The 144,179-nt window shown below is 39.1% G+C and overlaps 3 protein-coding genes across 3 annotated transcripts in view; 1 reads left to right on the top strand and 2 right to left on the bottom strand.

Annotated features, from left to right (window-relative positions):
- Positions 1-35,791, bottom strand: part of LOC139742651 (pre-mRNA-processing-splicing factor 8) — a 43,554-nt gene extending 7,763 nt beyond the window's left edge. Inside the window, exons 1-36 of the mRNA XM_071653177.1 lie at positions 35,686-35,791; positions 33,183-33,357; positions 31,891-32,059; positions 31,231-31,395; positions 30,527-30,742; positions 29,331-29,543; positions 28,800-28,925; positions 28,041-28,146; positions 26,914-27,104; positions 26,425-26,544; positions 25,584-25,773; positions 24,671-24,790; positions 23,345-23,479; positions 22,353-22,562; positions 21,637-21,753; positions 20,769-20,975; positions 20,026-20,189; positions 17,854-17,980; positions 17,181-17,373; positions 16,221-16,408; positions 15,581-15,745; positions 15,188-15,261; positions 14,392-14,538; positions 12,985-13,195; positions 11,746-11,862; positions 10,324-10,571; positions 7,508-7,687; positions 6,887-7,022; positions 6,307-6,476; positions 5,781-5,910; positions 4,689-4,835; positions 3,673-3,833; positions 2,567-2,758; positions 1,608-1,845; positions 1,024-1,152; positions 474-587 (exon numbers count right to left, since the gene is read on the bottom strand). Coding sequence (XP_071509278.1) covers positions 474-587; positions 1,024-1,152; positions 1,608-1,845; positions 2,567-2,758; positions 3,673-3,833; positions 4,689-4,835; positions 5,781-5,910; positions 6,307-6,476; positions 6,887-7,022; positions 7,508-7,687; positions 10,324-10,571; positions 11,746-11,862; positions 12,985-13,195; positions 14,392-14,538; positions 15,188-15,261; positions 15,581-15,745; positions 16,221-16,408; positions 17,181-17,373; positions 17,854-17,980; positions 20,026-20,189; positions 20,769-20,975; positions 21,637-21,753; positions 22,353-22,562; positions 23,345-23,479; positions 24,671-24,790; positions 25,584-25,773; positions 26,425-26,544; positions 26,914-27,104; positions 28,041-28,146; positions 28,800-28,925; positions 29,331-29,543; positions 30,527-30,742; positions 31,231-31,395; positions 31,891-32,059; positions 33,183-33,324 — 5,658 coding nt within the window. The 5' untranslated portion in view covers positions 33,325-33,357; positions 35,686-35,791. The remainder of the gene's footprint in view (positions 1-473; positions 588-1,023; positions 1,153-1,607; positions 1,846-2,566; positions 2,759-3,672; positions 3,834-4,688; positions 4,836-5,780; positions 5,911-6,306; positions 6,477-6,886; positions 7,023-7,507; positions 7,688-10,323; positions 10,572-11,745; positions 11,863-12,984; positions 13,196-14,391; positions 14,539-15,187; positions 15,262-15,580; positions 15,746-16,220; positions 16,409-17,180; positions 17,374-17,853; positions 17,981-20,025; positions 20,190-20,768; positions 20,976-21,636; positions 21,754-22,352; positions 22,563-23,344; positions 23,480-24,670; positions 24,791-25,583; positions 25,774-26,424; positions 26,545-26,913; positions 27,105-28,040; positions 28,147-28,799; positions 28,926-29,330; positions 29,544-30,526; positions 30,743-31,230; positions 31,396-31,890; positions 32,060-33,182; positions 33,358-35,685) is intronic.
- Positions 35,792-44,527: 8,736 nt separating this feature from the next.
- On the top strand, positions 44,528-47,183 carry LOC139742662 (coiled-coil domain-containing protein 92-like). Its single transcript, XM_071653189.1, has 2 exons — positions 44,528-44,699; positions 46,435-47,183. The coding sequence occupies exons 1-2, from the start codon at positions 44,528-44,530 to the stop codon at positions 47,181-47,183; spliced, it is 921 nt and encodes a 306-aa protein (XP_071509290.1).
- A 13,561-nt stretch (positions 47,184-60,744) lies between these two features.
- On the bottom strand, positions 60,745-139,733 carry LOC139742656 (neuronal acetylcholine receptor subunit alpha-3-like). Its single transcript, XM_071653184.1, has 8 exons — positions 139,313-139,733; positions 81,026-81,168; positions 65,630-65,674; positions 64,955-65,064; positions 63,587-64,028; positions 62,665-63,003; positions 61,642-61,941; positions 60,745-60,942 (listed from the first exon to the last, which is right to left on the bottom strand). Exons 1-8 carry the CDS (start codon positions 139,437-139,439, stop codon positions 60,745-60,747), a joined length of 1,704 nt encoding a protein of 567 aa, XP_071509285.1. The 5' UTR covers positions 139,440-139,733.
- Positions 139,734-144,179: the final 4,446 nt, after the last annotated feature.

Raw genomic sequence — 144,179 nt, 5'->3', positions numbered from 1 at the left:
CCTACATCAAATAAATCCATACCATATCTGATCTTTCTTCGTATGTTCTTACAATTGTTCTGTACCACAATCATCGGAATTATCTGAATTCATGTTTATGAGCTCTCCCCTCTTATTTCTGTAACTGTAGGAATTATGAAAACTGGCTGTACACTTTCAATGTGCAATACCAAGTAGGATTCAGTATCCATACATATACTACACAGCACAAACTTCTGTAGGTTTTAGAAGGTACTTTTTTCCCTTCTCTACTTCAAGAACTACCCATTATAGAAGATATGTTATCACATAGGCTTTTGGCAATTGAATGCTTGGGAATGTTCTACTAACAGGTACCATGTAAATTATGACACAAACAACCTAGGGGAAAAATTTCACTCAAACTTTCCCTACATCTACAGCCCAAAAGAGAGAGTTTCGGGGAAGAGTTTCAGGGAAGACTTGAGGGAAGAAGAAGGAGGTCTGTAACCCACCTCCAGGGGGTCCAACATGCCCTTCCTGGTGACAATGATCTGCTTAGGTTGCTCCTCCACCGGTAGGGATCGGATGAGGGCAGCAACCTCCTCAGCTGTCTTCCACTTGGCCAGCTGTGAATGGTAGGAGGGGAAACAACACAGTGATACCATTGGTATCCTCTCTAAACTAACTTATGGTATCCTCTCTAAACTAACTTATGGTCGACTTTCACACAATGGTTCTCTCTAAGAGATCTGAATCATCTAGATATCATACCAGTATTTATCAACCACTGCACAAATGAGATCGAGAGAGTAAATTATTTCCGCAGATATAATTTCACCTCTTGTTGGTCACAAAGTCATCAGCATATAAAAAGTATCAAAAGAGATTGCAAAATTCCATGATCACAAAACTTGGCAAATGGAGATGATTAATATCCTTCTGTCTAACTATGGAAAGCATACTCAGAATTTAAGCTCTCTCTCTTGTCAGTATAGGACTCTGCCTGAATCAAAGTGTCCACAGGACAGCTGACCGATAGGAAATGGACAGGCTGGGCATTACCTGACCAAGACGCTTCTGACCGGCCCAGACTGAGGTGTGGATGATCTTGAGGAAGAGCTGACCGGTGCGGGGGTTGAAGATGAAGATGGCTCCATTGATGGGCTTCGTCGTCAAGTTACCCTCAAAGGTCTGTCAGATTCAGAAGACATGAAAAGGTTATGACAATTATGGCATAGTTACCAAGGCATGCTGGTTGGGCCAAGGGGACAGGTGGAACCAGTAATCCATAGATTTCTGGATCTACAAAACCTAGACAGGCCATCAAACAGTGTACATGAGGTACCTTCTCATGCACTTCAAAACAACTGTCACTGATCTCAATTGCCCTTCTAAAAGTACAGAATAATTCAACATCAGTAGATAACTAGTAGCGTCTTACCAAAATGTTTAGTGTGATATAAATATAACAATGCCATAAGTGAACTCACTGCTTTATAACCTGACATACACATCATGAAAACACACCTTCTGGTTCCTTGCACATTTGCTTCATGTTTGTATCATACAACCAACTGATAGAGAAGCATTATCTATTGCTTCATTGACCTGCTGGTGACTTCACCTCCATTCTCTTCTACACTCACCTTGTGGATGGTGACTCGGTAGACATTGGTGTCATCCACGAACCAGATGATCTGGTTGGAGAAGAGCTCCCCGTAGTTCTGGGAGGAGAGGTAAGGCTCTGTGGGCTCCGAGGAGTATAGCTGGAGACCTTTACGAATTCTCTCTCGCAGCACATAGAGGGCGGGATTTGCCTTCATGACCTTGGCCATGGCTTGGTGGATGAGGGGCTTACATCCTGGGAACCAGTTCCCAAAGGCACTAAGGGTAGAGGAGAAGAAGAATACAATCATAGATACATTGCTTTCTCTGATATCATTGCTGTATATGAAGAGTTTGTTCGCAAAAACTGATGTCCATTTTTGAAGATTTTGAAGTACGGTCTCTGTCATAAAGTACAAAATAATACCTTTTAAATGATATATTGGTCACTACATAATTATAAAGGTACATTTTTCAAGTTATGGTCAAAAGCAGCAAAAAATTTCTTATTATTCCCTTTATTTTTCTTGACCTTTAATCGCAAATATCTCCATTTGGCAAATATGGACTTATCGGTTTTTGCAAACAAACTCTTCATATGGCAGAAATTCATTCATACATGAGGTTAACTCTCCAAGAATGTCATTGAAATCAACTAATATTTGATGTGATATTACACTGTGCTAAACTGATGTTAACCTCTAAGTATTTGACATTTTTCTACATGCAAAGTGTAATAAGTGCAGTAAAGTCTAATGATTTTATTCCAAAACTGCAAGTTTCTATCTCAACAGTAACATGAACTAGGGCTGAATGACACCTGATTCAAAGTGCAAAGTAATCTAGTGTATAGTCCCATTTCAAACTGATATAAATTGTAACAGAACAAACAACAAAAACATGAGGATCAGATAAGAACATCAGAACTGGAACGCAAAACATGGAAAAAGCACTGTGTGTATGGTAAAGGTCTACAGGAAGTTGCATGAGAAAGGGTCACCTGTGAAGGTTGTAGGCCAGATCTATGGCAATCAGCACCCCTGTGGGTGATGGGTAGATACTCATGTTGTCTGTGGTGTAGTCCAAGTACTTTGCCCTGGCATAGCGTTCCACGTCATGGGAGTCATAGTCACCCCATCTCAGCTGGACGTCGATCCAGTACTTCTGGGTGGTCGTACTGTCCATCGTGTCCCTGGCAAGTGATTAAATCAAACAAAAAGGGGAAAATGAGAGAAAAAGGTATGAGTCATTCACATAAATCACTGGGAATGCAATTCTACATTTTCGTTATAGTATAGTATACATGAAAAGATCTTTTGTGTAAAATTAACAATTAAATTAATCATTGAGGTTCAGCTAAGAGACATAAGGGGATTCTACTTCCGTTTTGTCAGTGGTACCTTCAATTTTCTAGTTTGGGGCTATGACGAATCCAGTACTTAATTCTTTGTGTGCAATGTTACACAACCAGGGCCCCGTTTTATCAAAAGATAAAATCGATTTTAAATTTCTTTACTACACAGGCTGCCATAGACTTACAGCTGAAATCAACTATATAATCAATCGTAACTCTTCATAAAACAGGGCCCAGGGCTGCTAACTTACACACATCAGAGTCAGGGAGATACACTAACAGTATGGCATGCTTTAATTAGGGAACTGTGATTCCAAAATCAGGGCTGCTGTTATTTTCTCTCATCATGACCAGGAAGAGATAATTGAACTTTTCATGGAGTCTCCTTTAGAATCAGGAAAACTTGACAGCTCTCAACTGTAGAATGTTAAATGGTTATTTCATCAATAGGTGTTCAGTGGCTATGTTTTGCGGCAACTTCATGTCAAATGTTTGTTCCATCAGTCCAATCCAATTTTAGGTTTGTTTTGCTTTGAACATATACAATGCTATTTTGAAGGTTTGTTACAACAGTCAAACCCAATCTCTGAATCAATCTTTTTCTTTTAAATTACTTTTGCATGCTAAAATATATCCCAACACTCCTTTTTTCTTGTGGCTTCACTAACTCTTCCCTTTGTATCTTTACTCTCAACATTCAAACATTCCACTCAATCCCTAATAAAGAATTTCCGGTGGAAGAATGGACTCACTTGGAGTCAGCGAGGAGGGAGGGTCTGGAGACGTTCCACTTGTAGGCAGCAAAGAGGAGGATGTCGGCACAGGAGCTGTTCATCTTGTAAGACTTCCTGGGATGGATGGTTTCCTTCTGGACAGTCTCAATCTCAAGGGCATCCAACTCTTGATCAAACACCTGTCATCCAATCACAACACACAGAGAGAAAGGTTAGCTACAATTACTGCCATCCCAGATGACTGCTGTCGCCATGGCAACAACTACAATGCCTGCTCGTGATTGGTTGTTGCCATAGTTACTGCATATATTGCGCAGAAGAGTACTTCATTATTGGGTCTTCATGAGGACGACAATGTCATGAAGCTGTACAGCCTATAACCATGGTGATGTAGTTTGTTGGACTCTCCTTTGCGATACTTTACTGATTTTAATCCATGCAATCACATCTTATTATTATTGCTATACCAAACTTTCAACACAATAACATTATCTCACAGTCAAATTGTATACTTTCATCTTTTTCTTACATATTTTTGAGGGGGAGGGCGTCTTTATCATTAGCAGGAGTAGTGACAAGATTGTAAAGAATAATCTCAATGCCAGCAGTAAGATGAATACAGGAGGAATGACAACAGGCTATATCCTGTGAAGAGGCTGGCATGCAATGCAACATCTCAAACAATCCCTTGGAGAGAACTTGAACTCTAATCCAGTTCTATTTGTTTTGTTTTGGGTTTTTTGGTACAAGGTGAAGGAGAAATCTAGGAAAGAAATCTGCACAACCAGTACATTTGTCAGTTCTTACCCAATGAGGGTTCAGAGCATTAATGTTTACTGCAGCAAAAGGGTTACAGTGTATGCCTTTTCTTAAAGTAATCAACATAACATTCACACACACAGACATACACACAGATGGCAAATAGTCTGTAGAATGGGACAACTGTACCGCTACACTACGTCTCCTTATCATAAAAAGTATGCCACCTATCACTGCAGAGGTATAAAGAAAAACAAAGCAAATTAACAGGTCACCTGACACAGGTCCATGACCACACTCTCGTGGATCTTCTGCCACAAGTGAGCACGAAAGATCTGGATGAGAGAGATCTTGAGGGTGGGGATCTTGCCATGCATGAAGATTCCTGTCAGATCAAGCTGAACCTGGAAACCCACGTACACCTGGGTACCAGAGAGTAGATAAGTTGCAATGAATCATTAATTTCTTTACTCTAAACACTCATTTCATTCACTCCATATATATCATCATACCTACTACAATTGTTTCATAATGTTTCAGGATATCTGTTTGATAATATGTGATAGGAAACTATCTTTCTTAGTTTCCTTTGGATCATAGTTTGTAGGGTAATTATTGTAAAAAATGTATTTACTTCTCGTGCTTGCCTCTCATATCACAGACATCAGTGTATTCATCCAATATTTCATGGATATGTTTATAAACCAAAGCAATAATTACTACAAAAAAACAAAAAATTAATCATAATCATATATCTTTGGGGTTTTCTTTCTCATGTATACTACACATGCATGCTTGAAGATATTTTATTAATATTCTCTTTGTATACTCTCTCTTGATTCATGTAAATTAAATCAAATGTCCATCTTTATTCTTTGCTTAAGAGGGGCCTTGTCCTCTTTATCATGAACGTAGAAAAAATGGTGCATTTCCCTCCTCAGATGTATTCTCATCTACATGGTCATGAAGAACAGGAAGAAAAGACAAAGATATGTATGTAATGAAGCAATTAGGTAAGTAGAGGAGATAGAAAGAAAGAAAGAAAGAAAGAAAGAAAGAAAGAAAGAAAGAGAGAAAGAAAGAAAGAAAGAAAGAGAGAAAAAAAGAAAGAAAGAAAGAAAGAAAGAAAGATAGATACAGATAGATAGATAGAAAGAAAGATAGATAGATAGATAGATAGACAGATAGATAGATGGAAAGATAGATAGATGGAAAGATAGATAGATAGATAGACAGATGGAAAGATAGATAGATAGATGGATAGATAGATTAGATACACACATATGCACACATACATACATACATACATACATAGGTAGATAAATATGAAGATAGAAAGAGGCAGACACTAGAGACAGATGACTTACATTGGCTCTGTTGATAGTAGGAGACCACCAGAGGGTGAAGCGTCTGTTAGGGATCTGGTTGAGACCGGACCGCTGGGCATTGGTCAGCTTCTTGTATTTCATGGACTCTTCAAAACCACTGGCCTTCTCCCTGCATGGATGGAGATCAAAGATACCGGTAAAACGTCATTCCAAGTTTGTGTTTAGTGACCTGCACGAAATAATGTACAGATGTACTTGAAAAATGTCTGCCTCACAATGTCTTCTTTTTTCTACAAGCATACTCACTCCAGCCAGAGGAATGCTGCCATTTTGACATCCATTGTCACACCAGGCTACTGAATGCAGAGGTGTAAATTTACAAAATTTCTGTTCATCAACAACAAAAAAGCAAATAAAAAAACAAGCAAACCTAATGGACAAACAAAAAAAAAAATGAAAAAAGAGGAAGGTGTAAAAGGTGGACTTTTTGCTGAAATAAAATGAATGAGCGAACAGTCCTAAAACATATCAGAGTTGCATGTGAAATGTGACAGCCAAAACTCACCAGAACAAACCTTCCCATGTGGGGAAGTAAGTTCCCTTGAAGAGAGTGTGCTCCAAGATTCCTTCCACCCCTCCCAGGGCCTGGATCATGTCCGTCCGGTAGTTGTTGAGGTTCCACAGCTTGCCGTCATGGCGCTGGTGGGTCCACCAGAAGGGGTTCTGCTTCAGCACCTGGCAATGATGAGCATTGGATTGGGGCGGGGGATACACATGGTAAAATTTGTTCTGATGTGGCACAGCCAATATTTGCTACTCCTATATGAGCCAATACTCCTATCATCCTTTCATTCACCACATCCACAGACTGAATAATGTTATGAAGAGTTGACATTCCACAACATAGCAAGTTTATCTTATATCTCACAATGGTACAAACGACTTTCAATTATCAATGGAGAGGGCGAACTTGATTGTATATCATCCTTTACAGGTGTAACAAAGATATAAAAAGTGGCAAAATCCAGACTTATCATGCACTACATATGATACTGCCCTTCAAGGCAAGATATTTTCTGTTTGATGTGGTATGCAAGATTCACTCACTGGGTCATAGAAGAGGTGGAGGAGTCAACTCTACCTACCTGGTACTGTTTGAAGTCAGTCCTGACTCGCCAGCCCTTGTCGTAGGCCAGGGTGTGTCTGTCCTTCTGGAAGAGAGTGTTGATGCGGGGGATTCCCCTGTCCCACGAATCCTCAAGGTCTTCAAGTGTCAGACGTCTACAGATGAACACATCAAAGAGGATACATTAATTTAGGTTTATGGTGCCCTGAGCTTGTAACTGGTTGTATAGATCTATTCCCTGAAACAAGTATTCAAGAATTCCTCTATACCACACAACATTCAAGTTGAAAGGGGGTTCATTGTTAGGGCTTACTTGTACTAATTATAATGTAACTTTATACCATGGGTAGTATAAATCATACCCTTCATTGAAGAAATACATATATTTATGTCAATGAAGAGCAATCTGTCAATCACTTGCAAAAGAAACAATTCAAAGCATGAACTCATTGATTTTTGGAAAAAAAATAATATGTTTCATCATTCATGGTGATAGGAAAATCCTTCACAAATAATTCTTAGCACAATTGTAAGCTTGAAATCTCACAGCTCACATCAACTTTCTAACCATGTCCATGAAAACAGGCAATCTCTTGTCTGACGAAAAAAAACGTAAATGACATGTACGCTTCTCTCTCACCTGTTTTGTGCGTTGGCTTCCTGTCTCTTGAGGGCGTACTCCGCCCAGACTCTCTGCGAGTCGATAAACTCACTCTCCCACGGCTGGATGTAGCGGTACAAGTTTGGTATCAGCTGGTCCTCGTCGTGGCTCATTCCAGACCGGAAGTGGGTGATGCCGACGTCGGTCTGTTTCGACCATCTGGACAGGTTAGAAATTGGGTACTTGAAATTTTCTTTCATTTTCAGTCATTTTTGAAGGTTTCCACAAATTACATTCGTGATGTACATCCACAGATTATACAATACAAACAACAAGAGACCCGCGGGTCTAGCGCTCACCTGAGTATCGCAAGTTCACCTTTCATGCAGTCACTAATCTAAATTATTCACAGCTCTACCAAAATTTGACCAGGCATTCTGAAGTAGAAGATGAAAATGTACAATAAGGGCCCAAATTTTTAAAGATTCCTTAATTTGGGGAATTGGGGGCCCCCTGGGGCCCTCTGGGTGGGGCATGGTGCCCATTTTGATAAATTGAGATCCTGACCCCCTAAGGATGCTACCTGCCAAGTTTGACGAAAATCTATCATGAGGTTTTCAGGAAGAAGATGACAATGTACGATTCAGGCCCCCATTTGGACCTTCCTAACCACCCCCCCCCCCCCCCCCCCCACCCCTGCCCCCAAGAGGGGCACCCCTGGATCTCCTATGAACAAACTTGAAACTACAGTCATTAATGTACTCACTCATAGTATTATCTTAGCTGTATAACTTCTGATTCTAGAGAAAATTTTTTACGATTCCTTCATTTGGGGGGTTTGGGCCCCCCTGGGGGCCCCCTGGGTGGGACATGGTGCCCATTTTAACAAATTGAGATCCTAACCCCTTAGGGATGCTACCTGCCAAGTTTGGTGAAAATGGGTCATGGGGTTCTAAAAAAGAAGATAAAAATGTACAATTTAGGCCCCATTAGGACCCCTCCTCACCTCCCTCCCCTGGGTCCCAAGGGGGGCACCCCTGATTCTGCCATGAACAAACTTGAAACTGCAGTCATCAATGTACTAACTCATAGTATTAACTTAGCTCCATCACTTCTGGTTCTAGAGAAGAAGATTTTTAAAGATTCCTTAATTTTGGGGGATTTGGGCCCCCTGGGGGTCCCCTGGGGGCCCCCTGGGTGGGGCATGGTGCCCATTTTAACAAATTGAGTTCCTAACCCCCTAGGGATGCTACCTGCCAAGTTTGGTGAAAATGGGTCATGGGGTTCTCAAGAAGAAGATGACAATGTACAATTTAGGCCCCATTAGAACCCCTCCCCACCCCCCTCCCCTGGGTCCCAAGGGGGGCATCCCTGATTCTCCCATGAACAAACTTGAAACTACAGTCATCAATGAACTAACTCATAGTATTAACTTAGCTCTATCACTTCTGGTTCTAGAGAAGAAGATTTTTGAAGATTCCTTAATTTTGGGGGGTTTGGGCCCCCCTGGGGGCCCCCTGGGTGGGTCATGGTGCCCATTTTAACAAATTGAGTTCCTAACCCCCTAGGGATGCTACCTGCCAAGTTTGATGAAAATCGGTCTTGGGGTTTTCAAGAAGAAGATGAAAATGTAAAAAGTTTACGCACGACGCACGACGGACGACGGACGACGGACGACGGACGACGGACGACGGACGACGCACGACGGACGCCGGACGAAGGGCGATCGCAATAGCTCACTTGAGCCTTTGGCTCAGGTGAGCTAAAAATCTAAAAATCTTGTGTCTGCAAATTGAACTATACCTACGATGAAATTTACAGAATGCACTTCAATCTGTCTGGAGTATGTGACATTCACATTTGAATGTCAAGATGGTGTGCAAGAGAACCTACAGAAAAACATGGATATTAAAGACTCTCAAAACTCACTGCCAATGCTGTGTGAACATGCTAATGAACCTGTGAATATATCATACCAGATATTTCAACGTTTAAGCAATGTCTGAGCATTTCTATCCCAAAATCTTTTCTACTGGTCACTATATATAACAAAAAACCTTGCAGAAGAGCATTCCCCCTCCAAGCTGAAGTCTGGCACAGAACACACACACACTTAGTTGGAAGAGCTAGTATTAAATGCTTCTCTAATATGACTATACACATGAATAAATTGTGGGCATCACAACTGTCTCAGTTTTTTAACCAGGATGATATGGGTAATGGGTGATTCCTTACCATCCAACGATGCATGGACTGAATATCGATTTAGCATTGCATCGAACAGTACACAGCACCAAATTGGCTGGGACTGTAGATACCTGCCAATGCACAATGAATACAGCTTATGACACTAGTAAATGGTGTACATGGATTACCATGTGTGAACGTTCATGACCACAGAGAAAGCATGTGCCTGAAGACCAAACTAAATACATGAAGCTTGGTCTCTTTTTTTTTCTGAAGTTTCAAGGAAAATACACAACAAAGACACAATAACTGAAGAGAGGAAGTCTGAGTATGACCAAAATAAACTGAACGGAGGAAATAGCTTAAGAATTATGGAGTGCTGTCTAAGGAGCAAGACACTCTTCACATCAGGTCTTGCAGAGTAACAATGATACTAGGGTGCACATTTAGGCTTTTAGAAGAAATAAAAAAGTAACCATGAACGACTAGCATATTTTCCTTCAAGAGAGTGTACTCAGAAAAAATGTTTTCCTATAAGCAAAAGAGGGAGAAATGCTCCTTTTGATTTTATGTATTTGAAGATCTTTCATTGCAATTCCTTTTTTTTTTTTTTTGGGGGGGGGGGGGCAGGGAGGGGGAATAGTGCGGTGGAGTACAAGGTAAGCTACCTGAGATCAGACTGTGGGATGAGGACGTGCCCCATGGACAGCATGCCCAGTCCACCCAGCTCCTTGGGGGTGTAGAAGACCACGGGTGGGAAGCGGCTGGGCATCTTGGAGTTGAGACCAATCTTGATACGGGTCTGGATCTTGTTCTCACACTTGACCAGTAGGTCTAGGAGCTCCTGGGTGTTGACCACCGCCTCTCGGAAGTAGGTCATCAGACCGATCAGGGCCGTGTTCCACTTATTCACGATCTGTACCGAGAGCAAAGTGAGATGAGACAAATGGCTACAGTGTTTGGAAACATGCAATCAACAGCAGGATCAACCCTGAGAAATCAAACTAGGGGGCTGTTTCATCAACGTTTGTCAGCGCTACCAAGTTGTCAGCGCCGACAATCACCATAGTAACAGTCAGTGACCAGAGCATCTCATCCGATCAAATCCAAGGATTTTGCTGAAATTGTCAGCGCTGACAAACGTTGATGAAACACCCCCCTGAGAAATCTCAGAATATCACATGACCCTCTCTCCGGCAGTTGCACTGTTACGAAAACTCACACAGTGATAATGACCACTAACAGTACACATTGTATGAATTCATAAAATACCATTCAGTGACAGGCTGAACATATGAATATGTGAGAGCAATCTATTTGTAATGTTCTTCTGAGGGTGCATCAGTGTTGGGGATGTTCAACCATGGAAGGATACTTTATGGTGAATAAGGCAAGCAGCATGTAACTAGGTAAGGGCATCAATATACTGGGCTTGGAACCTCTCATTACCATTTCAAATGCTTCAGACTGATCTTTTTAAAAATGCCTCCCATTCCACCTCACCGGTCATTAATCATACAATGTCACTACAGGGGGTCACTCGTAAAATAATGATTTCATAACCAGCCATGATGGACTACCATGCAGTCACCTTAATAAGACTATCAGAATTTGAACAGTACGTCTTTTTTAAGCATGCCAGAAGTCAGTAGGCTAATGATAACTTTCATTGATCTATGTATTGACTTCCTTGAATTTCTACTTCATATCAAAGGCACATTTGAATGTTTCAGCTGTTTTACCAGGATGGCATGGGTAGAGGGCGGCCCCTCACCATCCAACGATGCATGGACTGAATGTTGTTTTAGCATTGCATCGAACAGTACACAGCATCAAGTAGGCTGGGACTGTAGATACCTGCCAATGCACTTCTATTTTTTTATCACTATCTATCTATCTATCTATCTATCTATCTATCGATCTATCTATCTATCTATCTATTCTGTTCATTTATGCAACCATAAGAAGTCAAGCACCTCTGAAAACCATACTAACTTCTTGTCTTCTGTGGTATGTGTTTTCAACAGAAATTAAGAGACTAAATAAGAAATGGTTCCTGGAGTAAATTCTAATGGTTACCACGTCCTTACCTTGGTGAAAGTGGTGGAGCCAGAAGCCATGAGGATCTGCCTCACTCTGTTGTGGAATCTCTGCAGAGACTCATCATCAACTCGCAGGAAGCACTGAGCTGTCCGCTCCTTGGTCACCTGATAGGGGAAAGGATCACCTGACTTGATCAGTCGAAAGTGTAAAATTCTTTGCAAAGATGTATTTCCACATTATATTTCATTACTAGCATCACATGTCAATCTGCTAGAATCTTGGACCATGGGAGTGAATCCTCTGAACTAGTATGAATGACTGCATGCTACTAAATATCTTTATCTCCATATTGCTACGTTGCTGTCATGCATTCTCTCAATTGAGAACATTGAATCTCTGTGAAATAAGTGCTCATGTGAGAAGGAATGCACTGAGATACATTGATTCTACATTCATTCAGACTCCCAATGCCAATATTTTGAATGATCAGTGTATTATGACTGACAGAAGGTAACAATTAGAATGGGAAGTATCCCTGGGTTATGGATATTTACAGATATTCTGAGTCTCTAATCATACTCAACTTATGTAGAGGGATGTTCCACTTCAATTTCTTAATGAGAGTCATTCTTAGGTAACAAAGCATTAATGTCTCCATCACCCTATGGGATGGGAGCTAAAAACAGTAACAAATCCACACATTTTCTGATGTCCAAGCTTTTTTACAGTGATAACAAACGTGAAGTGTTGGCCAACACTAGCTTCCAGCCTTTCATGGATACCTGTGTGTATGTGCGTGTGTGTGTGTGTCCTTTACATCTTTGTAGATATAAATCCACCTGTAAATCAGTATGCATGTTACATTCAACTGTGCTCTGTTCAATAAGAGAATCACTTATGTGTGTGTGTGTGTGTGAGGCAGAGGTATGAAATACATGTTGACAAGAAATCATTGGATATTCAAAGTGCAGTTTGTAAGAAATCTTAGGAGGTTTACACAGTTGTATGGAGTTAAATGATATGTCTCTATTTGGAAAAAAATGCTCAACTACAAACACTTATTTAAAAACTTGCATGGAGTCAGATTATGTCTCTATTTGGAATAATGCTCCAAACTACAAACACTGGTACAACAGGCATGAAAAAGTTTTCATAAGTACTGAGGGAAGGGAATGGGATCATAGGAGTTTAGTGATACATGAGAAGAAAGGACCCCCCCCCCCAAAAAAAAAAAAAAAAAAATAGAAGAAGAAACAGCAGAAGCTAGAAAAAGAGTCAGAGCCAACCTCGTTCTGCAGGTTCCAGATGCCGTCCTTGTGGGTGAACTCATCGCTGGTGGTACGACACTTGGGTAGGATCCGGCACTCAAAGCCGCTCATGTTGAAGAGCAGGTTGGGGTTGTCCTTGCTGTAGGCTGACACAAAGCTCTGTTCCCACATGAAGGTGGTGATGGAGCGTGGCAGACGGTTCTTCATGTCCCAGAACACTGCACGCCCACTTTACAGTGCAAACACACACACGGAGATACAAACATTATAATTAAACATCCAAAAATGTTTAAATGAAGAATATGTGCTCAACTTCAAAAATTTTAGAAAATAGAATACGCTTGCAAGGTAAAGTGCAATATTGTTGCATGTCTCATAGCTGAATATTCCTCTAGGAACAATATACTTCTACTAACATTCTGCAAATATAATCCTCTATCATCATTTTGACACTAACAAAAGCCATGAATGCACAGTCCATAGAGTGGCAATATTGTTAATGACGTATGGTTGTCAACAACAAAACCACTGCACCTCACAATAATCATTCTGACAATGAAAAAGTCTGACCTCCAGCACCATGCAAATGCCAAATAACATGAGACAAATACAATGAAAAACCAGACACGACACCAAATAGCCCAGACACAGACACTGAACATCACCAGACAGACACTAAACAGCACCAGACAGACACTAAACAGCACCAGACAGACACTAAACAACACCAGACAGACACTAAACAGCACCAGACAGACTCTAAACAGCACCAGACAGACACTAAACAACACCACATATAGACACTGAACAGAACCGAACACAGGAACAATACAGCACCAAACACAGACAACGAAAAGAAGCAAACAGCATCAAAACCAGACACTCAATAGCCCAACAACGACAATAACTGTAACAAGAACCACAAACTGTACAGAGCTTTTAATGCTGATGTTGTGTTTAACATAATTGTATCTGCTAGGAATCCAGGAGCGAGAAGGTTGCAAAGTCCTCCTCAATCCAACGATGCTATTCACAGACTTGGGTTTGATCTTGCATTGTTACGAAAAGGTCACAGCACGGAGGAATAGCCATGCCTACAGATACCAATGCTGTTTTCTTTTAATCACCCTAACAGTTAAGAAATAGCAATATTCTCAACTAAACATTAGAAAATCTGGAAGTCATGATGAGACATTTTACCTAACTTTAATAATGCATGAGTAAGCACTTATGTTTTGACATTTCTTGTCTGAATAATTATTGATTACAAAGGATCAATATAACAACTATCATTCATTGTAATAACAGATGTTGAGTTAAGTAATCTGTGCTCTCACTCATAATAATGTTCTGCCCCCTTAGGTATCATTCAGATATCAAAAGGAACCTAAGTGAAGGTTTTCTTGAGATGGAGTTCCCACTTACAGGTTGACGTCATGCTTCATGAGTCTCATCCTGGCGTCCCTAGGCCAACACTTCTTGTTGTTGTAGCCCACGATGTTCTCATTGTTGGGGTCCGGGTGCTCTGTCAGGTAACGCTGGATCAGGTCGCGGGCCTCCTCAGCAGTGAACCTGTATCAGTCAAATAGCAGTGTGTCTGATAACAACTCTGGTCTGAATAAGGTAGTAGCCTTTTCATAACACACCAAGTTTTCCACCATATCCTCTGGGAATGTCTCAGGATGGCTTTCATTGTCAGCACTAGAGGTAGGAAATTTTCATCTTAATCATCTATGCACTGGGCACTGACAGTTACTTGATCCACTGGGTAACAATCTAGAACCAATCACATGACAACCAATAGCATGCTGCATGTTAATGCATACAATTTACAAACTAACATATCTGGACAAATGTAACATGGGGTTTGTCTATACTTCAATTACAATTCACTAGAGAATTTCAGCTTATTGGAAGTGGACAAGATTCAAAGTCACTAAGAGATAGAGAAGGTGATCCTCTCATGAGATGGATCTACTACAACAAAGGAAAGAACCACAAAACAGTGAATGATAACACAGTCCACTACTATAAAGGATGGCTTTACCATCATTTCACCTTTGCACAGAAATTGAAATGTTATAGAAAGTTATGTAGGTGGAAGTTTGGATAGTGGATGCACAATACCATTTAAAGCTGAATATCCTTTGCAAACAATCTATTGTGAACATGCCATTTTCTGTTTTCTAGGAGGGAGATAGAGAGGATGGGAGAGGCTTACCTGAAGAAGATGTGAACCCTGTCAATGTAGCGTGAGTAAAGTCTGATGGGATGGCTGGTCTCTGTCACAACATCCTGTCAAAGGAAAGCAAGAATAAAACAACTTCATGAAACATTCTCGGCAACAAAAACAAACATCAGGTGTGAGTTTCTTCAGTTTGTCTCCCTCTACAAATTAAATTTGTTAAGATCGCAACTGCTCATCTGTAACTCAGACCTGAACTCACACCTGAACCTTCACCCCTCTGAATAATATCCTTCTTTCAAAAACAACCATATGAATTCAAAATGGAGTAATTTCTGGAAGAGATATGATGCAAGAGGAAAGGAATGACATTTCAAATTCAACCACGAGACTCAATGTCAGCTTATCATCAGGTCTTGGACCTTGTACCTGGAACTGGAGGAAGTCATTAGGCATCTGTGGAGGTCCGGCCATCTCGCTGGCCCTGTGTAAGCCCAGAACCAACAGGTCTAGGACCAGGCCATAGTACTGGACGATGAAGGAGGCAAACTGCAGGCCACGGATAATTCCATAGGAGTTGGTGTGGTTCATGTCCTGTGGGTGTGAGGATGTTGAAACAAAAGAGAATTTGGCTTTGGTCAAATATTTGACTTTATATTATGCAGCTGTGAGATCAAGCTACCCATCAGGCAATCTTCATTGATAAAATCATTGCAAAAACCATCAATTTCTCAAAAATGTCAAGTACTCGGGTACAAACTTTTATCAAGGAATGTCACTTGCATAGATTTGAGGGACCATGGACTGTTTGACAACTCTAGGGTGGGGAAGTGGTATATCTCATTTTTGGGTGTAACTGAAGCTCTCAAACACAGAACTGACAACCACAGATTTGCATGGTTTGTATCAAGCATTACAATCATGGGGCACAAACTTTACTGTTCAGCAAATTTGTGACAGATGAAACATTATGATTACGATCGCCTATCTTCAGTCAGTTAGATGAGAAAATATTAAAATGAAAGAGAAAGATATTGCTCTTGGCAATGCCGAGAGGAGAACAACTCACTTTGTAGTTGATGACCACATTGTTCTTGGCTGTCATGTAGTCAGCGATGTTGTGGTCGACAATGAGACGCAGCAGACGATTGAGCAGTGTCAAATCAATCTTCTCGTAGAGCTTCTCAAAGCGTGACTCCATCATCACGTTGCACTCACCCTCCGACGTGTCCCACACATCCTGCAAGTTGTTGATGCCTGAACAGAAACACAGGACAATGACAAACATTCCTTGAGAGACATGATCCATCGTGTACTTTCCCACAGACTTATTGCTTTCAGGACAACACAGTAAGCCTCATTATCTGCTGTCTGCAGTTCAAAGTAGTTACATGAAAAGATCTGTGACATGTATCTAAGTGTGTATCTGGATCACATTTATCAGACACAGAAGAACATCTCCAACTTCCCATTCAGAGATACAAATTAAAATTATCATAAAATTTCTTATAGTGCATTCTCCTTTCAGTATAGATGACACCAAACATACATGTTACAATATGACAATGTCTCAGTTTTTAAACCAGGATGGTATGGGTAGGGGGTGATTCCTTACCATCCAACGATGCATGGACTGAATATCGTTTTAGCATTGCATCGAACAGTACACAGCATCAAGTAGGCTGGGTCTGTAGATACCTGCCAATGCATATTGGGTACAAGCTGATATACATTTGTGACCACTATGGCCACTAATATTCTCCTTCTGGTGTACATTATTAAGTAACTGTCTAGATTTATCATGCCAAACATGATTTGTTTTTGACTGAATGATTCATAGTCATGCTTATCTAATGCCTAAGGAACAGCACAAACACAAACACACTATCTGATGGATCATCTGTAATTTAATTGGAAGAAATCAAACTGAAGGCATCATGTGAAAGCTGCGCCATGTTTCTACACTGTAATCTCAATCACACTCCACTTCAATCTCCCAAGAGTAAATCTCACTGCTCTCATAACTCACCCTGGCACCATTTGTAAACCAGCAGTGGCGGCGGCTCTGTGTCGGCCGGCTTGATCCATGGTGGAAAGAGACGCCTCTTGTCGGCCTCGTACCACAGGTACTGGTCAAGGTAGGCATCGGTGATCTTCTCCAGGGGCTCGACGTCGTAGACTGGGATGAGGTGGCTGTAGAGGTCCATGAACTCTATTCCAACCTGAGGAGGGGCAGGGAGGGGGAGAGTTAGACATCTGTCATTATAGGGTTACATTGTGATGTCACATGGCTTACCAGAAAATATGTGATTATTGTACAAGAGCTACACCTGTCACTTGATATATTGGCTACAGTGATTTTGGTCACTTCGACCCTTGCAAATTATGCACAACTAATCTGCTGTTTAGTTGAGAGAAAAATACAAATTTACGGCATAAGGCCATCCTTGGTATAAACAAAGATTGCTCTCTACAAAATTGCATGAAGCACTTATTTTTCATCCTTCAAGCTTGTCAAGAACAGAGTATTTCAACATTTTTGTCTGCAGTCATCCATTTTCTATATTACACCTTGCATGACTGTGTAAGCCTACAGGTTCTTGTTGACGTTGTTAGTGTTTCAGGAGCACTATAAAAGTTATAAAACATCGTTGGGGAGGGAAGGGTTAAATGTGCATGAATTCGATGATGCCAATACCGACCTCTTTGAAGGCACGCTGTGTGAGGAGATGACGTTTGATCCTACTGAGAGCCTCGTGGGGATTGTCGTAGGCCTGTTCTATCAGCCCCAGCTCCTCCCTCTGAGACTGGTTCAGACGACTCTTGACACTGTCATAACACAGACGAACATAACAGGTTATATCTTAACACCTGCAGGACACTAACACTGACACATGTTACACTTTACCCATGTCCGGACTCAAACACAAACATATGAGATGAGACACTATTGATGTTATTCACACTCATAATCAAGCATATTGTATCTTCACACCAGCAGAAAATCAACACACAAACACTATCATACAACCCGATTGATAATATTAATTACAAGAAACTCTTGTTACATAGTGCATATCACAAATATACATTCAAATCTCTACGAACACAATGGAGGAAAATAGCAAGAAAGGAAAAACAGATTTAAGGGATAGAAGAAGAGACAAGGTGAGATAAAATGAGAAAAAAAAACTCTGAAAAACAGCAAATTAAATCTACACCTTTCAAACAAATTGAAGAAATGCAGTTTTAAAAAACTTTCAAAATCCCTTCCAGAAGCAAAGAGAGGGACAATTTACACAAATTTCTGACATATTTGTTCTTACTTTGACACAAGAATGTAGAAAATGCTACAACTTTTGGTACACTCCAGAGAAGCATACACACACGACTTGCGAAGGCATGGAAAACCCACTAAGGACAAGCCAATTTTGCTGAAACACATATCGTCGCTGGGGTGACAAGACCTTGTATCTGCAATTTTGGTGAAAATGACCTTTTTGGATTAATGATACAAAATAATGGGTTACGTGATGTCCTGTCCAAATCCCAACTGTCTTACTTCAAAAACTAGAAATGTCGCTATGGCGACTGGTATGCCTCCGCCATAATGCATGATTCTCCTAATAGGTCTATACTCAGTAGTACATGTGGACAATGTGTGATTACATTTTCACAAAATTGGCAAATTATTAAAATGACATGTTTGTCACAAATGTATTGAATGTTTACCTTCCTTGACCTATGTTTAATTGGATGAATAGGAGAGCATGTATTTGGGGATTTAAGAACTTTAACTTGACTTTGACCATTTCATAAGTTTATGCACTGAGTAATTTTCAAGGTATGGAGAAAAAGCGCAATTTCTGTATTGAACAGTAAATTGTTATCATTTTCATCTGGCCTTTGATTTATAAGAGAAGCACTGTCAGGCAGAACATACATAAATTCAGCATGTACTAAGTTTCAAGATAACTTGAGCCACTTCCGAGATATGGAGAAAAAAGTAAGTTCAGCACTTTCACTTGATCTTTGACCTTTTGACCTTTGACCTTCTTGGCAAAAAAAAAATCCCAGAGAATCTCTATTGGGTTAGACATGCATATATCAAGTTTTAAAAAAAATATATCCTGCTGGCATTGCATAAATATAAGGAAAATAGTAAGATTTTGAAGTATTGCCCTTGACCTTTGACCCCATGAACCCTAAATTCCCTAGATAACCACTGCATATACACTATGTTCCATGAAGATACCTTGAACAATTTCCAAGATACAGAGAAAAAAAGTGAAATTTTAACATTTTACTTGACCTTTTGACCTTTGACCTTTTGACCTCATGACCCCAAACTTTCACCAGAGAATCTTAATTGGGTAGTACATGTATACACTAAGTTTCAAGAAAATATCTTCAGGCATTGCATAGATATGGGGGAAATAGTAAAATTTTAAGCATTTGACCTTGACCTTTTGACCTTTGACCTTGAGCATGTGCACTCAAAAGTTGATAGGCACAACTTCACCCCCTAATACACATACATGCCAAGTTTCATTAGGATACCTCAAAAGGTTTTGGTAGTTACCCTGTCCACAAAATTCATTACGGACGGACGGACGGACGGACGGAAGGACGGACGGACGGACGGACAACCCGAAAACATAATGCCTCCGGCACCACTTCGTGGCGGAGGCATAATGAAGTCACCACGGCATGTCAAAGGAAAGGCCATCCCAGTCGCCACAATACTTTGGCCAACATATTTTTTTGGCTCTCCTTAACATTTGACATTTTGTAGATACGAGGTCTTGTCACCCCAGCGACGATATTTCCCATAGACACCTATGCGAGTATACGCAGGACGTCTCAGCCCCTACCTGTAGGCTTCCTTCAGTCTCTCCAGGGCCAGGATGAGTAGTTTGGTGTCATGCTTGTAGGAGAGGGGAGGAAAGGGGATGGGGGAGAAACGGCGACTCTCCAGCCAGTGAACTGTGGTGGTGTAGATAGCAACCGCCTCCTCAGCTGTGATGTACGGCCCGTCCTGTGGTTACCACGGAAACAGGATGATAGGTAGGGAATATGTATGACAGTGTTTAGAAATGATGGGGGAGAATGTTCAGAATTACGATGGGAAATAAAATATCGACAATACTTGAAGCATATACATTGTAGTATTCATTAGTGTTCATGTAAAGTCCTATGATGACAGGAACCATGCAAATTTGTGATATTTGGCAAGGTGTTATACACTAGAGATGAAAATGTAACCAAATTAGTGCGACCGTGTGCTCACTCCATTTGAGGACTGTCCCACTGATGAAACACTGTGCTTGCATCTTTCTCTGAAGAACAGATTTCTATCGATTTCATGAGAAATGACTGTAGATAGCAATGAAAGTCACATGTACGCAAGGATGAGATGTAAAGAATTGTGTTTAGCAACACTTTGGGTGTACAGAAGATAAAGAGGAAATGTGTCCTTGCAAGCTTTTAGAAGGCATTTATGAGGAGAGATACATCCTGACACATTTTGAACATTAATCCATAACATCATTAAAATAGCAAATAGAAATAGAAAGATAGGATCGGCATTCAAGGAAGCCTCAACTCCATGCCTCACCTTCAGGTAGTTGTGCTGCCTCTCCTGCTCTGCCTTGAGGTACAGCCTGGTGAGCCGACCAAGGTTCTTCTTACAGACAGTCTTGTCCACCGTGGCCCCACGCCGAATCCTCTCCCTGTTGTAGTGGGCCGTGTTGGTCCACCAGTCTGCCTTGGACTTGACAAACCTCAGGATCATGTTCTCTATGGGAGTGGGCAGCCCTGGCACCTATACAACATGAAAGGAAAGCTGGCTTATCAACTCCAGATCAAAATATATATACATATGTTTCAGGTGATCAAAATCAATTACTGTTACAAGCTGCATCAATCATTTCTGTCACTAATTTCTTCAATCACAAGTCACATTGAAGCTTATCACTCAATATCATGAAGTACTTGTCAAATATGCTGTACGTGCTTGGTAACTGTACTGTACACATCAGGTTGATCAGGAGAGAAATGCCATGATACATCCGAATGAAGTAATATATTGTTTTGAGCTCTATATACATATGTCTTATCTAAATGAATATGACAGACTTTCTGAATGGTAAGGTAATATGACTGTGGTCTCAATGACACTATCTGTGCTTCTCTTCAAGCATCTATCATTAACGAGGAGAGATTTACTGGTAATATGTCTTCTGAAAAAAGAAATGGAAGAGACATGGGCTTGAGGAGACCAGGCTACGTGTAAATGTCAGTTGTCAAGCATTAGGTGTTTAGTGTCAGGTGTCAAGCATCTCGTGTCAGGTGTTGCAAAAAGAATTATGAGACATGAGCTTAGAGAAGGTCAAACTATATGCCAGGTGTTAAACATCAGATGTCAGGTGTTATGTGTCAAGTGTCTAGTGTTATATGTCAAGTGTTGCCTAGTGACACCTTACCTTCCATGGGATGTTGGCCTTCCAGCAGCGCCAGGCCTCACTGAGGTGCTGTAGGATGGTCCTAGCCTTGTTCTGCTTGATTCCCTCTGGCATCATGTCAATGATGTCATGCATCACCTGTTTACATGAATGAATGGGTGTAAAGTCGGGTTAAGAAAGGTGTCAGGAGTAACAAGTGGGACTAAGAGGGGGAAAATTCACTCTTTTCTCCTGTCTGCAGAAATTCATTAAGTCAGTAAACCTCTGTAAAAAAACACAAAACAAAACAAAACTGAAAATAAGCCATAAAGTTTCTAGAAACAAAAACAAAAGCTAAATCTTTAATCATGAACATGTCAAATAATACATGTACCACAGGATTCCTCGGTGTACATGCAAATCAAAGACAAATTATAATGTGATGGGATTGAGACTATTGTTAAAACATTCTGAACCAGTTGCAACCCTATGTTCAAATATCAATTGTGTAACATACAAGTTGTACATATATTTTATTTTCTTTTGTCCATGGGCTTCAATCACATGTTCCTGTCCCAAAAGTTCACCAAACTTGACTGAACACAGAGAGCATTGTACATGCTTTACATGGCAAGTCTGAAAAAAAAAAAAAATTATTGAATTTGACCGAACTAAAATTAACAAGGTGTGTTAATACTAACAAGTTACAAGTTACAAATCATGCAAGCTAAAGAAGACACAATGTTGTTCCGTCTCACCGATGCACGCAGCTCCAGGTCGTAGTGACTCTCGACTCTCTGCTTGGTCACTGTCTTGGTCACGCCCTTGGAGTGTCGTCCTTCAAACTGCCTGGAGAGGAGGTTGCCAAGCCAACGCTCCAGCAGCGGTGTCACTCCCCTCATGAAGAAGACCCAGACCCGCCAGCCGGGGGCCCAGCACCCACATCCTGGTCCCTTGCCCACGGGACCCTGTGACAATGTCAAACAGAAGGGGATCAATAACCATTAATCCTCTAGGTGCCCATAAAACCTTGTGTTAGTCCTATTTCTTCATATATTTGACTGCAATGTGAAATAAATTATCTACTGAAATGTAAAAATATGGCAATTTTACATAGAGACCTTGTGATGTAATAAACAATGAGCAATTTAGCCTCGTTTTCTGAGGTGCAATACCAAGAATATCTTGTCCAACATGTACCTGTATGTATTTTGAAGACACTTGTAAACTGATGTGGTGACCAATTCCTACACACATCATTCTTCCTTTCCTGACATAATAAACCAAATGGAAAAAGCCCATAACTTTTGTAACAGTAATGCTGATGTTACAGTCATAATCTGTAGTATATGTCTCACCAAGATGAGACAATGTATTTCACAAATAGCATGTAAAAAAATTCTTCACCCCCTTTACCAAAATTGTCCATTTTACATATGCCAGCTTCTTACAAGCCTGCAAGATTTACATGCGGTACTGCCAACTAGTTTTGCCAGCTACTACAGAGTTAAGGTCATACCACAGCAGGGCCCTGTTGTATAAAACCTCTATAATTAATGGCAATTCTGTAATCATCGGTCACTTATCACAGCATCATCATTCCATGGCCAATCAAAGCTAAGGTATCACTGATGAATGCCCCTGACTGCAGTTTTAGCGTTAATTGTAAAATTACCATCAGATAGTTTTATACCACAGGGCCCAGTTTTCTTGCAACAAATGCCAATGCAGCCTCTGACTGTCTACTTACCGTGTTGAACCTGTAGTAGATGACATGCTTGAGGTCCTTGCACATCCTGATCTGTCTCATCAGCTTGTACTTGTAGCGGTACATTCCAGTCAGCTGGCCAACATGGGCAAAGATGTACTGTATGCCATCTGCCAGCTGTATGTCAGACATAAACATAATACATCATTACGCTTGGCTACAGTGACACATAGGCAAAGATGTACTGTGTGCCATCTACCAGCTGTATGTCAGACAAATGAAATAAACCATTACAGTTGATAACAATGATAAGTGGGCAAAGATATAGTGTATGCCATCTGCCAGCTGCATTAGGACACAAACATTACATTACAGTTGGTTACAGAGACACTGATGCATAACAATAGATAGATTAATGCTATTACAATGAGTTCTTGTCTGAGTCTGTCTTCTATATGGTAGTATCAGACAGTATTGCAGTCTTGTGAGAGGATATTATGATAGACCCCGTTTACAGTGCGGGACTGGGCTGAGCCGCGGCCGAGCCGCGGCCGTGCCGCGGCCAAGCCCAGCCTCAATTGCGAGGCCGGGCCCCGCAATTTTGTCCATTCGGCCGCGCTTTTGATTCAAACCTTTTAATATGTTGTCATAGTGGCGCTCTGCTTGTACACAAATGCAATTTGGTATTGTCTGGTTTTCAGACCCTTTGCCAAATGAATTCCGTGGCGACAAAGTCGCCGTTCGGGCAAAGGCCTTTGCCGAAGGAAAAAATCCTTTGCAGGACAAAACCACCTTAAACTATACTAATTTTCGACGTTGAGGGGGTTAATATCCTGAACAGCGAAATAGTACAGGCAGAAGGTTTGGAAGCCAGACTAAAATTGGCCGCGCATTTGGCCCTGTTTACGTTTACACTGAGAAAAGGCCGTGCTCGGCTGCGGCTTGGCCGCGGCCGAGACCACCTCCAGAGGGAGGCCAAATGCAAGGCCAATTTTGGCCCCGCATTTGGCCTTTTGCGCGTTTACACTGAAGCGGGGCTGGGCACGGCCGCGGCCGAGCCGTGGCCGAGCCTCGCACTGTAAACGGGGTCTTACTGCTGGATATGGCAATGACACCATGTTACTATGTACTTTTATACAATTGTATTTGTGCTGAAAGCAATAACATTATCAAGCTGCATGATTATACACAGTACATGAGACTGGAATGGTCTCTAAAACAGTTTACAGTACAGATCAACACAATATTAATGGACTTATCTCTAGTGGCCAGCCTCTTTCTCAATTGAAGTCATCCCTACGTGTCAGCCATTCACATTCTACACTTGTTAACCCTCAAATGTGGCCTTAGGGCTAGCATGGAACGTACCTGGAAGGCATCCACGTTGCCAAGTCTGTACTGGACGTGACTGTCGACCACTAGTTTGGTCAGACGCAGGATCTCACGACACAGATGGAAGGCGTTACCGAACCGGGACTTCTTTCTTTCCTGTACATGGGAGACAGATGGAGTTTGTCAAAGGAAAAAATGAATATTCCCCTATACACCACAACAGCAGGGTGGTCACCATTTGGGCTTTTATGCGAGGAGTGCTTACAACACTGAGTGTAGAAGTCTTCATTGCTAAATATGTGTGTATGGGGGGGGGGGGGGGGAGAAGGGTTGAAGTGACATGGATCAAATTAGGCTAGGACTGAAATTCACAGGGCCAACCTGTGAAAAGAGTCTTCATACAATAATGAAAGGCACCTAAAATTTGCCTTCATCCAAGAAGATATGAAAGGCAAATTCACTGGGTGTTTTTCACTTCTCAAACTTTATCCTTCTAATGATTTGAACTCTGCCAATCTGATACAAAGTGCTAGCTTGAGATGAAAGGAACAAACTGAGAGGGTGTGTATGGAGGGTGACTACATATAGTGGCAAAAAATGGAAAGCAAGGCACAAAGGCACATGTGACCTCCAATAAGCATGGGTGATCACGATCAAAGTTTGATGCTGTTTGCCTCCATGTGTATAATACCAGTAGTACATCTAATCTAAACCCATTTGTTTCTTAAAACACTGTAACACATACAAACAAAACCCAACAGGGCTTTTCAAGTTTTCAGAAGATTTTGTAGAGTAGCTCCATGGGCCAAATATCTCAAATCGATGGTAATCTCCCTATTTGATGACTCACGGTAAGGTTGCTGAACCATTTCAAGTGTGAAACCTCAAACTGGGATCTCAAAACCCATCATTCACACCCTCCATTAGCTTTGGTCACCGGCAAACTTACCTTGGTGGTGAGGGTCTTGACGGGCTTCAGGTTGAAGTTGTAGTCAAGATGGAGGTAGTTGAGGTTCTTGCGATGGATGAGCAGGTTGAGCATGTTGTAACCTTGGCGACAGACCTGTAGCCCCACCTCCACCCAGTCCAGACTGGTAGACTGGAAGAACTTGGTGGCCTTGAAGGAGCGGAACAGATATCTAACCAACAGAGAAAGATAAATATTGAAGTCAAGAAGAGATGTAAAAATACTTAATGATACGAGGGAGAAGATATTTGTTGATAAAAATACAGACTGACTGAGAGAATGAATTCTTGGGAGAAAAATGGAATTCAAGAAGACAAAGCTATTAAACAGATAGAAAAACAAAGTGTCATATACACAGCCACACACAAATGAAGAAGGAAGACATGTAGAAACTTGGGTAGGGATAAATTCACATTCTGCATTTAAAAACAAAAAGAAGTCACACCCACTTTTGAGCAAACATTTCTGACAACCAGCATACTTTCAAAAGTGGGAAAAATGTGTAAACTTTTAAAATACTGTACACATTGACAGACTAAGAAAGCATGATTATGATTAGGTGAGAAGCAGAAAAGCTTTACGCCTCTAAAAATTCACTATGAACTACAACGTTTAAGGTTTTCAATGAAAACACTTCCTACATTCATATGTAACCTAAGGCATAGGGTCAATGCAACCTCAAGCATATGATTATAAATAAGATTTGGGCAGGGGGAGTGGACAGATGAAGGGCAGATGGACAACCCTAAAACACAAATTCCCCAGCAACCTTCTAGGCAAGTATAACAACTTTTTCAGGCACTACATCTCTGACAGCACATACCTCTTCTTCTGTGACTTGGGTGGCTTGTGTTTGAGAGCGTTGAGCACGTAGATCTTGAGGAGCTTCTGGTAGGACACACGTACTTTGACAGGCTGACCGCTTGGACAGTGCTCACGGTACCTAGTGACAAACATAACGGCAAATTGAGGCTAGACGTACCATAGCATACATAATGACATACTCTAAGCTGGTAACATGAACACATCTCAGTCTAAAGAGGTATTTTATATAATTCTTTATTTCATATCAAAACAATATGCATATGTCACATTTGCATTTAATGATATTCATCTCTGCATAAAACTGCACCAATTGAACTGAAATTGAATTGAAATTCCATTTACTGGTTTCATAGCACTGCTGGGGTAACATTATCGACATCTGCATCATCATTAACATCATCATCATCATCATCATCATCACTTTAATTGTCATCTTCAACAAAATCACTTTTTTTTTAAATCATCAGCTTCACAATCATCATCTTACCAAGTCTTGACCAGAGGGATGTCCATGGCTCGCCTGTGTCGTCCAGACCGCAGGTTGAACGGCCTTGGGGCCCACAGCAGTGCGATGCCGTTGGCCGTGTTGTCTGTGTAGAGAGGACGCTCCTGCAAGAACGGCTGGACGTATTCTGGTAGTTCAAACTCCTCATCATCGTCAGGAAGTGGCTCCAAGTGCTGGTGTAAGTAAAGGCATGAATGACAATGATCAAAATTCTGAAGCATTAGTTTCAGAAGTGATACATTCGCTATTTCATTTCCCAGCATACACTTTAGCCCTTACAGGTGCCATACATACTGTTATGTGCAAAGAATGTCATTTTTACTTATGATTAGAGAGCTTTCAGCTAACTGAGGCTAAAAGTCACAACAGAACAACATCAAACAAACAAACCCTCCAACTCCCAATAAGAACTATAACCATGTTGAAAAGAGCTTACCTGATTGGAAAAAACCCTCATCACTATCTTAAACTCCCATCAAACCTTTCCAAAAGTACTGAAACCACATTTTAAATAGTAATTGATGCACTAGCATTTTAATTTGAAATCCTGCTTTCTGTTTTATGATTTTTTATTAATGAGTTCACACAAAAGAAAGTATCTTTGTAGAGTAATCAGTCATACTTACATCAGACTAGTCTCTTGCTCATATACATAGTTCAGGGCCCCGTTTCATAAAAGATGTTGGGGTGGCAACTCTTGCTAGAATGGCAACTTCCAATAGCAACAGCCAATCAGGAAGCTGGATTCTTTTCATTACTATGACAATTGCCATTTCAGCAAGAGTTGCTATCATATCAACTTTTTATGAAATGGGACCCCGAAGTTTGCATTTGTGAGCAAACAATCTCTACTTACAGCACATTGATAGAAAAAACTGAATCTTTTGAGATGAACAGGAATTAGCAGCTCAATAGGACTGGACTAATTTTTGATGAAAATACAACCAGGCATATCTGGTGAATAGTATGTCAACATTCCAAGTAAACATGTACCTGGTATATAAATTTGAGAAAGACTTGAAGATTAAAGAGCAAGATAGAGTAACAATCCCACACACCCTAACTCACACTCCAACTACTTTGTAGTTCAAAAGGTGAACACCTATTACCTTGACAGCATGCCTGTGTGATATTGGGTTGATCAGAGGATCAAAGTAGAATGCTGGAAGGTCAGGGTCCTCAGTCTTGATGAAGACTACAGGTGGAGTATGGTACCTGCAAAGAGAACAGAGGGAGCCAATCTCATCTTTTGCCATCTAGAATGGAATACTGCATGCATGGAGTCCATAACAGTGACATCATAATAGAAACGCCAAAAAGAGATGAAACAGCACCTACATACAGTAAAACATGATATATTTGTGGCATGAAATTTTCGTGAACGAGCCGACGGCCTTTTTCGCGGCATGAAATTTTCCAGAATTGCCAGTGGCATTCAATGCATATAGTGTAGACAAGAACTTTCATGTGCATTTCAATTTCGCGAATCTTGACGCTCGCAAAATTCGCGAAATTAAAACACACGCGAACATTCCTCGTTTTACAGTAGTCCAGTCCGGATTATGTGAGTGCGCTGCTGTGGTAATTAATAAAATCTTGCAATTATTCAGTGCTAAACAGTACTGTGAAAACCTTGCAATGTACAGAAGAGGTAAGCAGCCTCATGTAGTGTAATATATCATTGAGTGGTTTGGCGTAGTGTCTCGTAGTACTTAGTTTTGAAGTGCCAGTATGGAGTGGCAGCCTGATGTACCACAGCTAGGTGCAGCATTCTATGAGAAGAATAGACCAAACATGGACATGTAACTGTACTGTAATGGACTGTAAATGAGTGAAGACTGTCTCACAGTAAGAGACCCAAACCTTACCATGTGAGGTGGACATAGTACGGCAGGTTGTTGTAGAGGTACGGGAAGGCAATCTTGTACTCGGTACGGATCTGCTGCCGGATGATGATCTTGTTGACATCATTGAACTCATTCCAGTCTTCATCCCTGAGAGGGACAATACAAATGAAAATGAAAATCATTACTCCAAGAGCATGGCATTTGTGTCCTGTACTTTATCATTCAAAAGCAAAGCCATTCAATTTCCATGAAATAATAACATTTATAAAACTTTCGGGGTGACAATCATTGAATGGTTGGACAATCTAAATGGTGAAACTAGTGTCTGACAATGTGAAATGAGATACAACCCCTTGATGCTACCTGAAGCCTTTCAAAACTGTAGCAGTACAAATAGAATTAAGGAATTGTGATGAAAAGGCAACTGTTGATGAAGTTTACATGTGGAAAAAAGTCTTACTTGAGAAAAATTTGCAACTGGACAAGTATGATGAATGAGAATTAATAGAAGACTGTTAAATGGAGAATAACTGGAGAGTGACCGCTACTCACTGTAGGTTTGCATCTCTGACCAGTGGCTCAAACTTAGGACCACCTGGGATGGCCATGTTGAGTGCCTTGGAAGTGAAGAAGGACTTGAGGTCAAACAGGTAGAAGTAGTTCTCGTCCACAAGGTCAGTCAGCAGTTGGTTGGCCAAACGGTACAGAGTGGACATCACTGGCAGGGTCAGGTTCCAAGACTTGTAGCTGGTACCATTGACCATCCTGTGCAGGGATGAAGGGTGAACACTTATTGTTTCCTTCTGTTAACCTATTCCCTACTGAATTCTGAAATCCCCATAGACATAATACATAGGCCATCAGGTTCCCGAAAGGAACGGGTTCACACTTCAAAATTTAAAGAAGTTAACTTGTGCACTAATGCATTCAAGCATGAAATCATGTGCGTCTTTGTGTGTGTGTGTGTGTGTGTTTGTGTGTGTGTGTGAGTGTGTGTATGGGGGAATTCAGAGAGGTTTTTCATACAGGCCCCTTACTCAATCAATGTGCTTGAGTCATTAAAACAAAATTGAAGCTAATAACCTTTGCAAACAAATATCACAGTGAAGGCTTATACAGTCGGACAAGGGAATGATACAGATATTTTCTTGACTTAGTGGCAATGATTCGACCAAAGCCAGGGGGCATTAAGTACGAAAGAAATGGTGACACAACCAATGTCCAACATAAATGGTGCCAACTCCACTGAGCTACAGTAGCTTTTTCCCATGTACTCACATTCTAAAAAATCAATGTATATAATACCTGAGCTAATTGCAATTCCTCCACATCTCTAATTTCTTCCAATTAGGTTTTAATTTCCTTCAGACAAAGCGAAACTTCAAACTCTGTTGTACTTTGGTTGTACTTCACGAAGACAAAAAAAAAAAATAAAACAATAAGGTATTCTCTGTGTCCTCATTTCAAAGATTTAAAGTGTTTGAAGAATATATCAAGTTCACACCAGAATCTTTCAAAAGAAAGCATCTACGGAGGACTCAAATTTCTGATCAGGGGGGTGTTTCACAAAGCTGTTCTTAAAGTTACAAAGGATTTAAGAACGACTGGTGATCAGTTCTGATGTGCTACATTTATCAGAATTTCAATAATTCAGCACAAGAACTGATCACCAGTCGTTCTAAAGTCGTTTGTAACTCTAAGAACAGCCCTGGTACTGTTTCTTCTCATACAAAAGTTTTACATCTTACTTTGAGTCAATGAGAGGCTTGTGATCATAGAACCACTCGTAGACAGGAGAGTCCTCTTCTGGATCCAGCTCCATCTGGATCGGCTCCAGTGGTTCCACATCCAACACGTTGTCTGCGTAGTCTAGCGGCGGCTCCTCGTCATCAAACGGCGGGAAGCGCATACGCTTGAAGTGCCGACGATCTCGCTTCTCTCTCCTCATCATGATCCACATGGACCTGGGAGGGTGGTGTGACAAATGCAAGAAGGTTTGGACAACTGTTTGTCTCTACTTTTATCTCAAAATGGATTTGATGCAATGGCTATCAATATCTACTATTTTAGTGTGTTGGGATTTCAAGTAGTCACACTTTACCATAACTTAACACAACTTGCTGGCCATGTACACAAATATGACCCATACAGCACAAAGGATTGTGAAACATGTTCTGAATACTGCAAACCCAACATTTTTGCATGCATGAAACTTTTGTGAATTTCACAAGCCAAGATTCCCGCTAGTAAAATGCACACAAAAGTGCTCATGTACACTACACATTGAATGCCAAATGTGATTTACGAAATTTTGGTGTTGCCAAAAAGGCCGTTGGCTCCAAGTCACAAAAGTTTCAAGCCTCAAATTTTTCCGGTTTTACAGAAGATACCATGCAGATCATGAGGAAACTCATATCCTTTTGGAAGGTAATCCTCTTTCTTAGCTACTCACCCCCATTGTGCTATATAGCAGGGCTCGATGACACGTGGGATCTCATTGACAAAGGAGATAGCGCCTGTGATGTGGTAGAGGACAGACACATCTCGGATCTGTTCCCACGGCATCGGCATGTTCTCCATCAGTTTGAGCACAGCGTGAGGCATGTACTTCAGTGCCCTGCATGAGACAGAGAAATTAAACATTAGCATGTAAAGGGCAACATGTCTAAAAGGGAAATTGCTAAAAGTGCATCTAAATCAGAAAGAAATGGTGTTCATACCTCTACAGCTACATGTATGTAACAATGTATGACATATCACATACCTTACTCAGAAAAATGTTTTGTCTCTACTCTTTTGTGTGTCTGTGTTTTTTCAATGAGGATTCTTTACTTATCCTTTTTTTCAAAGAGACAAAACATTCTCTCTCAGGTAATCACAATGTCCTGCTACATGCACCGTTGTACATATATCCTTGAGTGCGCTACGTCCACTAACGCACTCTCACCTGTGCGTTATTTGTATATGATCACTGATGCTGATAATTTTTCAAGTACAATATTTACATATTCACTCACAGTACACTGACCTCAAAGAAGGCTACAAACTTGTTTGATATCTCATATAATATAGCAAACATGTCACACCCTACAAAGAGATCAAATGTACATACCCCAGGTAGACTCTCTTGTCGTGCCGGAATTTTCTGTTTGTCATGTCACCATGGTCACGGATGATCTTTCTGACGTGCTCCGGAGGCATGTCCTCCTTCTGAGCGTCCACGAAGCCAAACTTGCGCTTCTCCGCATACCGCTTGGACTGAAGCTGTTGCCACTTTCGAGCTGAAGAGGGATGTTAGAGAAAGAAGTACAATGATGATTTACCGGCAGACTGATCAAGATACAGACACCTACCATTCAAAGCACAAGTTGTATACCTAACCAGGGATACAAACATCACTGTAGTATTCTGAGTGAAGAAAAGGCATATTTTTTTTTTTTTTTTTGGGGGGGGGAACAGTATTTTTACCTTTCTTGCAATAGACTTTATGATTTGGCAAAAGCAGTAGTTTCCATGACACCTTTAAATTGTTCTCTTTTTTGGAAAAAGAAACAGTACAAAATACTGCAAAAAACTAACAGTTGCAGGTCTGCCAACATTCCCACATCCACATCAAGGAGATTCCACACAGCAATCAAAAGGATATCTGTGTGTTACATGTATTTCAATCTAAGGCAAAAACAATGCACAAATCAGGGATATTTTAATATGCTGTTATTTAGACATGAACAGATTTGATATTTTCAGGGAGACTCCTGCAGAATCAGGGAGACTTGGCAGCTCTGTTGTAGTGTTCTGAGTAAAGGAAAGGCATACTTTTGAAGGAAAAACAGTATATTTACCTTTTCTGCAATACACTATAAGATTTACCAAAAGCAGTAGTTTCCATGAAACCTTTGCCATTTTTTTTGACAAAGAAATAGTACAAAATACTGTAAAAAAAACAGTTGGCATCTCTGCATTTAAAACAAACTTACATGCTCGATAAAGAATACACATTTTTGTCACAAGGTTAAATGCACGGATGATATTGAGGTTTGTTTAAAAAATCGATAATTAAAATTTTCAGGCGATTTTGATATTAATGGAAAAGGCAAAATGTGTATAGACTTGAGAAAAAAAAATCTGAAATCTGATTTAAATCTACAGAAGATGTTGCCAACAGACAAAAAGAAAGAAGTGGAGAAGAAAAGGTAAAAAAGATCATTCACATTTGAGCATTCAAAAGTCATTGTCTATACCAAGGTACTTGAAATCATAACTGTGAGACATTCTAGGAGGACATGTGGAGACTTTGAAGCTGATGTTTATATTTCACATGGCTGATACTTCCCTGCCATTGTATTACATCATAATTAACCCTGTACAGTCTGGTCAGTGTACAGAACTTCTCAGCACTCGTACCTTTCTCTTGCAATTTTTCTTCCGACATGTAGTCTGGAACTTGGGGTGGTGGTGGCATGGGCTTCATGGGGATGACAGGCTGGGCCTGGGCAAAGGCCATGGGGTGCATCCCCAGGATGTAGCCTGGTGGAGCTCCGGCCATGACTGCTGCTTACACGAATGCGAGTCTAAGGGACTAAACACATACGTCATTCTATGTTAAGATTCTACAGAATGTGTGTGTGTACATATCTTAGACTACTGCAAATGATATTCTCTGGAAAGCAAAATGAATTATACCTTAAATAACTTTTTTTTTAATGAACAAAAAATGAACATTTAAAGTACAAGTTAAAACATGACCACAGCATACTCTGTGTGCTAGCTACATATACGCTGATACACCACAAGTTGGACTGTACTTTATTGAAAGAAGAAAAAAAAAAGAAGAACTTACAAGGAGAAAAAGAAGAAGAAGAAGAAGAAAAAGAAGAACACGAAGAAGAAGAACATTGATTTATACTCCTGTAGCAATGCAGATCTCTGGGCTCAACATACTGTAGTGTATACGCCGAATATTTCATGAGGTTTTTGTGTTTGCAAATTCCACGAGTCAGGTACCGTGCCATTCATGAAATTAAAGATACACGAAAATACTGACTCTGATCCCAATATGAATGTGACGTACAGCTAGCTAGCACATGTACAGGTACAATTTCTCTGTTCAGTAGATACATGTGTACACCTCTACAGGATTCCACGTTCATTTGTCAACCACTTGTTCAACCACTTGCAAAATCATTGGGAAACCAAATTCGCAAAAAAATGTAGTCTCGCTAAATATATGGCGTGTACAGTAGGCCCTACTGTAGACTGTAACTGTGGAGTGTTGAGACATTCTTCTTCTACTAGTCTACTACTGTCACTAGACTGGTCAACAAAATTGGAAATTACTGTTGTGAGCAATATTTTACTATTATTAAGATCCTTGCTTGCTTTCCTTTTTTTTTTGTACAACGTACATCTGTATCACTGTGTATGGCTAGCGTTTGTCATTCAGCACTAGATGGCACTCTCGTGCATATACATCGTTTTCTACACACGCAGTGCTCAATTTCTGAGCCCATTCGCGATGATCGCTAGCTGTAGCAGTAATGACAGGAGTGCATTGATATCATTCTTTTCAAAAGTGATATGGCCGTATGTCAAACAACATGTTCGAATCACAAACCTGAACTACTTTTGCCTTCCTGTACATGGGTTTGCGTCTGCTACTGTACCTACCGCTAGTAGCCCGAGGAGGACGATCTGTTCGGCATGCTAAGTCAAAATTTCGCACTTACAGTGTATTTGTCGTGACCTTTGGTGTATTTTGTACTTAATTCACATTACGCAAAATATGGCAGTATCGAAACTTCACTTTTTTCAAAATTGAAATGTCTTCTGATTTTTTGAAAGGAAAATTTTATCAACCGCATGTTAGCGCCTCGAAATGGACCTTGCAATGCTTGTTTCAGTGAAATTGGCTGCCCGATCAGAGCCTGCGAAGAGCTTCGCGGTTGCTGCCGCGGGAGTCGCTATGGATGGGTTTTATGTGATTTACGACTGCCCGCGGACGCCGCGCGCTGGCTCAGCGCTAGCGAGCTCTCTACTCACGATGATGGGCGAATCGAAGGTGAAGCGCCGCTACTGCAATGGAAAAATCGGCATAATTGTGATATAGTCCCCACCGCTGCCTGTCCGTACTAAATACAACCCTACCTAACCCTAGCTAGTCCGCGGGTGCACGCGCACTGCGGTGGGGCCTGTGGTGGGGACTATATCACGATTATGCCGAAAAATCATGAACGCGAAAAGTTATCAAAATGCAAGATTTTTTCAAGAAAACGAAAAAATCGACTGATTTAAACACTGTTCATGTCTATAGCTATTACGTATCAATCTACGGAAAATTGATCTCATTTCATGGTTTGGTGTAAATTAATAATGAATTATATCTGATTTTCATACTGAATCACAGTGAATGATAAATGCTGAAGTTATTTAGTTAGTATGGCCCTTGCCCCTGATTCCCATCTTTGTGATCTTGGCTTAATTTGTTAGTTTGACCTGTTGTAGTGTTGTGTAATAAACAGTAGACTCTATAGCAGTAGGCCTATACATGTATTGTCATACAAGCTGAAAGTAGAAATACCTAGATCTACCATACCTTTAATACCGTGGCCCTAGCTGGCATGGGTCGATATTATTGGCCCATAAATATACACTTCATTCATTTATTCAGCCAACAGGCGAACGTTTCACAATCGTTGGCGTACACAATACGTGAACGAACCAGTTTGTTAATGCCTCACATGCACTACAATGTACACTTCTTACATACGAAAAACGTACCTGCCGTGCGTACGCACGCGCTATCTGCAACATGCAGAATTACACAAATTGTCAGCTAACTTTTCGGACTAAGAAATCTTCATACGTACACAAGACTGCAAAAAAATTAACGATTTTGGAATGTAGTTACCCTTCAGTGTCGTTGATGTGCCAAACTCGAGTGATAACTATGGGAGATTCATGCTAGCAGCAAGTTATTCGTCTTCTGCTCTGCTCATGCTCTGCGCCAGCACACTTGCACGAGACGCACAACACATCGCACGCAGCACATACACATGCTATTCTCCTACATACAGCCACAGAACTAGAGCTCTGTACTGTGCATACAGCACGCTAGCCGCTGTGCTTATAACGCAGGGAGCTGGACAACTCGACTGTAAAATGCTTGACCCTCTGACATTACGACCCAAGCCCTGGGTAGATCGATCTGGCTATTCCACAGACCACTGCCAAAACAGTTGCGCGCGATAGCTGATGGGACGTTTATTTTATCATCACTCGGTGCATGTTTAAGGGAAAATTTAAGTCTGGACTTCTTAGACCAGGGCCCCGTTTTATCAAAAGATAAAATCGATGTTAAATTTCCTTACCACACAGTCTGCCATAGACTTACAGTTGAAATCAACTTTATAATCAATTTTAACTCTTCATAAAACAGGGCCCAGAAGACCTGTGGCGTCGGAATAAGCCACTGCCATTGACCCTGTTACGTAATGACGTTTAGCAGCTTTGCGATAGTCTAAACTTGATGGATGACTGAGTGATCTTCAAAGGAAGCCAATCTGACAATGACATTTAGCCGAAGGACCATTCATTGTCCATGAATGTACTTTCTTTCACTCCTCTTCTTTTCAACTGTGGAACACCTTGTCTACAGCACGCAGATAATAAATTATACAGCGAGACGATGGTATAGTCAGGAGCACAGATCTATCTTGTAATTGACCAATTATGAATAAATTTTGGACGAAGGCTTTATATTTGTTTCTGTTTTCGAGTCTTGATGTTATTCAACATGTCTCAAAATTGGCGTTTTTATTTATTTATTTACTTATTTATTTCACATATCTTTAAAGGGTTGCTTGCTCAGCAAGGTCTGGTTTTCAGCAAGGCCCTTTTTAAAAACAACACATAAAATGTACGATACAGAACATTAAAATACGCAAAATTGCATGAATAATATACACATTTAGCTGTAAAATGTTACAGAATATATAAATCATTAAACAACAATTAAAACTGAATACAACAATTCAGTGGACATTATTAGACATCATAGATGAACTGTAAAATCATCAATATATATATACATATTTATGTAACTGCAATGAAATAACACAATTTCAATTCCATTAAAAAACAAGTGAAATTACAAATCTGCCAATCCTATGGTAATGTACTGAAGAATTATGATTATGTAGATGTTGTTTGTGTATGTGTGTGTGTGTGTGTGTGTGTGTGTGTGTGTGTGAGTGTGTGTTTGTGTGTGTATGCGTGTATGTGTATGTGTATGTAGGTTTGTAAGTACGATGAGTGTTTGAATGTATAATAGGTGCATTGCGCGGCAAGAGCTTAAAAAAAGGCAACAATCGTTAAAGTACAAAATAAATGCAACGTAAAGGACATGACTGTGACGAGATTGTTACACTGAGCTGGGGTACGTACATTTTTTTTAGTTTGACATTACAGTAGAGATGTAACACGACCCAACTCATATATGGAAAGCGAATTTGCATTTCGACATTCATCAGGAAGAGAGTTCCATAGTTCTCCTCCGATATTAATGGAGGTTTTTTGATAAAAATTTGTTTTACACATTGGCTTCCTTAATAACTTTCTGTTTGAATTGCGGGTTATCCGCAAAGCTACATTGTCGTTAAAGCAGAACCTTTCACACAATATTGATGGAGCAATGCTACTCACACGATGGCGATATTTTTCTTAAATAGTGTTTTGAGAGTACACCACCCGAGGTTTTGTAAGACTTGATCAGATGGGGTATCCCAAGTATATCCACTAACCATATTTTAGCCAGCACGTTTATGCAATTTGTTTATTGTAGAATGATAGGGGAAAAGAGTTGAGCAGTACATTGCATGGGGTAGAACAAACCCCCAGTATAATCTGCTTAATTGGTTCGGGGTATACAATGCTTTATTCGTCTAATCATGCCGAGCTTTTGTTGCATAACTTTCACTGTAGCATTAACGTGGTGTTTAAAGCTCAACGTTTCGTCAATAACAACACCAAGACATTTGCTTTGTTCTACACAATCCAAGTCTATTTTATCTATTCTAACTTTCAATTTCTTCCTTTGTAACGTATTTAATCTTTGCCGGGAACCTACTAACATTACCTTTGTTTTTTGCGTATTCAATACCAACTTGTTTTTTGTCGTCCATTGATTCACCTCCTCCATTGATTGATTTAATTGGTTCTCTACTGATTCAACAGTTGACCCACTAACAAACAGAGTAGCATCATCTGCAAACATATAGATGTTACCGGTTTTAACACTTGATGGCAAATCATTGATATATACTGTGAACAGGAGGGGGCCTAAGACCGAGCCTAGCGGCACCCCGGCTGAGATCGATCTAGTGGAATGTTTACCTTCAACCACAGTGTATTGACGCCGATAATAAGAATCAAACCATTTCAGTGCATTATTAAATTGGCGTTTTCGCTCTCTTGCGTATTGCTCTTACTCGACTCATCTTTGCCTTAGAAACAGACTTAAAGATATGCATTTGGCAAGTATTTTTTGTCTTGCGTTGATGATAATAGTCGGGTATAATAACAATAATAATGATAATAACAATTATTGATAACAATGATAATGATCATAGTAGTAGTGGTAATTAAACTAATGAATTTACACAGCGAATTTTATAGCCATTATTATTATTATTATTAGTAGTAGTAGTAGTAGTAGTAGTGGTTTATCAACATTATTATTATCATTATTTATTTATTTATCTATCTATTTATTTATTTGTTTGTTTTATTAATGAAATTATTTATTTATATATATATTTGCATTTCCACATATATTACAAACTCAAAATCATACTACATGAAAAATAAAATGCAGTGATTCTATAGGTGAATACCGCTGGTTGCCGGGGGAGGAAAAGGCAAACGTAATCACCGAGGCTCGAGGCAAGTTCCTCCCCGAGAAATGTTCAAATGCGCATTACGATGGAACCATTGATGAAAGGACTAGGTGAGATTTAGAATATTTTTTCATACCTATAGGTTCTGTATCAGGGGCGGATCCAGGAATTCCGTAAAGGGGAGGCGCCTTTGCAAAATTAAAGGGGGCGCACGCACCTCCATTTTTGTCTTTTTATTTCTTTTGTTTTAACCAAAAATAAAGAGGGGGCGCCCCCCCCCCCCCCCCCCCCCCCTGGATCCGCCACTGTGTTATTTTCCAGTTGAAGCTGAAAAGCAGCCCGGCACTCTGCTACCATCAGCAGAAATTCACAGTCTTTGCCTTTCTGCTATAGTAACTTCAAAACAATTTGTCAGAAAAACTCAGCTGACAAAACGCTGAATGAACCCCCCCCCCCCTTGTTTTCGGGTCGTGCTGTTTGGGGTCGGATTATCCTGGGGTCGAGTTGTCTAGGAACCACAACGCATATACGCAGGTTCGTACACCGTGCAGTTACATTCACTTTGTACAACCCAAATAGATTAGGAGCTACAGTACGCAACTCGTGAATATGTAACGTGCGCGTGAGCGTTATGTGTATTGCGTGTGTGTGTGTGTGTGTGCGCGCGCGTGTGTGTGTATGTGTGTGTGTGTGTGTGTGTGTGTGTGTGTGTGTGTGTCGCGTTTTACGATTCAGCATCATTATCTTGTTCATTTTCCTTAAACTTGAATGTTGATCCCTTTAAAAAAAACGATAACAAAACTTATTGGTGATATCTAACGTTACCTGTGTATCATCAAAATCTAATTTTCTACCAATGTTTATGTTAATTAGATCAATGGGTAAACTGATTTTTAAAGCATTTTTATAGTGCAGTATATTTTTATCTTTTTATCTTTTTTTTATCTTTTTTTTTTTTTTTTTTTTTTTTTGGGGGGGGGGGGGGGGGGGCTAATATGATATTGTTTTGATGTGTAAAGTGCCAGTTTGGTGTAGGCCCTATTTCCTTCTCTATGTCCCCCTGCTGTAAAGTTGAATTATCTACTTAGTATTTTGTTGTCAAATTTGATGTAAACCAAATACGTTTACTCTTCGGACTTTTATTCGGTGTTTTGTAATAAAACAGAAATTGAATTGAATTGAATCTAATATGCATAATCGTATACATAAATATAGGGCTTGACACGAGCTAAATGCGATGGCCACTATATGATGATGTCTGGGTACCAAATTTTAAAAAAGCTTACCATTTAGTGGCCCCATCAGGCAACTAAACTTCAAACTGAAACCTTCTTTTTCCTTTTTATTTCGGCAACTACATTTTTTCCCCTTTCCTTCGGGCCACCAAAAATTGTAAATTCGAACGAAACTTTAGTGGCTGAAAAAAAGTCAATGCCGAGCCCTGATCATAGGCCTATTCTGCAATAACATAACTTCTGTCCTAGAATTTGAATTCATTTTTAGTTTTTTGTCGCATCTCGATGATAGTCGAATAAGAATTAGACCGCTTACATACCATATACATGGAATTGTTTACCCGACTCCCTGAAAACACGAACATCATTGTTTTCCTTCAAAGCTAGTTTAAAGAAATATATCTTAATTTCATATATTCAGTAAAATAGGGCCTATAACAACTATAATATGATTTTGTTTCTTTTTGGTCTGATTTTGTTAGTATTATTATATTGCTACAACACAAACATTAACGCACCTACTGCACACGCACAGCGTTCACTCACATCTTCTTTTTCCCTTTAAACCTGATAAATATTTGTATAACAAAAACAATAAAAACTACTTTTCGTGAGAGGCAAACCTGAGCTATATCCCCAATGAGGCCATCAGCCCAGTCAAGCCATGGTTATGCTGACGGTCGCCTACTTCCACGTTAATGCTTTATACCGTATTAGGCTATTTGTGCAACAGTAGATGTTTTACAATGATTTTGTTATATGCATGTATAATCTGCGCTTTTGTATTGCTCCTTTGTCATTCATTGATTGGTTATGTTTTGTTTAAATTTGTCACACCCATGTAATTCATTTTGATTTGATTTGATATGAGAAGCAAAATAAATACGAACGAACGAACGAACTTTTAAAGTTATGTGGAATTCTCAATCAAACATTTTCTACGATTAAAATACAATGATAGTCAAGACCCCAAATGTACAATCTGGAGGCGCATTGCACCAGACTAGTTGCCAATAATTAATCATCATCTCACAAGTCTGTCCAGTTTTTCAGAGTCCAAGGCGCTAAGCAGGAATATAATCAGTGCGGTTTTTGTTCAATATTCGAGGGAGTAATTATAATAAAAATCTAATGTTATTGATGAGGGACAATTTGAATGCATGGTTAAATCGAAGCATCTAGTATCACGTCTTGTTCTATACGTGTGTGCCTTATCACTGTGTGCCAAGTCTATGGAGGTGCACAGCGCTCACCGGCAATGATGAAATAAAATTAGTAGTGAATGGAATATTGTAAATACCACTATGATGTCATTTGTCACTGTATTATACACTAAGATAATATGCGAGAAATTGTAAACAAACAAACGAAATACAAAACTATGCATTATGGATTCATTGCGTGATTTACTGAATTACTGAACTATTTAGAAAATACATCCAAATCAAAAGAAAAAAGGTGAGGTGAAAATAATTGGGGACAACTGTCCATCCCCCCCCCCCCCCCCAGTACAGCCGCAACACCCGTATTCGACTATAGATTGATATCAATTTAAAAAACCAGCTTTTGAGGGCTCCTGTACAATCGCAGTATGGAACATACTGCCTAATAATAGCAAGTGTATCTCTGGTTTCACCATTGAGTAGGCTCCATGGTCTCACGTTATCCAACTGAGAGCCAGTCCCTATATGGCAACTGGCCGCAGTGGATAACTATAATTGCTCCTTCACTCTACACGCCAACAACCTGTTGGACTATTGAATCGGAGTCAGGGAGTTTCTCCGATGGAGTTAGAGATATCGGGCGATTGGGTTGGGTCGAAAGTGAAGCCTCTTATTTTGGTTACTAAACATGTTTTGTATTACCTGGACATGACTTGAACTTTCGGGTGTTTTGCACATTTTCTTTGGTCAATGTGACAAATATATAAGATATTGTTCATGAAAACAAAATCATTTTTTTTTTTTATATACTCGGTACTCGATTTTCTCTCCAAAGCAAGTTAAGTCAAAGAGAATTTTCCCCTCTCCTCCACTTACTGGGGAAACTCTGCTCTTTGCTGTGAGCACAGAACTAACGTTCTGGCTGTGAATACTCTTGCGCCATCTATTGATGGCTACCTGTACAGTGTATATTGATTCTTTATCTTATAGTCAGTAAATTGATACAATTGATTAGATTCATATGTAAAATTGATTCTTCATAATGAATTTATTCAATATATTAGACAATAACATAATTTATTATCACATACTTTGATAGATGTGAAACAAATCGTGGTTCAATGAGGTTTTTAAAAAGAAACTTATCAGGTTCTGGGTGTACGAGCCTAATAAAACTTGCCCTTTTATTTATGACCCGTTTGTGTTGGATACGCTGTATCCTGAAGCGAAGGGCCTGCGCATAATACATAATGCATGCTACGCACAAAATTATTATTCGTGTGTAAACCATACACGTCCATATTGATCCATACATAGCCGAAAGGCAAACCGAAGATTTTAGTATCTGCTGCTTGCGAGCAGATAAAATATAGCAGAATGCAGGACACAGAGTGATCATTAGTTGCAGACCTCCAAGCAACTTCTCTCTACGGCACAGGAATAGATGTAGATTTACCGGAGAAAAGGTATGGTCGAAATTGAAAAGGTCTTTGCACGCAGTCGTCGACGACAGAATTGTTTGTGTGTAGAACCGTATGTAAATAATGTGACGTTAGTTATCCCGTGTAGAATACTGAACTGCATGCCCATGTCCGTTGCATGCCCGGGTTGGCCGGGGCCGGCGTAGGCTAGCAGAGTGGAGTAGGTATCGCTGTATCTTGGCACTACAAATAATACATTTTTTTACATCTGCATGTTGTATGTTACTAATGTCATGACTAACACTAGTAACAGTCTATGACTCGATTGTATGTATGGTTGGGGCACCACCTATCGACAGGGCACCTTCCCATCGACACCCTGCGTATCATGGCTGTTTGCGTATAGAACAAAAAAGTACGCGCGGGATTAAGTGTCATTAGCTATAAAAACAATAAAAACGAAGAAACGAAAATCAAACTCAAACAAACCAAGCTAAAAATTACACATCCGATCAGTAACGACGCATGGCTGTGAAATTCACGTGTATTACCTATGGCCTGTGAAATTCACGTGTATACCTATGCTGTGAAATTCACGTGTATACCTATGGAGGAGAGGGGGTGTCGATCGCAAGGTTCCCTTTTTAGCTGCGCGAAGAAAACGGAACGCACGCACTAAAATTGCGCTATTTTAAAACGGAGATTCATAATCAACGAGACGGTCACGACATTCAAAACTGCAGTATTTATGGCATATTTGAGGTAAGAATTAGGCGGATTTGTATTATATTTTTAGAATAAACAAGCTACAGATCCTTAGGGTGTCGATACGTGGTACCCCCAACCCTACACCACATACACCGCTAACCAGGCAATGTAGAACTGCTAACAGTTTAGAAGTTGGCCTGTGGCTGTTAGTGTTAGTGTTACTCACTCGTCACTGTTAGTGTAACTGTGTTACTGTTAGTATGGCTTCAAAAGATCATGATTTTAACCTTACAGTGTCACAGTTTTGGCTACATTTGTATGTATTGGCACAATTACCGAGTACGAAGTAGAGTTCTAAATCTACGTACAAACAAGTCACCGTTTCATTCAAAGTCATCTCACAATGGGCAAGGGCAACCTGTCCCCTGCCCTGCCATGCCCCCTACATTGTATGTCTACCAAGATCCAGTTACTTGAAATACATGTAAGCTTCATAAAGATATGTTTTGTATTAAATAGATGTTGATAAATTGAATGTTTTGCTATGAAGTGTGAAATGCTAGCTCTGTACTGTATGTAGAAGTCTATACTCTATTTTTTGTAGGTGTCTACCATGAAGACAAATCAACAAAACACCGTAGTCGTGTTAATGGATCATCATTTAACCATGCACTGTATAAGCTGTTATTTTTGCGAGGGTTTAATTTTCGCAAATCTCAGAAGTTGGATTGCGAATTTAACAACATGCGAAATGTCTCCAGGCGCTAGGGTAATAGCGCATTTATGTTAGCGTCGGTATCAGTTCGCAAAAACAACCTCTTGCAAAAATGTCTATTTTATGACCTCAATCGCGAAAATATCTGTACGTGAAAAACCAGCGCATACAGTAGATCTTTCTAGGCGCCTAGATCCTATACCATTTCGCACAGATCACATCACATCCCCTCAGATTAACCAGTAGAAATCAGTGCATGTTGTTTAAAGTAAAATGCTATTTCTGCTTACTGATTTACTCTACATCTACAGTGTAAGCATGTTTGAGAGCACAAACATATACATGTAGACCACATATTGTCACATAGGTAGATCTATGTAAACTTTACATACATGTACCTATGTGGTCTACATTGTACATGTTTGTGCACTCAACATGCTTACATGGTACATGTAGATGTAAATGAGAATAAATCAGTAAGCAGAAAAAGCATTTTATTTCAAACATGATTTTTGTTTGAGGCATGTGACTTATACTCATTGTAGAATGTTTAAAAATGGGTTTACAGATCTGCATGAAAACATCCATTAATGTCTCATTTCAGTCAAACTGCAATGGCTGCTCCAATCGAAGTGAAGCTGAGGAATGCCGAGAGCTCCATCCTCTTCATGCAGCAGGAGCACGCCAAGACGCTCCAGGCGCTCCACCAGGAGCTGCACAAGCTGCAGAAGAAATGTGCCGAACTGACCTTTGAACTTGCCATGAAGAGTGATGATGTGGATGAAGGTAAGACACCCTGTTGTCTATCAAGAGACAGTGTCCTTCTTATGCACTTGTCAATGTAATGACTCACCCCACTACCCCCGGACATGGGTGCGTCATTTCCTCGTTTGGTCCGTCAAATTTGTGACCCAGGTGTGCGTCATTTTACTAGCTATGTCCGTCAAATTTTTGACCGAGAGGTGCGTCAAAATCCCATCATTGTCGTCAAATTTTTGACCGAGGGGTGCGTCATGGTACGTCACTTGGCTATGGAAAATAACACGCATTATTCTGAACCGAGGGGTGCGTCATGGTATGCACTTGGCTATGGAAAACTGCACGCATTTTTGCACGCTACCAGTACCGGATACACGTACGTGTACCGCGAGTGAATTTACAGTGAGCGCTTTCCCGCGGCAAGTGAAAATCAAAGTCGGGAAGCGTTTTGGAGTAGGCCTAAGAGGGAAAAATGCTTGCCCGAATCTGGAAAGCAAATGATTTAAAAGCCACCCTTTCTCCTCACATTTTCTTTCCAACAAACTCATGAAATCACGCATACTCAATCTCAAGCCAGACGGACTGTTTAGCGATATAACGATTTCAACCTCACAGTACTAAATAGTAAAATCAAAGATCGTATACGGAATTCCGTATACGATCTTTGGTATACCGTTGCGTGGTGCGTACTGCGCGTACCTGCAGTATAGTAGCAGGCAAGTCGAGTGTTAGTGGTGCGCGACTCGCTCGCTAACGCTGTCATGGCTGTGCAATTCGCAAGTGAGCAGCGTGCTCGTTATTCCTCATCGAACGTACATCGTCCATGTGTTGCATTCAACCGGACTAGAAATGGCCGCGCACATACAGCGCATCTGCAGACCAGTCATGGCCAGGTGACTATGGATTGCATGCACACATACATTCGGAATATCGTAGCAGCAGAGTGATGTACGGTGAATGACGGTACGGTGCTTACAGGGCCAGGGTAAGGGAAACTTGCCGAAACTTTGACAAATTGTGTTTACGAGCCGAAAGAAAATGAAATTGCGTGAATAAAGCGTATGCAAAAATCCTTTCAGTATTTACGGGGTGCGTCAAATGTACCGAGGATGTCCGTCAAGAAAGTGACCTAGGTGTTCGTCAAAAACCCCGTGTTGTCCGTCAAAAAAGTGACTGTGGTGTTCGTCAAAAACCCCGTGTGGTCCGTCAAAAAGTGACTGTGGGGGTGCGTCAAAAACCCCGTGTGGTCAGTCAAAAAATGACCATGACGCACCCATGTCCGGGGGTAGTGGGGTGCGTCATTACATTGACAAGTGCATTAGATGTTAGGTGTGACACGCTTGAAGCTTTTTCCAGTCTGTATCCAATGAGATAGTCAGATCAACTTTCAAGTGTTTTGCTGCAGTTTGAAGCACAGGACACACAAACATCTTGCTATTTGCATGGAATCCAAATATTTGTCTTTTCAAAGATGGAATGTGCTCAGTACTGTGACCTTGCATAAACAATAACCTTCATCATTCCGCCGAAATAGCAAAATATTTTAAAAGGTACAGTTGTATGCTGGTGTATCACAGCTAGTGGAAACTTTATTTGTAGTTCATTTTCATTATTTTATCAGTTCATTGCAAACATGTCTGCAAAATCATTTAGCCTGCCTCCCTATCTTGACAAAGCAGTGTTATGTATGATGTACATGCATTCTGCATTTCCAAGTGGGAATGAAATATATTAATGTCTGATCTGTTTTCCCATTTTTCAGAGCAATACACAAGTGAAATCTCATCATTGAAGGAGAGGTTGGAGTCTAAAGAGAAGCAGTGCAATCAGTTAAGCAAAGAAAGAGATTCATACAGTCAAAAATGCAGTGATATTGAACTCCAAATGAAAGAGCGTGAGAAGGCCTACCAGGGGGAGATTTCTGAAAAGGGTCAGAGAATTATAGTCCTAACAGCTGAACTAGATCAGCGTTCGGGAACAATAGCATACCTGACAACACAGCTTCACCAGCTGAAACTCAAGCAGCAAGGCCATCCAGAGGATCAAACTGCTCGTGCTGAACCTCCTGAGAGAATCTCCAGCCCAGCTCCGCCCAAGGAGCCTGCCCCACCCCGTGTGAGGCGCTTCAACCTGCGCACAGGGAACGGTCCCGTGCCCGGAGCGCATGTGCGCACCAATAGGCACGTCCGGCGGGAGAGTGCGCCCCCGCCAAACCAAGTGCAATCTCACATGTTCAGCCGGATTGGTCAGGTGAGCCCAGCAAGTCCTGGATACCGCCAGCGGGATGAGGTCGTCAGGGACGTTGCAGCATTCATTGCCCATGTCGATCCGACGGGGAAGGAAGTGGAAGTTAAACCTGCACCTGCCATCTTGCCACCCATCGCACCCCATGAATCTGTCTCGAGAGAGTATGCCATGTCTGCTGAGATTGCTACACTGGCTATAGAGAAGCCCTTTAAAGTGGACAGTACCTTGAGATCACCAAACCATTCACCGGTTCACACGGACTAAATAGAGTCCTCTCATTTTTTCCCCTACAAAACCTTATGAGTGATTTTGTAGATGACTTTAATGCTTATAATCATTATTCACCTTGTGTGCAAAAACACCTTGATTCCATACTTACAATTCTATTAATTGTATTCATGGTGCAGATACATGTACTGCCAAGTACTGCCAAGTATTTACAGGACAGTTGAGTTCATGTCAAGTGAGTCTGAAGCAGTTAACAGAATTTAATTTGTCATGTGCATGATTTTCATGTTCTTATATCAGTTTTTATGATTCTTGTCAGGCAAATTTTCAAGCAGAGGTTGAATAAAGGCCATTAATTGTTATCAAATAAGACTAAAAGTTTGACACCTACATGTATCAGATGATGATCGTACATGGACCTGATCATGTGTTCGATTCTAATGTTTACGAGTCATTTGTAACTTAAAATGTAGCAGAAAAACAAAAACAAACCCAAAACATGAAAAGAAATAACAAATGAGAAAAAAGGAACAAAATCATAAATGAGTGTCATGACAGAATTGCAATTTGAGCCCCCTTTTGTGTTCTTCCTTTTGAAACAAGCATTGTAGAAGTCCAGTTTGGACTTATATTCATTAAACAGTAGGAATACTCCATAAAGTCCATATGAATGCATTGTGTTTCAAGGGGTCCCTGTCATCATGACTTAACTGGCTTCAGTTTCTTGTTCTCAGAAGATTGTTGTTCTTTCTTTTTAGTGCATCACATGATTTTTGTGATTGAATAGTGCAAGTACAAGTGTGTTGTGAAAGTTTGTTGTTAGTGCATTGCCAAGTTTTACGTCGTGTCAACACTGTACATGTGCAAAGTACTTCATGTTTCTTCTAAAATTGATTATTTTCCAGTTTGTCTTTCGTTAGCCACAATGCCATAATAGTGTCAGGAGAGAAAACATGCTCAGTAAGTCTGCATGCCTGTTTTTGTTGGCAATGGACTCGTCAATCCTAATTGCTAAATACAGACAGTAATAAGCTTTGCAGTGCAAGTTGATGCGAGATCATTATTAGTCACTAGAGAAAAGGCCAAGCATTTTCTCTTTCATGTAAATTATTTGTCACATGAAATCACCGTGTTTGACCTCAGTGTGATGGTTTGATACAGTGTACAAGTATTTAACATTAAGGAATATATTCTGCTTGTTGTCTAGAGTGGAATTGCTGTGTTGGTATGTACAGGAACATGTATTTAAACAATTTATTATAAATACATTTAAGGGCGACCGTGGAGGTTGATTTTCTGACACATTCAATTTTTAGATATGACATTACACACCTTTTGTACCGGTACAAGATGTTCAATGCATCTATACATGTATGTGTATTGAGGGCAAGTAATGTATGTCTATGTGCTGCCATGTTAATTTTGCACTTTAAAACAAAAGATGTTATTCTATGCTTGCTTGTAATGTGACAGTAAAGCAACATGCTTCTGTGAAATGTTCATAGGAATGGTTGAACTACCCTTGTTTGTTTGTGTGCATCTGGCCTTCAATTGTAGCCCTGTGGACACTGCAAGCTACATGTATTGGGTCTAGTGTGCAGTCATAATAACATGCAGTACCCTACAGATCCCTTTGCTTCGCATGTGAATTCATGAATCATTTTTATCATCATAGACAAGTCTGATAGGGATAGTGGGATCATGGACCCTAGGGTCCATGGTGGGATATAGTATGAAATTTTAGTCCAAGAAATATTTGCTCAACTCCAGTAATTTCCCTGTGAATTTTAAGCATTTTTTTCCTTTTTTACCCCACTCTACCCCATGATTAGCAAATTGAAAATGTACAACGATGATATAACATTGTTGTTATACAACATGAATTATTCTTAGTCTTGTCCTCCTAACGTGTTACTTTGATATGCATGGCATTGCCATTCCAGTAACCTATGTACAGCTGTACGCCTTTACCAACATTTGCTTGTGTGCCATTTGTGGTACAGTGCACTCCCGTTATAACGAACACGGTTATAACGAAATTTCGTTATAACGAAGTAAATCTTCTGGTCCCAAAATTATCACCATTAAAGTCTATGGTAAAAAATTCGCTTATAACGAACACGGTTATAGCGAAATTTCCGTTATAATGAAGTCTTTTCCGAGCGCCACAGACAAAGAAAAACAAAAGAAATATGCTCCGTTATAACGAAATGCGAATTGCTTTCAAAAATACGTAGCGGAACAAGCATTTATAGCGTCTCTACATGGGTGAACGCTTCACACCACTGTGTGTTCGTTCCACAGTTTCTGAGGTGAACTTGCGTTTGTTATTGTGATACAGTTATCCCATCACATTTCACATAGCTTTCCAGTGTATGATGAGTATTCAGCAAACAGAATATGATATATACAGTGTATATATCGTTGGTGGGGTGACAAAACCTCGTATCTCAAAAATGTCAAATGTTCAGGAGAGCTAAAAAACATGGCTGCTATAACATGTAAGTCAATGGAAACAGCCAACTTTTATTTATCATTTGTGACCTTATTTTTGCAGATGGGCATATAAGGATTCGGAATTACATAGTAATGATTCCTAGCTTCAATATAATGAAGAAAACTCATTTTCACCAGATATTGAGATACGAGGTTTTGTCACCCCACCAAAGATATGTGGTTTCCTTGTTTTCATTATATATTGTATTTGTTCGGTTATAACGAAATTTCGTTATAACGAAAGAAAACTGCCGGTCCCGAGCATTTCGTTATAACGGGAGTGCACTGTATACGCCTCGATGTACACTATATACCCCAGCTCAATGAAAACAGTGCACATTGTGTACAAGTACATGGATTGATGTGGTTTTTCATAAATGAATTATGATTAATGTTTTCTTGCCAGTGTCTCAAAAGAATAACAAACTGAAAAGTGGAAATTTGTGCAGTGAGAAATTTTCACGCATCTCGCATAAATAGGCTAGCAGGAAAATAAAAGCATGAAAATATGTTTGCATGTAATACAATTGTATGTAATACTGTAAAATGAGGAATGTTCGCATGCATTTTAAGTACGCGAATTTCTTGAGTGCCAAGATTCGCGAATTTAGAATGCATGCGAAATTTCTTGTCGACACTATATGCATTGAACGCCAGTGACAATTCACGAAAATTTCATGCCATGTAAAAGACCATCGGCTCCAATTCGCGAAAATTTTGTGCCGCGAATATATTATGTTTTGCAGTATTTTATCTCTTTCATCCTGTGGTATTCAAAATACGTGAAATTCATTTTACCCAATGGAGCAACAAAAATTACTTCTACCAAAATTTCCGCTTTTACAGCAGTCCATGGTTCATATAGAATGATTAATTGTCACCGTGAATGAGCATTTTATTGTCTCTCTTTGTCAGTGTGTTGTAAAAATGTAAACGTGTTAATCATGATAAAACAGAGGCCTTGAAGTACATGTATTTTAACTTTACAGTGTACAGTGATTGCACTTTAAACACACTGGTATTCTGTATTATATCATTATGATGATATATTTGATCACAAGCATTGTATGGACCTCCACCTCCAGGAAATTTGGTTTGTTGGTTTTGTGGGGAGGAGGTGAAAAGTGATGTATGAGAGTGAATTCAAGCTCAGCATAAGGACTGGAAACATATTGACAGGAATAAAGGAGTGTATCATACTCTTGAAGAAAAACAAAAAATCAATACAGCAATGGTCATTTTCTGTGTTCTTCATATTGTGTATACACACATAGATATTCCGTGGAGGCAAGGGCAGGGGTGCCTTGTATCTCCATAGTATATACAGTACTCGGTAGTGCATTTACACTTGTATGTATGCATGTTTCATCTCCTTTGAACGAAAGTTAACTTGATTTTTTTTTCATCCGTCATGTGTTTGTGTGAGCTCGCATGTACAAGTATTTTTGGAATGTGTATATGGGGTGTGTGTGTGTGTGTGTGTGTGTTTGTGTGTGTGTGTGTGTGTGTTTGTGTGTGTGTGTGTGTGTTTGTGTGTGTGTGTGTGTGTTTGTGTGTGTGTATGTGTAGGGGGAATAGAGGATGGGTATTTCTGTTCACTGTGTGTGTAGCAGGATGTGTGTAACAAGGGGTTGTGTGTAGGCTTTGTAGCAGATGGATGCCCATACATTATCTACTTGGCTAGAACTACAAAATACTACTTTTTATTGTATATCATGTACTGCAGCTGTACATGTATATATCAATATCTATCTATCTATCCATCTATCTATCTACATGTATCTATCTATCTATCTATCTATCTATCATTCTATCTATCTATCTATCTATCAATCTGTCTATCTATCTATCTATCTATCTATCTATCTATCTATCTATCTATCTATCTATCTATCTATCTATCTATCTAGTTATCTATGTACTAGCATCTATAGTATCTATATCTATATCTGTATCTACATAATACGCATATATATATCTATTATCACATGATACATATCTGCGTCTATTAATTTGGGAGAGTTGCGGTGAAAGTGCTAGGAAGAAAATAATTGAGATTGATAAGATGGAGTCCTTGCTAAAAACCGATGCCATACTCCACCACGGTCGTAGGATGATTGAACTCCTGCTAATAATGCAACGTAACCTTCCTTTCAAGAACAGACACCTCCACTTGCATTGTTAACACGTGATATGCCATCGCCATTGATCTTTCGTAGAGGTCGATAGTGGCTATATCGCTTACAATGCGTGCCAATCAGCCGAGTGAATAGGGCCGAACCGAGGGAGGTCTATCAAACTTTGCTGTATAGTCTTTCTTCAAGGGAAATTGGAGTTTTCTTCTTCTGATGAAATTATCGTTCGCAGTTCCACTTTGCGCATAAGCAGAAAAAATACAATGGTACTCTTAATTCGTACCGACAGAGGCATGTTGGTGTCAGTGAATTATCTCCATCAAATGTATCATTGTGAGACTGGTACTTTGTATCATTCTCACATAGGAACCCCGATGTCTAATACGAAAACAATAACTTCCAGCAGCAACATTTTATTTATTTTTTTTTAATTAATTAATTTATTTATTCATTCATTTATTTATCATTATTAGTATTATTGTTATTATTTCATTTATTTATTTATTTATTTATTTTTATTTCTTTTTTTTTTTTGGGGGGGGGGGGTAAAAATTACTGCTTTCATCATTACTATACTGTTGAGAAAAATGGTTCCCGCAAAGAACACTAGTTTTTACTGCAGGCCCCTTATTTGGTATCTATCTGATGGAAATCAGGCCATTCTATTTTTTTTTTTTCGTAAAGCAAACTGAAGAACCATTAGAATAGTACGAGCATAAAGGTATTATACTCTCTAAAAAAAAAATCGAGTGAAAATATTCACTCTTAAAAGAGTGAATACAAAAAAGAGTGAATTTCGAGTGAAATTGGAGTGAATTTTGAGTGAAAATGTTCATTTTCACTCATTTTGGAGTGACGTCAGGGATCACTCCAAAATCTTCGAGTGATCCCTGACGTCACTCCAAAATGAGTGAAAATGAGGGGCCACCAAAATCCTCAATTTCAAATTCTTGGTGGCCCGAGAGAAAAATTTGGTGGCCCCGAAAAAAGAAACAGTAAAAAAACATTAAAAGTCCTGTTTTTTTTAATGAGTCAAATATCTAAGTTTTATCCAGTCATAGTAAGAATTGGAAGTTGGACATACATCTACTCATAAATAAACCTCAACAAACTCGCAACACTCGCTCTCAGGCAGTCATTCAGTCCTTTTCATCCATCCTTTAAATAAATATAACTGCTAATTTCCGGCGCAAAAAGTTACGAATAAATTGACGTACTTTTCAAAAAAATTTGGTGGCCCGAGGCGGGCCACCAAATTTGCCCTTTTTTGAAATTTGGTGACCCGACTTTCAATTTTGGTGGCCCCGGGCCACCGGGCCACCGTTAGTGTCGAGCCCTGCCTATAGTATTCTCAAACCAAACAATGCGAGGAATTTGTTTCAGTGTATGTAGAATTATTCAGTCACGTATGTGAAGAGAGACAAAAATGTTCCAGTGACTATACATTATGACAATTTTCAGTACTTCCAGTCATTACGTCATTTCTGGAAAACATATACTTTATAAGCTGTGTTTTGTTGAAGTTTTCCCTCCATAATACCTTTCTTGAAATGTACTGTTTATATAATGTTTGGTATTTTTTGTAATATTATTTCATTTATGTGTCCTTATCTATGATTTCATGTATTATGGAAAAATAAATAAAATTTCATTATTATCAACATCATTATCGTTCTCATCACAATCGTTATCATCATCACCATCACATCATTGTCATTGCCATCAACGTCATCATTAATATCATCATCATGACATCATTATCATTATCATTAGCATCGTTATCATCATCTTTTATTATCATCATCAGTCCCATCGTCATTATAATTCATAACACCTGTCCTTAAAGAGGAAATCGAGTTCAAATATAAGTTAGTCTGATAAAAAGGAGTAAAATTTTACAAGTTCAGCGGTAAAAATTTGACTGAAATCGGATGAAAACTAAGGAAGTTATGACATTTTGAAGTTTTGATAATTTCTCCAAAACCGTTCTTGTACAGTGGGTATGAATATGCAAATGACTGAGCTAACCATGCTATACCATCACAATTTTCCATTGATCGTGTACAAAACAAAGACGAAAATTCAATGTTTCTGTCATTGAAGTTTGAAACATGACGTTATTCCTAGTTGAATAACTTCAGATTAGTGATCAGTTGGATGTATGAGGATTTGAGCCTCGGGCATAATTGCGTTTGAATGAAAAACTGGAAATTTCAAAATTTTATGTGCAAACTATAGGGTAAGTTGTGAGGGAATAACATGCTCACGTTGCCATTTGCATATTCATATTGACTGTTCAAGACCCCCCCCCCCCAAAAAAAAAAAAAACAAACAACAACAACAACAAACAAACAAACAAAACAAAACAAACGAAACTTCAAAATGTCATAACTTCTTTATTTTTCATCCGATTTCGATCAAATTTATACCGTCGAACTCTTGATATTTTACTCCTCAGCAGACTAACTTATATTTGGACTGGATTTCCCCTTTAAGTATCATTTCCATTACCACCCTCAGCACCAGCAATAGTAGCCCCCTCACGAATCATCATTATTGCTATATCATCAAAAATTAGTTATCGTCATCATCATCCTCATCGTTACCGTCATCATCTCCGTCGTCATCAAGAGCAGAAACATCCTTAACAGCAGGGTGCTTTCAATAGGCATTTTTTCGATGCCATGTCTGTTTGTAGCTGACATGCTAGTTTCCCTTTTTTGTCTGTTTGTTGTTTTTTTGGTTTTGAGTGTTGCTTTGCTATACCTTATTTAGTCGTTCATATGTTCATTTACTGAGTGAGTAGGCCTACATAATTTTGAATGTGCTCAATTTGTAAGTTCATCTCGAATGGTAAAACCGACACTGCCAGACTGATTTCCTTTTTGAACGTGTAGATTGTGGATTTTTTTTAAAGATATCTGTGACATCATCTACAACAATATAAGATGAAGATGATTCGATAATGTCGTTGAATATAATGCCAAAACCATTCCAAGGGAACAAAGCATCAAATCCTCGTGTGGTAGCTATACTCCGTGCCTGGAATGTGTAGTGACTTACTCCAACAATGGACTGCGAAAGACACAATCCAAATTTAAGCTAAGTAGGCATAATCACATTAGTTTAAATGAAAGTCCCATTCAATAATTGCACAATAAACAATGAGAAAATATGATCTCCCCACCGATGACCAGTGGATTTATTGTATGATACAAATAAAAGAAGTTACATTTTCGTACTCTCCTTTTCTCTCTGCTAGTTCTGTGGAAAGACTATACTCTTAAATGATATCTTTACAAGGTATTAAATTAGTCTTCCACGGAAGCACGTTTTAGTGTGAACGGCTTATTTTTGAATCGTTTTCATTAAATAACGAAATCTCTTGTGAAACATTAATATCAATGTTTATCTGACTACTATAAATACGGGCAGGACTGCAGAAAATTAGTCATTCAAAACGTTGAAAATAGACACCTCCCAAAGTTGCTATTACTATACCTATAAAGGTACAAATCTAGGATCAATAACACATAAGAACAACATGAGTGGGTATTATACTTTGTTGGAGTGTCGACAGTCATTATGCAAAATCAATAGATCTGTTTGGCTACATATGATATTGCTTATTTCCAACCCACCAACCACATGCCAAAATAATCAGCCAAAATTGAGCAGATTGTAATAGTGCTATCCGGTAGACATGTTGTGAAGTAGACTAAGTCCCGTAAGATTTTGGTCCGCAGGCCACATGTCCACCCTGGCTCTGGATATTCTAGCAAGCATAAATTAGGTTGTTGGACCAACATGATATTTAAGGGGATGGTTAGTAACCGATCAGTGGGAATCAGTGGGAATGCTGAGGGATGATTGTTCCAATCCTTGTGGGATTCATTTAAGAGTACATTATATATCTACTGTTGTGTGAAAATTATTTGCTTCAGAATGGTCTCATATTCAAGTAATGTGCAGATTACTACCCCGTCACTGACCAGGGACGCTAACCTGGAAACATTAAACTGCACATTACTCGAATATGAGACCATTCTGGAGCAAATAATTTTCACACAACAACAGATATATAATGTACTCTTAAATGAATCCCACAGGGATTGGAGCAATAATCCTCCGGCATTCCCACTGATTCCCACTGATCAGTTACTAGCCATGCCCTTTAAAGAGATGTGATGTTTGGACCTCCGTCATATTATTCATATGTTAGCATAATTCTCTCTCTCCCCTCCCAATTATAGAAGTGCTATTGATTTTCTCCTTTTGACTGAGACTGAAACCTTTAAAAGATCCTCTTCGTGTGAAAAGGGAAAATAAAAACACAAGTATGCCCTCTTGAGACTCTTCGAGAAATAATGTGATTTCCTCACAGAAACATTTTATGCAACATGTTTAGGAAGTAAAGGCTCTATATTTTTGAAAACTACGGTAGCCAGCCAAATACTGTTTGGGTGCCGGAGTCTGGAACAATGGAAAAGATGGACAATAAATGAAAGGAAAGCGTTGACAGACAAAAACAAACAAACATCGTGATTAATGAAAGATGAAATACTAAACGAGAGAAAGAAAAAATATGTTAAGCATATACAGATGAATTAGACGAGGCACGTACTGTTGACCAGTCATTACGTGCTTCAAAATGTGTAAAATGCACAAGATCCACCGAAACTTGTTCTAATCAGTTTCGTAACTACGGGTACTCTGCTGTGCAAGTGCCCTCAACTAGGACCTATTTTGTACTTTAACAATGATGATTACGTCACCTCTTTTAAGAATGTGCCTCACTTGAAAATATTGGAGAATGCTCTCTATTTTTTAACATTTTTTATTGAATAATCTTCACTGACAGAATTAACTGATAATTTAAAATACTGCGATAATTCCGTTGTTGACACCTGTCATAAAGAGAAATTATTTTTTATAGAGTACTGTCAATCTTTTGTTGTCATAATGGTGCCTAAAAATTTTAATTAAATAACTGTCTTTTGAAATGTTCAAACCAATATTATATGACACGAGAAAACAGTAAATGACGTCACAATGACTAAAAAGAAGAAACGGGAAATCTCTGCTTCTTTCTGCTCGAATAAATCAGATATCAGGAATTATTGCTGTTATGAAACAACCAGCACTTTATCGATTCTTTACAAAAGACAACATCCAATGATAGCGACATAGACTCCCACAACAAACTTTGTGGTTTTAGTTTGCAAGCCCTCACTTGTAAATTTCAACTACGACATTTAGCATCTAAAAGTGCATACCGGCATACCAAGATTGACTCTACGCCGAAAAAAAAAGGTTAAACCAGTAATTAAAGTCAGTTTGAAATATTCATTCTTTCAGATGCTAAAAGTAATGCGATATCAACGGGTTTAACCTCGTCAAGTGACTTTGTATACCTCCACTAAAATTCTTTCCAACAACCATAAAAAAAGAGATATATTGTGAAAGTCTTTTAATGTAGTCTTTGTGCTGGGGCAGATCGGTTAGATATTTCTTTTCACATTTTGATGATAAAGATGATAATTAATGATGATAATGATGATAATGAAATAATAATAATAATAATAATAATAATAATAATAATAATAATAATAATAATAATAACAACAATAATAATAATAATAATAATAATAATAATAACAATAATAATAATAATAATAATAATGATAACAATAATAATGATAACAATAACAATAATAATAATAGCTAGGTTTTTATCGCATTTCAGACGTGGTAAGACTTTCAATGCGCTTTACAGATCATTATTATCACCCCGGTCCCTGATACATTATTTCCAGTCAGCACTGACCGTGCTCACTCTCCACTCCCTGGGGAGCATTCCAGACAGTCGCCATTTTACAGGCACGTACATACTTATCAACCAACAAAAATATTCTCATCCCACCGGGTACCCATTTACACTCCTGGGTGGAGAGCAGCAATGTAGACAAAGTACCTTTGTGAAGGGCAAACGTATCGGGCTTTGTTGGGCTCGAACCCACGAGCCCATTCCACGCTCAAAACGAGCGCTCTTATCCACTCGGCACCACACCTCACTACTGTTATCCTATACGGTGGCAGTGCTCACGTAAACTGGCAATATGTACAGGACTACAAAATAGCGGCACTTTTTTGTTGTTGTTAATGTGAGAGAAAAACGCAATGATGGATATAATCACATATCTATGTGTGCATTCTCTGTTCTCATGGTAAATTCACCGCAAAAGTTATAATGCGTTATTCTGTTCTAAAAATCTTCTCACCTACAGATTTGCGATTACTGAGAACAAAGTATCTTCATTAGATAAGCAAAAGATTTCCAAGAATAGAGTATGAGCCAGTATGCAATGAAAATGATGTAAATGATGTAAATTACACATGATGCAATGACCTTTAACCTCAAATAAACTAGACTCTGACATACAGCCTTTTCATTGTGCCTTCTAAAGCACCAATGTTGGCGAAAACATGAATAATACTTTGAAAACGGATGGAGCGTAAAGTTACGGCTACCTGCGCCTCGATTTTCCTAAAATGACATACACAACAAAGCTTTTTGGCACACACATACACACTATATCGCCAAATGTAATAAAAGATCGTTCATGTGGCATGACTTTTATCGCATTCAACCCGTACTATATATTAACTGTCATATTCTTTTTTATTCACTCTATTTTTTTTTTGGAGCAAGTATTGAAGTGAGACTACAAGAAATAGTAGAATATTTTCTCATCTCTGTCCTCCTCACTCACCAAAATTCGTCCAATCCTATGCCTCTCAGTGACAGTCACACTTCTACCGCTATTGTGATGAATAGTCTCTGCAAACTTGCTTACCGACACGAAGCTAAAAACAACTTGACAAGGCTTTATGACATTTTATTGTTCATGACATCTGCCATTGCGGTTTCTAATGTAACAAATATGTATACTAATATTATCATTCAAATATTGACTAAAGCAAACCTGGTCCATCATACGCAAAGGCCATTAAGAGACGACAAAATCAGCGACGAAACAAACCGTACATTTTTATTTTGTTCGGATTCTGTCCTATATACGCGGTTATAGGACATCAGTCCACTCTGTAAAAAGGCTTCAGTGTAGATCCCCGATGAACTGATCACGGGTAGCTTGCGGCAGACATCGGGTCTCGAGTAACGGTAGAGTTAGAAGGCCTCCAGCGTTATTTACAGTTTTCCTCTGTAAAGTAAGAGGCAGAGAGAAGGAGGACAGTTTTTAAAAAAATCTCAGAAACGTTTGCTACCAAGATGACTAGTGTCAAATATTCTGAAACAATGCCATTATATATAAGGGATTATACTGGCTAATATCTTTTACATTATTTCTGAGCTTTTTCTAGGAAGCAAAATAATATCTGATCTAGCTTTTTTGTGGAATTTAAAATATTTGCAGAAATAATAGATTTATCTCTTGTACATGATGAGTAATGATAGCAGCAGAAACATCATATCTCAGTTTGATATGATATGAAATAGTATAATTTATGATTATGTGATGTGTTATGATATGAAACGATATGACATAAGATGAAATATTATGTTCATAATGTGTACATATATAAACCCTTCAAAAAGTTTGGAAATCTGACTTCAGTTGAAAATTTTTCCAGTTTGTAAGCACTTTACAATACATGCTTGATATGAATGGAAAGAGTATTAAATTTCCTTTAAAATGATATCCTACTCATTATGATTACGCTATCAAGTAAAGAACTGTACTCAAAAGTGTCTGATAAGGTCTGTATTGAAAAGTTGCAAAATGAACAAGAACTGTCCTTATGAATGAGAATGATTGTGAAGAGTACATAAAGAACATGTTCTTTTGTGTTATGTCTTTTGTTTTCAACTGGTCAGCCATGAAGGCAAATTTCGATAGACATCTTAACTTCACATCCATGTTTTCAGTGGTGGCATGCCAGGCAATTTTGATAGCTCATCAAGTTTTATGGTTGTACATCATGCCACTTGTAAGCAATGTTCAAAAAAAAAAATTGCCATAGGGCAAATTTAAGCTGAGATGCTTCAAAAAGATGACAATGCAAAACCACATACAGCGAGACATGTGCGCAACTTTCTCCAGAGAGAGAGAGAGAGAGAGAGAGAGGGGGGGGGGCATCATTAGAAATGGACTGGCCTGCATGCAGCCCCGACCTCAACCCCATAGAACATTTTTGGGATCAACTTGGTCGAGCTGTTGGGAAGAGGGTCACAAATGCAACGACATAGGCAGGACTCCGTCAGATACTGGTTGACGCCAATCAACAGCATGAGGACATGGTGCCTGGCAGTGGTGCAAGCACTTGGCTCGTCCACCAGATGCTGAGCCCCGATCATGTTCATTGACAACATTGACAATATAAAGACAAAGTAAACATAAAGTAAACACAAAATAACGACAAAATGAAGACAAAATAAAGATGAAATTCCAATAAAATCAAGACCATGCCATTTCACCTCTTTATGTCTTTGTTACGGGTGATGTGGCGAGGTTCTGTGAGATGAGCGTTTAATGGTTTGAGTCATGATCGTGTGTGTGTGTGTGTGTGTGTGTGTGTGTGTGTGTGTGTGTGTGTGTCTGTGTGTGTTTATCTGTTGGGTTGAACGCATACATGTTTCTTTCCATAAAAATCTTTCTGTGGTACTAAGCACAAATGAATCATTTCTAAGGAAAATGAGAAATGATTGATCAAACTCAGATTTCCAAACTTTTTTTGAAGGGTTTATTTATAGACATCTTACATGTAAACCTATATAAACATATATATGTGTAATATACTTATATATATATATATATATATATATATATATATATATATATATATATGTGTGTGTGTGTGTGTGTGTGTGTGTTCCATATATATGATTTATATACATACAAACTGTATATATATATATATATATATATATATATATATATATATACTCACATAGACATAAGATAATCCGTCCTATTGACGTGGATGGCTTTCTCTCTCGGCACAGGGACGTGGGCATCATCAGTCTCCCATAGCAACGGGGAGGACAGGAAGATGCACATGCTGCCAATCGTGACGATGAAGATGTACACCCATAGAAAGAGACGGTCTATCACCATGGCAACGTAGTGCCATTCTGCCTGGATCTGCGAGAGAGATGCACGAATCAGTTTTCAGTATGATCAGTACAACGGCATTTGAATGCCATGTAATATTTACCAGTCATTCTTAAATAAGGCAAGGATATGTCTTTCTGTCAGAATGATTATTTAGATGTCATTGCCAAAAATTATACAAACAAACCAAAACATGCCAATTGATATCCACTCATGTGTGCTCACAGTTCCCTGTTATCGTCCACACTCATTCATAGTTCCGGACCACAGGAGCATGCATATCATTTCCTACAAGCATGCCTCTCTGGTTAGCATCCTTCCACCTCCAAGAAATCCCAACAGGACTATTAAAGCCCTTTTTCTTCAAATCACTGCAAAGTTAAAAAAACCTGAGGTAATCTTCAATGGTATATTATCTACTTTTAATTGATATACCAAAAACTGCACGTTTATTACAGCTTTAATGTACAAGCACATGGGTATGTTGAGATATGGTGACGACATAATCTCCTTATCTAATTTGCAAATGTTGTTGAAGTCTTTGCCACTGATTTCCGAAAACATAAAAAACTTTCTATATTTCCATATTTTCAATTATTATGTTGGTTAAAAAATGACATGTAGACCTGTAACTAACAGAGATATGCATTTGTTTCAAAAATTATAATGTATACATCAAATCGATGATCTTTCGATGTGTGATTGATTGAAATCTTTTGTTCTGCGTACTTTTCGGTCCTTGTCCTCATCTTTGGTCCTCTCTACGATGTAATTAATGAATTCCAGCCCCTCCTTCAGTCTCGGCGGAGTCTTCCCGTTGTCGCGGATGCGCTTGAGGTCGACGTTGGCGTCCATCAACATCTCCTCCTCCGTCTCGTGCGTGGGCCACTCTCCGTCAACGCTCAGGTTGTGGATGGTCGGGAGGCCGTCGGGTCCCGTCGTCATGCAGCCGCCTCGCTGTATCACGCCTCGGAGGTATGGGTGGCGGTTGAAGCATTGCCTGTCTGCGTCCGAGTTTCGTCCGTACATCTTCGTTGGGCAATGAGAAAAAAGAGAGGAAAGAATAATGCAAGAGTGATATAGTAGTGAGCGATTCAAATCAATCGACAGATTGAATCACAGACAAGTGTCCTCAATTTGGGCCTACGAACTGCCCCTGATTCTTGATAGGGCCATGGTGTAACTTTTAACTTGATCCTCATGTTTAACATAATTGCACTATGTGATTCGAAGCAAAATAGCTGATGAGAATCTGTTAGAATAGTCTTATTTCATAACAAAACTTATAGGGACTGTACAGTACTGGTTGAGGTGAGGATTCAGCTTGTAACGTTTGGCGAGATATTTAGAAACCACTCTATACGAGATGTTAAAGAGCATGCAATTCTAAGAGGAATCAAAAGTTTATATGATGAAAATCGGTTTTGAAATTACTGAGATATCTAAAAACAAGGTAAACCAAAGAGATCCTAATCAAAGTCGTGGTCTGTCAACTTTATTAGGATCGCTTTTTTTTTTTGGGGGGGGGGGGGATATCTCATCCATTTCATGGCCAATTTTCATCAAATAAACGTTGAATCCTCTTTGAAATTACAAGCTCTTTCATATTTCATAAGAGATTTCTCATTATCTCACCCAAAAAAAATGTTACAAGCCTGAATCATCACCTCATGCAACCAGTACAGCCCCTTTATGAAATAGAATATGGGGGGGGGGGGGGCAAAGGATATGGTTCTGTTTTTAACCCCCAACCATTCTAGTCAGCTGGACGTTGTTGCTGTTTTCGACTTCCTGTTGGTCCGGTGTCGGGTAGAAAAGCTTGTAGTTGTCCGGCCGCTTCATGTTGAGGTACGGCGGCAGCAGCTCGATGAAGATTGTCCGCACCCAGGCTGGCATGGTGTGCGTCATGGCTGACCGATGGAACAGGTTGATGATGATAACCGTAACGGTGATCGAGACGCTGACCATTGCCATGGAGAAGAGGAGGTAGACGCCGATGAGCGGGATCGAGCCGGACGTCGTGGGAATCATCTCGGCGATCAGGAGTAGGAACACGATGAGGGCCAGGAGAATGGAAATGCAGAGAGTCACCTGGAAAGAGCAAACATGGCAAAGGGAGTATATGAGCACAGGTTTAACTAAAAAAGATGGGAAAAGATACAAACACAATGCTATCAGTAGATGAGTTCAATGAAATTGCAGCTCTAACACAAAATTTATGGATGTGACATGTACCTAATAATCGTTAATACATCAACTAGCCATTATTGTAGATGGATTTGAAAGGTGTCATAAGGCCATGTTAAGGGGTGAAGTGATACATCGGTAACGTCTCTTTTTCGCGGCATTCCCATTCGATACATCTCAGTCGGTTGTATTCGATGACTCGGGCTAAATGCCAGTGAAACAAAGCAAAACAGAAAAAGGACAAAAATAATCCTAATTCTTGAGAGTCGATCAATCCCAACCACTTGCAAAACGCCCGAAAGTTTATGATGTTAACGCGAACGACAACAGCTACTGTAATTGTTTTGCTACACTTTATATTGGAAGCCCGTGTGACCCTAAACACTTTTCTGATTTAACAAATGAAAATGTAAGTCAAGTTCAGTGTGAATCAGTCTACACTCTGCCAGTGGCCTTTCCGGTTCCAGTGGGAGTTCCAACCTCTCACCTTTTCTCCGCAATTGGACGGGACGTAGAAGACGAAGATGGTGAGGAAGGTGATCATGATACAGGGGAGTACAAAGGTCACGATGTAGAAGAGTGACTTCCGGTGCAGCACAAACTGGAAGGTAAGGTCGACGTAGATGTAGTTGTCGCAGCACGCGTATTGCAGCTTGTGCCGCTCAATGGGCGTCTCCACAATGTCCCACTCTTGGTTCTCCCAGTAACGCTCGAGTCCGACGTAGGCCGAGATGGGCTGCAGGTCGATCTTGCTGTAGTCGTGGGTCCAGGAGCCGAACTTGAGCGGGCAGCTCTGCTCGTCAAAGGGAAAGTTGTTGATGTGGATGAGGCAGGAGCTACGGTAGACGGCCGGTGGGAACCAGTCCACTGTGCCGTTTGGATACACCTGTGTCATGGTCAGCTTATCTGTGGTGTAGTCACCCCCGACGCTGAATGTGGCAAAAATAGTAACAGTAAGAGTAATAGTAACAGCAAAAGTAAGAGCAACATAGTATTAGTAATACATGTAATAGGACGGCAATAGTAATAGTCATATAGGTGTAGAAATATCAATAATAGTCATGACAATAATGATAATTATAATGGTCATGATAATGATAATAATAATGATAACATCAATAATAATAATTATTATTATCATTATTATTAGTGTAATCGTCATTTACTATATTGTAATCATTCTCATTATGATCTTAATTGCAATAATAGTTTTAAAAGAATAACAACAATGATACAATTTTGTTTCACTCATAGAAGCCCCATCTACTGTATGTAATCACTCCTCTTCTCGAAAACATATTTCTGTTATCATTTTCTCCAAGATTATCACGGCAACTGGACCAAGAGGCCACACACCAACTTTAAAAGACCTTGTCCAATGATTAATGCATCATGATTAAATTTGATTCAATTAATCGAGTAGATCGAATCAGAAGAACAGAGTGTTACTAATGCCATCAAAGTTAGAGATGTAAAAAAAGTTACAAAACATTTGCCGAAAGGTAATACAAATTACTTAGCCATCTGCGAATAAAATGAGGGCAAGATGTGATGTTCCAATAATCTATACAAAATACTATACCTATTCTATTACTTTGAAAATTCCAATTAAAAAATCGATCACGTTACACATTTTGTTTTTGTCTGTGATGACCTAGCATTATACGATAACCTTTAGAGAGAAAGTAATGTGGTAGCTATATTGTTGACCAGAATATGTTTCTCATGATGTTTTCTTTCACGAACCAATGGTAGAAAGCTGTGCGTTAATGACATAATCTATGTATATTCCCTTTAAAGTTCTACGCGAAATAGAGCTGGCACAGATGACGCCATTGATGACATGCAAGCTTACTTGTTATACAGGACAATGTCCGGCCTCCATAGTAGGTATATGGGAATGTGAAAGGTAGTGATGTTTCCGTAATCGGCCGGATTCCACTCGAGACGGTAGTCTGTCCATCTCTGTGCAGCACATTGACAACAGACACGAGAGAATATCACACAGAAAGATATACAGAGCGTATAAAAAAGGTAATCCAACTTTGGAGGGCTACCGTTTCATAATTGTCAGCTCTGGAGAGTGCAATGTTGGTTGTGAGGAAAGAGGAACTCTTCTTCTTTCCATGCATGACAGAGCACATGAACTTTAAAGACAACAATGACAAATTACCCTTTTTCCAAGTTTGAGTGTTATCGTGAAGGAACAATACATGTCTCACTGAATGGATGGGATATCTCAATGAAAGTGGTAACATTAACAGGCCAGCCTGCATGACTGCAGGTTAGATGTAAGAGCATCCAAGTGCTAAACTTAGAAGAATCAGACCCATGACATAGTTTATTACGATAATTCTTTTCTCTGTGACCACTTAACCAAATTGAATGGGGTTTTCTTCAAAATATAGGTAAGAGAATACTTTATAACCCAGAAGTACCATTTAGACAGTTTAATCATATTGGTAGTTATAAGACTAAAAATCCGATTGTCATATTTTTTTTTGGACATACTGTATAGTCGAACACTCACCTGTCTCTGCCATAGACTGGTCGTCATTACTTGATTTCTTTCGTCCTACACATAAAAAAGACAAAACAACAACAACGAATTTTGATTGGGCCAATTCAACCTCGGAATATATGCGCGATCACGAATAGTCAGTTTTATGGTTTTTTACATGTTCTTCGGGGACTCATATCTTATCCGTTTTATCACGTTGCCTTATCTCCACGATGATTATGAACCTCAATTTTATTATAAAACTACGCCACATTATCTTTCTACATACGACAGGATTGAAGTGGAAAGACTATCCTGTATCAAGTTGTCCTTGATGAAGTAAAATAACTCAATCAATATTACAAGTTTATTCAGATCCGACCGAAACAAAGGGAAATACTTGGAAGTTTTACATAATTATATTTCGATGAAAATGATTCCATCGCTAACAATAAGCAAATTAAATTTGATGAAGTGATAACGTCTCATCTCAAAACTTCCCTGCCTAAAATCACTCTATCGTGCTTTGACAACAATTCAACAATTCCAAGCCTTACATCCAACCAGTCCAGTAAGCCATCAACAATGAATTATTACAATTCTGCATAATGTCTGATGAAGATATAATATTTGTTCTTCTCGACTCCATTGAAAAAAAGTGGAGAATTGTGTAAAGGTTCATGAGAGACATGTTTCATAAATTGATAACATCATCACCTACTCTACTTTGCAATATGCGATTGACATTATTGCGTTCTATCGAAATGTCAACATTTTCTTAATCGAAGCCCAATTGAGGGAACTTTATACTACCATTCTGTTTGTTTATCCTAAATGTTCCACATACACCTTTCAGTCAACTGGAAAATGGAGTGAAACTTGAATTTTAACTTGTTTAACTTCTGCCATTTCTATATCTGGACCCTTAGTGATGTTTATAGTACGGTGCACGGATATCTTCACAAAGTTTAATCCTGGTACCGGTCGTGGAATCGTCAAGTTTTCATAGTCGTTGGAGGGGCATTCCAGACGATTTTCGTATCATATGTATATTTCATATCGTGGAGTACATAAATCGACAGATCCATGTACAGATTTGTGGAATTTGTTGTGGTCCTTGAACAAAGAAACCAATACTCTGAAAAATCTTACAGAAATTACATTGAACATGTGTTGAAGACATAAGAGCCTCACATTATTTCAGAACTGTAGCAGTGTAGTCCATTACAATATACTGCTTGCTTGACAAGTTCACCTGTGTAGAATCTATGCATGCCTTCTTCTTTTGTTCTGCATGCTTCCTTGAGCTCCAACTCATGTATTCTTATGGTGAGGCTGCCATGTCATCATTCTTGTTCATTGCAATTTGTTATGAATTTTGAAAACATTCTTATTCCTCCTCCGAATCAATATAAATTCTGAAACTGTGTATATTCTCGGTATAACTAATTTATAGTTGTTGAAATGTAAAAGTCTGAAAATCAACCGGAGGTCTCCTTTAACTGCTCAAATCTATGGACTGTGATGGAGAGATGCTTACGTGTTCGCGTTTCCGTATTTCTCGTCGTAATTTAAATTACTTGACGACTCATATGACTCGCCTTGTTCTTGTATAGATTAAGGTTTACAGTCGTATTTAATGTTTTCCTACACTTTCTGGCAACTGCTCTCATAGATTAAATTGCACAGACAGAATAAAGACCAAAATTAGTTGGTTGATTAATTAACAAACAAACGTAAGTTTGATGACGACAATCTCGATTCCTTTTGTTAAACATTGAGATTACCTTAAACCTCCAAGAAGACAAGCCTAAAGGATTTAAAGTATAAAATTTATATTCGTATATTCGTAAATTCGTATTTCTTATAACACACAGGTAGTTACAACAGCTATATGTTATCAGAAAATTCTAAAACATGTTAAAGGTACCTTATTCTCACGTTTGCTCATATAACTTCATAGTTACGATGTCAATGAGCAACTTGTCATGAATATTCACAGTACCCGTTCACGTTCAATACTACATGTATACGACCCTAAAATATATATTGATTTTACGTGCGTGAAAACTTATATATCCTGTACCGTAGATCATGTGTGCGTGCAATTCTCGCCTTTTCCACCATAAGAACGGTATTTTCCTTCGACGAGAATGAAATGAGGGCGGGCGTGTTAAATAGGAGGAATGACAGTCCCTTGGCTTGCAAAGAAAACAAGTTACAGTGGGTCGCGGGAGAGTGATTACGGGGCAATCTTGTGTTCACCCCCGGGAAGTGTCGGCTGAAACAACACGCGCGGATCGAACCTTGCCACGCAGGCGCGGGGCTATTTTTGTGTCGAACTGGGCTCTAATTTGTTTATGCTGATTATAATACCGACGAGTCCGCTCTTCTAATTGTACACGTTTGGCGCTCTAACCAAGCGAACGCAACGGAGATTAATTCCGCCAAGGCGCCTCCTCTATTGAAAAGCGATATTGGGTTGTCTTGTATCGAATCCTCCAAATGCTGTATATTGGGAGAGAGGGAAAGAGAGCGAGTTTTCCCGTTCTTCCCAATTCTCCACCTCTCTTTCCGTCTTTGGATCACCTTCGCTGAAGCCAAGAAGTTTGGTCTGTGATAACTCCGTACTAGGCAGAGTATGTTCACATCTAAAGTTGAAAAGGCTTTACCTGCATTAACGTATATGTATGACACCCAAAGAATCGAGAATCGGTGAAGGGTTTCTGCGCATGAAGTTGCTCAGGTTGCCGCCTATGCAAACGTAATAGTAATAGAATCCATCTATAGCAGATAATGATCTTGAATAAGAGAGTCAAATTCTAGGATCTTCGAGGATCAGGTTTTTTTAAAAAGTTCCTCTCAAAATACGTGAAAACACACAAACACAAAGAATACAATTACTGTATGTGGCTTAATTTGGAATTATATCATTTGAGGCTGCAGCAGAGAATATTACGTCGGTTGACTATGGGTTAAGTTGTCACAAAACCCATAGTGTTCGAGACAACTTAACGCCCTTCTCATTCTCAACAGACGATTATCGTGATTATAAAACTTGTATTACTATATATACGATTCTGAAATATTAAAACGTATCTTTACCATGAAACGAACTTAAAACAAGGTATAAGATGATTACAATTTATACCAGGTAGAAAATAAGCGATATTCAAAAGCACATTAACTGTATTTTATACGAGATCATCAATTATGCAGTTCTACGAAATAAGTAGGAGCATGCAAATTTTAGTACAACGCACTGATCTTCCGTATTGCTGCATATAACATGCCTGCAGGCATGTTATATGCAGCAATACGGAAGATCAGTGCTCGTTCGTTGTCAAGTTTGATGGCATAGCGTCACCAACGACAGCTTTGCGAAAGGTTGACAAACATTGTACTGGAACTAAGACCAAAAAAAAAAAAAATGGTTATAGTAACAAGAAAAGCTTCCCTTTGCAGTAATATTCAATACGGTCGAAATGAACTTTTAGTTATATTATGGCCTACTTGCCAAGCACGCAGGAGAGACTGAAACTGAAGCCTGACCTAGTTATGCTAAATGTTATCAAAACGTTTATGACGGCACATTCGGTGTTATTGCGCGACATTTTTTTTTTTATATAAAAGTTTCATAATGCTTATGGGCACTTAATTCGTTAGCCCAAATGCTTTTACAATATCCCCAGAATCAGTGAATGAGAGCAATACCGGCAACGTAATCCAAGCTTTCTATAAGTCTGCATGAATCCTCTCATTTTTTTTCTTGTCTTATAAATGATATCCATTTCATCATTGCGTGATTGTTATTGAAGTGATTCATGTCCTCATATTAAAAAAAAAAAGCAATCACTGAAGGATAAATGGTGTGCAAACATTTCGAATTTCTTTCGGCATATTCGCTTCCCACCTCCGTGCTGGTTCAGAACATTCACTCATTCCTTTCACCAAGCTGTGAATGTTTGATTATCGTCACCTTCCGTTGAGATAGCGGCGGCCGAATTTGTCCTTAATATTAGCAGGCGAGTCAACAGATGGACGAGATGCCGTGGCTCCTCGTTGCATGCACTAGTCGCAAAGAGAAAGTTTGTTGAGAAGAAGGACTCGCATTTTGTGCGTCAGCGAGTATAGATTGTTAGCAACCGAATACCTGGCACTCGTGTTTCCTTCCAGACAGCACAATCCAATATTTCCCCCCAGGAAGGTGTCGCAAGGAACGGGACACGTCACAGAGAGAAAGCTTGCCAGTGTGTGTGTCTCTCTGTGCGTGTGTGTGTGTGTGTGTGTGTGTGTGTGTGTGTAATCTGACCTGTCGGAGCAAGTGGCTTTGTAAACGTAACATTGCCTCAGTCTCCCTATAAGAAAAAGAGAGAGACGTGGTCACGTGATCCATTGTTTCTTTAGACACTCTATTCCCGATGCGTGTTCGCAGAATAGCCAAATGCAAATGTCAGACAAACCTGTCAGAGGAGGATCACGAGTAGCTGGTTTGGCTCAGTGGATATGACTATATGGGCTGTCAATCATGAGGTCCCTGGTTCAAGCCCCCTGGCTGCAGTGCTTGTACCCCTAGGCAAAGCACTTTATTGTATCTTCGTTGTTTGTCGGTTTGTTTCATTTCCATCTGAGAAGATGGCTGGATAGCCCATATTCAGCTGCAATATGCTGGTCTTCCATGGGGTCCAGTTGGATGTGAGGCGGGATCACTTCACCGGGTTAAACACCCTGCTCTTTGCGATGAATAAATGAGGCGGGATCTTTTACGTGCATGAGTTGTGACTCTCTCTCTCACGAGACCTCCATTTTAAGATCTTTCCGAGGGACAGAGCGTTTTTGCCTCTTACTAGAGGGGACGGTATGATTACACACAACATTGCCCAGTGCGACCCGCGAATTGAACCGGGGTCCTTAGGATCGTGAGGCAGACGCGCTACCGACTGAGCTTTTAACTCCCCGCCCTCCGTCGATCTGTCGGTCGGTCGGTTTTGCTTGTGTACAAGCATCAATCTCCCTTATTGGCCACAAAAAAACCCCGAATCAATTCAATTGAATTAAGATTATTAACTAGGGAGTATATGGATGCTGCGTGTTTTTAAAGTGCTTAAAACCAACATTTAGAGAGTCATTATGAAACTAACATTGATGTCAAAACAGTGCATCAAAAATGGGCCTACATTGTACTATCAATTCCACAGAACATCAATCTTAAAAAAAAAAAACAATATGGCTGGTGGATACACTATTGTCTTTAGCCTATGTACAACGCAAAGAGTGTGAGTATTTAACAATTTCTGTCTCACAGTTTGTCAGATCCAACTCTGTGTGATCTAAACCTTCCGATAAATAACGTATCCTGTTCTAAACAGACAAGCGACAAGCAACTGATTTGCCTCGATGTGTCCATGACAAACGCACGTCCGATGGATTTGGCAACGAGACATCACAACACAACAGAATACCCTCTTCACACTTTAATTTTATGCTCAAGACCAGTTTGTGAAGTCCAAGGAATGAGGTCATAACGGAAGTGGACTCAAATGACCATAAGAGGCCCTTAAGATAATACGCATGGCCTTTTTTTACAAGAGGGTCAGTTTATACTGTCTTTTTGGGTAGTACGATGGCTTTGGAAGAGACAGTGGAATGAAAAATGGCGGCTATGAATAGATGGAAAACATCTCCAGCGTTACGCACTTTCAGGATCTTGAAATCAAGACGTTTTGAAGTGGCCAGTAATGGGATAGTGAGCAATGGCGAGTAGTAGAGCACAGCCCCGCCGCAATGCAGTGTCTTGGAAGATTGCCTTCTTCCTTTGATCATAACACGAGTCATCTGACTTTAAAGGGATGGTATAGTTTTGCTTGAGATGGGGATTTATGTCTTAACTTTTTGCGAGATATTTACAAACCACTTATGTGGAATATAAAAGAGCATACCATTCCAAGAGGAATTAAAAGTTTATTTGATATCCAACAAATCCGAAGCAAGCACACGGATTCTAAAAGGTGGGTCGCATCATTTTATATAATATACAGTATAGATATATATATGGTTGTTGTTTTTCAAAGCCTCTTAGCATCTTTATTATTTCTTTATGTAGTTTGCCTCTAATTATTTCCCAGAAAGTTCAATCTGAATCCCCATCTCAACCAAAACTATACCATCCCTTTAACTGTTTAGGAATACTTAAACTTCAAAACATTTGAGGTAGGCCCCCTACATGGTTCTGATTACTTTTGATTATGAAAAAAGGGTGATGTTCGTAATTACGAAAGGTTGGTTACTCCGGAACACACAAATTCTGTGTACATGTACCTATAAGATAAATGTTGGTTAATTTGGTTCATACTGTACACAATAATTCGGTTCATACTGTAACAATCTGAATGTTCGTCAATCCGAAAAGTAGATAAGATTCGTTATCATTACGAGCGCTTGTTTATCCGAATAATGGGGAAAATTGTTATTTGGAAGATTCGTTGATTTGAAAATAAAATAAGTTTCGTTATTCCGAAATCGAAGAACCACGGTGATAAACAGTGCCTCTAAAACTATACGGATACATGATCTTCTCGAAACTTCTTTAGTAGTCATAATGTTTGAGTATTAACGTACTCATTTTCCCCTTTTCTATCATCATGAAGGTTTGATTCTCTCTCGGTCAGTCGTTTCCCTTGCCAAGAAATTGTGACAACGTGCTATTTTTTTTTGAGAGGGGGGGGGGGAACTTGTGCAAGTTACTTAAAAGACAGAGGAGCTTTCATTGCTTAGTTCTTAGCCCTGCAGTCATTGCCTTAACTGGCTATACTGAAACCGAGAAGGACTACGCCATTTTTTCCCAATCTAAATCCATGCTAAAGAAACCTTAAGTGTCAGAGGAAAATCGCGTTTTGAATTGATGTATTTAAAGGACTTCAGACTGACTCTGAAATATAAAACTACGATATTAAGATTCCTTCCGACAGCTTAAAAGACTGATTGCAAGAATTCATTGATAAATGAGTAGTTTAAGTTATGTTATCATCACAAAATCATGAACTGAGGATTCGCTTGATTACAGTAAACACTGAAATCTGGTAAAACACCTCGGCTTAGCCAGGCAGTGCGCGTTCTTTGTTTGTATAGGTAACAGCAGTCGTAGGGGCAATTAGCAACTATTCCAAAATGTTGATGTGAGTCAACCGACTTTCTTCTTTTCTTTTATATATCTCATGCGATTATGTGATTATTGTGCTAGAGATTGATTTAGAAATTAGATGAATCTGCGTGGAGTGGCTAAAACAACAACCGTAATTTAAAGGGGTTTCCCCTTTAAAACCCCAGATTCCTGAGTCTGAATACCAAACGTAATGGAAACAGCAAACTTCCCACACACATGCACAGTCGCTTGGTAGTGTGATGTCTGCTAGCATCTAGCGTAATTACATGACCTGATTCGCGGCCCTGTAATAAGGTAATATCGATCTCTGCACGTCGCTGAATCGAGGCGAACTCTCGCCGACGCTCCGTGCCGCGAGCCGAGCAGGTGTGGCGATTGGGGCCGCCCCCACGGGGTCGGCGCTCAGTGCCTTCCGACCGTTCCGCCGCTGATGACGCCCGGCCCCTTGTTGATCCAGGCTGAATCAATAGGTTATCAAACTCGAACTGAAAGTTGGTCTGGCAGGAGCCGCATCATTGTAGCCGCGATCGCGCCGGAAATCATTTCGAGCGCGACAGGTTCCACGGAGACTTCCCTCTTTTTTTGTCCTTTCATTTTCTCTTCGATCATGATGAAATAACTTTTGCGTTCAATCATGCGGTCGCGCCAAAAACCAAAGCAACTCGGTCTTGCTGGTGCATATTCAATGGAATACAGATTTTCCCCCTTGCTGGAATGAAGGCATTGAAAAAAAAATATATCGCTAGCTGTGCGATTCTGGCATGAATCGACAAGTTTTAGATTCTGCTTCTGCTTACAGTGGATACAACATTCGATTTATGGCGATTTGATTACGATCCATTGGGCTTTCCAGCAAACACACGTCTTGATATCGATACCTTGATGTTTTCCGTCTATTCATAGACGAAACTTCTGATCAGCTGACAAAATTTTCGTTCCGCTTTGCTTTCCTTATCCATCGTAGTTATTACGATCGACTCCCCCCCCCCCCCCCCGTATAAACTGACCTTCTGCTAAATAGGCCATACATAATAAAGGGCTTCTTGTGGTCATTTGAGCCCACATTAATAAGCCTACGAGAATCTGTAACACCACGTCAACTGAGACTTTAATCGACAACATTTTCTCTAATATTATTGATAAAAATTATACTAATGGCATACTTTATTCAGATATATCTGATCATCTTCCCATATTTACCATTCACGAGCAGATTGGAAACGTTCAACCAAAACAAAAATGCTATAGAACGCGAAGAAAAGAATCTCACGAAAATATTAATTCATTAATATCTGATTTATCACGCGAACAATGGCAAGATGTGACTTCGGTCAATGACGCGAATCTATCCTACGAAATGTTTTTGTATAAATTTCTTTATTATTATAATAATCGTATTCCCTTAGTTAATAAGAACAATCGTGCAAAAATAAAACAACCATGGATTACCAAAGGGCTAATGCGTTCTATACTCACCCGTAATCGCTTATATAAAATGTCCTTACGTAAACCAACACCACAGAACAAAGCAAAATACAGAACATATCGAAATACATTAACCACATTAATCCGGGCATCTCGAAAGCGATATTATTCAGACATATTAGAATCAAATAAGGACAGTAAAACCAAACTGTGGCGAACTATCAATGACCTTATTAAGAATAAAAAGAAAGAACTCCCGACCGTTATTTCCGAAAATGACCAAGATGTTAACGACCCTGAAATCATTGCAAATTGTTTTAATAAGTTCTTTACCAACATAGGCCCCAATCTCGCCTCAACAATACTTCCAAACGCTGGAAATTTTACAGATTACCTTCCTGAAAGTAATAATAATTCTTTATTTTTTACTCCCACGAATGAAAATGAAATACTGAATATTGTTCGATCTTTTAAGTCGAGTAGATCATGTGGCCACGATGGATTAAGTATGCACTTACTAAAACAAATAATATATTTTTTAGTAACCCCCATAGTACATATCTGTAACTTATCATTATCTACTGGGATCTTCCCAAATTCTTTAAAGATTGCGAAAGTAATCCCTATTCACAAAAAAGATGATGCGTCCCAAATAAAGAATTATCGTCCAATTTCATTATTGCCCGTCATTTCCAAAATCCTTGAAAAGATTGCACATGAACGTTTGTATAAGTTTCTAGTTGATAACCACATTTTAAATCCTAACCAATTTGGTTTTCGAAAAGGTTTTTCTACAGATTTTGCAATCATTCAAACTTGTGACAAAATTATCGATTCTATTGCGAACAAACAGCACGTGATAGGAGTTTTTATGGACCTGAGCAAGGCCTTTGATACAATAGACCATGGAATTTTATTAAAAAAGCTACATAATTATGGCATAAGAGGAATAGTTCTTTCCTGGTTCCGAGATTATTTATCCCAACGTCAGCAATACGTAGCATTTCATTCAAGTACCTCGTTTAAGTCATATATTACTTGCGGTGTACCACAGGGATCCATTTTAGGACCTCTACTTTTTCTTATATATATTAACGATATTATAAATTCCTCAACCCTTCTCACCTATGTATTATTCGCGGACGATACCAGTGTCTTCTACTCTCACAACTGTTTAAACACACTAGTGGATATACTTAATTCTGAGCTTGCAAAAATTTCTACATGGTTTAAATGCAATAAATTATCACTAAATATAGATAAAACGTGTTTCATAAACTTCAATACTTCATATTTGCAACCGATAATGCCTAATAACATTATTATTGATGGTATGCCCATTATTGGAAAAAAATCAACCAAGTTCTTAGGGGTAACCCTTGACTCCAATTTAAATTGGAATAACCACATTGATAATATAACCACATTAATATCTAAAGTCATTGGAATACTTCGGAGATTAAAATATTTTGTAACGGAAAAAGTACTCACTATGTTATACAATGCATTAATCTTACCGTATATTAATTATTGTAATGTTGTCTGGGGAAACTGTAATAAAACCAAAGTAAATGTTATTTTTCTTTTACAGAAAAAGGCAATAAGAATATGTACTAACTCACATTATTTAGAACATACTGATCCATTATTCCTTAGACTAAAAGTTCTTAAAGTTGACGATATACACAAATTTCAAACAGCAATATTTATGTTCAAATACACGCAAAATCTACTCCCACTCTTCCACAACGCATTTTCCCTTAACAGGGATGTCCATGCTTACCCCACGCGCCATCGTAATGATTTCCATTTGAATAACCCTAAACTCCTATTAGCTCAAAAATCAATTCGGCATAACGGGCCTGATATTTGGAATTCACTCCCTCTCCACATAAAACAGTGCACATCTCTCTATTCCTTTAAGGCAAATACAAAGAAATATTTCTTGGCACAATATCATACGGTACAGTAATCATTAAACATGTACCTCTTATACTCAACAACAAGGCAATATTTTGGTCCACCCCCTTTTCCCTTTCTTTTACTTTGCTGCTTGACCCTTCGCCCATATTATAACATATTCAATCATTTTCTTAGAAGTGCTGACCATCAACACTTTCGCGCTTCATCACCTGCACACGCACTCACAGGCACCACTCCTGTTTACCAAGTAATTGTATAAAACTGGATTTACACGCATTTTAACATGGCCCATCCGTATTAGTGTTCAAGTACTACAATAAAAAATGGTAATTTAACTCTGGCTGTCCGTCTGTTCAAGCACGGCTTATAACGGCGGCCCTCTGCATTATATGTATATATTATATATTGTACTGTGAATCAAGTCATTATTGGCCATATAAACATTTTGTATGTTATTTAACGTTTCATTTGTCTTTATATACAAAATATGACTTACTATGTAATATGTCAATAATTTTCAGAATTGTATTTGTGTAATTGAACCTGCCTTTGTTATTTTTGTATTCTGAAAGAAAATATGAAATGCAGAAAATAAAATCTTTTCAAACAAACTTAGGTCATGGTCTCATTCCTTGGACATCACAGATGGTCTTGAAGCTTCCAAGAACTGTTCGATTTTATTTCGATAGAAGTAGCTGCTTGCGATTGAGCGTCGAGCCATGTGATACTGTCTGGATAGAGGGCGGCCTTACCTATACTGTTGAAGAGTGACCCGCAAATAAAAGAGAGGTTGTAACAGAATATAAATGTATTCAGTTCAATTCAATTCAATTCAGTTTAATTCAATTTAATTCAATTCAACTTTATTTCATTTTTTTCTCATCAAAATAAGCAAAGTAATTAGTGAAATTGGAAATGCATTCGAATGATATACAGAAGTAAAAATCACAGAATGTCCATGTCTATCATGTCTATGATCAGTACAAGACGAGACATTGATTGTACAGGCACACTTATTAACATGTTCTGCGAAAAATGGAGGTAACCAATCAAATTACTATGCTTGTAATTATGTGGGTACCTCAGAAGGAAGGTGGGAAGAGGAAATGGAGAGATTATTATTTCGTCACAACGAAATCTCATTCGACGATACTACCGATTCCTTTGAACAAAATAATATAAAAGATGACAATTTTGCTCCGTATAGTAAACTCACTGACTTTATGTTGACTTAGTTTTGTGTCTTACTTTGTTTCAGTTTTTGTATCCTTAAAAACTGAAGGCGACATGTCAATGGCATTACTTTGATCAGACGGCTTTAGTTTGGACAGTTATCCGCTCTAACCTAACCGAAGGGGAAGAATATCCCGGCAGACAGTTGTTTATTTGATATGATAACCACATCCCTCCCAACAGATGCGGTATCAGAGACACGCGGCCAAACATTATACAGAGGATGATACAGCGAGATAACCGGCCAGCCTGCGTGTCGTACGCGCGCGATAGTCCTCGTCGCGTAATGTATATGTTCATTGTATCGAATATTGTCAAAATGACGCGCATTTGTTTATAACACGATACCGCGCAGCTGCCAAGAGCATCTTAATTAGCCCGATTGGTGGAGTGGAATCAAGTTAGGATGCCTCAGCATCCCCGTGTCTCAATCCTGTCAATAACAGTCACTTAACAGATAAATAGCGGGCGGTTACCATGAAACATGGCACCTCTCGAGCTCTAAGAGTTCTAGCTGTTCCCTCTCTTCGTGCCTTCATGGTCTGGTCGAACGAAATGTTTACTTTTATGAAGACTATTCGAAGGCACATTGTTTAGACTACAGATGAAAGAAAAAAAAAGAAATAAACAGCATCATTAACATCGCGTGAATTGAAACTGTCAAAACGTAATCACTTGGATTCTTTCGAGAGTTAACCGCGAGAGTGCGAGCGAAGGCGGGAACGCACAGCGGATGGCAAACATGCTTGCTGACACGTACACGTCCTACCAACTCTCTTTTGCGGCAGATACTTCTGCATTCCGTCTGCGACAGGGTTGCGGGCGGGGAAGGATACACGTACGACAATGTCTAAAGCATCGGGTCACCCATAAATCTGTCCCACTGTTAACATTGCCTCAAGTTGACGGTTGTTACGAATGCCAATGACGTTGAGAAAGTGTGTCCACAAGCCCTTGTGATACTGATCATGCTTTCCCGCATGCATGCTTGAGTGTGTACCTTAGGTGTCCGGGTACCTTACGTGATGCATTCATAATGGAACTGCACTGAGTCGAAGCTATCTTAAAGGAAATTAAATGGTATAGTATTGGTGGAAATAAGGATTGGACTTTTAACTTTTTGCGAGATACCAAGAAACCGCTTATGAAATAGTATAGAACATACCATTCTAAGAAGAATTCAAAGTTGATTAAATGAAAATCGATTTTGGAATGGCTGAAACATCCAAAATAAGGTAAAACAAAGAGATCCTAAGAAAGGGTGGGTCCTACCTTTTATTAGGATTGATCTGTTTTGGATATCTCAGCCATTTCAAGACCAATTTTCATCAAATAAACGTTGAATCCCTCTTGGGATTACATGCTCTTTCATATTCCATCAGAAGTTTCTCGTTATCTCACCAAAAAAGTTAAAAACCTGAAGTTATAGGTCTCAACTTAAAGTATGCGATCCCTTTAACACACGTAACCTCACCAGCGTGACATTTTCCCCACCGATGATGACAGATTAAAGAAACATGAGTAAGCCTCAAATCCGAGTCAAAGAAGTACATAAAGAACGATTTAAAGACAATACTATTATATTATCAAAATGTAGATATAGCAACAATATGACGCAGTAATGCTCTTCTTATCCTGCATGCATTCCATGACTGGCTGAAGCAGTGGTCATAGGAGGAGAATAAGTAGAAGAAATCCAGAGAGACAGAGAGAGAGAGAGAGAGAGAGAGAGACAGAGAGAGAGGGATAGAGAATGAGAGAGGCCAAAGTCCAATACAAATAAGAGAAAACGAAATCGTGACAGTGTTATTGGACACAGTTTTGGCGCGCGAAGTTGGTCACCTTTTCACAAGTATAGGTTGAGGAGTATTTTGTAGATTACAGCTGCAAACGATATTGTTTCATTTGAACTGCGCGAAAATTCTCACCAAGCGATTGATTCGAAATGTCAGCGTAATAAAGAACGGTGAGGGACACTTTGGTCTCAAATAAAGAGTGATATATGCAATAAAAAAAAAAATCCACACACGACAAACATCCCCAAGGAATACAAGGGAAAGTACTATACGACTCCCTTCGCGGGGAGTTCAAGATGACTAGTACGCCTATACTGTACATCTATATCCACGTCACGTGTGCTCCACGAACAATCCCCACTCGTTGATCAGCGGGGCTGTGTGTTTTGTGGAACCGTTATTCAAATCAGAAATCATAAAATAGCTCTCTATCTATATCTATTTGCCTATCCATCCATGTATTTGTTCATAACCAATCTATCTATATGAAACACATGATGACTAGAAGAAGGCAAACAGGTCATTTCATCTTTCGAAACAGTGATTTTTGTAGCAAGATTTTGATCGATGTCTCGAGGGGGTCCAATGAAACACCCCAGGAATGCTGCATAATGGTGGATGGAAAATCTGCCTTTCTCATAAGCATTAGGTCGCCACTGACGTTGTTTTTGTTCCCAGAAATCTTTGGTAGTCATTAAGGGTTCGTGCCTAAGTGGTATTTGTTCATGATTTCGTCTCCCCCTTTTTTTCAAACTGTTCATAGGTCTCTTGGTGTTTCCCACCCCCTTCTTTCTTCTCCTGGTCCTCGATCCTCTTTAAACACTCAGTCTTGATTTGAAGTCGGATTTGCTCGAGAGCCACTGATCAATCTTTCTGAGTGTCTTTAGAGCCATGCTTTGGAGGGAGAGCGGTTTTCCTGATTGGAGGATGCTGGTTTGAAGTTGGAATTAATGAAGCAGCTCTCCTCGGCTTGGTGCCTTCGGAGGCAGTTATTTCCTGACAAAACGGTCTGCGGTATTTCAGAGATCGTCGGTAAACAGCTTGCTGAGAATTCCATGATAATAGATGGATGCTCTCTGGATAATAAGTTATCCAGAGTTATCACATTAGACTCATTTTGCGTATGTTGCTGAACATGATATTCATTTTATTTGATTTAAAGGGATGGTATAGTTTCGGTTGAGATGGGGCTTCAAGTTTTCAGCATTTTTTGATGATTTCTTTTCTGATAATGAAAAACCTCTAATGAAATATGAAAAACGTGCAATTCTAGAAAAAAATTCCCAGTTTATTTGATGAAAATTGGTTTTGAAATGGCTGAGATATCCAAAACAAAGCGGTCCTAGTAACAGGTGAGCCGACCTTTTATTAGAATGGCTTTGTTTTACTTTGTTTTTGGATATCTCAGCCATTTCAAAGCCAATTTTCTTCAAAAATAATAAACTTTGAACTCCTCTTTGAATTGTATGCTTCATAGCATTTCATTAATTGCTTTCCAAGATTTCACAAAAAGTTAAAAGCTGATTTTTTACCTCTTCCCATACTATACTATCTCTTTAGGTTTGGTGTATTTTATTCTGACAAGAATAATATGACATGATATTGCCATTGTAAGAACTTGAAATACTAGGTTTAGAAAATGGTGCTACAGTATAGAATCAAAAACGTACAGATACATACAAGGTAAGCGGAGGCCTGCATGGCGAGCAGTGACTAATGGCTACAAACACAATTAACCATATTGATTGAAATGAGAAAGAGAAAGACATGCGCCGGATAACTGTCATTCGGCGTAGCATTTTCCCCTATCTTTTCATGTCATATTATATCTATGGGCCAGCTATAGGCTAGGAATTTCTTGCACATTGCGTACTCTTCAATACGTACCACGTCTATGATCTGTGATATGGACAGTCCCATGTAGACGGTTAATGCCTCGGACTCGTTACGAACCGGGCGAACGTTGGACTCGTAAGCCTCGATCACAAGATCTTCTAGCAACTTCTCTTCTTCCTTCGATCCATGGCAGCCTGCAACGGTAGAGGGAGACAAACAATGTTAAATGTACACCATCTCATGCATTCTACTAGATTGTATCTACGAGTATCATTTTCACCATTAGCGAGTTTTAGATCTGCGACGCGAACGCTAAAGACGACGTTACATAGGCTAAAAATGGTGCTCTGCACATGCGCAAGGCAGCTGTTTCCATTGTTCAAACCGGGAGGCTGCGTCGTCTTAGCGTTCGCGTCGCAGAGCTGAAGCTCGCTGTTATCACAGATGTGTGACACACACACACACACACGAGCTCCCCCCCCCAAAAAAAAAAAAAATGCCCAAACATATTCATCTTACATAAGATACATTCAAAATAGTGAAGTCGCAGTAAAAGGTGAATTTAGATCTGACTATCTATAGGAATTGATCGCACCTTTGTAAAGAGGGAGAATTTCATCGGTCTGATTTCAGGGAAACTGTCAGAGGCACTTCTTCTTATTTTCCTCAACTTTTTCTTCTCTCACTCAAACTCTTCTCTCCCCCTCCCGCCACCATAAGTACGAACACTAACAACACTCGAAGCCTTCATTTTGTTGATCCACGTTTAGCGGAGATGGCGGCTCTCCGCATCTACGGGACAGGAATTCTAAATGAAGTAAGCGTTGTCAGCCTACATCCGGCTTGTCTTACGATAGACCCTCCTACTGTGTCCTACAACACAGACACACACTGAGACACACATACACACATGCAACACATGCACACACATGCACAAATAGAGATACACACAAGGCCCAAACACACGCAAACGCGCGCGCGCACACACACACACACACACGCACACACACACAGGAACGAGGCTCGCTTGCAGAGTACATCTCCACATAAAACGTATTATAGAATGACAGTGCTTGAAACTTTGCAAAAGTGGTATTACAGAACATCGATTTCTTTGTCCTCACCATGCTCACGTTGTACAATGGTTGTTAATGTTTTGAATGTGGTATGGGAAATCATCATTGACCTTGAAATGGAGGGGGGGGGGGGATAACGAAGCATTCCAATTTACTGAGAGCGTCATCTTTATCTGATGGCTATAACGTTTGAGCATATAACCTTCAATTTTAGTGTTAGATGCGAGAAATTTGTTATTCAGGAAAGTTCTATTTTCAAGTAAAAGTGAAATGACGTCACTATATAGTTTCTTGACAGCATCAGAAGATGATTCACAAGGCACACTAACAGCCAGACGGTCGGTAAATCATCGGATGTTGAAAAAATGAATTGGTCACGTGATCAAGGTGATGCTTACTGTATGCTACTCTTCTTTTTATTTTTAATTCGGGAATAACCTTGTTGTATGGGGGGAGGTCGTGATATGTACATTAGCTGAATGAAAAATAAAAGATATATATGCAAAAATATTCCTTCTTAAAAAAAAAATTGAAGAAGCGAGATTCCGTGTTGATAATAACAAAAGCAAGAAAAGGTTTTGATCAATGTCACGTCAAAATGGACTGGGATAGGTGAACACGAGCATAGTATTTGTGTATAAGTTTATTCATTTATTTTCAATTGATAAAGCATGCATGCATAGAAGTGTGCCAACAGCATGAACATATATGACAGAACAAGGTGGCTGATAAAAAGGCGAAATGGTTAATGCGAAGGCAATGTAGCCTTATTTCAACTAACCTCCGGGAATATAAACTCAGTGATTACGTGAAAGCACAGCATTTAACTACAAAGTCGAAACATAAATACATAAAACTAAGCCCTTTGCGTTGCCGATCGCAGAAAATAAACTTTTGTTTCATGAATTTCAATGCAAATGTCACAACTAACTCGACAAACACCAAAGTCAGTCTGTTCCTCCACCAGTTACTGCTAGCGGGGGGGGGGGGGGGGGGGGTGCGATAGAACATAACGAACTTTTGTCGACTAAAAAGGTGCTAACCTTAATCTTGTGTCGCCGCAAATGTGCTACGGAAGATTTGATGGCGATTCAGCTGGCGACGATTGACTCTTACAATATTGTACGAGGGGAATTAGTCAAATGAGACTATGCATAATGTATATATGAAAATCAAACGTTTGTATCCAGACGACACATTTTTTTTTTTCGGAGTGTTCAGAAATGTTGCTCGCTCAAAATGTAAGTGCCGTGTGGAGATGGCTCCGTCCCAAGTTTGTTACTTATTGACTAACTGACGTCATCCGTTATTTCGCATTTCTCTTTCATTCAGGTTTGTAAAGTTTCGACGAATTCGATATTGCCCCCCCCCCCCCCCCTCGTAAAAAGGGTAGACAGGAAATGGATAATAAATAAAAAATAGCAAATTCTTATACGGCGCATTTCAGACTTGAAAACAATTTCAATGCGTTTTACAAACTATACCACAATACAAAATATAACAACAAAATTGAAATTTACCAAATACTATATTTTACTCTACAACAACTTTTTCTTATACGTACATAAGGGGTCAGAGTTGCCAATACATCTGACAAAGTTACATTAATAAATTCTTTCAACAAACATGACAAACATAATTATGCTGTTCTGTATAAATAAGTTTTGCGTTTGAGATTAACAGAGAGACAGACAGGCAGACAGACAGACAGACAGACAGACAGACAGACAGACAAATAAATATGGGGAAAACAATATTGTATGCTTGTTTGTTTATTTGTTTAAATTCTGCATTTAATCATATACAAATTGAATAAAAATTTCAAAGGCAAAAAGGACAAAGAGGAACATGTGTAGTGATTTAAAATGATGACATAACATTACACAAAATAGATAAGCATAAGCGATAGCAAAGTGCAGTAGTCATGTACAAAATATTTGAATGAGAAACATTGTAAGTATTTTCCTGTAAATAACAGAGATAATTGATCGAATGCAAGAAACCATTACATATATCTATAACAATTTTTTTTCTTTACCCTATCTTCTTATTGCCACAGCAAGGCATAAATTTGAACCAAGATCAACGAAATACGTGAAAAACAAAAGTTCGTCAGATAATCTCAAAAACTTCCAACATGACACAGGTATATCATATTATAAATAATGCAGTGTAATGTGAAATGGTACGAACCATTTCATTACAACCACTTGTTAGAACTGTCTTAATAACGCCATCTAAAGTTCGGTACAATAGCGAAAGGGGACAAGGTTGTGTTATGGAAGCAAAGGCACAGCGAACTTTAGTTATCTCAATGATTCTAGAATCTCATATTTTCTCACTTTTGAGAATTCCATGTAAGTATATTGTACATGTATATAAACAATATTAACAAATTTTTTTGAAACAAACTACTTTCCCACTTGATGCTCTCTCTGCAAAAGACTAGCCAGCAAGCTACTGCAAGCCAACATGCAAGTGCCTCCGTGGAATCGAGTGTTAGTTTAAAATTCGCACCCCTGCAATTGAATTTGTTTTCGCTGAGTGTTTTAGGTGGAAAGAAGACGCATGACACACCCAACGTATTCCTTCCTGTACAGGTATTATGACTTCAAGCTAAACACGAATAATGACCATCGGATTCTTCCCCCATTGGGCCTCTGGTGTTTGTTAGGTGAGCAACAACCTTAATGCGCGGGTTGTGTCAATTATTTGGGCAGTCGAGTTTTATTGGATTATATTATTTTCTACTCTTACCTTCCCTCTCTCTCTCCTCTTATCTCTCCCCTCTGTCTCTTCCTTTCTCTCTCTCTCTCTCCCTCTCACTCCATATCTCCCTCTCTCTGTACCACCCTCCCTCTCGTTCTCTCTTTCTTCGCAAATGCCGAGGCTCATTTTTCTTTCCTGGAGGGCAAGATTATTTCAGATGAAACCAAATTTCCTTGCTCTGCTTGCCTTAATAATCCAGTTTAAGCCAGTTTCCATTAGCACCTTTCCTTCTCCCCTTCTCTTCCTCTCTCTCTCTCTTCCTCTTTGCTAAAGGTCTTCCCTCTTTCCAAAATGGCGAAGAATTATTTGAAGTCTAAACACGATTTTCGTCGTAAATAGACTGATTTCACTGTTAAATGCCACTTATTATCACGACAATTTACAGGTAGAAGTTTTTGTTTGCGTGCTCTCTCAAGAGTTATATCTTTTTTCTTTAATTGACTTGATGATAATCTTTGATATGATAGTATAGCATGAACGGAAAATAAATGACCCTTATTTGCTATGCAGCGCGGTAAATATCTTCAGGCAGGTGTTATAAAGGATCACAATATGAATGCAAAGTAAGATTAAATATCACTTTGGTCTTATTTCTATCACAATGAAGTTAATCGAATCATCTCTCTCTGGACACCTACGATTAGGATCCAATATAAATTAGATTCAGTGAAACTTCACACTAGATATTCTGACTTCAGAGAGAGGTTAAGCAATTATCGGTTGTATATTTGGTTGATTTTTGAAGAAAAATGACATATTCTGCACATAGATGCATGGCGATTTGGAGTGCGAGTTGCCATGACCAATAAAAGATAACAAACAAAGAAACGAGTAAGATATGATTCAGTCTTCTAATACTACATAGATTCTTATGAAGATGTTTTGTGGAAATTGATTGAAAAGTGCGAAAAGGTTGAGACTACCTTTAAGTGTGTCACCCCGACTCTCGACACTTTGTCACGACCATCCTCCTTGGAAAACAACTAGGCTCGTTTGATCATGTTTCTTTTATATCCTTTCAAAATATTACAGATGACACACTTCCATCGAGTTTAGGCAACATTCCGCTCCTTTTAGCTTCTACTTTCAATTTACATTGATATAAGAAAAGATGTTCGTGAAAGAAGGTGAATGTACTCCAGGAGATATTTCGATTGTATCATGAAAGATGAGAAGTTGTGCACTGAGGTGAATGCCGTCCATAGTCTCCTCAATAAACGCCTTATTCGGAGGTAGTATTATCTTAATTTTCTCCCTTTCGCTTAAAACCCCGATATAATTCGGACACAGTTCAGTATGAAAAGTGATTTAAACGATACTTTCCTTTGAAACAACATGTCCTGAAACCAAATTATAACGCTTCAGAAATGTTCTACTAACATAGATGAAAAAGACAATATAGCGCTACATCCGCTCCTCAAAAAAATCCCCAACACACACACACACACACACACACACACACATACACACACACACACACACACACACACACACACACACACACACACACACACACACACACACACATACACACACACACACACACACACACACACACACACACACACACACACACACACACACACACACACACACACAAAAAGAAACTTGTAAAAAGGTGACAGGAAGAAATGGCGTTCGCAGAAGATGGCGCGGCTAACTGGTCGTCTGCGTCAATATTGGCGTGCTCCAGCAGAGGTGTGATTGTGAATACGGGTAATTCACGTCACAACGCACCTCGCCTTCTACCCTACGTTACAGGTATGAGCAATCGATAATCTCCGTATGGATTTAATCCGTAGAATATTTGAAGGTTTTTCATAGATGATAATATAGTGCACATCCAAAGCGCGCTGCTAGTCTGCGGTTCTCACCAACGAAATGTTATGAAAACAAATTCTTAATGACACGCGAGAGTAACACAACCAAATGGCGACGAAGAGTTTGTCACAAGGATGTAGACATATCTATATAAAGCTTGCAATTAAACTGATGTGTGCCCTGATTGTTTGAGTAGTGTAAATTTGATTTAAAAATTTTATCAAAGAGGCCATCGGTAGATCCTACCTCCCCCACCCCCCTAAAAAAAAAAAAAAACTTTCAAGAGAGATTTCAAACCTACTGGGGTTTTGAAGTCCAAGAAATAACAGAGATGGAACGAATTATGAGTGTAAACACAAACTTCTCAATTTCATTGCGGAGATAATCATCTCAACGTTTTCTGAATCAATCATTTCACCAAACTAGCACAGAAATCTGAAAATCCATTCGAAATAGCAATAGTATCGGCAGTATAGGCACTGCGTCATCATAATCCCATCTTTAACACTTAAATATTTTGGATTTGACGAAATGACCTAGAAATCCAGACAAAGACACCACAAGGTTAACGTATAGGCCTACTAGTAGATCAGGAAAAATGTCATCATGCCTAATTTCTGCGCTTCAGTTTCGATGGCTCACCTTAAACTGCGCTAAATCGTTTTACTGAATACACCGTATACGATAATATTTTATATCATGCACGCAGCCACACAGACAGACAGACAGACAGACAGACACACAGACACACACACACACACACACACACACACACGACGTTTGCATGGCATTCTTATTGTTTCTAACACATGGACTTTATATCTTCGTGATGTTAGTCTTGAGAGTTCGCATTCAATGACTACAATGATATAATGAAAAAATATTCCGTGAATTCGGGAAGAGCTGCATCTTAATGTCAGATTTCTGAATTTGTATATGAGTTGCGTTTTGCAGCTTCCGTATGTGAATATTATGAGTGCTTGTACCTTATACCGGGCAAAGACTTGCTGGAGAGCAGACTAAGGCTGACGCAGGTGCCGTGCTGAAATAAAAAATAAGCCGAAACTAATAGTGGATCATTAATGAGATAGGACACCAGTCTGCAGCGGGCTAGATGAGTGATGTGTATGTACTTGACGATACGGAATTCAGCAATAAAGATAATGAACGCTATTAAAAGTAGACGAATACCAAAGACTCTCACAGACCCAAGATAATAGCCTTCAATGCCAGACAACATCATATCATCTGACTCACATTAAAGAGAAACGTGAGGGTTGTAAATCTTCTTTATCATCAATTAATGCCACAAGCCGAAGTACTGGTAGTACTAGTAGTAGTAGTAGTAGTAGTAGTAGTAGTAGTAGTAGTAGTAGTAGTAGTAGTAGTAGTAGTAGTAGTAGTAGTAGTAGTAGTGGGGTGGTAGTAGTAGTAGTAGTAGTAGTAGTAGTAGTAGTAGTAGTAGTAGTAGTAGTAGTAGTAGTAGTAGTAGTGGGGTGGTAGTAGTAGTAGTAGTAGTAGTAGTAGTAGTAGTAGTGGTAGTAGTAGTGGTGGTAGTAGTAGTAGTAGTAGAGAGGAACTAGAAGAACAAGAAGAAGAGGAAGAAGAAGAAGAAGAAGAAGAAGAAGCTGGAAAAAGAAGAAGATGATGATGATCTTTCCAGACATGCACACAGCTCGGCCTGTAAAGATGCAGCCGGTTAACATCTCGACCAAGTGTTATTCGGTTCACGGACAACTTGACCCAGCTCTTCGAATCACAAACGACAATGGGGCTCGGCGTAACACTGCTCCTGCTCCACAAACGGCACAAACCTGCACGACAGTACGGCTGTGAGGAAATCCAATATTGAACGAAATTGGGGCGTCTCTGATGCAAATAGAATGTTGGCTAGCTTTTCTTCATGTCATTTTTTCGCGCCTTCGCTTTCGCCAGTTGTCCCCCTCGCCAATATTTAAAGAGTCACGTGACACGACTGACAAACAGTTCATATTGATGTAATCAACAGGCGAGAGAACCGCACGGACGGAGTTTCTTCATTTGATTAAAGAATGTAGAATGCCGTTTCTCTTTTTCCTGATGTGTCCCTTTATTGCCTTCAAAGCAGACCTTCAAGTTCTATCGCAATAGGGAGGCCAATTTGGTTTTGCCACCATTTGTTTGCGTTACGTGAAGAGCCTTCTTGATCGCACATTCCTTCACTTCGTAAGTTCGTTGTCATCTGCATTCAGTGCGAGACATTAATGACTACCCCTGAAAAAAAGGAGATAATCTTCGGGATAATACCAGAGATGAATAATAAGAGTATGTATGCACGCTTGTCTGTGTATGTGTGTGTGTGTGTGTGGGGGGGGGGTGTCGAAATGGTGCTTTGTTTTCATTGTTTAGACATTATGTACGATATGGTAAAAGAGATGAAAGGATGACACACTGTGAATGTGAGTGTGTGTGCGTATAAACTTCAGAAGTATTATATGCATGAAGTTAAGACTGCCAATAACGCATATGGGACGAAGAGAATATGTGAGTTTGGCTGTCGATGTGTATGTGTGCTTGAGGGGTTCAATTAAACTTCTTCAAAAAGTTGTGGTATGATGAAACCGTGAGTATGTATGTGTTTTAGAGGTCTATAGTGATTTTTGGCTCAATTCTTAATCGTTCCTCAGAGTCTTCGCTTCTGAGATACCGATCTTATGATCATGATGGGTTTTATCAAAAATCATATTCGCCGTGGGAGATCTCCTCCTTTAAGAGACCTTCCACGGGTTACATCCCGATACATCGGCCAGGAACCAGATTGAATTCGGACACCGATACCAGTTCTTCTATCCCCATGTCGCCTGCCACGCCGTCTCCACTGGAAGGGAGTGGGTTTGGAGCGGGCCACGGGAAACGCATGCATAAGTCATTCACAGTGATCTGTCGCGGGTCTTTCAACCAACCGGATCAAGTGCGGAAATGGAGCGGAATACTCGCCCAGCTATCTATCGTCCCCTACTCATCTTCCATGCACCATATCCGGCGAGCTACCTTTCTTCTCTTTCTCTCCATCTCTCCCCCTTTCTCTCCCTCTCATCCTCTATATACCTCTCTAATTCTTCATCTCTTCGTCTCCCTCTCTCCCTTTATATGTATATATATATATCCCTAGTTGGCACCTTAGGGAGACATATTGGGGGGAAGTGTCTTCATTAGGGAGACAACTGGTCATTAGGGAGACAATTTTCGTGTCTCCATTGCGTAAACTGCCATTGAACATGTATATAAAAATTTGCATATAAAACAAATGGAAATGTCTTCCAAATGACCCATCTAGGAGTATATATATACATATTACTAGTATGCATGCATGACATATATGTATATATACATAATATATGTATATAACTAAATATATGATTACATGTTTGTGTGTGTCTGTCTGTGTGTGTGTGTAATATTATTTCCCTCTCTTCATCTCTGTTCCTCTACCTTTCTTTGTTTCTCTATCCATGATGTCCATATCTTTCACATAAATATTGGCTGATTATACTTGTAGAAATACAGACATATACATATAAGCATATTCCTTCTCTCTCTCTCTCCCTCTATGTATACATCTATCTGTGTATGTCTCTAACCCGGCCTCTCTCTGCTTCTCCTCAGTGGTTGAGAGAGTCTCTTCACCCTGTTTATCTCTTCGCCCAAACTTCTCGTGGCGCATGAGACGCCGATGAAACATACATGTATTAACCTAATGATAGATAACGAGAGAACTTAAAAGAGGTCTTTCGTGTACACGCAAACAGGGATTAGGCAACCAGAAAGGTCAGGCGAACCTGTTTTACAGACACAAGTCCAATTCTGAAATATAATCATGTGAAATGCATTAAAATCGAGCATTTTAGTGCTTCTCTTAATAAAGTAAAGATCTTTTAAGATATTGAGATGACTTAATTTTGGGAAAGCGATGTCGCTCATATGGAAAATGGTGATTACAATAATAATGATGCTGATGATATTGATGGTAGTAATGACAAAAAGTATGATGCCAGTTTAAACAGTGGTGGTAAGTATATTTGTGAAAAGATAATGATTATTTTCTAATAGTTACAATAACAACAAAATGATAATGATAATCGATAACATAACAATTACAAACACTAAGAGGACGCAGACTTCCGTCAAGGCTATCTATAGAGATGCCGACGTCATAGAAGTGCTCACGCGCCTTTTAAAATAACCCTAAATTCGGATCACGATTTTAAACACCACAAAAATGAATAACAATCGCCTATTCCGATACATACAACGGATCTCTTCTGCAAATTTCATAAAAATTTAAATAACTTTTCACGCGATAATTATTACAACGTGATAAGCTATTTCGATTTTTATGAAATTTGCAGGAGCGATTCGTAATTGAAAAACCGCCAAAAATAAATTCTTTTAACAGAGTTGAAAGCAAGAAAAACGTGAATTGATTATGAATTAATTATGAAGATCATACTAACAACACCAAATTTGTCGTACGTATTCAGGGTAGTCTCTTCGTTGTGAGTATTCGCTCTTCCAAAAGTGACTTATCAATAGCTCTAGATGTCCCCCTTTTGCCACTTCCATCCAGAAGGACATATCAACTTGGACATATTTTCGTCGTAAAGAGCAAATAATTCATACCCAAGAAAATACTCGTACTGCAAAAGAGTAGACTAACCCACCATTTTCTCTCTCTCTATGGTAATGCTATACTGTGTATACCTGACGAAGCAAGCGTGACAACTTGTAAGTACACACGATAGATAGATGATAGATAGATAGATAGATAGATAGATGGATGGATGGATAGACAGATAGATAGATAGGTAGATAGATAGATAGATAGATAGAAAGATAGATAAAAACATAAATAAATAAATAAATAAATAGAGATGTATGAGATATATAGATGGATGAATTGAAAGATATATAGACATATACATATATATACATATATATATAGATATAGATAGATAGATAAGATAGATAGATAGAGATACACAGAGATTAATGTATTGGACATATAGATAGATGAATATAGAAAGATAGAGATAGATAGATATAAGGAGAGAAAAAAGTGAGAAATAGAGAGAGAATGTAAAGCAAACATGATAGAGGGGGAGAGCGGATGGAGCGAAGGGAGGGAGAGAGAGATGAATAATAATGACAAAAAAGAACAAAAAGATTCATAGACAGCGATCGAGAGAGATGATGATGATGACGAAGAAGAGAGAGAGAGAGAGAGAGAGACAAAGAGGGAGGGAGAGAGGGAAAGAGGGGAGAGTGCGTATCTGTCTGTGTCTGAGAGAGACTATTGAACCTAGTTTTGTTTTTGCTTTCCCTCAAGGGGTAGGCGTGATTGAAATATCAAATACCCCTGGAGATTAGGCGGAGGGATGTCCAGATGTAATCATATTGATCACGCATTCCCTTTATTATGGAAGCTGTGTCGTAGCCATGTAAGTCTATCGATTGAATTGTTTGGAGAAGGATAGATGATATCGAAGGGAGGAGGAGAGTCTGAAAAAAGTAAAACAAATGTTATTAAGGTATCAAAATAATGACCAAAATTAAAACAACAGCACAATTTTAATCGTTGCAAATAATGAATATTATTGTGCTTAACGTCTGAGACTCATACCGTAACATTCGCCAGAGGCGTCGAGTTCAATGCTCCGTTTGGTGATACAAGAAAGTTAAAAGGGAAATTAAATCCACTCAAAGCTTCGATTTTCGTCGCAATCTGGGCAATTTCTCTCTGTTCACATCTTCATGCGACAGCAAAATTTTTTAGGGGCAGTGGCCGCTTTGGGTTCTAAAAGGGCGTTGACATGATGGCACCATCCCATTGGGAACGCCTTAAAAAGGACAATGTATTATTCAGAGATAATATGAGAGTTGCAAGAATAAAATAGTCACGTGATTTTTTTTTTTCTGTTGACTCTCATCGCGAGTATTTCACTAATACAGTGTCAATGACAAGCACATGATGTTTCCAGACTATATAAGCGGCTGTAGATGCGATTTGTGCTGAACTGTGTACCAGGTTTTTACCGCGTGGGAAAAAGGTCTCGGGACCAGAAGGGGGTTGAATTTGCTTATATCACGGCTTTAGTGGTATCTGGTAATTTGATAAGCCCCAGTAAGACGGTAATAGCATTGAGAGGGGGGATGCCCTTCGTAGTCCTGATGGAAAAGAAAGGACAGCCGTGAAGTGGGCCTACTTTATCGTCCTGAGCTGTTTTGCTTCATCGTTAATGGCACTTGTTCCTCAGGGCCGTGCCTTGGGATAGCCGGATTTAATGACTCTCCCAACGAAATCACCGGGCACATTAACTCCTTTACACTGACCCAATATTCTTCTCTCTGATGGATGGAGGCAGGAGGGTAAGGAATAAGAGGATGTGTCCGAGGTAGATGATAAAAGGCATGCTGCCGACACTGGAGGAAATCAGCCTTTTCATTTTGAGGGAAAATGAGAAAGGAGAGAGAAAATAAAAGACACTTAGTGCCCTCTTTTGTCTTACCAAAACGAGCACTTTAAGGAGAGTCCATCGTTCACTGTGCATAATCAATTCAAGGAGGTATAAAAGAACCTCCTTGGTATAATGTAAGATTCCTGCAAATGATATTACGGAAATTAGTCCTATCCCGGTTCACCTTGTACTTTCAGGAGAAAAAAACCCTCAAAAACACAAAGGAAAAGAAAACAACAACCCTAACAGAGCACCAACAATAGTAAGACAGACTTTGACAGCCTTTTTAAATCCTGAAATATGAGACGACGTCGCTATAATCCTCATTCAGGCCCACTAAAAAAACTTGCGTTACCATTTCTACACTGTAGATATAATTATTAAAGCTGCTCCTTTTCTGTTATAATTTAATGTTATCTTCTTAAACTTAGAAAGACGCCCTCCCCTTCGCTTGTTCGTAAGTCAACTTTTTCTGCTGCATGTGAATGCTGCCTGTCAGAAAGTCGTTTCCTACTTTTGCGAGATTTTATTTTTCGCGGATTTCGCTAGTCGGGTGCTATTCGTGAATTTAATAACACGCAAAATTATTAACTCTGATCTCGACATGATTGTGACTTGTAAGCATACATGTATTTACTCATTACTTGTACTCGACAGTCGCGAATCTAACCACTCACGAAACTGTCGGGAAGTCTCAATTCGAGGAAAAAAATCAGACCCGCAAAATATATGGCATATGCATTCTTACACTCATAAAACTATAAACTTTGGTTGATCGCGGTAACATGATTATCAATTAAAGGTAAAACTCCCCACCAATCTTGGATCCTCATTAGCATTATTCTTGTTTTCACTTCAACATTACCGGAAGCATATGCGAAAGTAAATGATAGAGAGAGGGAGAGAGAGAGAGGGGGGGGGGGAGGAGAGAGTGAGAGAAGGGAGGGGATAGAATGCCCGTAGTGAAAGTCTTGTCATGTGAAAAGAGTCACTTCGATTTTGCCTCGCAGATATTTCAATTTTGACAAGTTCTCGGTCGCCTACTTGAGTATACGTGGTAGCTGACACAGATGAACCTTATTCTACAATTTCCAGACCCTGTTTCATGTAATCATTAATCGGACATAATCATGCGCAACACATGCATGTCCGACTTAATAATTCTCAGTTTTGTATTCTTTGCCTTCAGTGGAGAATTCCGTGTAACGCATGGAAAAAAGAAGATACTTGTTTTCTCCGTTTACTAAATATATTTGCGAACTGAGAATGATTATTATGGCATGATGGTGATTCTCCTTCGAACATTCCATCTTCGATGTTTTTCTTAAATTTCGCCATCCTGTCTCTTGTCTCACCTTTACCTTATTTTCTATACAATTTCTTCAGATATAGGGTGGCTATTCTAGTTTTTTTGTTATACAGCTCAGTCAACAATGTGTAGCCTATATTATATCAACTTTTCCCTTCCTAAAAGAACGAATAGCTGCTTGCTAGGAGTATATTTTGTCATCTTTTTGTCATTCTACATAAAGGGGACTGGGTGAGGAGGGGAAGAGGAGATATGTCGTATATACCTTCGTATCCATGGCAACGATGGGAGACTGCTGTGCTCTTAACCCGCTCCCCACGAGATCTTGAGATACGAATTGAAAACAGAGGCAAAATCTTCATGCAGGACTTATACTGCACGCGTTTAAAACGTTCTTTGCAACAAGAGAGCTAGGTCCCATTTCATGATACTTGTTATCAGTAACAACTGCCACATTTCTATGACAAATTTGCTCTCAGCCAATCAGATGCAAGGATTTCAGTAGCTTATAACAACTATCGTAACTTGTTGTTGATAACAAGTTTTGATAACACGTTTTGTAGGCAGCGTCCATTACACTTTCAACCCTTATTGTGCTTTACTTGAGACATTCACTGGAATGCATTCTTCCCTGGCTAGCACAAAGAGGTCTGGAAACTACCTGCCAATGAATACAAAGTACCTAATCTCTTTAGGGCCGGATCTAGGCATTCTGCAAGGGGGGTGGGGGGGGGGGGGCGCTGGCAAAGATGGTTTCTTTAAAATAAACAATTAAAGGGGGCACGTGCCCCCTGTCATTTTTTTCCATTTCTTCTGTTTTTAACAAAAAATAAAGGGGCGCGCGAACATGGCCTCACGTTTGGATTGTGGCACATTTTTACGCCTGAGTGGGGATGATGGCCAACTTAATGTTAGCTCAAGTTTGGAAGAATAAATTGAATGCTGATGAAGAAGCGTGGCAAGTTACAAAGAAGTGTCTCGGCACATAAGGGTTAATCGTCTCTCTCTGTCAAGTGTAGAAATACAGGAAGTCATTTACAGGTTGGAAACGTTAATAATCTACTCTGCCAGAAATTTGCCAGAAAGTCAATGAGTTCCCATTGGGGATAAAGAGCATTCTAGGAAAATGATTTAATATTAAAAAAAATGAACTTTGAAACTTGTCACGTTGGCGTCATTTTCAATGTAGAGATGGAGATAGTTTCTCTATTTTTATCCTTCGGAGATGGCTTCAAAATGTCCCTGCTGTGGGCCACCGCTCCATTGGGATGGAGTGAGTAATCTGAAATATCGCTTGACTTTCGCGACGCTTACAACACCAGTAAGGCAAGCTTTGATGCAAGCCAATGTCACATCTTGAGCTCTCATCGTTCGACGTAGGCTCGATTTTTTCCTCTCTCTATTGTGTTTCTCTTGCTGAACTTCGAGCACGAACATTGCAGCTTCTTTGTATTAAACATACCATCTAAGCATGAGGGATGATGCCTTTCCCCTCGTCGGAATGACGAAGAAATATCCCGTCTGTCAAATCACTTTGTTTTGAGGCAGCCATATTCTCATGTGAAGACGATGGCGTCTCACAGAGGGGTGAGCCCCAGCAGCGACATAGTATTATGTATGTATATGTATATGTGTATCCGTGTGTGTGCGTGTGTATGTGTGTGTATGTAGATGTATGTACTATGTATGTATGAATGTATGTATGTATGTATGTATGTATGTATGTTAGATATATAAACATATTTGTCACCACATATGTATTTGTCACTTTGACAAAAAAAAAAACATTCTTTTTTAATCAATATTATATTACACATTAATAATAACGAGAGAAGAAACTCTAACAGCGCCCTGCACTCAGTCGATCCTACCCTCAGCATAATTCCAGCGTCACCCTCGGCTCACAAATTGCCTTGCAACATGGCCGTCTAAATGATAATGATACAGAAAGTGCTTCTACCTTTAATGTGAGGACACGGCGGCGAAATGCATATTCCACGCATGTACTATGTTCGTGTCGTCTGCTGTCACAGCTGCTTTGATCCTCAGCATACTCCCGCTCGCCTCCTCACCATCTCTCCCCCAGCCCTCCCCCACGGTAATCATCACTTCGCACCTGGTGTACGATCCAATGAGACACTTGTGACACCCTTAGACAGGTCATATACCTCACCAATAATGAAGGTGTTCCTTCCAACTACCCCACCACGAAATAAAAAGAACAACAAACCACTAAGGTGCTCTCAAAGATATTATGTAGCCACTTTACATACTAGCATGTAACCTTTTTGGGTGCTTTTTATCTTGCCGTGCCTGAAAAAACAAGAATGCATGAACATTCAGAAGCTGACACTTTGCGTGCGTGTGGTGTCGTCGCCCCGTAACGGCGATCCAGCCGCCATGTTAGACTTTAAAGTTCAACCACAGCATGCGGGAAGTCAAGCTCTCCCGCACTCCTACATTCCCCCAAAGAAGTATCTATCTGTGATAGTAGCCTTTGGTTTATCAAGGTCTTTGATTAGAATTTTACTATGATAAGATGAGAATCTCTCATATGCGATTTTCCTTTCAGGTTCTCTTGTTTATCGTGCTATCACACAACAGTACACCTGTGGCACAGTGTGATCATCGACTACAATAGGGTAAGTAGGGTCTGACGTAAAATAGGGCGTACATCAAAGAAACACAGACTATATCAAAGAAAGGTATGCGTGCCATTTCATAAACACATGGTTATCAAACAGGCGATAGATGTCAAGGACATGTAGAGGACAACGAGGAGATGAATCACAGTCTGAATTCACAGACTACGTCGAGCCTTCAGAGAAGGAGACGCGTCCCCTGCCCAGGGACGAGTAGCTGGTTACAGGGGCCGAGATCTCACTCTCGAGAGCCGAATGTTTAGAGGAGGAATAGCCCAGGGCCACCCGGGTAGAGGAGACCCGCAAATCGCCAAATGTAATTGTTGTCTCTTGCTTTTCTGAAGGGTCCCCCTCCTTAGTGATAAAAAAAGAGATGTGAGAAATATAGCGATAGAAAACTAGTGAGAGAAAGAGAAGGAGGAGACTAATAACAAGAAGAGATAAGGACAAAATGAGAGAGAGATGGGGGAGATGGAGAAAAGAAAAGCTACTAAAGGTAATATGAAGCGGGTTGACAATTACAGGGAGACAGAATGATATAGAAATGAAGGCAGATATATAAAAAAGGATGATGATGTCTTTTCAAATAACAGAGACACGTATATCCATGTAATATATCAAATATTATCATGTGATGATATTGATGATGATGATGATGATAATTATGATGAGGATGATGAGGATGATGATGATTATGAACATCCTTTGTTTAGTGCCATTTATCTGTTAAAAAAAGACATCAAAGACGCCGGCTCCCACAAGGTATGTCACATATTTTTCAAAAAGTTGCTAGAAAGTATTTGTGTATATGCGTGTGCGTGTGTTTGTATGCATGTATTCTTACATACAGAGGCGTACAAATAAGACACATATGTTTTAGATAGATAAATAGGTAAAGAAGAGAGAAAAAGAGAGATGGGGCAGGGGAGAGACAGATGAGGCCGCGACTGAGATTGGTCAATTGGACCAAAAAAAAAAAAAAGAGAGAGAGAGAGAGGAGGGTAAGTAATGGGCAATGGAGGACTGTCCTCGATGTGTAGCATCATCATCATCATTAACCTCGAAGAGAAACAAAGTCCTCACTACACGCTCCAGTTACTCCTTCCTTTTACTGAGAGGATGAGAGGGACATGGATTGAGGGTAAACAGGACCGGGAGACCATCAGGTGACAAATCTCATTCACAGCCTTTTTGTCAGGAATATTTACCGCTATGTAGGTCAATGGATATCACGACTGAATGGCGAGGTACAGGGTGTAGAAATGAGATAATGAAAAGCCACGGATAGCATCTTTACATATTTATTCTGTTCATCTTCAAAAGCCAGATTTTGTTTCGCTACTATTCACAAACATCTTTGTGACGCACCTTTTGTAGTTGAAATGTGATTTCAACTATACTTTTAAAGATCTTTGTCATTTACGTGTATCTGCGACAACAGCTGCAGTTATTTGATTTCAATAATCCGGATGGTTCCGGATTATTTAGAAGCAGAAGAAGCAGTACTAGAAGTAAAAGTAATAGTAATAGTAATAGTAATAGTAATAGTAATAGTAATAGTAATAGTAATAGTAATAGTAATAGTAATAGTAATAGTAATAGTAATAGTAATAGCAATAGTAAGAGTAGTAGTAGTAATAGTAATAGTAATAGTAGTAGTAATAGTAGTAGTAGTAGTAGTGTATAGTAGTAGTAGCAGTAGTAGTAGTAGTAGTAGTAGTAGTAGTAGTAGCATCAGCAGCAGTAGTAGCAGTACAAATATGTAGTAGCAGTAGTAGTAATATTAGTAGTAGTAGTAGTAGGAGGAGGAGGAGTATAGTCAAAGTAGTAGTATTACAGTTTGTAATAGTAGTGGCTTGAATTGGTGAAAGTAGCTTTTTACACGGGCTTGCATGTGAATCAGAATTCTTGGATACTTTCTACAGTATTCCCCCGTATTTTCCCAAATACACTTGATAATAAGTTCTGCTATGTACAATAATGATATAAGCATAATTATGTATGATGTATTTTTGATGAATGTACTATGATGTCTGCATGTATTCATGGATGTACATGTATGAATGTGTGATGTTAGTATGACGCATGTTACCATCATCTGGAATCATCTTTTTTTTTGTCTGTGCATGGAATCAAATTCTCTATCTGCCTTCAGTCACCAGTCTCTCTTGACTTATTGAAAAACATTCTTGATCGGAAGAGCTCCTCTTCTCCAACTTCCGCTGCTCTGCCGAGATTTGTCGTCTAGAGTTGGGTTTCACCCCAAAAGAATCGGTGTTTATGACACCCGAGACGATGTAAGGCATCTTCCTGACCTTTTTAGACTTTTCTGCTTGGCCAGTGACATTAAGACCACCGCATTTAGAGCCGCCAAAAAGAGTTTTTCCCCCTTTGAGATCGACCGAACACTGCTCCTCAAGAAAACTTCTAGTTAAACTCTAGCTTCGGTGGATAATGTGCCTGTATTCTCTCTGGAGAATAATGCATATTTGGGAGAACATATTCTCTTACCCGTGATGTTGTCTAGGACCTTTCAGGGGTGCGATTGGATGCCCGGTTCGTAATCTGGTGAAGGTTTCGAGGTAGAGTTACTCTTTGAAAAGTGTATTTCACGATGACAATGAAAAAAAGGAGAGAAACAAAATGTCTGTTTCTCCTCGGCGATGGCAAAGTACTATGGATTCGGATAGATTTCGGTCACAGTGTAGCAAAGTGAAGTGAAAACGCTCAGTCAATGGATAGTGCAGCTCTACGAAACCACCATTGCTTCATTCAAGATCACTGGAACAGAAGGCAATTTTCATTGTCTTACGCCGTACAATTCCTCCAGTGAATTATCTGATTTTTGAAGATGGAGTTGCATTTTTGTTTAACGCGTAGTAATAAAAAAACTGTAATACTTTTTATTTTGCTGAAGTTAATCTGAGAGTATGACTGTTTTAACATTAAAACAAATTAGAGTGCAAATGCCTGCTATATATAGTGTCATTTCTATTTATTCTTATTTTCATAATGCAACCGAAGATATGAACACATTGGAAACCCACTTGAAATAGTATATTTAAGCAATGTTGCAGCTTTATCACGACCCAAGGGATGAATTCTTTCTCCACACTATGTTGTGAAATATGCCCATGGTGAACTGGTTACTCATCAAAGACATTATAAACATATCATTCAAAACAAATAATACCATGTTGTCGCACATACCTACCATGGCGTTCCACCAATGAAATATTGTTAATGATTTTCCTTATTGCTATAGGATTCTTCCTCCATAGAAAGACCAGGAAAACACCACAAGTGCCAGGTAAAATGTAAAATTTTCTTTTTCTTTTTCTTCTTCTTCTTCTTCTTCTTCTTCTTCTTCTTCTTTTTTAAACTAATGGTTTGTTTACTCTGGATCGGGAGATTAAGACCTCGAATCTTTAATCTTGGATCGTTAGCAATACGCCTCTGAACAGGAGTCTCAGTTTTACCTCAATTGCGTAGAAAAGAACAAATAATATAGGAAAATAAGAAACAGGGAATGCTCTCTGATACATTTCTCTTGCATTTCTATTGGACACATGGGAAAAGAAATTAATCATTCATATTTCAACCTTGGCATGTAAAGAAAGAAGATGACCTTCTGAATAAGGAATACTCTTCGGAGGGGTTTTCTGCACTTTTCGTTTTTCCCCGTTCCTGGACCATGCTTTCTGCGCCATACATTTTTTGTTTTCAGCCTTTCCTCTCAAGTTTGCATTCGACAATGTTTCTGGCCAAGTCATGTTGACACACTAATTCGATAGTAGCGGGCGCTCTAACGTTTCCATGTTTGACTTCTCAACTCGGGGCTTCACGTTCTATTTGAGAAAATGACGTCGCGCACTGAAGTGGAGGGCCGAAGCAAAAAAAGGATGGTGGAGATTTTGATGTGTTTACCCCCCTCGCAAAAACCGTCTTTGAAAGCACCCGGCACTCCGCTCTTTATGATTCACGCACTTATTGTCATTTAAGCGAAGGTCGCAAACTATATTGGAAGTTCAAAGCCTTGCAAAGAGTTGTTAATACGCAGGGGGTTCACCCTGATGTGAAAATTTTAGAATAACTGGAATGTCATCGTCTCTAAAGGCAATTAGCTGCGTATTGAATCCAGAAGGTCACTTTCTTCTTTTTCTTCTTCTTTTTTTTTTCAGAGTGAAGGTGCACTTACGTGCAGATTTAATCATAATACGGGGAGCTACAAAACCTGCCTTTTGTTTTTTTAAGAAAGATCTGTAGTATAAAGGGTGATCACCGTGAGCACAAGATGATGGCTTCATTACCCATTACGGCATTAATTACATCGCAACATTATCTCGGTAAAATATGCATTGTTGCTTAGATAACTTCGAGACATGTTTTCGGAAACCAGGTACAGTCGTGGTCTTACAACAACATGATTGCCGAGTATTTTGGAGCAGCTATCATTCCTCGATCTAGCTGAAACACGCTCACCGGAGTATCTACCAACTCTTCTCGCGTGCTTCTTACGTTACCACTCTGACAAACAGTCCTTTTTTCCCAAACCAGAAACCGAGCGCGCCTTCCTCGTGGCTACGCAGATAACCTTACCCATTAGGAGCGAAAGTGAGCCCTCTTAGGCGAACCGTGAAGACGAGATAAATCAGTGTGATCGGCAGCTCGGATAACCGAATCTACACGGTTCGTATAATGCCGTGCCAACCGATTCGTATCGCGTCGAACATGCTTGGGAATGGGGGGGGGGGGGGGGGGGGGGGGGAGGGCGCGTCATCGTACTTCAACGTGAAATCTGAGGTAAGGTAAGGTGACAAGTTTTCAGAAAACACGCCAAACGTACCACGTATCTTTTTAGGACTGATCTCTATTTCGATCATGGTAAGGTATGTGTGATGAGTCGCCGCAGAAAGTGGAAAAATGAGAGAAAAAAAGTAGTAACGAACATCTCTACGAAACCTAAAATGAAAGCAGGTTTCGAACGATTGATCAAGACTAATCTTTACATCAATAGCAGCACTAAGGCATCAATCACTACACAGGAAGAATAGACAGTGATGTAATGATTAGGCCTACACATAAGTAAGATAATGACTTCAATATACTAGTCAAGCAGTTTGCAAAATCTCAGATAAGCGAAACAAAAATTGATGTAGCACTAAAACTCTGCTTCGTACAGCAAAATATAGGTAAACTCAATCTAGCAGTCAACGCCATTAATGAGGGTCAACTTCGAATCAACTACATCGCAGGTGCCTGACCGTGTATGTACAATAAGTAATGTAAGTCGATCTCTCCATTCATACAGAATCAATAGCTCATAACACCGGAAAGTCGATCATCGATGGGTACAGTGTCGTCTGTGTCTTGTGTCTGGTGAATTCTGATCGATTGCAGGCGTTGGCGGATGTTGGGAACTGATTTTTCCCCCAACATCGAATATCGCCCGATGCTAACGCAAAGATGCGTCATGCGAATAAAAAAACAACAACAAAAGAAGCAAAACAGCTGGTTGATGTGTAGAGTAACCCACAGTGGCGTGGAAATTGCAAAGATCTTCGCGTTGTCAATACAACGAGTGCTACGCGCAGGTTGCGTTACATTCATAAAGTTCTCGTCCATGAAAAGGAACAGGCGAATTCACAGCATTAAAGCAGGTGGTTAAAGAAAGTGATCGATATAAAAAAAAAGGACCATCGTTTTGAATGCCTGTCAGTCAGTGTATTATCATGAAATTACCATTGGTTTTCCTCTCTGTCTCCACAGCATAGACCCATGTCTACACTGTCTTGTCTGTTCGTTAAGCGTATGGCGTATTTCAGTGTGTTTTGGAAGGTAAATTCTGGGCTCCAACAAAGGACAATATCAGAGAGAGCCAGGGTCATAGGTCAGTGAGGTCATGATACAATATTCACTTTGTGGATCCTCTTGGCAAGAGATAGATAAGTGAGCCCTGAACGTAATTAAGTTCTGGTCGTTGTTAGCTTTATTTTCGCCCCCCCCCCCTCCCGCGATTCGTGGCAAATGTAGCAAGTATCCTATACGCGCCAATCTCCACCATATGACTGCATATACATGAAATTAGATTTTGTTGTGTTAGGAAACATTTGAAGTGAATCAAATCACTCTTTACTAAACATTTAAAGATCGTACTGATACCGGACGAGTCTAGCAGTAACTTCGCGAAGCAAAAAATCCATGTTGGGTGGGAGGGGGCATCGCCCCCCTCCCCCACCCCATAAGGGTACTTACAGAGCGCAAAGTATCCTGTAATGCATAACTCCCTGTCAAAGGCAGCCATTTTGATATGCCAGCTCGGAGTAAGGGCCTGATTTACAAATGGGTAAAAATGAATTTTCTTTTTCCTCAGTTGGTCAGGCACTTCATTCATTTTTAAAGAGACAAAATGCATGATACTTAAATGGATCGACATTCAAATATTTGATAGTTTAATGCATCTGTCAGACCAGGGTACCAATTCAATCTTGGATTATTTGCCTTTGGAATGAACACGAGAAAAGTTAAAACGAGTGATGTTTTAATCCTTGTCTCTAAACTTGTGAGCTATGATATTGTGTCTTGAAAAAACAGAGAGAAAAAGTAGGGACAAATGTAACAATGTCTTCAGACGAAATTACAGCAGAAGTTGTGTTATAGTCATCGCAGTGCAGAGTGATTTTTTGATGAAAGTAGAAAGTAATGCACGTTCACCAATCAATATCCCATCAATGAATGCAAGTAATGTATAATGAGTCATCTTCATCGCAGAACCAGAACTCACAATACACGCATCTCTCTCCTGCTGATCCTTTTATTGCTCGTCTTTCAAACTAAGAGCGCTTTCAAGGCATGATATCTGTAGATTTTACTCCGTCAGGCTTTGCGTATTCATTGCATGTGACACCAAAACATGTCGAGCTGAAGAGCAAATTGTAAGAAACCCGATAATGAGTACAAATACAATCTTGCTGCCATTACACTGAATCTTATCAGTCATTCTAGATAAAAGTATCTAATTTGGTAGCTGTCTTTAAGGAAACTATCGTATTTATTAGTGTGCCTTTCTCACGAAATGCGCTTCCCAGGAGGAAAGAACAAAGAGAAAGTAAGCAAAATAAGAAGAAAAGAGGTGCATCAGAAAGTCTGGAAAAAAATCCCCAAACACTTGGTAATCATATCAAAGATGTAACGCTTAACTGTCCATGGCAAAAGATTCGCTCTAGTCCAATGTACACATTACTGCAGTGCATTATTGTACTTTAAGCGTAGATAGCCCTAATCACGCCTTTGCAATTCTAATATCAATGAAGGCTTATACACTCTCCAGGGAGTGAGGAGATTTTTTTTTTAATTTTCTAAAAACAATCATCAGTAGGCACGTAAACCATACACTTGTTACAACTTTAAGTGTCGCTATCAAAGAGAACATTGTACAATATCGAATATCGAATATGTTATTGCGAGATCTTCCATTTATCAATATTATGTACATATACTTGGCTTATATCTTTTAGCAATCTTACTCTCTCCTCTCTTCGTTCGAAAATGACTTTTCAGCTGTAGCCAGCCGACTGGTCCTCAGGAGGCCAGTCGTCTATCTCAACCCAATATCGTTCAATCAAATGTAAATTAAATTGCATTTCCGAATTACCCGAATATAAGATATTGCACTGGTCCAAAATTAATCTGATAATTCTGCCCCAGGCAATATACATCCCACAAGTTCGCATCACCACTGGGGCTTGGGACGGGGGTTGGCTGCATAAGTCGGATGTCGCAATACCGATAATTTTTTCCCTCTCTCGTTCTGAGAAAGAGATATCGTCTTGAGAGAGCTAAGCAGTCAAAATGGTGGCGAAGAAGATTTTTATCCCGTTTGAAAGAATGTTTGGAAGCAGTCTCGCAAGAGCTTTGCCACATCGGTAAGTGTTATGGCTGGTCTCAAAACGACTCTATTTGTTCTATATATTGCATAGCGCGAGCAGAGAATAAATCTTACATGCATATTCGTGAAAACTAGGTCTAGCCCGTATGCATTGATATATTTCACCTCCCCCCTTCCATGCAATCCCATCTCCGCTAAATAATAGATATCTAAGAAACCTAACGCTTACAGTGTCAAGATTGACTAATCACTGTAGGGTGGCTCTAACTTTAACAGATACACAAGTCGCCAATTAAAACGCTTGCTACCGAATATCAGCCAATCATTCCGGTGCCATTATTTAAAAAAAAAAAAAAAACATTCTCCAATTCAGAGAAGAATTTTAGGGCGAACCCTGTTATCATGGTTACTACCTTGCGCTTGACCTATGACCTTTGCGATAACTTGCTTTATATTCACACAAAGGTTTTGGTTTTGACTGTATTCAAAAGTAAATGTCAAAGCCAAACCAGTATTATTGGTGAGAACAGTTATGCAGAACAACCATGCCAGGACCTGATCCTTGCGCGGATTTCCCAAACTTTAAATCTTTCGGGGTTTCACGTACCTGCCCAAGTCAACATGATTTCACACTAAAGCCAGTTACTTCATAAACTCTTCTCAGTAGTTGAGGAGAAGATATATGATACTGTCTGACATGGTCGAGCCTCCATGGATGAACGTTCTCCCGAGGGGCCTAGTGAAGCCATCATGAACACTAAACTTCTGCCAGTTCAATTGTGTGATTTCTTTAAAGATGTTCGAAGGAGAATCTACATTGTATACCCCGTGTTAGTCCGTAAGTGCATAAGAATGTATACGTAGACAACATTCAAGTGACATTCGTAATGGGTTGCCAATTTAACGTCATCCCTATACTTTCCACTGATCTCCACAGGGAATATTCGCTATAGACATATAGATCATGTCCCCCTGTCATTCTGCGCACGACGATGGAGCCTAAGGCAGCAGACACATTAACTTTGACGGGGGCTACCGAGTTATTCGGACGTTCCACTTCGTGTTAGGCCCTGCGCCCTGTGTTCAATGATGATCAATGGGCACTGAGACATGGTGTCAGGAGATGGGGGGTCATATCATTACAATGTCATACTTGGCGCTTTGTATACTGTCAGGAAAAAAAAAAGCTCATATCGTATCTATGAGCATTCGATACAATGGAATCAGTTATTGTAATTGTCTCTGTTAGATGTTGTCTGTTTTGTTGTGTTATTTGTCTTATCATGTCAGTCTTTTCTCTAGTCGTTCTTGTAGTCGTTCATATTGTTTTTGTCTTGTTTCATTGTGTGTGTGTGTGTTTGTGTGTGTGCTTATTACTCTGTCTTTTTAGTGGTCTTTTATTTCTTTGTTTCAACCTATTTTCTATTAATCTTCTTTCCCAGAGGAGCCCACGTTGTTCTACAACCGTTGTCTTTTCAGTGGGTACCTCCATTTTTTTCGCACATTGCATATTGTTTACCAAGTATATACTTCAGTTTGATCAGTTCAGTATTTATTACAATGTATAATTACTAAAAATTTTCACTATTGTTCTACATTCTGTACATTTCACATTGACTTGTTTACCCTATTTTCTGTTACAAAAGAAAGAGATATGTATGTTTCTGACGAAAAATGAGAATAGATTTGAATTGAGTTGAATTGAATTGAATTGAATTTAATTGAATTGAATTGAATTGAACTGGATTAAATTGAATTGAATTGAATTGAATTGAATTGAATTGAATTGAATTGAATTGAATTGAATCGAATTGAATTGAATCGGATCGTCTCTCAGCACTGCTCATATCGCTCACTTGTCCTCACAGACGATACTACTATAAAACCCCACATACCACCTTTAACAATAAAAAAGATCCGTAGTTACGTACATTGTAAATGACTTAGCAGCGTGTGGCTTAAGACAGCAGTTTCAATGACGTCAAGCACTCAGAATTGCTCTTTTGTTGTATGTTATCTATACTTCAAGATTCTCCAAATTCTGTGAAAAAAGGCGTCTCTAATGTACAAGCGCAAAAGTTGTCAAGGAATTGTATCGGAGGCATACACAATGAAGCTGCATGGTTCTCCATAATATTACGTGAGGAGAAGATTCTTCAAACTTCTTTCCTTTCCATCCCAGAGCTCCCGCCGAGCTGCTACACCACCATGTCAAGCGTCTTACACGGCTGTCAGGGCTACATAGAGACTGGCGAAATCTAATTATCGGTGCGTCTAAATTGCATTTGAATTCAATTATCGTTAGCCTAATTGATTTTGAATATCTCAAGGTTGCCTTCCACCCTGCTAAATGGACCTTCAAACACAGAAATAACGCAATTACACCCCACATTGCGTCAACATGATGATACGCAGGCAAGATGCTATTCAAAGACGCGCATTAAAGATGGACGGCTCAACTAGAGTATTGTCAAACCATCCATCTACTTAGGAGAAGCTCTTCTGTAGATTTGATGCAGTCGTGCGTTATCTTAGACATCTCGTAAAGCTCTTTTAGATTCTCCCGCAGTACTTCTAAGATCTACTTGATCCCTATCAACTCCAGCACTCAAACCTTCCCGTCAGCAAAGGGACGGTGTAAAAAGTAAAAGACTTCATGAATCATTGATGAATAAATCGGAATTTGCATCGCCATTGTCGTGCCTTTAAAGTCGTTTTCACTTCGCATGCAGGACAGAGTCAAAGATTTTTTTTCATTCATTTATTTATTCATTCATTCATTCGTTCGTTCGTATGTTAGTTCCTTCCTTCCTTTCTTCATTCATTCATCATTCGTTCATTCATTCATTCATTCATTCGTTCTTTCGTTCGTATATTAGTTCTTCATGCATACATTCATTCGTTTGTTCGTTCGTTCGTTCGTATATTAGTTCTTCATTCATTCATTCATTCATTCATTCATTCATTCATTCATTCATTCATTCATTCATTCAGTTTTCACTTCCAACAGAAGCATCATGTTGATATAAATTCTTACAGAAAATAAGTGCATAAATTACCATGCAATGTCCAATAAACACAATCTATAATTTTGAGAATCATGTTGGGTATATGAAGAGGCTGGAAATGGGAAGGAATGCTAATAAAGCAATGCTTGTAGGATGTATCCCCCTCCAGAACGCAGTAATACAAAGCACATGATTGGTATACTATTATACATAAAAAGCAGAATTACAAAAGTCAATTACAAAAGCTGTAACGCAGTCACAACTTTTTCCTACTCCTTTCTTCGTCTTTTACCACACACCCTCGTGATATCTTGTGTAACCAGAGAGCCAAAGATGTATAGATGAACAGATAGATAGTGAGAGAGATTTATAGTCATGGACAAATATATGGATATGTAAATAGTGAGAAAATAAGAATGATATACATACATACATACATACATACATACATACATACATACAAACATAAAGAGAGACATAAAGGAAATGTACATATACATATATATACATATATATATATATATATATATATATATATATATATATATATATATATATGTATATATATATTATATATAGATTATATATGGAAATTAAAGCTGTTAGACAAAATTAAAAGTGTTGGTAAATCAAACAGATTTTGGCCGCATATCTATTCAGGTGTCTGTCATGAAAATCATAGTAGTTTCTTCAATGAAGTTAATTTGCAATGTGATGAAATTACCAAAGTGGATGTCATTTCTTAGTCGATATTTTTACAACATAGAAAAAAAATGGGAATCAAATGCATACAAACATCATACATCAATTTTTTGGGTATGAACTTTAGCCTAACTTGTTCTATTACCCAAATATCTTTCGGTCAAAATCATTTCTACTGTTTCTCCAAAGACAAATTTGGTTTAAATGATTTTCAGCGGATTTTTACAAGCACATAACATGATACGAGTATCAATTATCTATAATCATGTAGTCCTACTTGTATCTTATGTTTCGACGGAGACAATTAACTTTCATTGATTACACTTTACTCTTTGGAAATTCTCCCTTTTCAGAGAACGACATTTTTCTCCCGCATGTAGTATAAGTGTTAAGGCTATGACAAGACCAGCTACAAAACAAGGGAAACACAAATGGGCCTCGACAGCAGAAAACCGCGACAAGCTTACACCGTACAGTCCATCCACCATCGTCTTTTGAATATCAAGAAGTTTCTATCAATAAAGTGAGAAATTGCGCAAGGCAATAGACAGCCGAAAGTCGCCGAGGCAACCTAAGCTTGGCGTGGATTGCATTTGCTGGTCCCAACTGTCAATTTGCATACGTCTTGGAAATTCATCAGAGCAGACGGCTGAAGTGGGTGTTCCGTGGGTATTGCACAGCAGAGCGGGAAAAGTAATATATCGAAAGTCGGCAGGCGCACTGAAAATGTCATTGACTTCCCCCCTTCTCCAAACTTATGGTTTAATCAGTCTCCAACCTGAAAGTGGAGTGCCCCTATTACTTCCCATTTTGCCTACGTACAATCGCCATTTACTGTGACTGTTTTATTTCTCAAACGAAAGTTGCTTCGTCTTGCTTCGTGCACGACAGCTCAAGTGTAAGACCACTGTAAGATGATTATACTGAACTATGCTTGTGGCCGATAGTGTGCTGAAGTAGTACATCAGTGTAAGACTTTGATTAGAAAGAAAGAAAATCAGTTTGCGTTTTAATTTTCATTGCAGTTTTAATTAAGAGGGAAAAGACTGAAAGCTTCGATCTTTTTCCGTGCATGCGTTAGCAGGTCAGTATCGGTTACTTATACCAACATTGAAAGTGATTATAGAGAACAATTTAAAGGGACTGTACAGTACTGGTCGGGGTGGGGATTCATGTTTTGAACATTCTTAAGTGAGATAATGACAAACCTCATATAAAATATGAAAGAGCATGTAATTTTAAGAAGGATTCAACGTTTATTTGATGAAAATTGGTTTTCAAATCGCTGAGATATCCAAAAGAGTGATAACAATAAAAGGCGACAGGCCACAACTTTATTAGGATCTCTTTGTTTCACCTTGTTTTTGGATATCTCAGCCATTTCAAAACCGATTTTCATCAAATAAACTTTTGATACCCCTTAGAATGGCATGCTCCTTGACATCTCATAGGGTGGTTTCTGAATATCTCGCAAAACGTTAAAAGCTAAATCCTCACCTCGACCAGAACTGTACACACCCTTTAAAGAAAGTCAGTACATTAAAAAATCTTTCCATCAGTACTTGCCTCTCTGTCTCCCTTTACACACCTATAATATACATGAATATATACATGTATATATATATATATATATATATATATATATATATATATATATATTTACACATATATATATAACGAAGAATTTTCGAATTTTCGATGGCCTCCACCCTCTTCTCCTGAAGAAGGGGGAGGCCACCGAAAATTTGAGTCGAATAAACTCATTCTTTATTGGCAAAAAAAAAAGTATTACAAGTTTATTTCTTGATTCTTCGTTATATTGGAGCCAATACGTGAATTCTCAACATATTTATACTAGGCGTTTAAAAAAACATTTCCCACTTTTGATTCTTAATAATTCAAAAACTATATATCAGATAACACTGTCATTGATATGAGTGATAGCTGAATAGTGCACAATTTGGTTGAAGGTGGTTGAAATATGAAAGCATAAATAAGTTTCATGAAATCCATGATTAATTTCACAGTTAGGTTCCAGACTTTGCTCTATTTTCAACCCTCTGTACAAAATTTCACTTTGCACAGGGGTCAATGGGTGTGTATGGGAGTGTGTGGTTAACACCCTGACAATGGTCTTGAACAATGGCCAGGGTTTGAATGCTTCATTATTCATTCATGAGAAATTCCACTATCACAACTAGTCTTTATTCAGCCTCTGGCAGTATCTGTGTAAAGTCAAACACCTGTCAATACTGTCGTTGAGTCGCGTCAGTGCTCTCCCTACTTCTGAAAAACAAAATTACAAAGAATACCTTCTGTTCTATCGTAAACGTGGTGAAAGGAAGTAAAGAAAATCAATTAGAGTATATTGCATACACTTGTGTATATGGAGCCTTATCTACTCTGAAACAAATCGCCACAATGATAAATGCTGCTGAACTCTTTACCAAAAATGATCTCTTTTTATGTCAGACTATTTAATTAGTAGACAGTTGTCTTTAAAATGAGGAACTTTAGATCATTTATGCTTATTTATATCCCAAATCTAGTGATATGTCAGAAGCAAAATTTGAAAATGATTACCAGCTGGAATGAAATGTGGTGTTTGCAAGCACTTTACCGTGCATGAATTCAGACTAGCAGTGCCCAGGGCAATCCACATGAATTATTGATTAAGCATTCATGTACCCGGGAGCGCCAGACTGACGCCTAGTCAACAGGTATTTCAGGCATGTCCATTGTTCAGGGCCATTGTCAGCACACACTCACATACACATCATTGGTTCCTGTGCGAAGTTCAATTTTTGTACAGAGGGTTAAAATTTGACCAAAATCTGAAACCTTACTTCAAAATTAATCTTAGATTTAATGAAACTGATTTATGATTTCACGTGCAAATTACCTTTAACCAAATTGTACACTATCCAGCTATTACTCATATCAATGACAGTTTTATCGAATGAACAGTTTTTGAAATATTTATGATCAAAAGTGGAAAATGTTTTTTGAAACACCTAGTATATATATATATATATATATATATATATATATATATATATATATATGTATATATATATATATGTATATATATATATGTATATATATATATATATATATATATATATATATATATATATATATGTTTGTATGTGTATGTGTGTGTGCGTGCGCGCGCGCGTGTATGTGTATGAATCAAGTTTTAGTACTCGAATGACACACTCGACGTTGCTAGAACTGATACATTTTTACATCTGTGCGCCTCTTAGGTGAATCATACGAGTATCGATTGTAAAAACATCTGAAAGGTATCACATCCACTTCATTTGCATTGTCAATACCGGATAGGGTTTCTACTTATGTCAACAATTACTGCAGAACCATCTTCGTGAATGGCCGGAGGGAGGTGGGGGAGTACGGGGGAAGGGAGGGGGGGGGGGGGGACGGGACGGGACAGGAGGTAGACTGATCGAGCTTTATTTCTGCCAGTGGAATTGCGTGGAAAAAAATAACGTCCCCCAAAACGCCTGATGTAATTCTTTATTATGATCCCTTCTCTTGAAATGGCTAGACACTTACTGAAATAAATGACAGATGCGCGTTACCTGACATTAACTCTCAACATCGAATCTCATAATATAGTAATGTTCCCTTGTAAATATAAAAGAAAAGAAGACCACTTACCAAAGAATGGTAGTAGAAATAAAAAAGTAGCGTTTAAACATAATCCTTTTTCGTAAATTGATTTCGATTAAGCATGATGCAGATATTTCCATGATTGCCTTAAAATGGGCACCATATCAACTCGTCATTAACATTCTAAGAAATTATCTTTTCGATTGCAGTCATAAACAGATGAAATCGTTTTATTTCCAAGTCAATACAGTCATTTATTTTAGAAAATCATCACTGACCAGCGTGGAAAATATCATTATGACAGGATGAAAGCAGTAATAAGTTGATTTCAAGTGATAGAAACTGAAATATGTTGATGACATTTTTTTCATAGGAAGAGGTACTGATTGATACTGACAGACAGCCATCCGAGATGTTTTCAACTTCGTAGAAGACACAACGTTTGTTTTTTGGCGCTTGTTTTTATCCTTTCTTTAAAAGAAAAGGGCACCTTGAGACTCCTCTCTGGTAACCTTCAATCCAAAGCTGAAGATGCAAAGTGCAAGTAGGGTCAAGCAATAAAAGGAACTCGAGCTCCAGTCTACGAAGAAATGTCAGATTTAATGCGTTTCAAGTTTGGTGATATCTCCAAAAATGGATTCAAGTCGGAGACAAAAAAAAAGTTCGGTTGTTTTTGTGGCAATTCAACTAAACTTTGTTAATCAGAAAAAAAAGCACATTGGATTTAGAATTAGAAAGAAAACTCATGCGGCTCTGGAACACGTGTACGAAGACTGAACATGATAGCACTGAATAAGCGATGCAGAGGCAGTCACTTTTAGTACCACTGTATTAATGACCGACGCCCGTATTTCTGACAGACGCGATGAATTAATTCCGTTATTTTCTTGTTAACCTTATAACCTTGTGGTTCCCTGGGAGAGATTTGCGTCCTTTTTGAGGTCGATTTGGATGTAGGAGGCGCAACGTGATTGATCTAAACATTGCTTATCGGCTTGTTCAATCATTTATCAGCCGGAGTAATATGACGATAGCGGAGAGGAAGCGTCTGTAAACACGAGATTTTTTTTTTTTCTGGCGGATTCGCGGGCACGAGGTTTGGCGCAAGATCCTCGGAAAAGACAATGGATTTGCATTCGAGATTCTCTCTCGAGCGGGGATAGTGGTACGATGTTATCAATTTGTGATGTAGGTAAAGATGAAGTAGAAAAGTAGAGGAGGCATGGGGGTAGGGCAGTGAGGTTGATGTTGGTTGGTGGGCGATGTGGGTGATTGGGAGGGCTGGAGGGTGGGAGATGAGGGGGGGGGGATGAGGTGGTAGACACCTAGAGCTTCGATAAAGTAGGTCTGCCTCCAGGGTGTTACTTCATTATTCATGCACCTCCCATATGGGACATCCGAAGCTCCTGGGCATAAGTAACATTCTTGTCATCACTGTCTGATTATCACTTCGAAGAGAGATATAGCACATCTAAACTCTGTATATAAGTCAGTATAAAAAACAAAGAGACTGTAATGCGACAGATGTTGCTGTTATCAATCATCTCATCTGCTCCGTATATTATCATGTATAACGAGTTGAATCGCGAATTAGGTCAACCACCATTTGTAAACATTTAAAAGTAAGTCCATGATCAGATAGAGAAAAAATAATACATTTCCAATGATAACTCACTTGAGGTGTATCAATTAAAGAATATTCTTGAAGTTGTGATTGGAAAGAACTAGCCAATATACTTTTTTCATTGTGTTTGTTTTTTATCAAGTTAAACTGCAAAAACATCAGATAAGCACGAATGGACTTAACTCATTATCTATATTATATATAGATGATATGATATTCTGTGAACGTACTTAACATGAAAACCTTGACTAAGTACGATGACACGGAGACCGACCTTACTTTTTTTTTTGCCACTAAAGTGCTGGGGTTTCATTCTGAGGTCACTATGCCAGTTCTATATTATTGCAGAAAACGTTGCTGATGCTATCATGTGGTCACCGAGCGCGTACCGCTACAACTTCAGGCGCTAAAAATCACTCGTCGTAAATTTATGCCTCGATGGAAACGAGTGAAAGAGCACTGTAAACAAAGTTCTCTAAATCGGTTCAACTTCTCCCCCTGGATTAGTCTCCATTATTTCCACAAGGAACAAACGTAGGCCAAAGGAGCATGAAGATTATTTCCACCTTTTATTGACGGCATGAGTTGTTTTAAGAAACAACATAATTCCGACAATAACATTATTCAACACCGTCAACTTACGAAGCTTTTTGAATGAAAGCACTATCCATTAGCAGCATAAGGAAAATGTTATTTTGTTCCTCTTCCTTTCTCTCTGTCTCCCTCTCTCACAAGATGAGATGATGATGATGATAAAGAAGAGGAAGAAGAAGAAGAAGGGAAAGAAAATCTTGAAAAGGAACCGCATCAGATTCTGATTTCACCCTGGATATAAGGTAGGACAGAAGCTGGGGGAGAGACGAGTTATTACTATTCATGGAGTCCGGATCCACCTCCGGCCGTCCGTTCCTGGTTTGGCACCTTGATCAATCGACTAGCTGCTTCCTGGGAGAGGAAAGGAGAAAGACGGAGAGATAGAGATAGAAAGAGAGGTAGAGAGATAGAGAGAGACTTTTACGAGTGCTCGATCGATTACTGTATACGTGGCGGGCTCTCCGTGTTGAATGCAAGATAGATGCCTGTTGCGTCCTTCATTACACTTGCTCTCAGAGGTATAAGTCGGTCGCCGCCAAACGTATCATACCATCTCAGCTCATACTATACCTTGTGACTTGGAATCTATACACTGACCTTTTGATCGGGACGCTCACCTTTTCCTTGTTTTAAGTAGTTTTATCTTCTTTTCACTTGGTTTTTGTTTCATTTGCGTCGCTATACGTTCTTGAATCTTGTCACTCTTTGATTTTGTCAAGAAAGAGACCGACCTAGGGTATTCCTTGACTCGATCGATTACCACCAAAAGAACTGCACATTCGGATTGGTCTCAAGGTTGTATTCTCTGTGATATCATTTCAGATCACTTTGTACCAATGCCATACACTGAACATCTTTGATGCACCGCTGTTTTGGGCGTGAAATCTCGAATTTCACGAACTGTTGTTGTTGTTTTTTTAACGGCTGTTTCCGTTTCCACTTTCAAGTACACCCTATTTCGCATTACTCCTCTCGTCTATACATAAAAACCGGAAAAGTACTCGGTGCAGAGCAGTTCCCCCATTTGCCACAAGCATGTTAACTGAAGAAAGAATTATTACTACAATAAACATTAGTATGGAAGACACTCTCATTCTTGGCTATAAGATTATGCTAACTGAGGTGGAAATGAAATATTCTTCTTCTTGAAATTCTTCGTCATTTTTAGTCCTGCACATGCACCGAACAGGACATTCACCCTGGATTATTGATCAAGATTTCACATCACACACAAGATCGGGCCTCGTGCGGTAGTGCGCTCTCTTATTGATCGATCTGTTTATCCTTTCATGTACTACTTTGACTTTCTAATAGCAGTTTATCATGAAACACAAATTGCAGTAAGACTTCCCTCAACGTATTGATTGAAATGTCTCTTTGTTTCCAACTAAAGCCATAACATAATCTGTAATTTCCCAACAAATCACTGATCAGTATTTCGAAAAAAAAATGTTGCAAAATAAGTGCGCAAAGGCTATAATAAAGAAGGGATGCCGGAATGCATTCGTGGGTATTAATTCTATGATACCTAGAGGTAACAAACGCTGTCTTGTCAAGTATTGATTGATAAATAATGCTTTGATTGATACGTTGTACATAAATTCTTTTCAATCCTTGTATAACACGCTCCGCTTTAGGGAAAGGACAATGAACCTAGTTTCTATGTAGAACCATGGGGTTCATTGTGCTACACGGCCATGATAAAGCAAAACTAATTACAAACACCCAACGCTAAGATGTTGGTTACTTGATTTGAAGGTATTCCTTTAATTCGCTGTTTGTTAATTGCGACTGAGAAATACTTGACGAGATTCACTCCCCCTCATCACCTCAGGAGGAACACCCATGACAAATCCAGCAGACGACAAGCCACCTAACCACAACCTCAACGCGTCAAGAATCTGAAATGGCGGGTGTTCAATCCCTCGGAAAAACCACTACAGCCCACACACACTCTCAGCAGAGCGTGAAATTCAAGGACATAGTGACACAAAGTCAATGAGCAATGTGCGATGGTCCACAACTTGGCCCTAGGGGGAAAAATCTTGTCCTGAAGGGGCTAGGTACACCGATCGATTGAGCGCTGTTACAGTAATTAGGGTGGGAGGCCAAGGCAGTAATGTCATTGTAGTCATGTGAGATCATTAAATTTTCTTCCTTATCTTTGGCCCTTTTCCACACCATAGAAAGGAATGTTGAAACCAAGTGGGTTCACCTGTTAATAAACTTTGTACATTCTTCACCGTTTTTTTTTCTCTCTCTGTCCACATAACTGTTGAACTGTTGAACCATGTACTTGATATATACATATATATATACATATATACATATGATTATATATTATATATTATATATATATATATATATATATATATATATATATAATCATATGTGTCTGTGTGTTTTTGTCTGTGTGTCTGAGTGTCTGTGTGTGTGCGTGTGTGTCTATGTATCCCTCCATGTATATCATATACCTTGAAACCATATAGGCCCTGGAATATCTTCACATCTGGCTTAGATAGTCATTCTAACAAACCGTGGATCGCCAGTTTGTACCCAGGAAGGAGGCAACCTATTGTCATGACCTTTGCGTGATCAAAAGCCCCTCGTTATGTTAAGCCGCTTCGTGTTTGCTTTTTTGAAAAGGACACCAGGGTAACGCCTCTCTCTCCGTCTATCTATCTATCTATCTATCTATCTATCTATCTATCTATCTATCTATCTATCTATCTCCCCTTTCTCTCTCTGCACCGTAAAGATTGACAGAGGACCTCTGTTTACGCAAGCCGGTCGCGTCTTGAAGACTTCACCCGGTCATTGGTCTTAGATGGGGGCTTCGTTCGTTGTTTGCAAGATGGATTCCCATGTTCGTGTACTCTCTTCACCTCCTGCGTCACTCTTGCTTTTTTAACCCTTAAGATCTCACAAACAACATTTCTGCAGTTTCGTCTACATACATACATACGTACATATTTCCATTTTTCAGTCGTTCGTAAGATAAGAACGAGCAACATATATGTATATTTTGATTTGTATACTTTGTTGCGTATTGTAGTTGTGTCTGTTGTAGAATTTTCAAAATTCTTCAAAACAGTACTTTATAACAAGTTCCTATTCCTTTTTGAAAACTGACTTATTTTGTAACCTTTTCGATTTTCTGATGAATGAAATTAAAATGTTGCCCCCAATCTTTCTCCAGTGAAGATAATTATATAGTGAAAGTAAGTGGCGCCAGTTTAATAACGAGAATGATATTGTCTGTAGCAATTTCCCTTAGGATTCGAGGGGTTAATGCCAAATCCAAACATCAGCATGCAACATCTAAATTAGCGTGTGGATGAAAACAATTTTAGGAGATCGGCTTCTACCGCAAGGGAAAGTGATGCCGCGCACGTGAGTGCGTCCATAATTGAAACCCCCAACAAGATGGCCGTCGAGAGGGTTTACGGAATAATGGACACGTTCAAGAAACGACAGGGAATAATGAATAAAGACACACCAGCTAGTGCGTGCATAATGTATGCCACAGCATAATGGCTGCCGTTAAAACTAATGGCTCGAGTTGTTGTACGAGCACTTGACACGACATGGCGGACGTCCGACACAATGAAGCACTTGCACTTTTGTTAATATTTCTGTGGCTTTGTCGCCACACTTCCAGAGACAATTTCTTTTTGGTCTTCGATCCATTGACCGCAAGACAACCTGATCCCAATAAAACACAATATTTGTTTATCTGTTTAATATATATATATATATTTTTCCTTGAATGGGGGGGGGGGGGGGTAGGGGTAGAATTGCCGTAAACTCGTGGAATATGATCATGTCTTCAATTTTGAAAAGAGTTGTTTGTTTGTTCGCTCCGAAAATTAAAAGCACACACTCCCTGTATGCAAGGTGTATATCAAAGTCAACAGAATATAGATTTAGACAGCGAACGATCATAGTATTTCTCGTACGATAGAAATTGAATAAAATCTTATTAGGGATTCCTGATTGTCCAAATATAAACTAAATAGCGATTCGATCGAGTGAATTTTTTTACTCATTGTGTTTGGTCTGTCCCCTGGCGGGGACCAGTTGATACATAGTTTAAAATTTTTCATGGATTAATTTGTTGAGCTACAAACAATTTTACAAGCTCGATGTCTCCTCACCTTTGCGAGATGAACAGTGGCCAGTGACTCGATCCACTATCAATGTGTTCTTTCAAACTAAAAAAAAAAAGTATTGACATAATCTGAAAAATAAAAACTATAGACATGCATGCTGCATCATAAAAAAGGACTTTTTTCACAAAACGAGAAAAGTTGGAAGAAATCTGAAATATAAAACATTGACATTCGATAACTGTAATTCTAAGGCAATTTTGGGAGGGTGTAAAAGTCAAATGTATGAAGAAAAAAAAAGCAAGAAAAGTGATTTTTTTTTTGTTTTTGTGGCGAGGGTTATTCCTGCATGAGATTTACCAACAAACCTTGCCTTATACAGTATACCGGATTGACCTCAGCTAACAGGCACTGTGTGACGAAAGGAGCTAAAGGTGGACCTGACAGGAGTTACCCCAGCCGAACCTGGAGAGAATTCCACGCTAATGGTAGAAATATAGGGGGTTGATTGCCTGAAAGGTTAAAATGCCTCCACTTATTTCATTCCAATACTGAGCGACTCGATTGGAAGAGGGCACACCACACTCTGGAGGACCACGGCTCACGTTGCTGCTATATGGATAGCTCTTTCTAACCGTAACTAAGTTCATTGCCATTTTAACGTAGCTTTTCACAATTTGAATTTTATCCTTTGTTTTGATTGATTAATTGGTCATTGTGAAAAAAACCAACATATTGAAGTATCACAGCATGTCAGTCAAACATCTCATATAAGCAAGTCTCTTTCCAAACAAGACTTACAGACTTAAGATGAATCCATCATTCAACAATACCAAAGTATAGACGAAACGAACAACAACAACAACAACAAACACATAAAACAGATTACGAAGAGAACTAGCAGCACTTATATCATTACGATGAATTTTTCAATTAAAATGTCTCTGTTATCACTGGTTATTCTATTTCTTTCTCCGTCTCTAACATGTGTTTTTGGATGGGGGTATATAAGGTATTTATACTCTTTAAGTTAAAGCCTAGAGGTAAAAACTTGTCTTCTTGGTCTCTTCATTGTATTTTGTTCAGAGAAACTGGCTGGTGAATTTCAAAGTGCAGTGTAGTTGATATCTAAACTGCGTTGACAAAAAGAGGTCTCGATGAACATGTTCGTAAAGGAGCGTCCGGACATCATGTTGACTAAATATCTGCCTGTAATATCACATCATGTGAGTGTACATTAATTCTGAGTGGATATCTCCGTGTAAATGAACTCCTTCAAGCGAACGTAATGTTGCTTAAAGCGGGAGGGAGACCACGTTGCCCTTTCCTCACGGAAACCCAGAACACAAGCAGACACTTTGAATGCACATGAGCAAACCAACTTCTTCTCAGTCACCATTCAGCTATTTTTGCTATAGATCCAACAACAAATATCCCGGCAGTGCCGCCATCCCTTTCTCGACAAAAATAATGCACTTTCCCCTCTCCGTCTCTCTCCTATATCTCTGTCTCTTCTTTATGTTTCTAGTTCACGGTCTCTCTCTCTCTCTCTCTTTCTCTATAATAAGAGCATTTTTTTTTCTTTGCACTGACAACTTATCGATACTTCTAAAAATCGAAGGGTGCCTTGATTTTTGCCATTATTTGCATGTCTGGCGTCTCCGGTGGCTGAACTTTCTTTTTCCGGCCAAAGAATCTATTTTGCGGAGGCAGACTATTCTAAGAAGAGGTCGTGTAGTACATTCCGGATTGTTTGTAAAGAGTCGTGTGTGTATCTATGCAAAGCGATGTCATATTTAAGTATCCTGAATCAATAAGATATTTTCAGCTTGTGTTGGTAATGGACACGCATGATGTACTGTAGTGTCGAACAGTCCAATGAATAATCGATTTTAGGAATTTATAAAGTCATCCGTGCAGAGGGTCCTTTGTTCGTGGTAAAGGAGCACATAAAAATAATGTCATATTCTTGAATACGTGGTGAACTACAAAAGACATTGGATGGATTTGAATATGATCCTAGTATAAACCCATCAATTTAGAATGTTTTTAATGCGATCAACCCCCTTACATGCCTCAGCAGCTTAAGAATCCATGAGCTTGCGCTGCAATGAGTTGTCTTGATGTACATCAGTAATCCTGGTCAAGATCCTTCATGATTTGATGAAATAAGTAATAATACATGAATTTGTATACTTCAAATCGCTTCCAACCTAGTTATGAGGGTTTAGGCGACAATTATTGCTTCATTGTTCTCCTTCTGTAGAAACGGTAATGACGACATAACATGATAATTCCATAGACCTTACCTCAATCTATTCTGCTTTATCAAAATGTAAGTCAAGGAAAATTATATTATATAATTAATGCAATCAAGTGTGTTTTCAAGTAATCAAGTAGTGTGTGTACTTTCGCATATATTCCACTTCTCAGAGGCTAAATATTAACGCCGTTTACTTATTACTTTTTTTTCTACTTGGTTTCGGTGAACTGTAGATGACTTTTCATAACGCAGCTGAATAACATACGCTTGACGTGAAGTGCATACAGGCGTTAATGCAGACACCGCTAACCTGGTTATGATGTATCGGCATTTGCCACTAGACAGTTTATAATAATGCTACAACCGAAGGAAAACAGCTATATCAATTAAAGCCTTAAATTCATTGTGTCACTTTCTTTCTGCGTTTGTGTTTTGCATTTAGGAGTTTGCCTTGAACTCCCTATTAATATGGTAGGTCCTATTCTTTGCATACGTGTAATAACGGTTTTAAGAATTATGCGCATAGGCCTTCAAACAAGTTGCCGAATATTTACAAAAATAATATCTGACATTTATTCACGAAAATTAGACTGCACTATTCGTCTTGTTGTTGTTGTTGTTTGAGTATTACCATGGTTACTATGTATTTGATCAGGTGATTCTCAATCCCTCCTCCTTTTAGTTTTCCTTCCTTCCATTCATCCTTTCATTTTCATTTTGCAACAATATGTACGTTTGTATTATGACAAAATAATTTTGAAATAGTAGCATACTTCATGTAACGTATTATCGCATTGCTTAATCTACTGTATTATCATTGCAAATTTAACTATTTAGACTAGGTTTGATAATCCTCTCTCCATTATGACATATGCAGTGGAATTCAGAGTTGCCAATTTAATGACGAAAGCATGATAAATTCTGCAGCTTATCTCTAGATTCGATGGGTTAAACCATCACATCAGTTTGTATTGTCTTGTAACAAAAGAAGGAGACTGCGGATGAAGATAGGCCTAGAAGAAGAAAATGAACTATCAGACTATCTAAACAAGGAAGGGATTAACAGAAAAATACGGAGGATGACAGTTGGAGATTTTGTTGCTGTTGTGGGTGTGTATGCTTTTCAGACATTTTTATACACTGGATCACCCTGTCTTTCTCTACTTTCAGTTTTATCATGATGTTTGGGTGGAGACCTGGATACCATGTTAACGTATTTTGTATGAACTTGTAAATTGAATACTATTTCATACATCAGATAGCTGTGTGGTACTATGTGTGGAGGGAGATACTTTTATTGTACTGGGCAAACACACGCACCCTAGATATTTCAAAATGTTTTTGTTCGTGCACGGACATGTTGAAAACAGCCTTTGGCTGAATCTTGCTGCCTTGTTTGAATAAATGAACGAAACGAAACGAAACTAAAAGACGAAAGCGAAACGAGTTCCATACTACATTTCTTTCTACCAATACTAACCCGTCTCTCGATTAAAATGTAACGATGTATCGTCCCATGCGGAGTGCAGCGCGCTTGTCTCACGCACGTTACTATTAATCCGCCATCATGAGGCATTCTACATGAGACTTGCACAGGACGAAATGAGGCGAGCATAGTTATTCATGTATCGAAAGGGGTTATGGTAACAATGAGCACGCACAACCTAGAAAAGTTGATTAGTTGATGGAACATCGGCGCCTGGCTAATCGTATTTCTGATATATTAGAGACGAGAACTTGGAGAAATGTTGTCCCCTGGAAAGATAAATGAGCTCGGCCGGAATACTGCTCAATTAAATTTCAAGGACACGAATTTATCGAGTCTACGTCGCGAGTTCCAAACGGTTGAACGTTGAGCACATTCAAAGAAAAAAAGAAAGCTGTGGGTATGGTAATTTCCATACAAAGTCAATCATTCAGTACAACTTCGAAAATTCAAATTCAGCCATATTACGCTGCTATCAAGTTATACTACGACTGGAGTATACCCCCCCCCCCCCATTTTATAAGTTTTGGGAAAGTACGTCATGGAACGTACAATGTTTGTTTCTTCGCTCGCCAATCATAATGTTTACAAACCTGAAACACTGTGAATGAATTCAATAGGTAAACAAAATTTATATTCACTTGCAGTATATGGTAAAATATTGCAACATCCCGCTGGTGTACTTGTTTCAGTTATCTTGAAACACCCAGAACATTCCATATGTGTCGTGATATTCAATGAAGTAGCAACGTAACATTTTTTTCTTTTACGATGAAGTCAGAGTAGGAAAAGTTGATCTGTACTGATTACTTGAAGACGGTGTATTAATTTTTATCTTTAATTGATAATGGATAAGTCGTAAAGATCTAGTAAGGTGTGCTTGAACTTGCTGCTCGATGGTCGGTAGTAACGATGTTACCAATCAAAAGTCTAAAAGATAGTAAGAATAACGTTGAATCTAGTAATTTGTTTTGTAGAACTGGGCTGGTTTAAATTGACGTATATTTATTTCTGTTCTATTTTTTTCAATGTCTGGTAATGAATTGTCCCACCGTGTTATAATGGATACGTTCGACTCAAGCTTGGTGAGAACTTGCTTATTTGTTTAAGCTCTTTCAAGAGTGCGGTAGAATGGTAGAAGGTCGTTATACAGAGCGCGTAGCGTCCTTTTATAATTTTGCTCCAACAAATATCTCTCTTTTTGGTCCATGAATGTATTGCTCTGCCTTGGCATTCATGATTAACATCCCTATTGTTCATAATTTTACCTCAAATAAAATGTTTCATTGTATCACAACAACTAACAGTTTGTTCATATCTTGTTTTCTTTGAATACTGATACAAGTAACAAGTTTTTGTCATGTTCGTTGTAGATTAATTCTGCGTTTCAACAGATAGATGTCTAGTTTTACGTGTTCTGGGTCATTTTAGAAAACGCGTCTCTCCTTTTGTATAAAATGGTCATGTTTTACCTACATGGGTTGAGGGAACGAGGAAGTTATACGATAATTGCACTGACGAATGATCCTCCTTCATCTTCTGTAAATAGAAGCAATGATATCACTTAAAAGAGCAATGTATTTTACAGCACACCCCAGAATAGAAATCCATTTTAGAAATGTGAAGCGTGCCAAGAAATACAATGGTCCATTCACATGGTAATAATCGAATGAAGCATGCTTTGTTAGGCCTGAAAGGAATAATACATGACAATGCAGAACACCATACACATAGGCTGAAAATGATTCAATTCGCTCGTCCACTTAATTCGATTACACGTATCGCTATCTAACCGACTGAATGATGGACACCGAAACGTGACTTTCATCGTGGTAAAAACAGCTCATCGACTTTTTTTCCATCGCTGACCGAATTGTGTCACCTAAAAATTTGTGATCACCACAGTCACGTGATAGTCCTTCCAATTCCACCGAGTCCTACATTACATGATTGACTGCAAATAAGGAGTAGCATTCTGATCAGTGCACGAATATTGTTACAGAGTTGTCGGGAGCGAGACATAGGAACGAAGCCTCACGTATTGCAAATTCTAACAACAAAGATATAAACACGGAATAAAAAAAAAAACAACAACAACATGCAATGATTCCTTTTTATTACTTCACTGGTACTAAAATCTTGTTGACGAGTAAATAACGTTTTCCATTTAAATAACACATCCGTATATAAGAGGTTTGAACATGACAGAAGTTTACTATTATTAAGAAACCAATTAAGAAAGAAACAGCTCTCGAATCTGAGAATGCAATTACACGGTTGAAAGACAAACTTGAAAAATTCTCAAATACAACAGAGTAAATTAACGGAAGTAGAGAAGACACGTGCAAGGTTTCTATGACACCATTTTTTGATTTTCTTTTTAATTTCATCATGTGCCAGAAACTTTTTAATGTATTTTACCGAAATGTAAATAGAGCTGCAAAGATTGCCAAACAAGAGTTGATGGGTACACAAAATGTTCCTCCTGAACTACATAGATGCTCACAATTTATTAATTAAGTATACATAATATTAAGTGGTTTGGTTTTTTTTTATTATGATTCTTACAATGCATTTAATTCTTGGCAATTCATAAAAGACAGTAAAGATACTCTCTTTTACTCATCCCTTTTGGTGACCACTGTAAATTCTTTGTTTCTGTCGTGCAATTTTCAAAGCCTCTAAATCTCTAAATTTGCAGCTGATTCTTTAGTTGGTACCAAGATTTAAAAAAAAAAAAAAACGTGCATCTTTGTCAAATTGGAATATTTTCAAACACTCTTACTGATTTTGCGCATAATTTAATGAATTCAACCAGTTTTATCTGATCTTCCTCAACTGTAAAATATGATATGAAATTTAGAGTTGCCAATTTGAGGATGAAAAAAAAGATAACTTTTATAGCTTAACGTCCCTAGTATGTGATGGGTAAAGTAGTTCGCCTTTTATTGATTATAAGATCATTGTCTATATGGCTCATACGGAGATTGGTGACAAATAGTTCAAAGGACAATATCAAATAAGTTACAAGACTATGTCTTTCGATATAAGTCTTGACCTGACGAAGAAAACAATCGCTGCACACCAGTATTTTTACTGATATTGCAAATAAAAGATTCAAAGGTTACTTTTGCAGCTCGACAAGTGATTTAGAAAAAGAAGAAGAAAATAGAAGTTGATCGAATTAATAACACACAAGAAATGTAGAATCAGCTTCCCATGACAACAAAAAAACCCCAAAGAATTCTTTGGCTGTTTTTTTCTAACTCTTTATACGGAAACAAAAAAGCAAGATATTGAGGTGATATAGAAACTGTAGATCTAAATGAGTTTGGCTTGAGAGCGGTAACAATCCCTGAAAACTCGACGTCAAAATGAGTGAAAAGTTGAAAAATTTACCTTTGATGGTGATGGTGTTATTGTTTATTCTGTGTCCAGTGTGGCCCAATGACGTCAGACACGTGTTTGTCTAGTACCAAAACGTATGATTTATAGTTCATCTTACAGTCGGAGAGTGAAGTGCAACGCCGCAATATATCTTACTTGACTTCGCGAACGAAATAGACGAAAAACAAATACAACACGTTGAATGGTAAAAGTTTGATCAGAATTGGGTATTAACGAAGAAAGTTATGGAAATAGTTTGCCGTGTTTACTGACACAGTGACGTCGGTGGCAATGACATTATGTCAATTTCAAGTGTTGAATCGTCGAGAACCCTTAATCTCTACTTGGTTTGTATGTATTGTCATTGTCTCACTGCATGTCTTCAGTATGAAATGCAGAAACACAGGTAGCAATGACCCTTTATATAAAATCATTGTCGTGTGTTTGGTCTTATATCCACTTCTAATATGAAACTTCAACATTTTTGTGCGTTTAGTTTCATTTTATTCTGCAATACATCAAAGTATAATGTGCACATGGTGACGCATCTTACTTTAACCTTTGCAGTCTGATTCATGGGTTTACATCACTCTTAGGATCGAATCCCCGTGATTTAATAGTCTGTCATGAGCATAGTGACCTAGACCTTCTATGAATGTTGCTGTATTTCAATGCGACCCAATGATATTGCTATTCACTGACCAGAGGATTTCGACACGCCTCTCTGACCGTGAAGAAGGAGCATGATGTTTAATAATGACACAGAAAAGGGCCGCAAGCCAGTTGACCGCTGCATAGTAGCACTCACTCGACTGCTATTCATCAGCAATCACCGCTAGCCTGACGGGGCACTGGCCCGGCGAAAAGAAATCAGCGGAGCGCAATGCCGCCAGCGCCTGCCGATAATATGTAACTTGATTAAAAGTGATATCTGACCCAATTTTGGCCTCAACATCTGTTCGAGCCAATGACCTGTGCTGCGATTGCATTTTATTCGTCGGCTTGCACTGTGAAACGCCTCCTTTTTATCGTGTCTGCGTCGAGAGCTGCAATTCGCTGCGACTGGAAATAAACAAGTTGAGGAAAAAAGAACGAGTAAGAGCCAAGATGATTACATCGAAACTCAAGCTTGACCCGCCTTTGACCTGTCGTCTAAAATATCGTCGGTCACCGAAAATATCTTCATCCCATCCCGTCTTCATTCAGTATATCCCCAGCGATGATATTTGCATTCCTGAAATAACCTGAGAAATCATATCACAAGTCAAGCGATCAATCTCCATCAAACTGTGAGGATGGTGCATGGGGAGTTAGAGAACGGGGGGGGGGTGGATTTGGTGCGTAATTGAAGACGGCTGGATTTAGGGCGGATTTACTAAAATGAGAAACGAAAACCTGTCTGCATGGTGATATGACGGTGAGCATTCTCAACCAGTCACCCTGTACTTAGAGTTTGGTTTGGTCTGATGATGAGCTGTCACGTGACTGGGGGGGGGGGGTGACTTTCTTCCTCTTTGTTCCTTGGGCTTCCTTAACATAATTGTTGTTTTGATTTTTTCCTTCTTCGTTGAAAAACTAACGCAGTGCCTGTAGTTTAAGTACACGTTGAATCGAGACGAGAAACTTGATGTATAAGGAATCGGATTAAAAAGACTTATTTAGCTTTCTGTGTTCATTGTTTGTATTTGTGTGTGTGTGTGTGTGTGTGTGTGTGTGTTTGTGTGTGTGTGTGTGTGTGTGTGTTTGTGTGTGTGTGTGTATGTGTGTGCCCCCAAATATGTATATTTATGTGAATATGTACGGATTGTTCGTTTACAATACATGTATTCTTCATTATTGCCATTTTTCAGAAGCTATACTGATATGTTCAGATAATTGACAGATTATAGTCACGAACTGTATTTGTTATGTCGACGGCAATCTCATCACTAGCTCTTGCTTTTTAATATTTCCTCCAATGGAGAGCTGAAGAGAATTATAAGAACCAAAAAAGAAGTACATTTTCCTCATAAAACATTAGGATACTGATCTCTTTCATCCCCTAACGTACTTTTAAAGAGTTCGGGGGCCCGCCAATTTCTTCCATTTTACCCATCAATCAAACATTTGGCGCTCAGAAAGCTCAATTCATGCGCAAACCTGGTGCCAGTGATTTCCCATGTCGGTGCTCAGTCCGGATTATGTGGCAAAGCAAAAAAAAAAAGTGATATAGAAACCAACATACTTTCCAGATGCGAGGAAGATATTCGAATTAGGATAACAGAAGCGGATTGAGGGAAGACGATTACGGCCGGGAATGCACCGGACCGGGTGGGTTAGAGATTTTAATCAAGAATAAGTCTTCCAGGAGGGTAAAGTAGGTCGACTCTTGGAGAACTGCAGAAGGACATTCCATGCTAACGTTTCTTACCAGTCTACATAGAGAGCATTGGTTAGGTGTGAGGAAATCGGATCTTCCGTTGAAAAGTTATGAGTATTTTTTTTTATAGTTTTGATGCAGCCATCAATGGATAAGAAGACTACAACAGCTCGTGACGTCACAGCAGGACAACGATAGAAAGCAATATAAACCAAAGTCTACCTGAAAGAGCACTTGACTTACCTCTTTCAGAAAGCTGGGGGAAACAATACCCACAACATGCAATTGACATGACTTGTGTCGAGGGAATTTGTACTTTTCATTTAAAGAATTAAGTTTTATGAATTCTCCTTATACTTTTTTATATCGTTGTCCTGCCGTGACGTCATAGACTGTTGTAGTCTTGTTATGTATAGATGGCGGCACCGAAACTTTTAAAATTCTTTAGTTTTGAAGGGATTGTCAGCTTTACCCCAAACTTCACCGATGTGTTCTAATAATATTGCTGCATTAACACAATCCACTCATATGTTTTCGTGAACTTGTCCTTTAAGGGCACTGATAAACAGTGTGGTGGATCAATTTCAGAAGTTGTCAAAACTTTGTTGACTAGCTGCTTGAAGATGTCCAAATGCATGTGATGATATTCCAGCATACAAAAATTCAAAGAATTATTCTCTCATCATCAACAGATCTACAAACCAATTTAACCAAACTAATGAACAGTTTACTAAATTGGTGACTCTAACGCTACCATCTAAGGAAGATATTAAGTTTGTTAAATCACAGATTTCTACATTATGAAAGACACATAGCGGGTTTTTTTCAATAGCTTCATATCAACACAGAATCAGAGACTCCGGTACCATGTAATGTGTAGAATGATACAATTTGAATTATCTAAAACTGAGAATATTGTTCAACTGTGCATTTATGGTTTGTTGCTGATGAGACGTTGCGTTACAATCACCAAGCAATCTCGGCTTTGATTTTTGCATGTATTGAAGTACGGACGGAACTTTTTTCTTTACCAATATGGTCTTTCGAGGGTAACCGTTGTGAATGTTATCTTTTGTTTTGTATCAAATTTTGTTGTTTTATATGCTGTAAGCTCATATACGGACTCATCGATAAACAGCCCTGAGGCGGATAGTGTTCTTTTTTTTTACCGTATTGAAAACGAACGAACAAACAAACAAACAAACAAACAAACAAACAAACAAACAAACAAAACCCATACGCCCCTTTTCTGTGATATCGGCATGATCGGGTCAATTAAGCCTATATTGTTTTCTTAGAGAGTCCCAAGATTACATCGTTTCCAAACTTCCATGCATATCATTATCTTGAATTCAAAATGAGCCACAATTTTGATAAGCTCGTTGTTACAGCATTATAATCATGTTCTTGTTGCTTTTTTATCGTTTGGGACAAGAAAACATAGAGATCGGCCAAACGGGTAGAATTTGATCATGAAACAGGATGATCAACATGGAGTGTCAACATGCAATTTATTTTGTGATGGCATAATGACATGGGATACATTGGACCGGAGGAAAGGAAAGACTAAGGAAGCAGTGGTGTTTGGGATCAGGGTGGGGTATGATAGGAAGAACGTATGGTGGGTATTGAGGGTGAAGACTTTCCATAGACTTTTAAACTACGTATCATCAATGTGTCGTTATATTATATCCATTATAATATCATGCCAGGAAACACTGGAGTCGTGCGCCCTTGACTCGACCTTGAAATTAATTTCGTGGTAGCGGACTGACCACAGGCTAATCAAGAGAGGATCCAGGGGGTGAGGATGGTGGGGGAGGAATAGGGGGGGATGGGAGGTCGGCTGGGGAGGGGAATGTGGAGACTGATGTCAAGCTTACGCATTCTTTTGGGATGGATTACACGCGCGGGGCACCGCCGCTGGAGCACAGGTATTTTCATACGGCCGTTCTCGCGTGCCAGCACAGCGGGTAAGGGAACAAAACCTCTCAGGTCGTGGGCGTATCATCTTCTCCCGCAGCAGGGGGCACTCCGGGGTCCGTCACCACTGGTCACGGACTAGGCACCAAGAGCTCCAGTTTAGGCACGCAAGAAGATGTTGTCGAACTAGAACGGGTCTCCCGCAATGCTCCCAGCCGATGGAAGAACATCATTTAGAGTGTTTCCCCCTTTTTTTTCCAGCCATTATAATTACATCGGAATACCACCCGTCCTCTTCTTGGAAGGAAATACTCTAAAGAATTGACATTGGGATGTGGTAGATTCAGACAGACTGCAGAAATTCTTTCCTTTAGGCTACCCAGTCAACAGTCAGGAATCTTCAGAATGTAGCAAATCCAAAATGCTTGACTAAAACGCCGAAATGCAGGCCCACGCCTTGTAAAAACATTTCCAAGAATCTCTTATCGAGATAAATCAGCTTTTGCTCCAAGCCTGTTTTCAGACAAAACCGTCGTCACAAAACCGGTCTTACAGGATGGGATACTTGAGTGCTACCAGTCCCTAAAGTAGTAAGTCACGTTTTGTCAATTCAAATTCGGCGTAGGGTCCTAATTCAAATTGACTTTTATACATTTGAATTAGAAAGTGCTTTTGGTTGGGAGTAGATTAACAAAAAAAAAAAATGCTTAATACCCGAACAGACTCTCCTTGCCCAATATGGTTACTGGCAAGGGGAGTTGGGAGGGTGCTCTTGATCTGAGTGTGACGTATTACGTAGATGCCATCTTTAAAATACGAGAATATCAGCAAGGAATGGAGTGTTCATCATTGTGCGGCAATAAATAGATAATGACAAAAGGATGCGGAGACATTTCCTGTTAAAACTACAAGTCACTGTCTTTTCACGTTTATTCTGTGGAAAGGACGTATTGTCTCCTATAAGAATATCTGTTCTATATTGTCATAAAGTTAGTATCCCCAATAAAAAATAAACCCAAGACTTGAAAATGACATCAAAACTTGATCATTTTGTATTTCAATTTGTTTTTTGATAAGAAAGTTAAGTGAATTAGTTAGTCACTTTCAGTGAGGTTGCAGACATTTGATTACTTTTTTTTTTCAAAATTGTTCTTGTTAATGTCACATCAAGGCGGAACAATACCTTAACACCGAAAAGAACAACTAACTTTGGGACAGAGGTCTTACTTAAGCCTTACTTACTAAAATGCCTTTGTACGTTTTAGACAAGACACAACGTTGTTCGGCTCCGGCAGAGATATGAATAGCACAGATGCTGAAAGGAAATCCTAATTAATGGATTGGAGATGTCTGACTAGACTGTCCTGGCTGTGCTTGTAAGCCCTCGATAGATTTACTTCGTCGAGGCAAGCGATGGCATTCGACTGTCCGCTCATTTATTTGTCTGTCGTAATGGTCCCGGTGACGCGAAGGTTATAAATCTTCTCGGGGTCTGACAAGATTGGAAGGCGATACACATTTCAATTTTCCTCTCTCTCTCTCGTGCTGGCTCAGGGTCATGGCGTATAGAGCTGCGATGGAATGCAGGTGTAATTAATTAGATGTCAGAGAGTTTTGCTCCAAATGCTTCGAGTTGGATTCTAAACGTGTCAATTCTGGACGGAACACAATATTTTGGCAATGCAGATGAGTAGAATGATAATTGTTGTTATGATTATAATCATAACAAAAAATAGGTATAACGTTCTTGATATATAAGGGTGTCATTACTTTTATATTCAGCAGGAGTTTTCAATTTCTATTCAAATCAACAAGTAATATCACTTTGTTCAATTAGTGAATACTTTCTTAACACAAAATACATGGAACAGATATACATTTACCATCCAGAGAGCTATGAACAAGTGCCAACCATGCTGTTAAATCTAATAAGTTGATTAATAATGTTTAAATCTAACACTGTCAGACTGTAGAACAACAAGTACTGAATAAATCTGGTCGCTAAGAGATTCCTTTAATGTTTGTTTTTTGTTTCGTTTTTATGTGACAGTTACCGTTTGTTTTTATTATAAACCCTTGCAAAACTTGATATGTTAACACTATCAGATACTCTAGTTAATGTGGGACTATGTAGCTATGATTTTCTACACTGGGAACTTTGTGACGTCAGGCCTTTTTAAGAGAAGTCAAAGAGACAAGATTACGTCAGAGTACCAGTTTCTATTTGATACAATGAACGCTATGTACTTTTAACTTTGTCTTCGCTGGTTCCACGAAAACCCAACAATGCCAAAGATCTGCAATGATTAAAAGGATGGTATAGTATTGGTTTAGGTGAGGATTCAGTTTTTAACTTTTTGCGAGATGATTAGAAACCACTTTATGAAATGTTAAGAAAGCATACAGTTCTAAGAGAAATTCAAAGTTTGGAAACCTGAAGCCCCATCTCAACCGAAACTCTACCATTCCTTTAATCAAGTTAGTAGATACACATTCTTGTTTCCTTCGCATTCAAATCGTCACGCACAGATTTGTTGGCCAAGTCGAGGAACGTATAACATGACAAATTTATCTATAGTGAACTGATACTACAACCGTCACTTTTGCACTATCTACCACAGCGCCAGCTGAAAACTGATTTGTTTACGTCATCATTTGATCTGCTGTTGGATTTACATTCGACACCACCTGTTCTTCGTTCCTCTGATGAGTGCCGCTTGAGATCGCGGCATAGCACCAAACAGAAGATAAACTAAATATTGAAAGTACAGACAAGTACACTGGTACAAGTGAGAGGAACAATATGGGCGGCACAGCGACAAGGCGGAATAACACAGAGTTGGAGAAAAAAAAAACAAGATCAGAAAGTGCTTACTCACTCAAGGCCATTCTGCTTTGTTTTCTAACGAGACGACAAGAAAACTGAAGATAGAGAAAAAGGAGCGAGCACTCGTGATTCTGATCGTGAACATAAATCGATCCAAAGCATGTCACGCGGCTGAGTTTGGATCGATCGTGTTTATCCAGCTGTGTTCATACAATCCCCATGTTCTCTTATCAAGGCTTCTCGGAGACAGAGACAGAGACAGAGAGAGAGAGAGAGAGAGAGAGAGAGAGAGAGAGAGAGAGAGAGAGAGAGACTACAGTACTAAGTAGAGGGAGGGAGAGTAGGAGGAGGAGGAGGAGGAGGAGAGAGAGAAAGAGTTTCCCGCCCTTCGTACTCCTTTCTCTCCTCCTTTTTTTCTTATTAGGCAAAAGAATCAACAACTCCTCCGATTTGTTTGCCGATCATGAAAAGCGCTACCACGACGTGGGCAATTGGATAGTAACGTCTCGAATGGCGTGTCAGCAATGTACAGTTCTTGTCGTTGGCCTAAGACTTCTAAATGTTTCTTTTCCCTTTTCTTTTTCTTTCCTTCAATTAGGAAACACACCGGTGCATTAACAGGTGCAGTTTTGTCAACGATTATCTTATATACTGTGTTCTTCTTAACGGGTTGCAGCCTAGACACGCGCCTAAACCAAAACCTACCTCAATTCGTTCCTTGTATAAAACAATTTTGTATTCCGGTATCTGTACAATTAATGCCTTGACATTAAGCTAAAATAATTGTCAGTTGCTGCTTTGTTAAAGCGCATTTGTTTTTGTTTTTGTTTTTCCCGGCAGTTCTTAATATTATCTGAAAATTATCTTGCTGTAGTATTTTACAAACGCATTTTTTTTTTCTGTGTGGTACGTGGGATTCGGTTGCAGTGTAACTGGTTAGCCAAAAGAATCAGCAGAAAGGCCTTCGTGTTCAGAGCCCATTTAAGGCCAGCAAACTTGTAGAATTACCAAGATGTCTGGTTCTAGTAACAAGATTCTGACAAACGTACCCTTAATCATGTAACAGAGCACACATGATATTTCCCAAATTCTGTTATAATAATATTTACTTCGTTGTAGCGAAAAAACAAACAAACAAACAAACTGCTGAAAACTGCTTATCCAATAGTGGAGAGCCAAAGTAAAATGGAGTCAGAAGAGGCCCGAGCTTTCGATCCTAGCAGAATCTTCGTTAGAGGCAAAATAAGAAACAGACAGGGAAAGCAATCACATATAAGGACTACACACAACAAGAATAGTCAGGGGAGGGCTAGGGACACCGAACAATCAAAGCAAAAGGGGTATACTAAGGGAGCAAAACAGGTAAGGGAGGGGGATTAAAACGTAATTATGATACAAAATGATCAACTTTTTAACGTAATATATGAGTCGTCTCATCGATACAATTTCTTTCAAACAGTCAGTCTAAATTCAAATAGTAACAGATTTGATTTGTAGGCTTGTCCAGTCTAACATGTTTTGACAAGTTTTCAATCTAAAAATAAAAACAACCACAATATCCAGCAATCACTTTACAATGGTGTTTTAACAAATGATATTCAGTGATTTCACGCTTTATTTAGTACGCCTACACTTTGCTTTATTTGGCTGAATTTACATGAGTAACACAAAATGTAATCCCTGGATAATATCCTTCGCTAGCACTGCAAAAGGTGATATGAGTCGACTTGATTTGATTTCTGCATTTTTACTTTAGTATGTGAATGAAAACATACAATAAATGTAGTTATGCATAAATGTATAGGAAGAGTTAGTGAATAATCTTCTGTAGCTCTCACAGAAATAACATATCAAGAGTTTAACATGGAGCACTTTAACATAAATGAATATAGGAAATAAGTATGTGGGAGGCAACTATGTACAACATAATGGACTCTAATACTATATGGCAGGTTCTGCTTACATATAAAGGTCATGTGTAATATGAAAAATGATGTTCCCCTATCTTTGCTTATTGCAATAATGTCAGTGTATGAATATATAACTTTATATTACAAAATTTATCAAGAATTCCTGTATGTCTTTTCAGTACGTGTAATTCTCATTCGCCCAACATGTTCTCTTATGAGTCTTGTCCAGGGCAATGTATTATTTTAATGATATTGTAATTCCTATTGTGTTGTTATATCTTTCATTGTTAATAGGGGTTCTTTGATTTTGGTTGATTGACGTTAACAAAATGATAATGTACGATGTATTAATGTCTTCTTTATCCTCGCCCCAGTCCAAGAAGTATGTTTAATGCCATGCGTATTTTAATGGCATCGTGATTTCAAATCAAGGCAGGCCTATTTGAGAGTTCCAGTTTTCTATAGATGAAACACAGAATGGCAATTTCATACACTGCAAAAACATCGGTGTTAGATTTAACACCATGTATGGTAAATCTTACACCGATCAAGTGTCAGTAGAGGAACACATCCACAGGTGTAGAAAGCATGTTGTGATGGTGTTGAAAAGTGTTCACCTGACACTTCGTGGTGTTAAGTTGACACTGTAGCTGGTGATATTTTTGACACTGCGCTGGTGTTAATTCAACAATGACATTGCATGGTGTTGATTTGATATTGCTGATGTTGATATCAATGGTATAACACCCATCCAGTGTCAATATGAGGCCATGGTGTAATGTGTTCACACCTTCTTTTTTTTCAAAAATCAATTACTTTATCGGAAAATTCTTGATCGTCTTGTTGAAGTTCAAAATCAACAAGAGGAACAGTCACTAAGCAAAAAAAAAAAAAAAAAAAAGCAATTTTATATTTTGAAGTGACACCCGGAGGTGTTAATCTATACCACAAATGAGCACATGAAATTTAATTCCAGTTCGGTGTTCATATTTAACACCGGACTTTTTGCAGTGAACCTGCCATACATGAACTTAGAGGAATGTTTCCCCACAGAACTTAGATCGGAGGAGGCAGACCGGCGAGTCCATGTGAGGTAAATAAATACGTACTTGAACTGAAGCACAGTGATGCAATAAAGCTGTGTAAAAGCAAATAAAGGGATAACCATTCAATTAGGGCAGACTTTGCGGATTTGGAACGCAGCGCCATTCTGCCTTGTGTGTGTGCGTGTGTGTATGTAGATGTGTGTGTGTGTGTGTATGTGTGTGTGTGTGTGTGTGTGTGTGATTGTGGGAATGTGAATGTGCGTATTTATGTGTGTTTATGTGTCAGGGGGACTTTGCTTGAAAGAGCCTCGACTATGGCAACGACAAAGATGAAAAAAAGGCATAAAAAGTGACGTCAAGTGGACTTAAAGCTCGTGAGACATCGTCGTGTTTGGCGACAAAATGCAAGCAGGGAAAAAAAGTTTAATGTGGAAAAGCTGTGATAACTTCGCCCGGCTTGAACATGAGCTCGTCAAAATAGCTGTCGTCTGCCTGTACATCCCGCTCTTTAGGAGTGTGTGTTCTCTTTTCTTGTCTGGCGGTCTCTGTGTTGGCGCGCTTTGAAAGCAAATCTAATCTTCTCTTAGCATTATGTATATCGTCTTGTAGACCTATGAGATTCCGTTAAACTTTTACACGAAAGAACTCGCGTCAGCGTTATGAATTATCACAGACACAATTAGGTTGGTGGTGTTTTTTTTTTTTAGCAGAAGAGAATGAGAGAAAAAAAAAGAGTTAAAATAAAGGGACTGACGAATAGGGAAATGGATTGGTGTGTGAGATAAAGAGAGATAGAGAACAGTGCAATGGTGATGCTTTGTATTCAGTTTAGTTTACCTCACACTTTATGAACTACGAATGTCGTCAGTATCGCACTCAAATTGAGAAATTAAGTAGAAAGAAAATCAATTTTCGTCACCAAGAATGGTGCAATAATATTTCTGACTTGGTGGGCATTGTGAAACTCACAAACTCTGGTTGTTGAAGGCATCGTTATATTCTACTGGTGAAATTTATCGAAATTGTGACTGTGGAAAGAGATTTCTATAAAAATGGAGGACGGTGACAGAAAGTCACTGCACAACAGGACAGTAACCAAGGATCGTGCAACACGCAAGGGAGAAAAAGAAAAACTTCTCGAATTTCTCTCCCCCCTCCCCCCCCCCCCCCCCTCCCCCCCCTCCCCCGGATACCTCGTCGACCTCCCACTCTGTGATATGAGACACATGATATTGGTTACTGGGAATCGATCGATATTTGACCGCGGACAGGTGACTATCGTGATGTTGTCGTAACCGATAAGGGAGATTGGGGGGGGGGGGGGGGGTAAGATGAGCAGCATGGGGGGGGGGGTGGGAGCTGGCGGGAAGGGGTTTTAAGAATGCTTTGGTGTCATGGGGTTCCTTGCAGGGTGTAGCAGTTCTGCTTTTTGGTCATATTAATATATACGCCGTCCGTGCTTCATCTACTGCGGCTGTTGGAGAATGGCTGGGAAGTGACTACAGGCATTCCCAATGTGCAGATCTTCAAAGCCAGTGTAAATGGAAGAATTTAAGTTTAAGGAACGTGGGGGGGGGGGTGGAGGGTCAGCCATGATCATTGAACTTAACTGTTGAAGTTATATCACCGGGGAAAAAAGAAATCACTCATTCGTCAAAAGGCGACTATTCCTCGGGGCAGAGGTTTTAACTGCACAAATATTTGGTTCTTTTTCATGGAGAAAAAAAAAGGTGTAATCTTAAATAGATGTGAAAAAAGACGCTTTAGAAAATTAATACTGATGGTCTGTGCAAAGGAGGAATAATGGGGAAACTCAAACTAATTCACATCAGTGTTTGAGTGTTTAATTTCAGCTCAGGCACGTATATGTTTATTAAATCATAATAATAATTCCAGACAGGCACACACATGGGCACCTACACACACCACTGTGTCTGTGCTTTTCAAGGAACTTGTGTTTAATTCCCACATAGATTAATACACGCCACGCAGTCTGCAAGGGGCCCATAATTACAAAGTAATTACTCTGCGCCCCTAGGATCTGTTAGAAACATCTGTCTCCCTCGGAGCTAAAATGGCTGTGACCCGACTGTCAATATTGCTTGAAGAGAAGACAAGGAAACAAAAAAAAAATGAACAGTGGAGGTAGAGAGAATGAAGGAGAAAAAGAATTTTACATAAAAATGAGAAAGGAAGGAAAAAACTGTAGAGATTAAAAGACAAGAGGAAGTTAACAAATGAAAAACGAAGTCACAAGACACGTGACTTTCGCTGATCTTGCAAGATGGATGAAATGTTTGATCTTCTACTGGTTATACATTCATTTGAACCAAAGACTTTTAGTCCGATTCAGCTCAAATATATGTTGCCTTTATTTCTTTGTTGTTGTTTTTCCAAAGTACTATCACTGACTACATATTATGTACATATATTCACACACGCATATTTATAGGAATATCAAACATGATTACATACCTGTAGATTGTAAACTTTTATTATTCTTTTTGATATCTATGGAGTGTTTTATTCAGAATATAACAAGTCACTTACACACTCACACCCACACACAATCTTATCCATGTTCACATAATAGGGCCTATGTAAGACTAAGACCAACACACGTCATACACGCAGTAATGGTTAAGGTTAACATAAAATAATAGAGAGATATGAGAGAGAGAGAGAGAGAGAGAGAGAGAGAGAGAGAGAGAGAAGGGGTGGAGAAAGAGAAAGAAAGAATTTAGAGGAAATTAAAGAGATTTCACTTTGGCAAAGTGTTAGGTTTGATTCTGGCAAGATTTTGCCAATGTACCTGCAACACCGATCTGATAATAATTCACCCTGCGCCATTCCGCGTCACTGCCGATGTACATGGTTGCTTCCAAATGCGATTGAATGGATTTGTGCAGCGCGGCTACTTTCCGGAGTGGTAACATCTCCGTACAATCACGGATAGCGTGAAGTCTTGTTTAAATTATGTGCATTATTCATTAAGGTGGTATTTGATTATTCTTATTCACAAGATGAACATTCACTCAACGCTTAGAGACTTTGGTTATGCGACGTCGTATACATACTCTGGCGGTAATATCGCACAATCGGCCGAGCTGCCGTTTGGCTTTATTGCCTGACGCATGTTCCTTCTTTCCCGGCGTTATACGATAATACTTTGAGTAGACAGACGGTGGACCGCGCAAATCTACAGATTCTGGCGTCGCAATATGTGCGTTGTTGTGATTTGTTGTTTCACAGTCTCTATTTTTTTTTTCTTTTAGAAAACTGAATAAACACATTGTATTCCACCTTGAGGCCAAAATGCTATATTGCATTATACTGTTGCGAACAAACAAAAAAACTAGACGGCCATGCCAATACATTGAATTAAGAACATTAAGAGCTATGACAAACTTTCACGTGACAAGAATTTTGAGGCAAGTAAAAAAAGTCACCTTTCGTAAAGACACTTACCGCTCGGTAAATTTCCCAGCAGAAGGCCGACGGATGAAAAGACGAGGAAAGTCCAATTTATCAGTTTCATCTTGGAGTGTCTTCCTTTTCCAGCGATATGTCCCGGACCCTCAGCGCCACAATCCATGGCTGAGCCGTCCTCGTCAGGGCGCTAATTCAGTTCGTCAAGACGCGTCTTTGCCGGCAAAGAAAACTGTTCGCGTCACACATACACACACATAACGCACGACTCAACACAAGAACCAATGTTTAAGTCTCTAATCTCTAATAGTTTCTATCAGCTTACAAAGCGGCTGAAATCCTTCTTGATTTGAGCAATTACGCTACGATTCACAATCCGATTCTATCGTCCTGTCTATTGCCAATAGAACCTAATTCTTGTCGCCAGTTGCAGCCTCTCACTCGGTTGCTTGGCGGGCAAGATGCGGGGAGTCTCCGCCGAAAGCCGTTAGCGCGTCGGCATAATGCTTTTTTTTTCTCTTCTATCACTCGTGCATCCACTCTTTCTTCCTCTCTTTCTCTCTTACCCTCCCTCTCTCTCCTGTTAGGTTTGCTCAGAAAACTGTGGAGAGGAACCTTGCTGTGTCCGGGCGATGAGGGCGCCAGCAAAAAGTGCTTTGCCCATGAAGTCTGTGCATTGGACGAGGCATTCTTCTATACCACGATATCATTGCTCGTTTGATTTGATTTGATTTTCCCGTATGGCTATTTATATAACCAAACATCGCCAGGATTCTTACTGCCTATGAAGGAACGCAAAGTTTAGAATATTATCAGATGCGACATCCCCGTGAAGATATGTTCCTTCAAAACAACTTTATAACTTACCCGCTTACAGATATGTGATGTTGTGTCTGCAGTGATTACAGTGTACACTGAAAACAGTTCATCACGATAATATTTTTATATTTGGCGGACAAAGCAGTTTCATGCATTGTTTTCCATGTTAGTCTCTTAGAATTTGTACCTTTTTGGACATGAATTCAATGACTCGAATTCAATTTTCAGATATCCCAGCAGGAAGAGATCTGCAATAAGCAACTTGAGCAGAAATTTTCTTCTTTAAAGGGACTGTACAGTACTAGTTAAGGTGAGAATTCAGCTTATAACGTTTTGCAAGATATATAGAAACCACTCTATGAAATGTTAAAGAGCATACAATTCTAAGGGGAATCAAAAGTTTATTTGATGAAAATTGGTTTTGAAATGACTGAGCTATCTAAAAACAAGGTAAAACAAAGAGATCCTAATAAAAGTCGTATCCTGTCAACTTTATTAGGATCGCTTTTTTGGATATCTCAGCCATTTCAAGACCAATTTTCGTCAAATAAACATTGAATCCTTCTTGAAATGACATGCTCTTTCATATTTCATAAGAGATTTCTCATTATCTCACCAATAAATGTTATAAACCTGAATCCTCACCTCAACCAATACTGTATAGTCCCTTTCATGGACGCTGATACATGCAATTTTGCATTCGGACACCTATTCAACATTTAAATTCTTAATTGCTTGTTTCAAGCTTTTTGTGACTTAGAATGACGTCATAGATCAATTGGAAATTTTGGTAAAAAAAGGAAAAATTAAGCTCTACCACGACTGTAATTACATTTGTCAAAAATCTTCTTGACTAAAGATTTCACACGTAAGTCCCTTGCTGTGAGAGGATCTGTTAAAAGAACAACAAGATTTGATTGCAAATAACACCTCCCAGTAACAAAACCTCCGTCGTGGAAATCACACATTTCACCGTCAGCCATTAGAAAAAAAAAAATGGAAATGGAGACAAAGGGAAGGTGGTCGTTAGGTAACCAGAAATATAAACATGATCCAACTGTGTATATTCTTTCAGAATAGTCTCGTGTCTATTGTTTTTTGTTATGATTTTATCTCTTCATCCGACCTTTAAAAACAGTGAGCTTGTCTGTATCCAGAGAAAGACATTTCAAAAATGCCGTCGTTAAATTCTATTAGCCATTACAGAAAACTTGTTTGGCCTTTCAGCAGGACCATTAAGGCTAAATGACCCCATCTCTTCATTAAACATGTCTCTTCACAAGTTCTTGTTCTCGAGGATAAATTGTCCATAAAATGATGATTTCCATCTTTAATGTTCCTCGTCTGCACTGTTGGTGCGCTCACCGTGACGTCATTGACAGTACCTTTATTTTGAAACCCCCACGCAGTTTGAACTGATTAATCTGAACCTCGTCTCAGAATAGTAGCTCTCAATGTAAGTATCAAATTAGCTGTTTATGTCAGATGAAAAGTGAGTGCTTTTTCCAATATATTTCACTCTTCTGCATGTGTTTATTCCAGACGACTTGAAAAACACTCACTCCAGTTTAACTCTCACGAATTTGGCAAAACCAGTGATGTAAGAACATCTAAATAGAATCTGTTGTTGTGGAGTGAATCAAATGCGCCATGATCTTTTCAACCATGAAGGTCGTCACCCATAAAAAGTGCAATGTGCGTATTGCTTCTTGGGACATCCCATGATGCACTGCGATAACTACCTTGTTATACATAGAGGAATGGGCCGCCCCCCAAAAAGTCAGAAGAGATTAAAATATGAAAAAGGGGAGTAATGATTTTGCTCTATTCCTTTTGTTCGCCGTCGCAGCCCGTATGAAGCATGAAGCCAAACATCCCATCGGGAGAATGCATCGTGCTCTGTGCAATTATTGGCCCAGGAAGGCAATAAAACATGAACTTTAAGCCTCCCGCGGGACGCACTCCGCTGAGCCGGATATTAACTGCAAACCGACGCTGGATCACGGCGGCTGGTGACAACAGCTTCCTACGTCCTCTCCGGAATCCCAGGTCTCTCTCTCCCTCTCTCTCCCCTCCTTCTCTAAGTTACCTGCCTATACCGTGTACCGTTCATGAGAGCCAAACGAGCTTGTTAGCCATACCTCATCGCCATTCCACAAGTGAGCAGACTATCCAACTATGGCAAGCTATACCCAAACCAACTCCATTCCCGCCCGTGTAATGATCATCAGGCTAATGTTCAATCAATCTTACCGGAAAGGCAGATGAAGTGCTAGAGAGAGAGAGTGAAAAAGAAAGACAGAGAGATTGAGGGAGAGAGAGAGAGATAGAGAGATAGAGGGAGATAGAGAGAGAGACAGAAACAGAGGGAGAAAGGGGAGAAGAAGGAGGGAGAGAGATAGATTGCAGAGGTGTAGAATGTGAGAGAATGACGGAGAGAGAGAAAACAAGAGGGAGGTAGAAAAGAGATCACATCCCATATACCTTAATCTGACTGCTTCATCGTTCAGCTTCTTAGAAGATATTTTGGAAATATCATCTAAATCATTTAGATCCGGATGAGTCGATCATGTTGTTGTATAATTATTTGAGTTCATTGTACATCCAAGTTATGTAATAGCGTTTTGCTACAGTTATCTACTCCTCATTGAAAAATATAGAAAATGAAATTGCATGAAAATGATGATAATACATCATATCTCTTGCATCGTATCTATATCTATATGCATATGTATGTTTTTGGTCATTTGAGCACATTTTAAGACAAGAGGTGTTTTTTTTACTTTCTAAGTATACGTTTATACGGCATTGCTATTGTTGTGTTGGCATTCCGTATGATGTCTAATTTGCCCTTACAACAATTTACAACATTGAAGTACTAGTTTTCGAAATCACTTATCAAAAAGAAAAAAAAAACACACGCACACACATTTCACAGCCACTGACAAGGGGGCAGCTCAACAAAAGAAAACTGTATCATCTTTAGACGAGTTTCCCTGACATTAAACCTACCAAGTCTTTTGTCTTTCTGTATATTGTTATTTTACACTTATTGTATAAGTATCATAATCATACAAAACAACTTTCGTATCGTAAGAAATCTGTGATTCAATCACCGGAAACCTTTCCGTGCTGTAGTACAACGCACTAAAGAGTTGATACATTGACACTTACGCCGACTAGAACGATGTATGCTAGACTATTATTTGTCTTGTTTGATGTAAATATGATTATAACGTCATCTTGACGGCATCTCGCGAGAAATCGATTTTCATCATTATCGACACCCCGTACTCTTACAAAAAGAACCGCATTTCAAAAGAGTTCCTTTACACAAGGCAGGAAGCAGGAGAGTCATGCTCATTTTTTAATGTTAATCTTTTCCTTTTTCTCTTTCTCTTTCGATCTCTCTCTCTAGTATAGGTATACATACATATATATATATATATATATATATATATATATATATATATATATATATATATATATGTATACCTATACCTATACTGGCGAGACGCTCGAAAATTTGTGTGAAGAAATAAACCGTTGGTGAATACAGCATGAACTTTGTTGCAGCTTTGTTACTTATCTTTTTATCTTGCCAACACCTGGACTACCTTATATATGTTTATATATATATATATATAAATATATATATATATATATATATATATATATATATATGTGTGTGTATATATATATATATATATATATATATATATATATATATATATATACATACATATACATACATACATACATGCACATGTATATGACCCTTAACTTCTACAGTTATGAACCTCAGGAGGATGGTGTCACTGATACACAAAATCGTGTTTGAACAGGTCCTTACAAACTAGAGAACAACAAACGAAAGAAGTAAGCTGATAGTTCACTGTCCTTGGTGTTGACTACAACATCACGAAGCCTCCATGAAGAGGATGCCTTCCGGTTATAATTGCTCCTTTGCGGCTCTTATCACCAATAAAAACATGCCAAGTATACATTTTAGCTTGCGAGAAATATACATTGCCGTTTGCCATCTTGGCGTCAAGGAGAAAGAGAAAAACAGCGAGATATAAAGTAC

Source organism: Diadema antillarum, unplaced genomic scaffold (genome assembly GCF_040938485.1).
Source record: "Diadema antillarum isolate AM-2024a unplaced genomic scaffold, OU_Dant_1.0 seq00001012_RagTag, whole genome shotgun sequence".
In the NCBI taxonomy this organism is placed as follows: domain Eukaryota; kingdom Metazoa; phylum Echinodermata; class Echinoidea; order Diadematoida; family Diadematidae; genus Diadema; species Diadema antillarum.
This window is presented reverse-complemented; position numbering and strand designations above follow the sequence as displayed.

Bases quoted from the DNA above. Each gene is read 5' to 3' on its own strand.
- LOC139742662 (XM_071653189.1), top strand. From the start codon at position 44,528: ATGGCTGCTCCAATCGAAGTGAAGCTGAGGAATGCCGAGAGCTCCATC. The intron at 44,700-46,434 runs GTAAGACACCCT...CCCATTTTTCAG, and splicing joins GAGTGATGATGTGGATGAAG to AGCAATACACAAGTGAAATC.
- LOC139742656 (XM_071653184.1), bottom strand. From the start codon at position 139,439: ATGGATTGTGGCGCTGAGGGTCCGGGACATATCGCTGGAAAAGGAAGA. The intron at 64,029-64,954 runs GTAAGCTTGCAT...TGCCACATTCAG, and splicing joins GACATTGTCCTGTATAACAA to CGTCGGGGGTGACTACACCA. The intron at 61,942-62,664 runs GTTGGGGGTTAA...TGCCCAACGAAG, and splicing joins ACGTCCAGCTGACTAGAATG to ATGTACGGACGAAACTCGGA.